This window comes from Balaenoptera acutorostrata, chromosome 5 (assembly GCF_949987535.1).
Source record: "Balaenoptera acutorostrata chromosome 5, mBalAcu1.1, whole genome shotgun sequence".
Taxonomy (NCBI): Eukaryota; Metazoa; Chordata; class Mammalia; order Artiodactyla; family Balaenopteridae; genus Balaenoptera; species Balaenoptera acutorostrata.
Window position 1 is genome coordinate 85,879,349 of NC_080068.1, and position 144,179 is coordinate 86,023,527.

A 144,179-nucleotide genomic window follows, 5' to 3' on the forward strand; every position below is an offset into this window, starting at 1 on the left:
ATTCCCTCATCAATATCTAAGGAAGGGACTTCCCTGGTGGTGCTGTGGTTAAGAATCCACCTGCCAATGCAGGGGACACAGGTTCCAGCCCTGGTCTGGGAAGATCCCACATGCTGCAGAGCAACTACGTCTGTGCACCACAACTACTGAGCCTGCGCTCTAGAGCCAGCAAGCCACAACTACTGAAGCCCACATGCCACAACTACTGAAGCCCATGTGCCTAGAGCCCGTGCTCCACAACAAGAGAAGCCACCGCAATGAGAAGACTGCACACCACAGCAAAGAGTAGCCCCCTCTCACTGCAACTAGATAAAGCCCACACACAGCAACAAAGACCCAACACAGCCAAAAAAAAAATTAAAAAAAAAAATTAAAAAAATATATATCTAAGGGAGATGGAGATAGAAGTTGGCCTTATTTCTAAAGGAAAACACTCTACAAGTTGTATCAGGACTGGCACTTTGGAGATTCTGCTTGAGGCAAAAAGCTCTGGAAAGGAATATCTCTGTTAACTCTATTTTCTTGAGTTTTGTTATACATAACACAGACAAGTGACACAACAGAAAACATGAACTAACAGACCATACTTGTGGAATGGAAGGGTGCTTTATGAAATAATTTATACAATCAAAATGTATTAAAAAAAACTTTTTGAAAAAGCTGATGTAGCCAAGAGCCAACATTAGAATTCACACTTTACAAATATATTTGAAGTCTTATATGTCCCTTTCCTGAACAAATTCTCCTGTCTACCAAGAACTAACCATTACCCTTATTCCAATGCATTTTCATGCATATCTTTGTATTTTACTACATTTAAATTCATCCCGAATGAATTTAATATATTCTTGATTAATAGGTACTGTTTGCATTTTTATAATCTAAATTCATGGTATCTTTATTTTAAACTTGCTTTCTTCACTCTTAACTTGTTATATTTATTTATGTTGATATGACAGCTATACTTTGTTTTTATTTTGACTTCAGTCTACTATTTTGCTGCATAAATATTCTACAGTATATTTACCTGTTCTACTGGTGTGAGCTTAGTTCCCCTTCCCTCACTTTTTCACTCTTGTAACTTTTTATTACAAGCCTTCATGTTTCTTTGGGATTACAGAACTATATAACCTATAACTGGGTTATAGGATATGCATATCTTTACCTTTACTGAATATTTTAGTAATATACTCTGTAAGCACTCCAGTGAGTACTATAGGGAGGAATCTTAGAGTTGATGGGTGTTCTATTAAATATTTAAGGCATAGATGAGGGTATTATTTTTGGAAATAGACATATAAATCTATAACTAAACTGGACATAAATAAACTTCTTAAAATATGCTGCCTTTAAATGCATTTATCTTTCAAAGTAATTGTTCACCAACATCCAGAGAATATGTTTGATTAAAATCAGGTAACCTTTATTTCCATCATCAATGTACTTGCTGGTCCACTAATATTGTTAACTTGGTCAAATCTAAATCATATTAGCAACAACTACATTTGCATTTATTAGTTTCATTTTATGTATTTTTGAATATTTAATTATCTAACTTTTTGAAAGAATTTTAATCAGGTCTGAACAGAAACCTTAAATTTTTAAAATTGCTAGTGGCAGAGGAAACATTTTCAATACAAATTTTCACTATTTCCTACACATTTGTGATGGCATTTACATTTAAAAATATTTCCTCTACCCTAACCCCATTGGACCTAATTAATCAAATGCATCCAATTTTGGAAAATTAGTGTGTCTTTTAAAAAGATTGAGATTATACTTCTAGTCATTTAACTTGTAAATTTCTACCTCTTGAAAAATGATATTAAAATTATATGGAAAATGTAGCACTAAGCACTTTTTTTTCTGTACATGTCATGACAAATATTAGTATTGTGTACTTTCAGCATAAAAGGAGTTGACAAATTGTCAGAAGTCATAAATGCATAGAGTTAAAGAAGTTTCTTGTAATTTAGTCCCATCCTTTCTTGTAAAGGTTTTTTTTTCTTGAATTACTAACAAACACAGGTAGAATTGAGGTGTTAACAGTAAAGATTACCAAAAAGAATGTTGATCAGATATTTCTATTTTTTTGTTTTCAAGACTATCACTAATTTGATTGTCTTCATGATTTCATCATTTAGTCAAATATCTTAGGGCAATTGTACGCTAACAAATCAGAGAATTACAAATAAAATGAGGCCAGTCTTTCATTTAAGTCAATATGTCTGTAGTAATATCAATAATTATACAGAGAAAGGAAAAATCATATTTCCCTAATTTCCATGCAATTAAACTATCCTGAGGAATTCAAAATCTGACTTCTTGAAAAAAATGTGCCTTGCTGTGAATTTAAAATGTCTTTTCATTGTATCTCAGCACTGGAGAGTGTATTTTAAGTTCTTAAAATACAAAAGGTAAATTTCAAACAGTCTTTCAGCATGTGAATATTGCTCAATAGTAGATAGAATAATAGTCTCCAAAGATGTCCAAAGAAAGTGTCCCCAAAGAGGCTTAGATGTTTCTCAGCCTTGGAATGTGTGAATATGTGAGGTTATGTGACAAAGGGAAGTAACTTAAGGTTGTGGATGGAATTAATGTCACTAATCATCTGACCTTAAAATTGGGAGATTATCCTGTATTAGTAGAGTAGAACCAGTGTAACCCCAAATGATCCTTAAAAGTAGAAGAGGTAGGAAGAAGAGGAAAACCAGAGAGATTGCTGCATGAGCGGACTTGACCCAACATTGCTGGCTTTGAAAATAGAGGAAGAAGATGGGCCATCAGCCAAGGAATGTGGGCAGCCTCAAGAAAGCTGAAAAGGCAAGGAAATGGATTTTATCCTAAGCCCCAGATGGGACATAGACCCACACCTTGATTTTATAATAATCTAGAGATACATTACGAACCTCTGACCTCTAGAATTTAAGATAATAAATTTGTATTGTATAAGCCACTAATTTTATGGCAATTTTTTACATCAACAATAGGAAACTAACACTGCCCCAGAGGATATTTAAGGTTTTTTGTGTGTGGCATTTACGATATTTCAATATTGAATATTGAAATTCTATTGAATAGAATGTCAATCTACAAATATTTCATATGTTGGAATGTATATGTGAGTCAGGAAATTTATCCCACGTTCGGACAAAATTCACAGACATAATGTTTTACTCAGAAGCTTGGATTACCAAATAACCACAGAAATTAGAGACAGGCAGCACATTAATTCTGGGTAAATTTGTGTTCTGTTCTTAACTCTTCATTGTTAATGCTTCTTTTAGGTGGATAGAGCTCACTTGCTGCTCTGATATTCTCCAATTCTTTTTCTTTTTGTGACACTTTGATATAACTTTCCTTAAATTATCCCTACCAGTTAGCTTTAAAAATTTCTATACACTTATTATTTCTATACACTTATCTTAGTTCAGATTATCAAGCTTGTGTTTCATTTTCTCAAGGATCACTTTTTTGGTACTAATCATCTAATCCAGGATAAGGCAATAAAAAAGCAAATCCTTTGCTTCATGAGTAGATAAGAACACTGTTTCTTAACTCAATTGACTGACTTTAGTGCTAGGAAATTTGCATAAGTTATTCAAATTCAGCCATTACTAGTTCCTGTATGAACAGCTCATTCCTGAAGAGATGTCCTGGCACCAGCCAGTGGCAGTGTTTCAGTTCATCTCCCAAAATAATGTACCAAGTGGTGTTGGATGTGTCTCCAAGACTAGGAAATGCAAGCTAAGGAATCTTTTTAGGGAAAATAAGCAGTAAGCCATCCTCCAGCAAAAAAATATGTAATCATAGTAAAATGAACATTTAAAGCAAAAAAATATATAATCATAGTAAAATGAATGTTTAAAGCAAACAAATGAAATTCTAGATTACAATTAAATGGATTATTTCTTTAAACAAAGACAATAGAGTGTTGGTGAGTTCCATGGCTTCGAAGGGATTGTTTAGCCTCTTCAACAGAAACTTCTCATTAAATCCGTTGGAAAAAAGCACACTAATCAAGGATGGTGGGCAGGAAAGACTCAACTCAGCAGACCTGGGTTGCTAAAACCCAACACATTCCAAAGAAAGGCCTGTCTTCAGAACTAGCTCTTGGCTGGCTCCCAAAATAACCTCTGATCTCTTAGGATACTCTGCTTGATAAGATTATGCCTGATTTTTTTTTTATGCTTGAGGCCTTGGGCCATGCTCTACCAGTTTGACCAGATAAGTTTATCATAATGATGTGATTTGTGGTGAATGCCTGTTTTTGCTTTGGGATGAAGTGTGACTGGAGTCTGAGAAGCTGAAGTCAGTCACATGGCAGTACTTCACACATATTACCATGCACTGTTGCTGGGAGAATCAAGTGTATGCCGATATGACTCCACTGGCTGGGGACACCTGAAAGCTTGCACCTGGTTTCTCTGGCCTTCACCCCATGAGCCTTTTTACTTTACTGACTTTGAACTGTGTCCTGTGTTATGTGATAAACTGTAACCATGGGAATAACAGATGTATTATGACTAGTAGGGCCTTCTAGCAAATTATAGAGCCTGAGGTTGGTCTTGGGACCCCAACATAGACGAGAAAAAGAATATTATAGTATAATAATGTCTATTTTCTTTTACTTACAAATAAAATGCATCTTGTTTAATCGAAGTCCTAAACCCCAGTTACTGTTTCCATGAAAGCTTTAACACCACTGAGTCAAAATAAAATATAAAAAAAAAAAAAAAAATTAGGGCAGTGAATTTTCCTAGTTCTGTATGTTATATAAACAGCAAAGTTAATCATATTTACTCAAAAATAAAAGCATTTAGGAAATTAGGGCTACAGGGACTATCTGCCCCTTATAGTATAAAATTTAAAGGGATTTTTTCTGTTCCTCACAGGAACTCATCTTTAATCATATAATGTAAGTAAGTGAAACCAGGGTCTCATATGCCTAATTTCAATTTGTAGTAAACTTTACAGAAGGATGGTTAGAGAAGTGACAGATATGTAATTTGTATGGATGCCTGAGATCCATTTGAATCTCCTTTTAGCATGCATTCATATGTGCTAGGAGATGCTAGGAGAGCTAAAAATCTAAACCTGTTTCTCAGATGCCTTTGCAGCTAATTTTCTGGATGCACTATATTTACTCGCATGACATAAACTCAGATTTGAATGAAAGGAACAGGGAGGTGGGAGCTGAGGTGTCCCTTGTGCTGATCCAGATCAGGAAAGAAACAATGCAATTAGGTCATCTCTGCTTTCTGAGTCTAAGTTTTTTGACTGTTTTTTCTACAATGGAGCCTATGATCATGGTACAGGCAGTTTTATTTGGAAGGTGAAATCATTCCTGGAAGTGTGGCCAGAACATTTGCTTTAATATACTTCCAATGATTTTGTATCCACCTAATACTGGGTAATAAATCCCTTTTGATTTAAATTTGCCAGAAAATTTTCAATTGCCTGAAAGCAAAATCAAGGGATTCAATATTTGGAGGAAGAGAGTCACCTTTAATTTATGCTGCTTCACAGCTTTACTTGAAATTTTTCAAAAAAAGAAAAAAAATCAATATTTCACAGAATTTTCATGTTTTTTTCAATAGAACACAACCAGTTGCAGTACAAATTTACCTAATGAATTCCCAACCTACCAGAGTGAGCTCTACTCACATAAAAGGCACAGTCAAAACCTATGCACAACTTTGTTCCAAAAGGCTCTTTATACTTTAGTTCAACAATGCAGGAAACTCAAGATAAAAATGATATTATTAACTGGATATAGAGAGTTCTCTGTTAAAACCATAAAACGGTTATGCCAACATGAGAGTCACTTTAATGTACTCACCTCAAGCCATTTACTTCTTCACCTCTGTCAGAATCTCTGCAGAGCATCAACATCGGTACATAACAAATGCATCCTATTTTCTGTAGCTGACAACAAAGAAACAGACGGGAACACATCCTGAACCACAGGCCAGAAACACTCGTGTTTTTCACTAAAACTCTTCCATGCCTTAGGCGTCTTCTAACCTAGAATTCCGAGTGAAGGACAACCATAACTCACAATTTTGCCTGAGGTATCTCAAAGAATTTAAGAGTTCGAAGACATCTAAGTAAAGTTAGATTAAGAGCCCCAGTCTACAGAAATTCTTCTGTTTGCAAAGTTATTTACATTTCTGCGCCTGTGACCTGTAAATAAAACTGAAGAGCCGCTAGAATGAAAACATGTCTTTGGGAAACTGTTTTACAGAATAGGCACAAGAGAGGCCTGAAGGGTCCTTACCATCTTCTACCATGTGTTTTCTAATCTTTGTTGCAAAGGAAGAACATGTTTCTTTGTATTCTGTCCTTTACTTATACAAGAATTATTGCTAAAATTCCATTCTGTAAATAATAAACACAAGGCTTTAACCTTTTATATATATTTAATTTCATTGATGAATGAGAAAAAACAAATATTGAGGAAGCAAAGGCAGTTTTAATTACCAAAGAGTGAAAAATGGGAACTGTACCAAAAACTATAATCAAAAGCAGTGGTAGCAAATATAACTGTAATCTTCTAAAACAACCCAGGTAATATAGGTGTGTAAGTTGAAAAAAAATAGTGGTGATAAAATATTTTGAAATACTGTTTGAACATTTAAGTTTGTGTCTCTAAATAATAGGAAATGTAAGAAAAACAATATTTGCACATCTTCCCGTCTCTAAGAATAAAGTGTATATGTGGTCATTCTTAGTTCTCACTTACCATAGCACACTTTAAAAACCTCTCACCCTCATTTAAGTCCCATTTTAAGTGAACAGAAAAATCATTCAGGTACATTTAATTTGTATCTCCCTGCAGAACATAAGGAATGATATAGAGTTGACCCTTGAGCCATGCGGAGGTTAGGGACACTGACCCCCCAAGCAGTTGAAAGTCCATATATAACTTAGAGTGGACTCTGTATATAGGATTCCTCCATATCCTCGATTTAATATCCAGGAATTCTATTAACTTTGGATTATTTAGTCCTACAGTAGTTATTGAAAAAAATCCACATATAAATGCAACCACAGAGTTCAGATCCTTGTTTCTCAAGAGTCAACTGTATTCAAGAGAAGAAGTAAAGGACTGATTAAAGATAAAGAAATACAAGTCAAAGAAGAGATCATAAAATCTAAAATTATGATAACATTAAGCTTATGTTTATAAAACAAAGGCAGTTTGTCTTTATCTTACAGTATAGGCTGGACAAATAGGTTGATAAAGCATTTTGTTGGTTGTAGCATATGGAGGGACATCGGAGAGCTGTATCTTTTCCTTTTCTGACAGTTGGCACACTTAATTTAGGTACCATCAGGTCTTACCCGAGTTACTTTAGTAACATCGCATCTAGGACAATTGCCTCTGATTTATGCACCCATCCCTATGAAAAAAAACAAAACAAAACATTTATCTGTCTCTATTAATGTTCTCCTTTTTAAAGTAAACGGCAATAATAAATGATTACACCAGCTGCAGTTGATTAAAATCTATCTATGGAACCCACAATTGTGGAGAATATAGTGCCATCACTTTATTACATGAGACATTATCTTTTAATCCCATCTCTTTCTGGAATATCTCCGCATAGGTAGAGTTAAACCCTAAAGTTCCTACAGCAGATAATGCTTCCTTGAATTAGGAATGTAAGGAACGTGTGCCATATTTTATATGTCTGCCATCCTATGATCAGTGTCTCCTTTTATTTGCATCCCCTGAGCTTAGTATAAAGAAACATTGTTAAAAAGTAATGGACAGATAAATTAAAATTGCCCTCTCCTATATAGATTTCTTCTCTACCACATTTTGTGTTCTCCTATCACATAACAGGCATATCCCAATATTCCTATCTAGAACAACAATAATCACTAACAAAGACTCTCCACTTGACCAAACTTTAGTCAGGCTCCTCTGAGCATTTTTCAGACTAGGCATCATCTTTGGGCTTCCATGTCCATCCTTGAAGAGTCTACTTTTGGCAAGCATCCTGCTAAAGCAATTTGTAGAGAATCTCCTACCTCTGTTATCTGATCATCCTCAATATCTGATCAAATCCCTCTATCCCACACCATCATTTCCCAGGTGATATCTGATCACCCTGGCTTACCTTCAAGCAAGAATTCTGTCAAGTTAGTTTAGAAAGAATCCCCCTACCCTTTATGCCTCTTCTCAGTAATTTTCCATCTAGCAACCCCCCTCCCCCAACTTCTCCTTGGCTATCAATCCCCATTTTCCCCTTTTGTATATATTTAGAGTTGAGCCTGATCTCTCTCCCCTGCTGAGATACTCTTGACACCTGTGGTGATAGGTCTTACTTTTTTAACAAGCATCAAAATAACTTATTCTTTAACACCACCACCAAAATGAAAAAACTAAAAAAAAAAAAAAAAAAAAAAAAAGGCCACTGTTAACCCTTTTCCCCAATAGCTGAAGCACTATTTCTTTGTTTCTTACTTCAGCAAAGTTCCTCACAGAATTGTCTACATTTGGCCTCAAATTCTTCTCTACCAGCTCTCTTTTAAACCCACTTTAATCAGGATTTCACAGCTACTATTCCACCAAAACCGTGCTTGTCAAGATCACCGAGATGGAGATATTTGATCCAAGTCTTGAAGAAGGCAACAGAGAAAACTACTCAAAACTACTGCCTAAGAAAAAGCAAGGGAGACAGTGAGACTCCGTGTAGTAGAAGACATGTTCAGAATGGAAAAGGTGTCAAATAGAGGAAGCATTTTATGTTATGAAGATATTGTCAACTCTACCCTGCCCTTAGAGAATTTGGAACAGAGCAGTGATATGGTAAGGAGATTACCCTGGCTATGGTACTGGTACTGACAACAGACAGAAGTGGAGATGGCTGGAGGCAGGGAAACCAGTTGGGAGGCCATGGAATAACAAGGAACTAGATAACATTGCCTTTGGCCGCAGTGGTTTGGGGTAGATGCGGGTAGTAAATTGTTGAGGGAAATTGGATGTATTTTCAAGGTTGAGGCAACAGGATTTGCTGAAGAAATTGACATAGAGTGTGAGAAAATGAATCAAGGACAATTCAAAGGTTTCCTCATTATCAATGGAGAATATGGTATTTCCATTTTCACTTCCTACAAGGGGATTGGACTTACGGGGAGACTTCAGTGTGGGAAATGTGAAGACAAGTACAATATGAAGTGGGAGGTAACTTTTCCTTAGTTAGGAGAAATTGAAGCATGTTTCATGCTGAGGATAAGGATCCAGTTATAAAGGAAAAAAAAAAAAGGATCAGAAGAGAGGTGGGAAAATTGCCTGAGAAATATCCCTGTGGAGGAAAGTACAGATGGGATATAATGTATAAGTGTGGATTTTGGACTTGAAGAAGCACATGGAAACTCAGCAGGGAGATGTGTTTTCACCTTAATTGCTCTTTCAGGAGCACCTTTTTTGAAACGTCCTTATTGAAATATCTGCCTAATGCTTTTCATTGTTGAGGTATATGTTACATACTTTGAAACAAACAGTTATTAAATATAAGTACTATAGGTTTTGACAAATGCATACATCCATGTAAAGTGTGCTTTTATTAAAATATAGACATAGCTCCCTTTGTCTCAGTTTCCAATCAACAACATCCCCATTCTCACCAAATCCCTGGGAGCAACTTCTCTTCTGCTTTCTTTCACCACGAAACAGCTTTGTCAGTTTTAAACTTGATAAATGAAATGATAAAATATGAACTCTTCTGCTTGTTGGTGTCTTTTGTGAAACTTAATGCCTTGGGATTTATACATGTTAAGTGAATCAGTAATTTGTCGTTTTTATTCCAGAGTTGTAGTACATTGTATGAACATACACATGTTATTTATCTATACCTGATGAGAGATATTTGAGTTGTCTTCTGATTTTTGGTGATTATGAATGAATTTGCTAGAAATATTATTGTAAAATTCTTTATATTGGCATATGATTTCATTTCTCTGGATTAAATGCTTAGTCGCAGAAAGGTTGAATTATAGGAAAGGTGTATTTTTAGCTTTATAATAAATTACCATATTGTTTGCTAAAATGATTGTTTTACACTCTCCCTAGCAATGTAGAGTTCTGGTTGTTACATTCCTCGTCATCCCTCAGTTGGATGTGTTGCTCTATCTTGTTATAGATTTAACTACATTTCACTGAAGATGTTGAATACTATTTCAAATGCTTGTTTAACTATTTGACGTTTTCCTCTGTGAAGTGTTTCTTCAGGTCATTTTAATTGTTGTTCATTTCCTGGTTTGTCTCTAACACTGGAGTTGTTTTATGCATAATACATATTTCGGGATTCAGACATATGTATTATAAACATTTCTCCTAGTCTATTGCTTGCCTATTCATTTTTTAAATGTGTTTTTCAAAATGCAGATGTTTGAATTTTGATAAAGTCTGATTTTGCTCCTCTAAGATGATAAAGTAATCTTCTATGACTATGGCTGAGAGAGGAAGAAGGAATGTCACTGGGGCTGTTTTGCATGGGAGGTGCAGGAGCTGTGGCCACCTCCTGCTATCATATCATGGTCAGAGCAATCTGGCAGTGGGATAAACTTGAGGTGCTGGCAACATTTCGGGAAAGATTCAGCAAGGTGTTTTCCTGTGGAGGAAGGTTCCAGTTGCAGTTCTAAAAAAAACAAAGGTCCAATGCTCCTCCCCCATCCCCAGCTCCCACAGACTAAGGTCCCCGCCCCTAGGTGCCCGGTTGTTCTCTTCCTCAACCTCAGAGATTCAGTTCCTTGTGCCTGGACCGTTCTTCTGTTCAATCTCCTTTTCAGTGACCCCAAACTTAAACTCAAACATCATTTACTCCAGAAAACTTTTCCTTGACCTGCCCCCACTCCCCAAGACATCCCCCCAACTCCCACCACCATCATTTAATCCTCTTTAACACTTGACACTTCTCATTATCTTTTTAAAAAAATAATGTCTCTACTCTCTCTATTCTGTTTCAAAATCATGTCAATTTGTTTTTCACTGTACTCCCAAACCGAAGCAGCATTCCACGTTCATTCTTTTCTAACTTTCATTCTCGTTAAAAAATCAACTCTTTTCAAAGTCCATTTGCGTAAATGTGTTTTAGGGATACTTCCTTTTAACTGAAAATATTGTATAGGCAACTACGTGACTTCAACAAATAAAGGGTCCTGAATCACGAAAAGCCACAACAGAACAGGTAAATAACTTATTTCTACGTTTTAGCAATAAATGAAAATGAGGGAAAATTCAGTTATTATTTTATTAGACGTATTTATGAATTTTTAGTCATATGTCAAAATACACAAACATATTAGTAGCTTTGTAAAATGTCTTATCATAGATTTCATTTTTCTTAAGTTAACTTTATAATTATGTTATTTAAAAAGAAGTACACACAAGCACTCATACCCTTACACACACACACACACATTTTGCACAATATTTTCTCCAGACAGACACTTTTCTGATTCCAAAAAGCAGTGTTCACTGAATTAATTGAAATTAAATCTGAGGTAAATCAAATAGCATCATTAGATTTAATAACTAAAACAATGAGAAACATGTTCAATTATCCCAGAGTTCCATTCGCTCTAAAAGCTAGAAGATGCAACGTGACACAAAATTATCATTGTAATTTGAAGAATTTGTAGAGAATGATAATATGTTACTTCTACCTACAAAGCTACCAAACTCCAGTCTACCATGTACAGAGACTGGAAGTCATCACCCCCATCCTCACAACAACAACACAAAATGCTGAACAAACTGAAAATCAACAACTCTCCTTGGATCCATCAGAGAACTGAGGTTCCAGGGCAAACTTATGCCATAAAAACTGGAGCGATAGACAGGCACGTACAGAGAATCAAAGATCATGTGAGGAGTAGCCCAGATGCAGAAGCCCAAAGCTGGAGCCAATATCAGTAGGAACATTTTAAACTCTAAGTAATAAATTGCTGGAGGCTTAGTACAGACTAGCTTGTGACTTAAAGACTTTGAAGGAGCCCAGTCTTAGGGATGCCCTCACAATTTTGTAAGGAGGGCTACCAGATTCTCACTTTCAACACTGAAATAAATCTCCTCCTCATTCCAGCAGAGAGAAGGGGAAAGCAGTCACCATTTTGAAGTAGTATTATGCTCTCTGTTTTTCTTAACAAGGTCTGCCCTTTAAGGAAAGTATTTCACAAGAGCTTGATCAACTGAGATTTTACCACAGTCTACCCAACCTGTGGGAAGAGAAAAATCCAACTCCAGGCTTTGATATGGAAGAAGGAAAATACCCAACTCAGGTTCAATGAAAGACACATGCCTAATCATAGAACCATAGAGCACTTCCCCTGTCTTAACACTTTACCACCATATCAGTAAGGATCCTATATAACAACAGGGGATTACAGATTTAAAAAAAAAAAAAAAAAAAAAAAACCAGCCCTGCAAGTCTCAGACCCTATTTGAGGAGTCTCTAAGAAAATCCAAAGAAAACAAGAGAGATAAAAACAAAGATATTAGAGGAAATTTTAGCCTCTGACACCTATGGGTAAAGCAAACAGTAAACACATCCGAACTCCTAGCCAGTTAAGCATAAACATCTCACATAAAAGACCTACCTACTTCAATTCTTTTACTGGATACATCATCACCTCTGGCTTTCAACAAAAAATAACAAAGCATGCTAAAACACAAAAATACAGTCTGAAGAAACAAAGCAAGCATCAGAACAAAACTCAAATATGGCAAGAGTTCTTGGAATTATCAGAGTAGGAAGACTATGATTAATAAAAAGACTATGATTAATATGCTAAGGGCTCTACTGAAAAAGTGGACACCATGTAAGATCAAATGAGTAATGTAAGCAGGGAGATTAAAATATTAAGAATCAAATTGATATGCTAGAAATAAAAAACACCCTAACAGAAAAAAAAGAATACCTTTGATAGGCTAATCAGTAGACTGGATAAGGCCAAGGAAATAAGCAGTGGGCTTGAGGATATATCCATAGAGATTTCCAAAATTAAAAATGCAAAGACAAAAATAAAAAGGAAAATATGGAACTGAATATCCAAGAATCTTGGGACAACTACAAAAGATGTAACATATCTGATAAAAGGCTTGTATCCAAAATATATGAAGAACTCTTAAAACTCAACAGTAAGAAAGCAAACAACCCATATTAAACATAGGCAAAATACATGAACAGACACATTATTCAACAAGATAAACAGATGGAAAATAAGCAAAGGAAAAGATGTTCAAAGTCATATGTGATTAGGGAACTGCCAATTAAAACAATATGATACCACTACACAAATATTAACCTGGTCAAAAAACAAACAAACAGAAACCTGAAAATACCAATTGCTGGTGAATTTGCAGAGCAGTAGGAATACTTACTCATTGCTGGTGAGAATGCAAATTGCTACAGCCTATTTGGAATACAATTTAACAGTTTCTTATAAAGCTAAACATAAGCTAAACATACAATTTAGCAATCACCATCATAGGTGTTTACAAATGAGTTGAAAATTTATGTCCTCACAAAAACCTACCCATGAATGTTTCTAAAATCTTTATTGATAATCGCCAAAAGTTGGAAGCAACCAAGATATCCTTCAATAGATGAATGGATAAACAAACTGTGGTACATTCATACAAAGAAATATTATTCAGTAACCAAGAGAAATAAGCTATTAAGCCATTCACACAAATATGTACACAAATGGTGGAAACTTAAATGCTTATTGCTAAGAGAAAGAAACCACCCTGAAAAGACTACATACTGAATGATTTCAACCACATGACATTCTGGAAAAGGCAAAATTGCAAAAGATGAGTGGTTGTCAAGGACTGTGGGTGGGGGGGAGGGAGAGAGGGATTAAGAGGCATAGCGTAGGGAATTTTTAGGGTTGTGAAACTTTTCTGTGTGATACTATGATGGTGGATTCATGACATTATGCATATGACAAAACTCATAGAATTGGTCAATATAAAAAGTAAATTCCAATGCAAACTATAGACTTTAATTAATAAAGTATTAGTGTTGGTTTATCAATTATAACAAGCATACCATACCAATGTAATATGTAAATAGTAGGGGATACTATGGGTAGGGGTATTGGGAGTATATGAGAAATATTTGTATATACTGTTAACTTTTCTGTAAACCTTAAACTTCTCTGGGAAATAAAGTCTATTAATTTTTTAAAAAATGAAAATAAAGTGACTTAAGAGAAGCTGTAGAATATTTTGTTTTTACTTCAAGAGGATAATGAAATCAAGAGAAGCTCATTTGGCATTACTAAGACACAGGAATTGATTTTATTATCATGACTCTCTTTCCCCCAAAATTGATAAAATTACATGGGTAAACATAAGGTTTTCTTTTCCAATCAGAAAATACTCTTTACCCAAATTTTTAACAGAAGTTTAATGAAAAGAAATCTATTTCTAATTTTAATTTCTGTTGTTAAATAAGTAAGAATAAAACAAATATCTTAATTAGGGTGTATTAAAATTTTCATGTGCTAACTTTCCCATTCAGTATTCCTGAACAATATTACATGATAAAAATACAGGTGGAAATGAGTTAGTGATAGATATTTAATTTTCAGTTATTTTTAATATAGATATATATTTATGTATAAGTTAAATTTAATGTTATTTCAATATATAAAATATATTTAATAAATATTTTAATATATATTAATTAAATATATATGTATTAATGTTAAGGCGATATTTATTTGCATTTTAATTTAAAATGGTCTCTGTGCTATCTGAATTTTTTGAAGTTTGTAAGGATTAAATTTAGAAATAGTGTTTATTCAACTTCTGTCAATTTTTAAGCTGTTTTTTGGTACAGGGTGGCTAGACATACATCCATATATTCAGGGTTATTAATTGTGCTGGTAAGATATTTTAAATGCCTTTTTGTTTATTTGTGGTGTGAGATAGAGTTAGCAAATGGATATATAAATGATCCATTACAAATTATTAAAAAGATAATTATTTCTCCACTTTCCTGCAGTATGACCTTTTCGTCATTCAAGGGCTCTATATTTATGGGTAGTTTTCTGGGTTGTTTATTTTACTTCAGTGTTTGTTTTTTTTTCTTTCTCTTCCAGCTCTAACATCACTCCATCTTAATTTTTATAACTTTAAAAGAAGTCTTGATGTCTGATAGAGAAATCACTCATCCCCATTTTCTTCACTTCAAGATTCTTTTCTATCCTTGACTATTGATTTCAATATAACAAATTTGTTAAATTTAACACAAAAAATTTTAGCCTATATTGAAACTCAAATTCAATTTAGTGGGTTTTTTAATGAATAAGTGAGTGTGCATTTCTTCCTTTTCAGATCTTATACCTATTATTCCCCTTTTCATGACCTATTGCACTATTTAAGACTTCCAACCCAATGTTGAATAGAAATGTTGCTGGCAGATGTCTATGTCTTGTTCACATCTCAAAATGAAAGTTCAAATATTTTTATTAACAAGTATGATATTTTCTCTAGCTATGTTGTAGATCCACTTAGTAGTTGCAATTGCTAGGCATTCACAAAATTGTATCCTCTCTTCTAACTGGGCACAGATCTGCTGTACATTTACCAGTTTCAATTAACCTTAGGAGAGACTGACTTAGGTATAAATAGTTATAGGAATAAGTGATGTGCTCCACTCTGGCTTAGCACATAAAAGCTACACAATCAATTTTTTTCCTACCTATTGTAGTTGAAAGTAAAGTCGATAGAGTATATTTGAGAAATGTAATAAAAGGAACTTGGTTCCTGTATTTCTGCTTTGAGAAGAGCTTCCCAGATCGATCCTTTAATAAGGAGCCTATATACTGAACTACTGTATAGTCAAGAAAAATTATATCCTGTGATCACTTAAATTTGGGGATCATATGCTAAAGCAGTTAACTTACCCTAATTAATACATCTCTATCAATGCAAAAAAGTCCCCTTCTGTTACTGGTTTGCTAATAGGTTTTATTAAGAATGGATATTGAATTTCATCACTAACTTATTCTGTATCTACTGAGATTATCATATAAAATTTCTCTTTTAATGGTTAACATGATGGACTACCTACATTGATTTTCTAAAGCTAAAATAATGTTAAATATTTGCTCTAAACCTTACTTGATCTTCATAATATGTATATGATGTACATAGTATATTTTTCTTGGACTTACTTTCTTGGTTTGTTTAATTTTCATTTCTTATGCTGTTCCAGTAATAAGGTGTTCTAAGTTATAAATGATTTGGGGGAAATGTATACACAATTTAAATTGGGAAGACATTTTATATGTTTGGAGCTATTAATTAAAAGTTTGTGTATGCTCACCAGAAAAATCTATCTGTGCCAATTTTATGTTTGAGATATCATTTGGTTATTGATAATAATTCTTTGGTATTCATATTCGTGTTTCCTATTTCTTCTCATGTAATCTTTGGCAAGTTTCATTGTTCAGTGAAATTTTATCTTTCATATATATTTCAAATTATATGTATATCATATATATTTCATATTATTTGGAATATAATTATTTATAGTATCCACTTTTTCATTTTATAAGTGGTACTTAATGCACATATTTAACCGTTATGTATAAAAACTTGCATCATCACATAGATCAAAATATGTATTTTATTTTAGTATTGCAGCAAGCTCTTTCATGGCCCTTACTAGGTAAAAATGTTTGGATATCTAGAAATATAGATTTATTTTTCACAGTTTTGAACTTCATAAAATGAACTCATACATGTGCCTTTTGGGTTTGTCTTCCTTTACTCAATATTATGTCTGTAAGATTATTCATATTCTTGAGTATAGCAGTCATTCATACTTTTTTATTGTTGCATAATTTTCCATGGAATAAATTTATCATAATATATGTTAGTTTAAAAACCTTATCTGAAACCTCTGTTAACTGGATTGCTGTGGGTCTGTATCTATTGCCTTTTGTTTCACTTGACTTTTGCACACATTTTCTAGTTTCCTGCCCTTGCATGGCTATATTTGAGAGAGAGCATTTGTATGAGGTTTCTTCTCAGTTTGATGTTTAACTAAGTAACTATATTCCTTATTTTCTTCTTCTTTCACTTCCTTTCTTATTTTCTTTCCTTCCTACCTTTTTGTTTTGTTTTTTCCAGATTTCAAAATGCTATTTGAGATACCTGACAAAATATGCACAATAGGAAAGGCTCATAAAGCTATATAGACATCAAGGGAAATAAAAGTTACAATTAAGGACGAAAATAAACCCAAAGATTATGTTTATAATTATGGTAAAACATGGTTTTATTTGATGGGACTGTCTCAAGAGTCCAGGAATAACTGAATTTTACCTAAGAGCAGAGTAACACTATCTAAAAAATTAACAAGAAGAAAAATAAGACTATACAGAGTATTATTGCTGTAATCTAATCTTACATATTAACATTTTTCTCTGGACAGCTAATCTAATGCACAATCCTACTAATCAATACAAGTGAAAGTGAAATTAGATACATTGACTGAAACAAAATGTTTTAAGGATCAATAACATGATCCAGTAACTCTGGAAGTTTGAAGGTTGGCCTACATTTATTACTTTACTATTGAAATGTATCTGGTTTTATATAGTAGCAGATCTAACATAATTTTGCTTATATTTGGTGTGTTGATTTGAATCTTCAGAACATGAAAAATGCATTATTATCATCCAACTCAATAGCAAGAAAACAAGCAATCCTATTAAAAAATGGGTAGAGGATCTGAATGGATATTTTTCCAAAGAAAACATACAGATGGGAAAGGAGTACATGAAATGGTGCTTGACATCACTAATCAGTGGAGAAATGCAAATCAAAACCACAGTGAGATATTACCTCACACAGTCAGAATGGCTATAAGCAAAAAGACAAGAGAGGATGTAGACAAAAGGAAACCCTTGTGCACTCTTTCTTGGAAATGTAATTGGTGCAGCCACTGTGGAAAACAGTATGGCAGTTCCTCACAACATGAAATCCAGAACTGCCATATGACTCAGAAATCCCACTTTTGGGTATTTATCTGAGGAAAAGAAAAACACTAATTTGAAAAGATAGCTACACCCCCATGTTCATTGGAGCATTATTTACAATAGACAAGACATGGAAGAAACCTAAATGTTCATCAATGGATGAATGGATACAAAAATGTGGTATACATATATACAATGGAATATTTTTCTACCATTAAAGAAGAAGGAAATCTTGACATTTGTGACAAAAATGGATGTACCTTGAGGGCATTACACTGAGTGAACTAAGTCAGATGGAGAAAGGGAAGTACTGTATGATCTCACATATATGTGGAATCTAAAAACAAACAAACAAACTCATAAATACAGAGAACAGATTAGTGGTTGCCAGGGGTGGGAGGTAAACACAATGGGTGAAGGTGGTAGATAAAAACACTCATTATAACCAAACCTCTTGGCTTTGCTCATATTATCTAATATGTTGCTCTTGCAAGGTTATATTTGACAATGACCTAAACGTTAGTATGAAACTTGTTCCCAGTTTGAAATTGAATTAAGTAATCTTAAACCCCCCTGTAAAAGAAAAGGCCAATATACTATACAGACACTGTAAAATATGAATTATATAATAGGTAAAATGGTGTTTTAATGGTGTTTTTTCCCATTAGCAGCATGCATGTGAAAAGCATTTTCTACTGCAACGAGTTTAAAGTTGTATTTACAAGCTGGTAATAATCATTCTCCTCCAGTATAAAAACTCTTACATGAAATTTTGATATTCATACACAGTCATGATATTTTCATATGAAAATTTGGTATTATCATAGGAAAAATATGGTTCTTCATGTTGCTGATGCTCATCCCTCAGAACTCAGATAAAACTCATGTCTTTTTTTTTTTCATTTTTCTTTTTTTATTGAAGTATAGTTGACTTACAATGTTGTGTTAGTTTCTGATATACAGCAAAGTGATTCAGTCATACATACATTTTTTTTTCATATTCTTTTCCATTATGGTTTGTCACAGGATATTGAATATAGTTCCCTGTGCTATACAATAGGACCTTCTTGTTTATCCATCCTATATATAATAGTTTGCATCTGCTAGTCCCAAACTCCCAATCCAACCCTCCCTTGCCCTCCTCCTTGGCAACCATAACTCTGTTCTCTATATCTGTGAGTCTGTTTCTGTTTAGTAGATAAGTTCATTTGTGTACTATTTTAGATTCCACGTATAAGTGATATCATATGGTATTTGTCTTTCTCTTCTGACTTACTTCACTTAGTATGATAATCTCTAGGTCCATGGAGATGAAAATGACATTCATTCTTTTTTATGACTGAGTAATATTCTATCGTACATAGTGGGTGGGCCAAAAGGTTTGTTTGTTTTTTTCCATAAGATGGCTTTAGTAGCACTTAGTTGTCTTTAACTTCATTGGAAAAATTTTGTTAGGTTGTATGTAACAGCTGTAATATCAGTGTGCATTTAAAAAAAGACATCAAAATTGGTGAATTTTTGCGTAACCATTTTAATATTGAAGATGGAAGAAAAAAACATTTTCGGCATATTACGCTTTATTATTTCAAGAAAGGTAAAAATGCAACTGAAATGCACAAAAAGATTTGTGCATTGTATGGACAAGGTGCTGTGGCTGATTGAATGTATCAAAAGTGGTCTGTGAAGTTTCATACTGGAGATTTCTCGCTGGACGATGCTCCACGGTCAGGTAGACCAGTTGAAGTTGATAGCGATCAAATCATAACAATATTAGAGAACAATCAATGTTATACCACGTGGGAGAGAGCCGACATACTCAAAATATCCTAATCAAGTGTTGAAAATCATTTGCACCAGCTTGGTTATGTGAATCGCTTTGATGTTTGGGTTCCACATAAGTTAAGCGAAGAAAACCTTCTTGACCGTATTTCCACATGTAATTCTCTACTCAAATGTAACAAAAATGTTCCATTTTTAAAACAAATTGTGACAGGTAATGAAAAGTGGATACCGTACAATAATGTGGAACAGATCGTGGGACAAGCAAAATGAACAACCACCAACCACACCAAAGGCTGGTCTTCATCCAAAGAAGGTGATGTTGTGTATATGGTGGGATTGGAAGGGAGTCCTCTATTATGAGCTCCTTCCAAAAAACCAAAGGATTCACTCTAACAAGTATTGCTCCCAATTAGACCAACTGAAAGTGGCAGTCGACGAAAGGCACTCAGAATTAGTCAACAGAAAACGCTTAATCTTCCATCAGAATAACGCAAGACTGCATGTTTCTTTGATGACCAGGCAAAACCTGTTACAGCTTGGCTGGGAAGTTCTGATTCAACCACCATATTCACCAGACATTGCACTTTGAGATTTCCATGTGTTCCGGTCTTTACAAAATTCTCTTAATGGAAAAAATTTTCAATTCCCTGAAAGACTGTAAAAGGCACCTGGAACAGTTCTTTGCTCAAAAAGATAAAAAAAGTTTTGAGAAGATGGAATTATGAAGTTGCCTGAAAAATGGCAGAAGGTAGTGGAACAAAAGGGTTAATACATTGTTCAATAACATTCTTGGTGAAAATGAAAAATGTGTCTTTTATTTTTACTTAAAAACCAAAGGAACTTTTTGGCAAACCCAATACAAAGCTCTACTTTTTAATTTATTAATTGTATGACTTTGGCCAATGGTCCTTCTGACTCAGGCTCCAAATATGAAAAATGGTGATAAAACTCTCTATGTCATATAACTGTGGGGAGAATTAAAAGAGATAATATATACAAAAAGCTTTGTCCAGTGCCTTGTGTGTAGAAGGCCTTAGTCACTGGTCTTTATTAACGTTCATAAAAATCACCTCAGTGTAGTATCACTTTTGTCTAATTATTTCATTCATTTAAGATCTTCCATCATCTGGGGGGAGTTTTGAACCCTGTGCTTTAGAGAAAGACTATAAATATTATTATGCTAAGGAGCATTTTCATTACTGAAAGTTGTAAATTTCATAGAAACATAGTACAATCTTCAATTTTCTGGAAACAAAGTTGCTAATTGCAGTGAAAATTTAAGCATTTGGAAATGCAGGCTACAAGTAACAAGCTTTGCCCCAGCAAGATATATCAAGTTTGCTAATTTGGTTTACACTGATCTACTGCCTTTGTTTTTCCTTTCCATTCTCTACCATCAAACTGACAAACTCATTCACACTCAATATATTTTTCTGGAATTTATATATAATTATTTTAAAAATACTTGGTGAAATATATTAGAATACATAACGAAAAGGCATAACTCCTGACAAAACTGTAGAAAAGTAATGACAAACTCTTGGGGAAAATATATCAGATAAAGTCAATAGTCTTCTCAGCACTTCCCAAAATATTCTTATGTAGAAGGATGTTGGCTTTAAGAACAAGTAACGTGAGACTAGAAGATTTTGCATTGATATCTAAATTATTTGCTTAATTGTATAACTATACATTAACCTACTTCAACCATAAAATGATTATATCTTAATTCTTTCATATTTAGATTGTCTGGATTCTATAGAGCTAATATGTTCCCTTTAGAATCTTCAATAACAAGCACTTAATATTCAAAGATATTACTTAAAAAACGTTGTCTTTGGTAAAGGTTTTTCTCCAACATGCATTTAATTTATCCATGTGACCGCAATTATTGTCTTTGTGAAATCAGGCAACTTTTACGAGGGGTCTAAAGTAATCAATGCTTACACACCTTGAGTATTTTGATCTTTTGTTGGCCTTGGTTTTAAAGTATGAAATGTGGCTACCCAGCATCACTCATCAAGTGTGTACTTCATTTTTAATAACATATTTCAATAACACTTATATGGCAGAGACTTATATTTCTTTCCTAATTACAACAGTTTTTTGGAATTTAGTAGAATATGTTGAAATTATTAAAAATGATGATGCTTCTTCAGCCTGCATCTTCGATCATGTGTGAAGACTGTCACAGGGGAATGAATAAATTACTTAATTAAAGTTGTTTTATGTAAACCACTTTTATGAATGACTTTTAATTCCTGAAAATAATAAAAGTTATATGTATTTGCAAAAATTTTGCATACTAAATTAACTTATAATGGTCTTGTCAGATCCTAGAACATTGGAAATGTTTTACAAAGGTTTAATGCGCATGAGCTCATGACAGGTCACTAATGGAGTCTACTTAATATATGTCTTAGGAAGCTTTTTTTTTTTTTTTACATTTCATATAGATCAACCCTGAAAGAGATAATTTTCTGTATGATTAGTCATGTAGAGTGAGTATAACTAAATTAAATGGATAAAAACAGTTTATGTTTACTCTCACATAATATTATCTCTATATAAATACATAATCAATGTGTCCCAGAGTACTGTACTTTTACTTTGTGAGGAAAAGATCATAAAAAGTCCTTCTCCACTCTCAATCTCCTCTCCTCCCCCCATAGTTTAGAAACTGGTTATTTTTAAAGGGAGAAGCATGTGAATTGAGCAATTAAATGTCGACAGGAAACCAGAATTTTAAAGTATAGTACTGGATATGCAACTCTGCAGAGTACATGGAATTATTTATTGAACATCAATCTCCTACTTGGCAAGTTTCAATATATAAACCATATGGCAAATAACATATAGTCAAATAATAAGTTGCCATGTGGAGGAATATTTTTGCTTCATTTGTTAATCATTAACTCAGTATTTATATACTAGACTCAAGTTTGAAATAGCATACGTATGATTCATATGCCATACATTTTCTAGTTTTACTTTGAAAAGATAGCACTTCTATCATGCTATTCTGTTACACTGAGTCAAGGTAAGTTTCACAGGTTTCTCAAAATAATGCTTCCAGGAAATTTTGCCAATGCATTGGGATTGGAATATAAAATATAATTTATCTAGGACAGTTTAAAATAAATCAACTACTGAGTTTATCTATTTCAAAGGGGAAATCAAATGCTTTTACTAATTATTTTACCGAATTAACTCCCGTAAATTTTTTTTTGAATTGGAAATTGTGCACTAGTAAACATTATTACTATGTATCCCATAAGATGTAGTTTGTTAATTATTAGGAGGTAGTGTAGAGAGGGAAGAATTTTAAATTGCTGAGTAATTAATTAATATCATCTCCCCCCACCATGGAAAACTGTGTCACCTCTAAAATTACACATGGTATGTGCAATTTTAATTTGTTTCATGCAATGTAGATCTCATTAAGTTTTTTAAGGTAGAATTGGAAAACAATATTTGAGTATTAAATAAGATTAAATTTATTAGATAAAAATGATGTGTGGTTTCACACAAAATGGATAAATTTATTTACTGTGTGATAAGTACTTAATTGCGCCCTATATGATTGTTTAATATGTCTGTGAATTGTTAATTCAGGAGTGATTATGAAAATAACAAATTGAATTATTATTATGCCTTTGGAAAACATTTCAGAATAGAATCTTTGCTATTTAGTTATTTTAGAGTAAACACAGTTCCAACAGTGAGATTGCCTCTTTTTATACATTCCATACTTGGCCACTTATCTAATTTAAAATTATATGTATTGTAGACATACATGTACTGAATGTTTATTCCATAAGGTAGGAATAAAAACAGGCTTCATACTACAAAATTATAAAATGATACATATTCTCTTGCTGTACTCACATTTCTGGTTGGAATTAAGGTTCAGAATATCAGTTTTTACTGTGAATATCAGTAATTTTTAAAGGGTTTTTACTTTTAAAAATATAATTATGTTAGAGCTATAATGTTAGTATTATACGATTTTTAAGATATTTGAACTTGAAGGCACCTATAGGATCATCTAGAAGTCCAACCAAAGGTCAAGATAAAATTGAGCTGTTTTTCCTTGCAAATCATAATAAACTTCCTTTGAGAAAATATTTCTTTTCAAACTTTGTCTCTTTCAACTTGAAATTTTATTGCTCTGCACTTTTAAGATTCATCTTCTTGTAACAAAGTGGTAGGAGTTTAGAGATTAAAAAAAAAATCAACAGCTGAAAAAAACTCTAGAAAACCTCTTAAATACTCTTTAAAGTGAAATGGCAGCAAGTGTTCTGAATCTGAAGCAAAAGCAATAAAGCAAATAAAGCTTTCACTAATATAAACACGTTTTCTTTAAGAAAAAAAGTCCTTGTTTAGCTTTAAAAGCTAAGACAATGCCTGAAAAACCCTGTTCTTAAATCTTTGCACATAAATTAGATTAATTCATTATCATAATCTAAATATACCTATAGTCATCATCAGAAAGACATATACTTATGTATCAGAATAATAGAAGGATATTTAGAAATGGAAGAGAAATAGCTGATTTTTTTTCAAAGTTTGGAGTCCAAAAGCTCAGTTTACATTTTATTTTCTCTGACATCTAAGATTCCTTCATTTCATTCACCCTCTGTTATGGTGTAGAGAGAAAAGTTGGAAATAAACAGTGTTTTGATATTATATGAGAAAACTCAGGCATCCAGGCCACCTGTAATTTAAGCTCCTTTTGTTACCTTTCTTTTTTCTCTTTTTTTAATGGAATCTCTATCCTTGATCAACTATGTGAGGTATGAAAATGATGAGAAACGTTTTCCGAACTTCAGGCTCTGTATTAGCTTCTCATTTAAAGTAGCTTTTTCATCTGCTTAAGAAGCATGGAGTAAACTGTTTTTGACATGAGTTTCACATTATTAAAACGTTCCCCCCATCCATCCCCAAAAGCATAGCTACATTGAGTGGAAAGAAAATCAGTTTTATAAGGAAATTTGTTCCTTTCTAACGACAAATTTTGGTACACGGTAGTTTTTGTTTTTGTTTTTTTTTCTATTACTTGTATGAGCTTTATTCAAGTAACTCAAGTTACTTCTGTGAATGTGAAAAGTAAAACACAAGTCATGGGATGTTGAATTCAGTGAAGTGTAAAATTCAGCTCAAAAATCACATATTTATGCCAAAAATACGAGAAGCTTGAACTAAATGAAAAGACCCTGTGGTTTGTGTCACTACTAACGAAATTTACTGATTTTGCAATTCCTTCAAAAAGTAGACCATGTTACTCAGAAGCTTATACAAAGCAAAAGATATAATCCTTTCAAGAACTCTTAACATATTAATTGTAAGTAATATTCTGTAATCCTTCTAACATCTAGTTTATTTACAGCATCTACAAATCTGGGCTCACACTGCAAGTGCTCAGCCTAGGCCTGGCAACCACTTTAACTAATGCATTCAGCAAATAACTTTAGCATTCTGTTCTCATTTCCCTGGTTATAAAATGAGAATATTAAACTTTGCCTTGAGTGTCGTGAGAATTAATTATTTAATGTTTATAAAGTTCCTTCCAGCTCCAAAGTAGAAAAGTCACAGACGTATTTCTTCTATTCACAATGGATGTTCTCATAAATGCAAATCAGGAAGGAAGTGTTGTTTTTAACTGTAATAAAAATATAAAAGTCAGAATGAGAAATGGAGTCAAAGAAAAGATGATGTAATGCATAATGTATATTTTAATTGTTAGAGTGAGTTTCCATGTTTTGTAATTTTTACCTCCAGCTATGTAAAATAACACAAACGTAAAGAATATGTAAAGATGGTCTAACATGCAGATGAGTACGGGCAGCCCTCCTTATCCACGGGTTTCAAATCTGCCGGGTTTCCAAGGCGCAGATTCAACCAACCTAGAACGGAAAATACTACATGACCCGGGGTTGGTTGAATCTGCGGATCTGGAATCTGTAGATAGAATAGGAAGGGCCGACTGGAGCGTTCAAGGATTTTGGTATCCTCTGGCGTCCTGGAATCTAGCACCGCAGAAAAGGATAGGGAGAGATGACTGTGCTTACTTCTGTGAAACTAGAACCACTCAATGAAAACCGAATTAAATCGAGTCAGTAATATAACTTTACAATGGACACCTGTGCAATTTAGAATCTGTAAAAGGAGCGCAACGGGGGGGAATGCTTATCTGACTGGATCAGGATTTGACTGCATTCGGTAAGTCGTGATTGGAGGGTAAATGTATGGTTCTTGATGGTTCATTTGCTGGTCTAAAAGCTGTGCTGATCAATGGCAATATATTTGTTACTTTGTTCCTTTGTTTTGTTTATTTAAGTATGCTGAGAAAGGAGAATAAGGACAATGCGGTGAATTTTAAATAAAACAATTTATTTTAAAAAATTGTAGTCTTCTCACTTGTTTGGTTTAGCAGTCCTCTATTCCTTTTTTCCCCAGTTTTATTGAGATATAATTGACATGTAACATTGTGTACATTTAAGGTGTACAACCTGATGATTTGATACATTGCAAAATGATTACCACAGTAAGGCTAGTTAAATCTACCACCTCACATAGTTACCTTATTAGTTTTGTGTGAGTGATGAGAGCATTTAAGATCTACTCTCTCACAGTATTGTTAACTGTAGTCACCATGCTGTAAATTAGATTCCCAGAACTTGTTCATCTTATAAATGGAAGTTTGTACGCTTTGACGAACATCTCTCTATTGCTTTTATCAAGCAGTTGTACTAATGAACAGTAATATTTTGTTTGTATGTCCTTCACAAAATTTTAGAAGATAAGATGGCAACTTATGTTGGTCTTTTTAACTTTTTCCAAAAATGTTTTTTTTTTGATATTCAAATGTTTGAAGAATAATCTTGAATTTGCATATATGTGTAAAAGGATTGTGTTTCATAATTCTTTTATTGAAGGTGGACAACACATTACTAATGTGGTTACAGAACATTAAATTTTTATTAATAATAATGAAAATACCTGGAGTGTTTGTTCTCCAGATTTTGCATTGTATGTGTAAGTGTATGTATGTAGTAGAGAGAAAGGATGATATCGTGCCACTAATCAAATATTTTGGGTGAACATGGCTTAGAGGTTTAAATTTTAAATTTGTGATTAATTTTGAATATCTTATACCAATTGAAGTAAAGTAGTATTATGATACTCTTTCTTACTACTACATTATAGAGAGGAAAGTAAATAAAATTGAACTAAAGAAAAAACTCAATACAATTTAAATGTTAATAGTTTTCCAATTCCAAAATATATTAGAAATTTTGAAAAACAATATATTGAATTAACATATGTACTTTGGCTATGCCAAAATTTGTTTGATGAGTTGATAAAAGTGTTAACCTTTCTTCTTCAACATTTTGATTGGTGAAATAGGGTTATGTTATCACATTGAACTTTTGGAGTGATAACTTTAAGAATAATCAATAATGTGAAGCCTGTAGTGTTAATCTCATTGCTCTTTCAGAACGATTGATAGAAAGGGTTGGCTTTAAAACACTAAGCTGTTCAGTTTTGTTACATGACAAATAGCATCAACATGATTATATCTGGAATAAGAAAATAAAAATCCCTCCTGAAAGCTTAAGATCTGTGCTAAGTAAGACACTGGGAACCATTCAGCATTTTGTGTTCCTAAATGACTAAAATTTATTTAAGCAAAGTTGATGAAAAAAGGGAATAATGGCAATTTAAAAAATCAGATTTAATTTAAAAGGCTATTGATCAACTATCCAGCTTTGAGCAACAAATACTCCCCACTTAGTAATTTTGCTAAATATCTTGCTTTATGTTTGGCCACTGCAACATAAAAGTGCTTATGTTGGCAATAAAACTAAGGGAGATTTAATTAAGCTGTATAAACAAATGTAAACATGGTATTGTAGTGTTGTAAGAAAATCAAGTTTTGTTTTGTTTTATTTTTCCCATCTAACCATGGTCTCCAAAAATGCCTAATAGAAGTACAGATATTTATATGAATTAAAAATTTAGTAAGCTCTTATTAACTAATGAGCCAGCTCTTTTCTTTTTAAACCAAGTTATCTATTTGAAAACCAATTTACTTGTCTCATCTTTCTTTTATAAAGTCCAATAAGAAATAAGTAAAATTATATTTAAAATTTTAGACTTAAATGACAGAAACATAAATTAAAACCACCTGAAGTCCCCAGAATATAGTGTACTGCTTCTTTGATTAAACTTTAACCAATACATAGGAGATTTTCCTTTGGTAAGGTTTCTGTGTAAATATTAAATTAAATATTAAATATTTGGCCATTTTTATTGAGTTGGTTTTTGAGATTATTAAAAAGTTTTTTTATATATTTTAGATAAAATTTATTGATCCAATACATGCTTTGCAAAAATTTTCACCCAGTCAGTGGTTGGCCTTTTCACTCTTTTAACAGTGTCTTTTAAAGAGCAGACATTCTTATTTTCTCTCTCTCTGTCTTTCTCTCTCTCTTTTTTTTTTTTTTTTTTTTTTTGTTGTTGTTGAAAAATGGATTGTGCTTTTGGTGTCTTGGCTAAGAAATCTTTCCATAATCCAAGATTACAAAGATTTTCTTCTGTGTTTTTTCCTAAAAGTTTTATAGCTTTAGGTTTTACATCTAGGTCTATGATCCACTGAGTTAATTTTGTAATAGTGTGAAATTTGGGTTAAAGTTCATATTTTTACAAATGATTATCCAAATGTTTGAGCATTGTTTGTGGAAAAGACTAGTCTTGCTCAATGAGTTACCATTTTGCCTTTAATAAAAATAAGTTGTCAAAGGTTTAAATACAAAATTTGAAATAAGCCTGTGTGGGTCTATTTCTGAGTACTCTGTTCCATTGATCTATTTATCTTGACATCACTACCACACTGTCTTGATTACTGTAGCTTTATAATATGTGTCAAAATTAGGTTGTGTTAAACCTCCAACTCTGTTTTATTTCAATGTCATTTTGGCTATTTTAGAGATTTTAATTTCTGTATTTTGGCTGATTCTGAATTTTAGAGTTGGTTTTTCAATTTCTACAAAAATGCCTGTTGGGATTTTGATTGGGAATTCTATGTATAGATAAATCTGAGGAGAATTGACATCTTAAGAATACTTAGTCTTCCAACCCATGAAAAAGCTGTTTCCCCATTTATTTTAATTTTTCTCAGCAATAGTTTGTAGTTTTTGGTATATAGGTCATGCACATTCAAAAACATATTTTACCAGATTTATCTGTAAATAAACTATTTCATAGTTTTGATGCTTTTGTAAATGGTATTTTTAAATTCAATTTAAGATTTTTATTATTATAAGAAATAGAAAAATAGGTTTGTTTTTTATGTATTTCCTTGAAGATAATGCCAGAAGACAGTGGTTATATAGGGTATTAGAACAAGGGGAGTAATAATTTTACACATAGTGTAGGGAAGGAAAAATATTTTTCCCTCTAACGTCTGACTTCTTAGCCAAGAGCCCTCTAATGAAAAACAGATTAACAAGAGAAAAAGAAACAGACATTTATTAACATGTATACCTCATGTATGCATGGGAAATACCCAGGGAAAAATGAGTAACTCAAAGAGGTGGCTTAGAATTCAGGCTTAATTACCATCTTATTCTGGAAAGAGGAGGAGGGATGTAGGTCTCTTGAGGGAGAGAAAATGGTTTTTAGGAAAGTTGAATGGGCCCATAGAAGAATAGATGAGAGATACGATAGTTTGTGACAAAGTTTGTCTGGGTGTGGTATCAACTTCTAGCTGATGAGAAATCAATCTTTCTTGGTTGATGAAACTCTCAGGAGAGGATTTAAGACAACTTGAGTTCTTTCTGGAGGATTTGTCTTTAGGCAGATAAGGAGAGTTCAGAGAAAGACTCTCCCTGCATTTGCTGGTTTTTAACTGCCTACAGCTCAAAATAATCAATATACCAAAGTGGCATATTTTGCTACCCTTCAACATCAGTGGGCCACAACTTACCCTGAACTGGAGAGCAGTAGAGCATGTCATTAGTCACTTACATGGGGGGAAAATTCTGCTGCTCTGAGGCTGGCCAGGTAGTTATGAGTTCTCCCAATGAGCAGAGCCATACTCGTCAGTAGTAGCCTTAATACTGAAAGATCAGTATGCCAGGAATAGGAATTGGAAACCAGGGAAAAAATGACTGTGGTCAAATATAACATGCAAACAAAAGTATTAAGTAGAAGTGACAATGAAAACCATGCATATGAGCAGAGACTGAAAGGAAATGTGCAGAAAAATGAGCTGCTTCACTCAGAATATGGACATATATGATGTGATTATTTTTCTAATTGTTAAGTATATTGCAATATTATTATAATAGTTTTATAATAATGACAATAACAATGATAATATTGTGATAGTTGGTCGTCTTGCTAAATAGTTTTACATGCTATGAGTGTGCACTTATGAGGAAAGATTCTGAGTGTGACAGGAACTAATAAATGTAGTCATTTATGAAACATTAGTTCTTCTGAAAAGTGGATTATTTTACATAACTCTGCTTTAATTGAACACATACCATATATTCAGAATCAAAAAAGAAAGTAGATGAAGAGTGAGGGGGAAAAAGAAACAATCTACGAACAATTAGTATCAAAATGATATTCTCAAGTGCATGGAACATCCTTGAACTCTTTTTCCTAAGAAACGAAATTTTCACCTCAAATTTATTTAGATCAAAGGATACTTGGGTAAAGTAACTTTATATTCTATCCCTGACTTTGATTTTCACTTTTAACTTTGTATATTCATGGTAATATTTGAAGGCACAGTTTTTTTTAAACCCAAATAGATTAAAAACCTTGAAGTCACATCTCTGGAATAAATATCCTACAATTTTAAACACCCTGGGATTGCAATTTGAGTGTATTAAAATAATTCTGCTGTAAAATTAATGCTTTTACATATTTTATAGAGAGAACAAAATTTTATTAGATAATTTTACCTAATATTAAAAGTAACATGCAATTAACAGTGACAATGGAAATATCAAATGATAACTATCTCAAACTTATATGAATTTTAATGTCATTCTCTACACATTTTTCTTGTTTATCTTGACATATTTCATTAATAGTATGAAATAAATTAGTGAAAAAGATAAAGCATTTTCATATAAAAGTAAAAGTGTAAAATATACTTGAAACATATACTATTGTGCAGAATTTTTCAATATTTTACCAAGGCTGACAGCAAAATGAAAAATAAGAGATTTTGTGAAAATATTCAGAATTTTTATATTCAGCCAAGAGAAACATGAAAGTTGATTTTTTGTGTCTATTGTATTTTCAAGAGTGCTACAAATAGGATAGTAAAAAAGAAAAAAAGAAGAATTTTAAGAAGTACAGTAAAATACAGAACTTTTTTTTCTTATTGCTAGAATGCTTGGAAGTTATAACCAAAAGAGCTCTTGACCTCATGAGCACCTCTGTCTTTTATGAGAGCAAAAATATCTCAAGTGGCACAGTGCTTCTTTTTCTACCCCTGGTTTCATTAATTTAGATATACAGTAAATGTTCTTTTTCAGTGTTCTTGTTTGGTCATGTCAAAAGAGACTGTAATAGCTGTGAGATCACAGGGAAAATGATGAAGGATCGGTGAAAGTGAAGTAAATCGGTTTCAGTATTGTCCTGTCAGTAGAGATGAATCAGGATACAGCAGCCTTCTCTTTTAAATATTTTTTTCCAAAAAAAAAAAGAGAATTTTATCCTTGAAGCAACTACTTTCTCCACCTTATCATTGATCTTATTCATTGTTACTATGGAGTTACAGCTCAGGAAATTCTAGAAACAAAGTGTACATTTCAAATGTTTTTTTAGTTAAATGTACTTGGCATATGTTTCAGTGGGAAAATCAGAGTGCTTGCACCCTTCCTCTTCCCTAAATTGATAAAAATTTGGAAATGCATTATTTAATAAGCAAAGTATACCCTCCATACAAAAAAAAAACTAGATAGATACCTAACCGTGATTAACTTGTTAGTTTTAGGTAAAAGAAAATAGCAAAAAAAATCAACCTCTAAATTTTACTCTAGCTTTAATTGGCTAAATAATAGAAAATATGTTTTTATTTCCTTCAACTAGCTCTACACTTCTGTTGTCATTCTCTTTGTTTTCTGTTGTTAGCGCTAACCCAAGAAAAAGATATAAAATAAACAAATCTAAGTTCCTAACCTCTTACCAAAGTTTATTAAATCTCTCAAAATTAACAACCAGATTGTGCTCAAATTAATAAGCTAAAAAGAATATGTGGACTTTCGTTTTTCAAAAGGAAGCATTTTGAGAAAATATACATTACAAAATAGTTTCTGAGTGATTTGTTCCTCAAAGAAATATGTTTTTTGTACTCTGTCACTGATTTACAGCTTTGCATACTTCAAATTTTTTTCTAGATTTATTGAGGTATAATTGACAGTTAAACATTGTATATGGTTAAGTGTACAACTTGATGATTTGATATGCATATATATTATAAAATATTCACCACTATTTTGCTAGTTAACATATTCATAACTCACATAGTTACTATTTTCTTATTTTTTGTGTGTGGTGATCTAAAGATTTACCCTCTTAGCAGATTTCAAGGGTACAATACAATATTGTTAATATACTCACATCATTGTCCATTAGATCTCTAGGACTAATCTTTCATAACTGAAACTTTGTAGCTTTGCTTACTTTTTAATCTGTCAAAAAAGTTTTTTTAAGAATTTTTAAATTTTTCTGAGGCCAGGGGAGTAAGATAGCTATATGAAATGGGAAGTTTAAAACTGAATCAGGCTTCATTGGCCTTCTATGTGCTAAAGATTTAACATACAATGGTCTTTACTAAAAGGCTAACTACATGAAAAGATGGAAAAGATTAATAGTTAATCACAGTGATAAAAATTCTATTTTTGGCTTTATTTTACATAAGAAGTCCAATTCTTAAGATTTAATTAAATTGTCCCATGTTTTACTTTAATGTTTGAAATTTTCCAAGTGTGTAATGATAGTGATCATTTGACATAAAGAAGAAAGAGTCCTTTTCCTGGGAGCTGTTCTAAAAAAGTGCAAACCAATTTCTCAGAAGAGTAAAGAATCTGACTAGTAGTGAAAAGTCTGCCCTGCTGAAACCATGCTAATTAGTAATTACTTCACCCATCTAATGCTATCTTAACTCCAAAACACTGAAGCGGACTGACTCTAAAAAAAAAAAAAAAAGTGAATTAAATAAGAATGTACTCACCACTCATTTTAATTCTATTGGATTTGGAGAATTGATTTATGGCAATTTTGAGCAATTGCCCAATTTAAGGGAATTATTTCAGATAGTATTCACTGTAATTTTAAAGTTCCTGTCTTTTCTAGAGGTTACTACATCATTGATAGCTGAAATTCTTCTCAGAGCTGTTCCATTGCAAATAAACAATTTGAGCTTCACTTTATTATTTATAACTCAATGATGTCAGGAACAATCAAAGAGATATTCATCTACTTGGCAGATTTCATAGAAACATGCATTTATGAAATACTGATGTTATATCTGTACTGCATAATGGCAATATGTACTCAAGAATAACCTATTTGGAAGACTATTGTATTATAATCTCAGTGCTCTGGGGAGTTATTTAATCAAAATAGCTCTGCTTAAGTGCACTACAAGAAGAGACATGAAAAAAATGTCAGAGGATCAAGGAGAGACAAAGGACTAGAAATTGTAATACTAAAAGTAATTTAGTGCCTTGAGGAATGGTAATTTTTTTTTTCTTGAAGTGGAAAAAGCACTGATAAGTCAGGAATATCAGAGCTCCAACTGAGATCTCGGTGAATGGCAAAATAAATTCTCATACCCATGAACAACTAAACACCTAGATAAAACGTGTTAAGTGAAAATGGAAATGTAAGTCACACTGTGCTTCTTAATAATCAGTGTTAGTGAAACACTAATTGGTATCATATGATTATAAGCAACCATATTGGATCTTATTCCTCTACCTTCTTAACTCTTTTTTGTACAGCACAACTTCAAGTAGGCTTTCCAGTAATTCTATGAGCTAAATTCTAGCAATCCTCATGAGTTATAATAAAGAGTTAAAGAACATAGTGTCCTTGCATAATAAATCATGTATTAAGATATACAGTCTTATCTTACTGTGGAAATCTATGGTAATTGCTCTATTAATGAGTACTATGTGTTTAACTAGCATGCTTAATTATCTTAAACCTTGATTATTGAGGATAAAACAATATAGGAGGCACAGAATGTTATAGAGAGTTTTACTTCTATTTATTTGTTTTTCTGTGTGAATTCATTGTCACCTTTCTCCACTGTAAATGCATCACGTCAAAGTTGCCTCCAAACTATCTTTACAGGGTTTTCCTCCTGTAATCCAATACCAGTGATTTTTTCCTCCTCTTTGGTAGTCAGTGCTTTGGCATTATACAATTATTGATATTACCATATTAATCTTTTTCAAAGCATTCCAGCTTATAGTACGTGACCATGCATGACCATCTTCTTAAAATTTGTCATCTGCTTCAAAGTAATCAAGGATAATACTCTGTTGACCTTCTCTGTCTCTAGCATTAACTATTATTACTGAGCAATATATTTCTACTAATAACTCAGGATACTATTGGTAGTAGGTGGGTTATAAAACATAAATTATGAATACGAATTTGATCCTGGATTTCTGTCAGGGCTTAGTTGCTTGGTGTTTGAGAAATCACTTGCTTCAATATATTTCATATATTCTCCCATCGTTGCTCTGAGTTCAAGAGTATTACCCACCTTACATGCCGATCAGTGTGTAGCCAGTGTTTCAGCCAAACATGATTCAAAACTTACCTCTTATGAGATCGTCCCACAAGCCTGGATGGTCCTCTTTATGACAAAATCCACCTAGCACTGATCTACTCCCTTTAGATATACTTTCCTATTTAATTGTTTTCAGGAAGACTTACCATTTAATTCAAAATGATTTTAAATGTCAGTGATAATGATTAGTAATGGATAGCATTTTTGAGCATTTGCTAATTTCCAGACACTGTGTTAAGTGCTCTCTATGAAATATCTCATTTAGTGCAGTAACACGAAGAGGTAAGGATAGCAGGATAGCTCTGTTAATTTTTGACAGATAACATAGAACTGGGATCTAAATCATGTTTTAGAATACCTTAGTTGTTGGCCTCTAGGAAGAAATTTGAGCTCAGTTCAAATATTATTCTCTCTAAGAGGCCGTCCCTAACGACTCTATACAAATACCATCTCTGCCATTATCACAGCCTGTCTTTTTTGGAACATGGTAGCTACAGCCTACCTACCTGTGGACAGTGAAATGTGATTGAACTTTCTATTTATCACTTCTCAGTGGGAGAGTTTAAAACCAGTGTGAGGTTGGCTTAATCCCTGTTTCCTTGCCACATTGGCAGGCAATGTGTCTGATGGTGGAGGCTCCATCAGCTCCTAGAGTGAGGAGACATGGATCAGAGCCCCTAGCCAATGTGATAAATAAAACTTTATTATAAGCCGCCACGGTGTTGGGGATTCTTTTTAGAAACCAGAGGCTGATTGTACACTATTAATTCATGTATTCATTCAATCAACAAACATTTTTGTGTACCTGCTATGAATTAGGAACTGTTCCAAGCACTAAGAAAATTATAGTAATCAAAACAAAAACCCATGCCTCTTTGAAGCTTGTTTTCAGGGAAAAGATAGATAATAAGGAAAAACAAACCAACAAAAAAAAAGAAAACTATTTTTTTTTTAACTGTCTGTTAACGGTGATATAGTGCTGTGGGAAAAAAATGTGAAATTGTAATAGGGAGTGATGCAGGTTAAACTGTGTGTTGAAGGAGTTAGTTGCTGGTAGACTGATATTTGACCAAAGGACTGAAAGATGAAAGGAAGCCTGGCGTATAGTTATATTGAAGAAGCACTTTTCCAGGAAAAAGGGACAAACTTCTGTCATTAAAGAACAGTAAGGAGGCTAACATTTGTGACAGAGGGGAAGTACAATGAAGGCAAGACCAGAGAGGCAGAGGAGGGTCTGGTGGGCTCTTCAGTTTTCATCTGGCATAACTCGCTCACTGTGAACAGTGCATGGTTGTTGAATAAATGAAAGAACAATCTCCATAATGATAAGATTTAAGTATTCCACTTCATTCTACCACAAACCAAAAGAAAAACTCAGTTGAACTCACCAGGTCTACATCAAACAAATGCAGGTACTATTAACAAGTATTTGCACAGGTAGGTATATTCTAATAACACCTCTCATTGGTTCAAAACCTTACTGAAAGAACATTGAAAAAAAATAGTGATATCTATAAAAATGTGTTTCATTAGTTTTAACTTAGCTACCTATGATAAAGAACCACTGGCTAATGTTTTAGTTACAGGAATAGATTTTTTTCCCCAAATAGCTTCCATAAAGTATCTTTACAAAAATTGTCCTAGAAGAATGAGATTATTGATAAACATTTTGTACCAAACAACCCATGATTATTCTTAAAAGTAGCCAGCTATGCTTTGAGATATTTTCTTTCATGATTCTTAACTCAACATCTTTGTTTCAGTTATCTAATGTTGTGTAACAAAACATCCCAAAACTTAGTTTATTATTTACTCACAATGTGTGAGTCAGCAATTTGAGCTGAATTCAAGTGAGAGTTCCTCCTACTTGTTTATGAGTCCTCAGATGGAATGGCTTCTGATTTTCCACATGCCCTCTCATCCTCTAGATGCTAGACTAGTCCTTTTTAAATGATTGTAGAAGCATTCAGAAGTTGCTGTTTAGAGACAATTCTCCACGAATCCCTCACATTTCTACATGGCTAGGCATTTATGGACAATTTAAGAATGTTTGTATAAGGGGTTATAGCAAGCTAGTACTGTGTTATCAGGGAAGACTTTCTTATATTCCAAAGTAATAAATACAATGTCTCCTTTGGAGCAAAGTTTAGGCAAGTTTTTTAGCATCACCTTATGGGATTGGGGGTTTCAAAGCTGGACACAGATTAGCTGTGTGTTCAGAATTCACCTAGGCCCATGTTGAATCACCTCTGTGGGACTTGGAAGGTAAAAGAGATCAATGAGAGCATGAAGTTCAAGCTGCCTGCTACACTAGAAGTTATAAACTGTGGAAAACCATTTGGTCTGGTTGTCTCCTTACTGACTAAGTCTGTGGAAATGTGACAAGTTCACCGAGCAGCAGCTTGCAGTTTAGGGACTACTTGATTGCAAGCTTTTCCAAATAGTAGACTTGAAAATAAAAGCAGTGTCACTTTTGCCACATTCTATTGGTCAAAGCATGTCCCAGGGCCATACCAGATTCAAGCCTTGAGGGATTAGACTCTGCTTTGATGGGAGGAGTGACAAAGACACGTTAGAAAGGAATATGTGTAATTGTAGAATTCTCACTTTCTTCTGTGTATCTTGTAACCTCTTGTTCATAATTTTTCTCTCTTTGAATCTGTAAACTCATAATTCCTTAAATTTATATTTATTCTCCTAATCGTCTCTTCAGCTCTGTCTAATCTGCTATAAACAAGTTCATTGAGATTTCCAGCTTTTTACAGAAGTATAACAAATACATAAAAATGTGCATAAATCACAAGTATAAACAGCTTGATAAATTTTCACAAATTACCAACAGCCTTGTAACTAGAACCTAGATCAAGAAAGAAAATATCACCAGCATTCTCAAAACCTCCCTTATGCCCCTACCTAGTCACTACATACTCCCCAAGGATAAGCAATAGTTTTGCTTGTTTTTGAACTTTATGTATGAATGGAATCATATGTATGTATTCTTTTGTGTCTGTCTAACTTAGTTCTACATCACGTTTGTTAGAATCATCTATGTTATGATTCAGTTCACATTCTCTGAACACAATGCTATTATGTTAGAAAATAATATCTAAAAGTTAAGATTTTTAAAAATGTATTTTTAAAATTTAGAACACACTAATAAATAATTTATATCAAATAAGAAAGAACCCATACTTGAAATTAGAAAATATTTATACTTAAATATGTAAAAGTTATTACTTCTCAAAACTTATGAGATGAAGCTAAATTGTTATTATATGAGAATTAAATATGCTAATATATAAGAAAAGAAAAATAACAGCCAATTAAGTAGCTAAGCATCAAACTTTACAATTAGTGTACTATTAATAAAATATCCCCCAAACAACTATAGAAAGGAAAAAAAAAAAGGGGGTAGAAATAAAATAGACATACAGACATAAAATTGTTAAGATTGTCAGAGACAAGTTTACTTTTTCTCTTCAAAGATTAATACATTTTAAAATATCTACCAAAATTAATTTAAAAAATTTTGATTAGTTACAAAAATGTCCCAGATCCTATATGCTTCCCTGTAACTACTCCTTTGATAACATAACATTGTAACTTTAAAAGAGTTGTACCTTATTTCCTGAATCTTTTAATGTGGGCTGGCTTTGGACTTGCTGTGGTCAATAGAGTATGAAAGAAGTGCCAGTATTCCATTTCCAAACAAGACGTCAAGAGTCGTTTAGTGCCTATGTTCTCTTTTTTCTCTGACTCCACTTTGAGAACAAGTGAATGCCAGCTAACCTGCTAAAGAATAAGCAACCAAGTGAGGAAGAGCTTAGTCCTGGTTATTGAGTCCAGCCAGTACAAACAGAACCACCTGGTTGACTGCTGCTAATCACAGACGTGCACGTGGGTATCTCTAGGCGCTTGGAGACCAGATGCTCCGCTAGCCAACACACACACACGTGAACTTAAAAGAGCTTATTGTTTTAAGCATATAGGTTTTGTGGTTGTTGGTTACACAACATTATGGTAGCGGTAGATAACCACACAGAACCCATTATAATAGCATATTATGTATTTCCAAAGAATATATTTTATAAGTTAAAAAACCTCTTCTTAATTTTAATAATGTTGGTAAGTAATAAGCAAGCAATAAGAATTATAGAAATAAAATAATTAATTAATTAATTTAAATAAGATGAAAAGATACTCAACTTAACTCAGGTTAAGTTTAAAAAGGTGTTGTGGACTTCCGCCCCGGCCCCGAGGCCCGGCTGCAGGTCGCCTAGGAGGTGACGTTGGGATGCGCGTGGTGCGGAGCTCCAGCCCCGGTGCGCTGGGGCAACATGAAGAAAACGCCGCAGGCGAGCCCAGCGCTCCGGGAGGGCCCCGACCCTTCCTCTCTGGGGCACGGGGGTCTTTTCCTGTGGAGGCCGGTGCCTCCCCTCACCCTGGGCCGCCTTCCCTCCATCCACTCCAGGGACCTCACCCTCAGGGATTCAAGAAGAAAACCTTCCCCCCAAATATCAGTCGTAAGATCAAGGAAGAGCCCAAGGAAGAAGTAACCATCAAGAAGGAAAAGCGTGAAAGGGATAGAGACCGACAGCGAGAGGGCCATGGACAGGGCCGGGGGCGCCCAGAAGTGTTCCGGTCCCACTCCATCTTTGAGCAGGACCCAGCTGAAATGATGAAGAAAAAGGGGAACTGGGCTAAGACTGTGGATGTGTCGGACATGGGGCCCTCTCACAGCATCAACATCAAAAAGGACACGAGGGAGACAGATGAAGAAACAAAACAGATCCTGGGCACGCTGGAGAAGGATGATTTCATCGATGACCCTGGGCTGAGGAATGACGCTCGAAATATGCCTGTGCAGCTGCTTCTGGCTCACTCAGGATGGCTTTTGAAGGAAGAGAATGAAGAACCAGATGTCAAACCTTGGCTCAAGGAAGAGGACGTGGAGGTGGGAGGGGCCTGCTGTGAAAGTGAAAGACAAGCCACGAGCCCCGAGATGAGGAGGAGGAGGGCAAGATGAAGCCTCCTCCCAGAGCAGCCAGGAAGACCCCCGGCCTCCCGAAGGATATGTCCGTGGCAGAACTTTCAGGAAGCTGAGCCTCACGCAGGAGGAGGAGCTGCTGTTTCTGCAGCTGCAAGACTGGCTCCCCGGCCAGCCGCCCACTCCGGACGTCGAGCCTACCAAATCAGAGGCGCAGAGCGAGGGCGGACAGAGGGTGGTTACAGAGCAGGAGAAAGGCCGGGAAGCCAGGCTGGTAGAGAGTGCTTGTACCCTGACAGAGGGTCAGGTCTGCAAGCTGCTCATCCGCAAGTCCGGGAAGGTGCAGCGGCTCCTGGGCAAGGTGACTCTGGACGTGATGATGGGGACCGCCTGCTCTTTGCTGCTGTCCTGTCTGTGGGCCTTGGAGACAGTAGGATGGGTGAGACGACAGTCCTGGGACACGTAAAGCACAAACTTGTATGCTCTCCCAATTTTGAATCCCTGTTGGATCACAAACACCAGTAAAATAAGCAGACGGAGCATGGTGGTGACCGTGCTAACAGCGGCGGCTGCCTGCTCCAGACGTTGTGATCTAAAATCTGTTCGACCCAAAAGGGGCCTGTTTAGCCCACCCACTCCAGCCACTGTCCCCGTTTTGTCCACGGGGCCCACGTGGCTCCCTCCCACAGCAGCTGTGAACGGCGCGAAGACCTTCCCACAGCCCCGAAACCGCACACCCTCGCTGCTGGGCGTCTTGTCCCTGCTTACTTTTTTTTTTTATTTTTTATTTTTTAATTATTTTATTTATCTTATTTTTGGCTGTGTTGGGTCTTCGTTTCTGTGCGAGGGCTTTCTCCAGTTGCGGCAAGCAGGGGCCACTCTTCATCGCAGTGCGCGGGCCTCTCACTGTCGCGGCCTCTCTTGTTGCGGAGCACAGGCTCCAGATGCGCAGGCTCAGTAGTTGTGGCTCACGGGCCTAGTTGCTCCGCGGCATATGGGATCTTCCCAGACCAGGGCTCGAACCCGTGTGCCCTGCATTGGCAGGTAGATTCTCAACCACTGCGCCACCAGGGAAGCCCCCCGCTACCTATTTTTATAGTTATGTTTTGGCTCTTCAACTGACTGCATCCTCCCCAGGTGGAGAGGGGACGGTCTGTGGGAAAGGACAGGCTCTTTCTCTTGGTAACGTCTTGGTTCTCAGGGAAGAAAATGGAAAGATGGCTGCTGCTGCCTTTTCTCCCTCCTTCCTCCCGAGAGGCGGCGCCGGAGAGAGAGCAGGGACTTGAGTCTGAGACTCAGTCACAGCTCTGTCTCTTACCAACCGTGTGACTGGACAAACTACCTAACCTTTCTGAGCCTCATCTTCCTCTTCTGACAAAAATGAGGGTGATACCTACCTTACAGGGTTGGTGTGACGATGAAATGGAATATTGTCAATGAAAACTTCTTGCACAAGGCCAGACATACAAAGTTGCCACTCAATTAATGTTAGGTTAGTTTCCCGAAAAAAAAAAAAAAAAAAGGTGTTGTGATATCTGTAGTTAACACTTAAAAATATTCATAGAAATTTTATTTTATTGTAGTTTACTTAAAATCAAGATACTGAGCAGTAGGAATGACTTTTTGGAATTCATTGCTGGGATACATAATTGCTATATATGTGAAATATTTCATATCTCAAGGAGTTAAAAGAAATTTAAGAAATGGTGTGGTTTTGGTCAAAGGTAGTCAAAAAGTACCAAAAAATTAAAAATTGTGTCTTTGTAGTACTGTCTAGGCATGTAGTTTGCAGCCCAAATAACTAAGGCCTCAAACAACTAAATTTTAGATGCCAAAAAAATATGCAGTTAGAAGTATGACTGTGCTTACCATCAAAATCAAAATTTAACATATGGCTTGATAATATAATTGACAGTGTTTATGAGTAGAATTTAAAAGTAAGTCACAAAGGTGACCAACCCATCAAGCAGAGTGTTTATTGGTAATAAAATATAAACAAAAGAAATAGGATATTTCTAATGATTTTTTTTTGTTAATCTATGCATTTCGTAGATTAACATAGATTATCTTGTGCTCCTGCATAAAATAGGGATATTCTCATTGACAAAACTAAGGCAGGTTGTAGAACAAAGCTCCCCTTCTCCACTGGCTTTGATAAACGCTCGTTGGAACTATGCTTGCAAATCTCCATTTTTTCTCTGCTAAATACAGGCGTTTGATGCTTTTCAGGTGAGCAGGAGCAAAATGAAAATAATAAAGTTTTTGTTGTTGATTCTGTTTTGTCATATTCCAGGCATTATCTTCTTCAAAGTGTATTATTCCTGAGATTAAAAGTGAAGGTTGAATACATTTCTGACATAGATCAAGTTTGTGTGTCTGTGCCTCACTACACCTGCTTTCCTTCACTTGTAAATTAGTGTGTCTGGTAGTACCATATAAGTCTGTTATGAACATTAATGGGAAAATGCATGTGAACAGCTTGGCACAATATCTAACAAATAGCAAATGCTGACTAAAGTTAACTATTTATTACAGATCATTCCTGAAGGAGAAGCATTTCTGTGAATAGTATATCCCATTCACTATATACTGATTTTACAATCTTTTGTTTTAAAAGATGACTTTTTCTTATCTTCATTCCCATCACTCAATAGTAGTGATCTTATCTGAGCCTTTGTTCCCTATGGAACAATTACAACTTCTACTCCATCAAAAGAGAACTAAATCAAACTGTACTAGAAGATTCATCTAATCAGAAAATATTTATTGTGCATTTAATGAATCATAGCACTCTATCAGAGATTCCTCAGGTCATGGGGATCAAAATAATATGAATTTTTCTGACTCTGTAACTTATTATTCACCTCACTATGCTCTAAATGAGCAGCACAACCATAATTTTATTCAAGACTGATCTAAGATGCTCTTTTTCCACGCCTTCCTTGCACACCCCAGACCCAAGTTATGCCCCACTCCTCTGAACTCTCAGAGAAGTTTTTCCATGCCACCATCATGACACATCTCATTTGCAAGGCGTGTATGGGTCTCTAAAAAATGATTTGGTCTGGTTTCCAAAATATATCATGAAAGATTGTTGAGAAAATACGGCCTCAGCACTTTACTAGCACAAGTTTATGAAAGGGAAAATTAAGGGCAAGATAAATCATTCTGTTCACTTCAAGTAAGAAGCTAATGGTGTGCTAAATACACTAATTCAAAATGCGTGGATACAAGGAAGTAATAATGGTCTCATCACCAAGGTAAAGATATCTTCTTGGAAAACAAAATGGAAGTAAACAAAACACCACTAGGTGTCACTGGGGAAGGAGAAGAAACAAGAGAAGAAGGTTAAGGAGGAGTTAAGTTGAAGCCTTACCAAAAATGCATTATTTATGAAAAGATGAATAGCAGCTTTTGCAGAAAAATAGCATGACATCAACAGTTCCCAAGAAGTGCAGAAGTAGAGGGGGAAAGAGTGTGGCTTCAATAATTCTGGAAGCAGCTGCTGAGATGTATCAAACCAGAAGAACTCCAGCTGCTTGTTCTGTGAGCATTGCCAAAGGTTTCACACGCTAAATATGTATCAGAACTCCCGGAGAACACCAACACTTAAAATAGGTATGGATGAGGAGTAGAAGTCAGAGTTAACAGACATAAAATGATATTCCAGTCCTTTGAGAAAATTTGATATTTAGTTCTAAATTTTGTTATGATTGTGTAACTTGGGGTAAATCACTTAAAACTTCCTGCTTCCTTCAGTGTCATCTTTTACACAATAAGAAGAGGAATACAGGACTTCTGATTTACAGGTTGTCTGTGGAGATAATATAAGAACAGGTATTCTATAAATTACTCTTCTAGAATTAATATCATTATCAATTTTAGTCATTAATTTATTTTTCTTACATATTTAAAAGAAAGGAATTAACTGTTTTAAATTGTTATTTTATTAAAGAAGAATTTCTTTTTGGAAAACAATTTATGCTTTGAATCATAAAAAAAATCATGATCTAAAACAGTTGAAACTATTTGGTATTCTCCCACTGTTAGTTCATCTATTGCTTTTCAGAGGCCCTAGTTTCTTTAGCTATTATTCAAAGAATTGTGAGTTGGGATGGACTAAATTTGCCAGTTGGACAAAAGAGGATTTTTATGCAATATTTCAGTAAATTGCTGGAATAAGGAGGCCTATGGCCCAGACTACGAATTCTGTTTTCAAAGATTTTAGATAGTGATATTTTCCTTAGGAAAGTTCTTTTCTAGGACTTATCCAAAGTGCTAAAGTCATCTTGTCCCTGATCCCAACCTGGACATAAGTCAAGTATAACCGTTCTAAAGTTGGTTTTGTGGTTTTTATCATAAATGGCCCCTGCTTGATTTCCCTGTGCTTCCCAGGCCCCAGCCATGGGTGCTCTGCTATGCAAATCTTTCTCATTGTATAACTCTCAACACAGTAAGACCCATGCTCACAGGCTCTAATTCATGCTACACGCTTGCTGAGCAGGATTACCTGATGATCTCATCCCCTCATTTTACAGAGGAGGAAATAGAGAGTTCTCATGATTTACTCAGCAGCAGAAGTATTGTAGAAGCATACATTTATGTATAAATTATCATTTATCTCCAAGAGAGGCTACTTCCAAAGGCTCCTTCAAAACTACTCCCAGAGTTACGTTTCTAAAAAATCAAGCAGGGAATTCCCTGGCGGTCCAGTGGTTAGGACTCGGTGCTTTCACTGCTGGACCAGGTTCAATCCCTGGTCGGGGAAACTAAGATCCCACAAGCCGTGGGGCAAGGCCAAAAAAAAAGAAAAAAGCAAGCAAAAAAGCGCAATCTTGTCACTCTCCTTTATAAACAATGAACCTTCAAAAGAGCCTCAAAGAACCCCAATGCATCCATGAAGCCATATCTTCGTCACTCATTGATTCTTTTAATATATATTGATTGAGAAACAAGAGACATTGAGATAGATGCTGGGAGTACAGTAAACGATACAGAAATGTTCCCTGCCATCAGGGCACTTAAAGTTTAGTACATGAGAAAGGTCATACAGATGATTACAACTACATTATTTACGCAAAAGACTAACTGAACTTCTGGCTTTCTCCCACCCACACTCTCTTAGCATCAGTTACACACCACTCTTCCCACACAATTCCCAGCTTTTCCTAATCAAGCCCCGTTATTTCACGTGGCCTTGGATTTACACATGTTGTGTTTTTCCTGTCTAGAATATTCCAGTTTCTTTCTTTCTCTGGCAAACTACAACTCATTCATTTTACTCAGTTAGGACCTCTCTGAAAGCCTTCTCTACCAGAGCTGACTGTTTTCTGAGGCACCAGGGCACTGTTCATATATGTTGTGTATTCTGTTTTTGAGCCATCTTTTAATTAGTGCATTTTGCTCACTGGTTAAGAGCAAAGTTCTAACATGCATGAGTTTGAGTCTTGTCTCTGCTAATTTCTCACTGTGCTCTTGTACAAATAATTTAACTTCTCTGATAATTAGTTTCTTTACTTTAAATGTGTTTGTAATAGCATTTAGCTCTACGTGTTGTTGCAAAAAGGGAATGAGTTAGTACCTGTAAAACATTTCAACAGAGCTTAGCAAATATTAAGTGGTTTGTTAATACAGGTTTTTGATATTATTATCAAACCAAATATCCCGAATCACAGTAATTCTCGGTAAATGTATATTGAAAATGTGAAAGTGTGAATTTACAACTAGTGTAAGTCTTTGTAGTGGACTTTAAATAGATTCAAAAAAGAAACAAAACTAGAAACTAAAACTAAGCCTAAGACTGCCTACCCAAATGTAAAACAGCACCCAATAAGGGACTTCCCTAGTGATGCAGTGGTTAAGAATCTGCCTGCCAATTCAGGGGACACAGGTTCAAGCCCTGGTCTGGGAAGATCCCACATGCCACAGAGCAACTAAGCCCGTACGCCACAACTACTGAGCCTGCGTTCTAGAGACCGCGAGCCACAACTACCAAAGCCCCTACACCTAGAGCCCATGCTCCGCAACAAGAGAAGCCACCACAATGAGAAGCCTGCACACCACAACTAAGAGTAGCCCCCACTTGCTGCAACTAGAGAAAACCTGTGCTCAGCAACGAAGACCCAATGCAGCCATAAATAAATAAATAAATAGATAGATAAATTTATAAAGTACCCAATGAGAATCAACATTTTTTAATAAACAGACTTTACAATTCTAACCATATTCAATGATGAAAAATGCTACAGATATTTAATTTTTTATTGCGTTCATTTGTCTTAAGTTGACTTGGATAGTTTTAATAAGGTGACCTCTTACTGTTGGTTTCAAATTGGTTTTCCTTCATTATTTGGTTACGAGTCTAATGAAGCAGCACAACAGTGTTTTCCTTTTTGCTGTTCCTCAAGGGACAACTCATTTAATCATCTGAACACTTGGAACTCCATTGTGATACAAATAAATGATTATGCGGTATAGCTTTAAAAAAAATCACTGAAAATTTCACCGAAAAGAAAACATGCAAAACGAATTTAAGAAAAGCATGTATATTTTACTGTAAAATTATATCCTTTGACTTACTCAAATATTACTACATGTGTACCAAAAATAAATACATAAATAATAAAAGGAAAGAAAATAAATTACGTTGCCTTTCCAAAAATGCATAGTTCTACTGTGGTGGTCAAACAACAACAAACTGTGACCGCAGCTTTACAACCACATGAGTGCCACAGGTGTCTAATACTGGAGAGCAATTGGTACCCTAGAAAAGAAATGATTGCAATGTCACTAGTCATATACAATGCTCCTGGCCCCGTGAGGAACTACAGTTTATACATAATGAGACTGATAACTTTTCGCATCTCTAGCTGGAAATTACCATGTCATCCTTGTGTATTCTCCAACAAGGTCTGTTTTCAGGTTCAAAGTCACATATTTACAGATTACATTCTTCAGATTCTACATTACTACGGTATGGATCTCAAAGAGATAGAATACTGCCAGCCCTTAAATATTGATCTTTGCATCACTATGTTTATTTATTTATTTAAAAAATTTTTATTTTCTATTGGAGTATAGTTGATTTAAAATGTTGTGGTAGTTTCAGGTGTACAGCAAAGTGATTCAGTTACGCATATACATATATCTATTCTTTTTCAGATTCTTTTCTCACATAGGTTATTACAGAGTATTGAGTAGAGTTCCCCATGCTTTACAGTAAGTCCTTATTGATCATCTATTTTATATACAGTGTGTATATGTTAATGCCTCATTATGTTTAAAAAAACAGTTTAAAAAACCCAAATTTGAACGATGTAAACAATTTTAGTGACAGCCATATAAATAATGTTTGAATGAATCTAACAATTTATAAAGATGAAAAAAAACAAAATTTAAGTGGATAGAGTAACAGATTGTGATAGTTTCATCAGCATTCTGAAAGAAGAGATTGATTACTTAAGGACTAGAATAAAACATTAATTAACAATGAGGTTTAAAAAAATCCCAAACCTTAAAGATTATATTTCTAGGAAATGATGAATAATCATACAGGAAATGCCAGCCAGTATTAAGAATCCATTGATATTGTTTCAAGAAAATGACAAGCAGCTTAACATACATGATGGCTACCTGTCACCATTTTTTTAAAAAAAGAATTAACAATCACCAGCAGCAGGGTCTATACACACACAAAAATTCAAGATGAAGTGGAGCTAACAACGACATCTCATTCTCTGATACCTAAGGCTGATGGCTCACTGCCTGTTAGACTGACATCAGACACTGAGGACCTAACTCCTGCCTCCCATGTGAAGTCACAGGAAAAATCATACCAATTATTGCAATGTGTACAACATCCATCTTCATCTGTTCAATGTTCATTTGGTGGATGTAATTCTAGTCAACATTATCATCATGCATTATCCCTGCATCAACACTGGCCTAGTCAGCTTAGCAATATTACCATGTCCTTATTCTAGCGAGAGTATCCTGGGTGAAATCTGTCTTAGCTCGGGCTGTCATAACAAAATACTGAAGACCCGGGGTGGCTTAAACAACAGAAATTTATGTTCTCACAGTTCTCGAGGCTGGAAGTCCAAGATCAGGGTGTCAGCATGGTCAGGTTCTGGTGAGACCTCTCTCTGGCTTGCAGAGGGCCATCTTTTTTTGATGTGTACTCACATATTAGAGAGAGAAAGAGAGCCCTCTCTCTGGTGTCTTTTCTTATAAGGACACTAATCCCATCATGAGGGTCCCATTCTCATGACCTCCTGTAAACCTAATTATCTCCCAGAGGCCCCACCTCCAAATACAATCACAGTGGGGATTAGGGCTTCGATATATAAATTTGAGGATTTCATGAACATTCAGTCCATAATATAATCCTAAATGCTCAGGTTTGCAGTTTTCCTTTTTCACTCTTTAGTGTTTCTTTCTATAAAACATCACCATTACATTTTTGTATATGAAAATGATTGAACAGAAACTGTGTGAATTAACACTAAATATCAAATTATTAGAGAATTAAGAAATCAAGGACTTTAACCAGTTTACTTTACTAACAATATCAAAGATACAATTAATTGTGAGCACTGACAAAGCAGAGGGAGGCATAAGGACCACAAATATCCCCAGGTTTTTTTCTTGCCACATTAGGGCATTCTCTGGCCCATATCAACATAAAAGGTCTCTAAGCTCCATATTTCATCACATCAGTTGTGCAGAAAGGAGTTGTTTTGGTCATGAAATATTTCCATTTTATATTCTGATAGGTACATTGCTTAAGTGACATTTTCCACATTAAGCCATAGGTGAATTTAATAAGTAAAACTTGAAACCCTTGATCAACATGTGTAGTTGTTGAAAAATATAACATAATCATGCATTTTTAAGTGTTTTGTACATCCTAATGTAGCAGAACAGTTTTACTTCCTAATGTTGATGTTTCTAGCAAATTTATTTTTCCCCATCAATCCATAGATTTGTTTGTTTACAATAATTCAGGGGTTAGAAATTTTATTTTTTTTCTGTCAAGGGCCAGACAGTCAATATTTTTTAGACTTTGTGGGCCACATATAGTCTCTGTTAATCTTTGTATTCTATTTTTACAACACTTAAGAAATGTCAAAACATTCTTAACTCATGGGTCATGGTTTGCTGACCCCTGCATAGGCAATAGTAGACAGATCAGATAGATTCTGCTAAAAGCATGCCTTAGATGAGGACTCTCTTGCTAGAAAATATTATTTGTTTATTTGCCAGGTATATTGTTTTATATATATATATTTATTTTCTGTATATTATATTTTGAAACCTTTCTTTTCCTTAGCAAATAAATTTAATTGTAGTAAAATATTTATATGTACAGATATTCATTACAGTGTTACTTCAAAAAAACAAAAACAAAAACCCCACAAAAAACAAATGAAAAAACAACTGCAAACAACCTAAGTGCCCCAATAAGGGGAATGTTTAAATAAATCATCATTTACTTGTAGGATGAAATATTATACAGCCATTAAAATCAATGTTTACAATGCTTCATAACATGGGAAATGACTATAGTATAGTGTTAGATAAAAATTAACATAAAACCATGTATATATAGTATGATCTCAATTTTATACATTCATGTGGGCAGAGAACACAGAATGAAAATAAATACACCCAATATATATCAGTGGTGGACTTGTGTTTTTTCCTGTTTTATATTTCTGTTTTTCCAAATTTTCCATCAGGAGTAGATACTATTTTTATAATCCTATTTTAAATTTTTGATTGAGAACTCTAAGTGAAAATTAAATTATGATTCCTGAGTTGCCCTCAGTTTTCCTTGGGTCACTCTGACTGCTGATTCCTCTGTTCATTTCAGTTATAGACTCTGTGAGGTCACCCCAACATTTTTTCCTAGAACAAGTGGTCAAACATGAGTGATTGGATAAAAGGCCTCAGGGTGTTGAATAAGAGCTAAGCTGGTGGAAAACTTCCCAAATCAGGTGGGCTAACTGAATCTCTTGATTACTTTGCCTTTTTTCCCGTGACAGACTAACATCCCACAAATGGCTTACTTTTGAGAAGAATCTTTCATGCACTGCATAGCAGAGATATTGTTCAGTCAGTTCTGGGTCAAAGAGGAAAAGCTGAAGAGATTTAAACAGGAAATGACTCGACTACAAAGAAATTAGAAGTATAAGTGAATAAAACGAGCCAGGTACAAATGATGAATTCTAGGTGTCCTAGAAACAATAGGGCCCATTGCCAGCTCAAATGGGTGGAATCCCAGGCTGATGAAATGCTCCAGAGCTCCAAGGAGATCACTCCTGGATCCATCACACCTGTGTCACATGTTTTGACATCTTAAAAAAACTTTCTGGCTGAGGAGACTGTCCCTTCTGGGCTAGCCAATTCTTAGAGATGGCAAGGGACTTGGCCTGCAAACCTTTGATATGCAAATTAATCAATCCAGATCTATCCCTCCTCTGGACTCATATACCCCAGCAGGCAGTAGCCTTCTGTCTTAATTATCCCAAGGCCAGGTCCCAGGCAACTAGAGACCACCCGTATAACCCAAAGCCAGCCAACTTTATTCAAACCACCCAATCCTAAACTGTTTACCCTGTCTTGCTTTGCCTGTCTTGTAGAAACCCCAGTAAAGACATGGGTTTTTTCCTCACTTCTGCTTCTGCTTCCTGACCAAAACCTGGTGTTTCTCCTGTGGATCTGTGTGGTGAGTCATGTCTCTTGTTTCTATGAGAAATTGAAGTAACATTAAACTTTTCTTTCAATGGCATTGACTTCACAGTGTGATCACTCAGTCATCTTTATAAATTAAGACCTGAGCGCAAACGCCAGAAGGTCTGACGTCATTATATTTACAAGGAGACTCTCAGTGGGGTTATCTGCCTTCTTTATTCCCAGGAATGTCACTCGGTAAAGGGAGGGAATGCTTTGAGGGTCTGCAGCCAAACATTTCCTTTCCAGGGTATTATTCTCCACTTCATATATTTTCACATGTATAGTACTAATAATGACTTAAAAAACCAAATTATAAATACTATACTTGTATTGCTTTATTAGTGATTTTAGTTTCTTTTCTTCTTTTAAGTCTAATGTTGTATTTGCTTCATGCTTATTATTATTCTGCAAATTCTCTCTGTTGAGAGCTTATGGGTCAAGCAGAGATTCTACCTACACAAATGTACTAAATGTTATTCACAATGGTGTGCATCTAGCCCCTTGGTGGTTTCTATACCAAAGCAAATCTGAGTGACTTACAAATTGCATGGTTCACCAACGAAGAGTATAGTATATAATCTAAGAACACTGGCTCTGGAAAGAGATATACCTTGTTTTTTATCCCATCTTTGCTATTAACATATTTGGGATTTTGGTATAACACTTCATTGTTTAAAGCCTTATTTCCTTCATATATTAAATAGAAATACAACTCTCTGTAGAGTTATGATTAAATAAAATGATTCATAAAATGCACTTAACCAGTGCCTGAATCATAGGAAACAATCAATTAAGATTGTGTGATTCCAGCCCTAGTAGTTGTCTACTGTTACCTCCCAGGAGCTTGGGAGTCTCTCATCTAAAAGTAGGAATCTTACAATGGGACTAGGGCCTTTTCACTATTCTTATTCAGTATCTTTCATTGGCAGTGTTTCTAGCAAAACTCATAGGTTAGAGAGCAAAACTCTTCTGCTACACTGGGAGGTACAAAACACTTAAAAATGCATGATAGTGTTCCATTTTTCACCTTGACTCTACTGCACACTGATAAGGGGTTTCAACTTTTACCTACTCAATTCACCTTTGCCTCCAACCGCAGTTGAAGTTAACATCATCCTTTTACTGCATTGGCCACTGATGAAACAAAGTCCTTTCTGGAATTCTTTCTGGGCGTATCTGCTGCAGTTCAATATCGAAACTACACTCCTTAAATCTACACTCTTAAAAAGGGTTATTTCACTTTGCCTGGGTCTCTTGCCTAGAAACTCCCTTGAGCCACCTTCTTACTGGCCCAAAGCACAGTCCAGTTTAAAGGAGGTTTCTCTCCTTTCATATCTATCTTCTTTAGTTTCCTTTTTTTGTACAAAAAAGTTTCTTCTAAGTAGCTGGTTGCAGGTTTCAAGATATTGTGGCAGACTTAAAGAGAGAAGCTACACTTTCACCTTTTTTATTGTGACCTTTGAATACCCTTTCATTTACACGTTCATATTCCAGAAGTTAGCCAGATTGTTATGACACCTACAAACTTAGTCAATTTTAACACCATGTTTACATGTTATAAGTTCATATTTTTTAAACAACTTTATTGGAGTATAATTGCTTTACAATGTTGTGTTAGTTTCTGGTGTATAACAAAGTGAATCAGCTATATGTATACATATATCTCCACATCCCCTCCCTCTTGCGCCGTACTTCCACACTCCCTATCCCACCCCTCTAGGTGGTAACAAAGCACTGAGCTGATCTCAGCAGCTATGCAGCTGCTTCCCAGTAGCTATCTATTTTACATTTGGTAGTGTATATATGTCAATGGTACTCTCCTCCCTTCGTCCCAGCTTACCCTTCCCCCTCACCCTGTCCTCAAGTCCATTCTCTACGTCTGTGTTTTTATTCCTGTCCTGCCCCTAGATTCATCAGAACCATTTTTTTTTTTTTTAGATTCCATATATATGTGTTAGCATATGGTATCTGTTTTTCTTTTTCTGACTTACTTCACTCTGTATGACAGACTCTAGGTCCATCCACCTCACTACAAATAACTCAATTTCGTTTCTTTTTATGGCTGAGTAATATTCCATTGCATATATGTGCTACATCTTCTTTATGCATTCATCTGTTGTGGACACTTAGGTTGCACCCATGTCCTGGCTATTGTAAATAGTGCTGCAATGAACGTTGTGGTACATGTCTCTTTTTGCATTATGGTTTTCTCAGGGTATATGCCCAGTAGTGGGATTGCCGGGTCATATGCTAGTTCTATTTTTAGTTTTTTAAGGAACTTCCATACTTTTCTCCATAGTGGCTGTATCAATTTACATTCTCACCAACAGTGTAGGAGGACTCCCTTTTCTCCACACCCTCTCCAGCATTTATTGTTTGTAGATTTTTTGATGATGGCCATTCTGACTGGTGTGAGGTGATACCTCATTGTAGTTTTGATTTGCATTTCTCTAATGATTAGTGATGTTGAGCATCCTTTCATGTGTTTGTTGGCAATCTGTATATCTTCTTTGGAGAAATGTCTATTTAGGGCTTCTGCCCATTTTTGGATTGGGTTGTTTGATTTTGAAATTGAACTGCATGAGCTGCTTGTATATTTTGGAGATTAATCCTTTGTCAGTTGCTTCGTTTGCAAATATTTTCTCCCATTCTGAGGGTTGCCTTTTCGTCTTGTTTATGGTTTCCTTTGCTGTGCAAAAGCTTTTAAGTTTCATTAGGTCCCATTTGTTTATTTGTGTTTTTATTTCCATTTCTCTAGGAGCTGGGTCAAAAAGGATCTTGCTGTGATTTATGTCATAGAGTGTTCTGCCTATGTTTTCCTCTAAGAGTTTGATAGTGTCTGGCCTTACACTTAGGTCTTTAATCCATTTGAGTTTATTTTTGTGTGTGGTGTCAGGGAGTGTTCTAATTTCATACTTTTACATATATCTGTCCAATTTTCCCAGCACCACTTATTGAAGAGGCTGTCTTTTCTCCACTGTATATGCTTGCCTCCTTTATCAAAGATAAGGTGACCATATGTGCATGGGTTTATCTCTGGGCTTTCTATCTTGTTCCATTGATCTATATTTCTGTTTTTGTGCCAGTACCATACTGTCTTGATTACCTGTAGCCTCGTAGTATAGTCTGAAGTCAGGGAGCCTGATTCCTCCAGCTCCATTTTTCTTTCTCAAGATTACTTTGGCTATTTGGGGTCTTTTGTGTTTCCATACAAATTGTGAAATTTTTTGGTCCAGTTCTGTGAAAAATGCCATTGGTAGTTTGATAGGAATTGCACTGAATCTGTAGATTGCTTTGGTTAATAGAGTCATTTCCACAAAGTTGATTCTTCCAATCCAAGAACATGGTGTATCTCTCCATCTGCTTGTATCGTCTTTAATTTCTTTCATCAGTGTCATAGTTTTCTGCATACAGGTCTTTCGTCTCCTTAGGTAGGTTTATTCCTCGGTATTTCATTCTTTTTGTTGCAATGGTAAAAGGGATTGTTTCCTTAATTTCTCTTTCAGATTTTTCATCATTAGTGTATAGGAATGCAAGAGATTTCTGTACATTAATTTTGTATCCTGCTACTTTACCAAATTCATTGTTTAGCTCTAGTAGTTTTCTGGTAGCATCTTTAGGATTCTTTATGTATAGGATCATGTTATCGGCAAACAGTGCCAGTTTTACTTCTTCTTTTGTTATTTGGATTCCTTTTATTTCTTTTTCTTCTCCGATTGCCATGGCTAAAACATCCAAAACTATGTTGCATAATAGTGTTGAGAGTGGGCAACTTTGTCTTGTTCCTGATCTTAGAGGAAATGCTTTCAGTTTTTCACCATTGAGAACGATGTTGGCTGTGGGTTTGTCATATATGGGCTTTATTATGTTGAGGTAGGTTCCCTCTCTGCCTACTTTCTGGAGAGTTTTTATCATAAATGGGCATTGAATTTTGTTGAAAGCTTTTTCTACATCTATTGAGATTATCATAGGGATTTTATCCTTCAATTTATTAATATGGTGTATCACATTGACTGATTTATGTATATTGAAGAATCCTTGCATTCCTGAGATAAACCGTACTTGATCATGGTGTATGATCTGTTTAATGTGCTGTTGGATTCTGTTTGCTAGTATTTTGTTGAGGAATTTTACATCTATGTTCATCAGTGATATTGGCCTGCAGTTTTCTTTTCTTGTGACATCTTTGTCTGGTTTTGGTATCAGGGTGATGGTGGCCTTGTAGAATGAGTTTGGGAGTGTTCCTCCCTCTGCTCTATTTTGGAAGAGTTTGAGAAGGATAGGTGTTAGCTCTTCTCTAAATGTTTGATAGAATTCACCTGTGCAGCCATCTGGTCCTGGGCTTTTGTTTGTTGGAAGATTTTTAATCACAGTTTCAATTTCAGTGCTTGTGACTGGTCTGTTTATATTTTCTATTTCTTCCTGGTTCAGCCTCGGAAGGTTGTGCTTTTCTAAGAATTTGTCCATTTCTTCCAGGTTGTCCAATTTATTGGCATATAGTTGCTTGTAGTAATCTCTCATGATCCTTTGTATTTCTGCAGTGTTGGTTGTTACTTCTCCTTTTTCATTTCTAATTCTGTTGATTTGAGTCTTCTCCCTTTTTTCCTTGATGAGTCTGGCTAATGGCTTATCAATTTTGTTTATCTTCTCAAAGAACCAGCTTTTAGTTTTCCTGATCTTTGCTATTGTTTCCTTCATTTATTTTTCATTTATTTCTGATCTGATCTTTATGATTTCTTTCCTTCTGCTAACTCTGGGGTTATTGTTTTTGTTCTTCTTTCTCTAATTGCTTTAGGTGTAAGGTTAGGAAATTTATTTGAGATGTTTCTTGTTTCTTGAGGTAGGATTGTATTGCTATAAACTTCCCTCTTAGAACTGCTTTTGCTGCATCCCGTGGGTTTTGTCATTGTGTTCTCATTTTCATTTGTTTCTAGGTATTTTTTGATTTCCTCTTTGATTTCTTCAGTGATTTCTTCATTATTTAGCATTGTATTGTTTAGCCTCCTTGTGTTTGTATTTTTTACAGATTTTTTCCTGTATTTGATATCTAGTCTCATAGTGTTGTGTTCAGAAAAGATACTTGATATGATTTCAATTTTCTTAAATTTACCAAGGCTTGATTTGTGACCCAAGATAGGATCTATCCTGGAGAATGTTCCATGAGCACTTGAGTAGAAAGTGTATTCTATTGTTTTTGGATGGAATGTCCTATAAATATCAATTAAGTCCATCTTGTTTAATGTATCATTTAAAGCTCGTGTTTCCTTATTTATTTTCATTTTGGATGATCTGTCCTTTGGTGAAAGTGGGGTGTTAAAAGTCTCCTACTATGATTGTGTTACTGTTGATTTCCCCTTTTATGGCTGTTAGTATTTGCCTTATGTATTGAGATGCTCCTATGTTGGATGAACAAATATTTACAATTGTTATATCTTCTTCTTGGATTGATCCCTTGATCATTATGTAGTGTCTCTCTTTGTCTCTTGTAATAGTCTTTGTTTTAAAGTGTAGTTTGTCTGATATGAGAATTACTACTTCAGCTTTCTTTTGATTTCCATTTGCATGGAATATCTTTTTCCATCCCCTCACTTTCAGTCTGTATGTGTCCCTAGGTCTGAAGTGGGTTTCTTATAGACAGCATATATACAGGTCTTGTTTTTGTATCCATTCAGCCAGTCTATGTCTTTTGGTTGGAGCAATTAATCCATTTACATTTAAGGTAATTATTGACATGTATGTTCCTATTACCATTTTCTTAATTGTTTGGGTTTGTTTTTGTAGGTCTTTTCCTTCTCTTGTGTTTCCTGCCTGGAGAAGTTCCTTTAGCATTTGTTGTAGAGCTGGTTTGCTGGTGATGAATTCTCTTAGCTTTTGCTTGTCTGTAAAGGTTTTAATTTCTCCATTGAATCTAAATGAGATCCTTGCTGGGTAGACTAATCTTGGTTGCAGGTTTTTCCCTTTCATCACTTTAGATATGTCCTGCTACTCCCTTCTGGCTTACAGAGTTTCTGCTGAAAGATTAGCTGTTAACCTTATGGGGATTCCCTTGTACGTTATTTGTTGCTTTTCCCTTGCTGCTTTTAATATTTTTTCTTTGTATTTAATTTTTGGTAGTTTGATTAATGTGTGTCTTGGCATGTATCTCCTTAGATTTATCCTGTATGGGACTGTTCTCGCTTCCTGGACTTGATTGACTATTTCCTTTCCCATATTAGGGGACTGTTCAACTATAATCTATTCAAATATTTTCCCAGATGCTTTCTTTTTCTCTTCTTCTTCTGGGACACCTATAATTTGAATGTCTGTGTATTTAATATTGTCCCAGAGGTCTCTGAGACTGTCCTCAATTATTTTCATTCTTTTGTCTTTATTCTGCTCTATGGCTTTTATTTCCACTATTTTATCTTCCAGATCATTTATCCATTCTTCTACTTCAGTTATTCTGCTATTGATTCCTTCCAGAGAATTTTTAAGTTCATTTATTTTGTTGTTCATCATTGTTTGTTTGCTCTTTAGTTCTTCTAGGTCCTTGTTAAACATTTCTTGTATTTTATCCATTTTATTTCCAACATTTTGGATCATCTTTACTATCATTATTCTGAATTCTTTTTCAGGTAGCCTCCCTATTTCCTCTTCATTTTTTCTCTGGTGTGTTTTTACCTTGCTCCTTCATCTGTTGCATGTTTCTCTGTCTTCTCATTTTGTTTAACTTCCTGTGTTTGGGGTCTCCTTTTCACAGGCTGCATGTTCATAGTTCCCGTTGTTTTTGGTGTCTGTCCCCAGTGGGTGAGGTTGGTTCACTGGCTTGAGTAGGCTTCCTGTTGGAGGAGACTGGTGCCTGTGTTCTGGTGGGTGGTGCTGGATCTTGTCTTTCTGGTGAGCAGGGCCGCATTCGCTGGTGTGTTTTGGGGTGTCTGTGAACTTAGTATGACTTTAGGCAGCCTCTCTTCTAATGGGTGGGGTTGTATTCCTGTCTTGCTTGTTGTTTGGCATGGGGCATCTAACACTGGAGCTTGCAGGCCGTTCAGTGGAACTGGGTCTTAGTGTTGAGATGGAGATCTCTGGGAGAGCTTTTGCCAATTGATATTACATGGGCCATGAGGTCTCTCATGGTCCAATGTCCTGAATTCAGCTCTGCCACCTCGGAGGCTCAGACCTGACACCCAGCCAGAGCACGAAGACCCTGCCAGCCACATGGCTCAGAAGAAAAGGATGAAAAAATAGGAAAAGAATAATAATAATAAAATTAAAAAATAATAAAATAATAAAATAGATTAATATAATTTAAAAAAAGAACAACCAAACCAATAAACGTATCCACCAATGATAACAAGCACTAAAAATAAACTAAGATAAACATAAAAATCAGAAACAAATCAGTCACAGAAAGCAAACCCCAAGTCTGCAGTTGCTTCCAAAATCCACCACCTCAATTTTGGGAACATTCTTTGTCTATTCATGTATTCCACAGATGCAGGATTTATCAGGTTGATTGTTGGGATTTAATCTGCTGCTCCTGAGGTTGCACAGAGAAATTTCCCTTTCTCTTCTTTGTTTGCCCAGCTTTTGGGGTTCAGCTTTGGTTTTGGCCCCACCTCTGTGTGTAGGTCACCCTCAGGTGTCTGTTCTCTGCCCAGACAGGAGGAGGTTAAAGCAGCAGCTGATTAGGGCGCTCTTGCTCACTCAGGCTGGGAAGAGGGAGTGGTACAGTAGTCATAGTTGGAATGAGGCCCGAGCCTGTGGCAACAGAGGCTGACATGAAGTTGCAACAGCCTGAGGCATGCTGTGTGTTTTCCTGGGGAAATTGTCCCTGGATCTCGGGACCCTGGCAGTAGCATGCTGCACAGGCTCCCAGGATGGGTGTGGGTAGTGACCTGTGCTTGTGCACAGGATTCTTGGTGACAGCGGCAGCAGCATTAGTGTTTCATGCCGGTCTCTGTGATCCGAGTTGATAGCTGTGGCTCACGCCCATCTCTGAAGCTTGCTTAGGTGGTGCTCTGACTTCTGTGGGCACACAGGGAAGGAATCCTCTCTCCTCAAGCACCCCAAAACAATGGTCTCTTGCCTCTTAGGTAGGTCCAGACTTTTCCCCTGACTCCCTCCTGGCTAGCTGTGGCACATTAGCCCCCTTCAATCTGTCTTCACACAGCCAGCTCTCTGTGAAGGGTCTCCCTGGGATCTGACCTCCTAAGCCCGAACCTCAGCTCCCAGACCCCACTCGCCTTGGCGGGTGAGCAGACAAGTGTCTCATGTTGGTGAGTGCAGTCAGCACCAAACCTCAGTGTGGGAATCTCTTTACTTTGCCCTCTGCACCTCTGCCGCTGTGCTCTCCTCTGTGGCTCTGAGGCTTCCCCCCAGCCCACCCCCCAGCCTGGCCAGTGAAGGGGCTCCCTAGTGTGTGGAAACTTTTCCTCCTCCACAGCTCCCTCCCAGAGGTGCAGGTCCTGTCCCTATTCTTTTGTCTCTGTTTTTTTCTTTTTCTTTTGCCCTACCCAGGTACATGGGGATTTTCTTGCCTTTTGGGAAGTCTGAGGTCTTCTGCCAGCATTCAGTAGGTGTTCTGTAGGAGTTGTTCCACATGTAGATGCATTTTTGATATATTTGTGGGGAGGAAGGTGATCTCCACATCTTACTCCTCCACCATCCTGAAGGTCTCCCATAAGTTTATATTAACATAATTTTATCCCATAGTTTCAAGGGATCAAAATACCTCCAAGAACTTTTGTAGCATGAGAGATATAGTTGATAACTTGTCATTGGGATGTGGGGATAATGCAAATATAAATATAATTACCCAACCTTCTTTCTTTCCTATTAGCATTAATTTGAGTCTCCTCTTAGTCATTGGAAAATAAAGAAATTCCCCTCTCCATTACCTCCTTTGCCTCTAAATGTACCATGGACTGTTTATAGGAAGACAAGATCAAAAGAGAAACAATGTACAAAGCACTTAAAATTAACCACCCCATTTCACCTGGTGTCCTTGGTTCCAGAAAATCTTAGAGGCCCCAATGCTACCAAGAACATTTCTGCTGCAGATCTCTTGTATCACCCTTGGCTAGTGGCTAAATTGTGCCAGCTCATCCTCAGTTCTGATAACATAATACCATGAACCGTCTCCCCTTTGATATATCATGGTGTACAAATTTAATCTCTTGTCTCCTGAAAGTTGCAAAGTATCCTCTGTGTGCCATGTCATTGTAATGCACCAATATTTCAATTGTTCCTCAGTTATGGTCTTCAACTGACTATTTTTCTTTTCCAATTAGGATATTAGAAACAACTATCCCTGAAGTTTCTGAATTTGGAGAAAGAACATTATTATATTCTTCAAATGAAGTCCTTATGTGATTTAGCATTGTCTTAAGTTCCTTCCTGAAACTAGGGAGTAAGAAAATGAGTGGGGTTTCAATGTATTTTCTCTCTTCTCTCTCTTTCTCAAACTTTAGGGATAATAGCAAGAAGAATTATAAACCTTTTGCCTTTGTCAGCCATTTTATCCTTTTCTCATTTATCTTAAACATATTGGTGTGTCTATAGTAAAAGGTATATCAGTCACAATATATTTTCTCCTGTCTTTCTTTCTAAAGCAGTCATTTACTCCAAAGGTTAGTTTCACAAGATCCTAGGGTAGTTTTAACTTTTAATTTGGATATTTGGTTCCAAAAACTATACAGTGAAGTATTGCAGTTGAAATAGTATTTGAAACACTCTGACATTGGCTACACCAATGAGCCTTGTTTTGTTTCAGAACTATTGTACTCATATTCACATTGATGAGTACTAGAAAAATACCAGGTGTTCTATAAATTATATAAAATAAGTGGCTCCACCCTATTCATTTAACCCTGAAATAGAATTGTTCAGTATCTGTGTATTTTGTTTTGGTGTACCTTGTACATATAGCAAGAAAAACATGGAATAAATGAGCCAGACAGACAATAAGATGCCAGCTTTGGCATACAGTAAATCAAAGAGGACAGCACAAAATACTAAGGCTGTACTGGATATTTTTTTTTTTAAAAAGCCCTCTAAATATATTAAGTGTAAAATAGATAATCAGTTGCAGATGCGTCATCACAATCCTCATACCGATGAGTATGATCATCTTCATCCATTTAAATATTTATTGAGCACCATTTATTGTGCCAGGCACTGTGCTAAGAACTAGGGATAAAGTAACAAGTGACAAATCTCTGACTTAAGATAACTTCATCTTACCATTTAAATTTCAGCAAATTATGTTTCAAACAAATATCTTCTTAATGTTTCCTCCTTTAAAATAAGATGATAAAGATAAGACATGGCTGTTTAAATCTGTATTTTGAATTTGGCCCTTGGATGACTGAAGCACACTACTATTGGGATTTCTCTTATGTATCATGAATGTAATGCAGTAGAAGTGTTTCAAGGATGTATACTACTATGCAACTATTTAAAATCAAAGCAGTTTGTGTTGGGCTATTTATATTTCTAATAAAATCTCTAGCTTTGATCCTGCTAAGTCTAATTTTATTTAGAATCCCTAAAAAGACTCCTTAGAATAATTTGTCTGTGTCATTCAGCCATGAGTTCCTACTACATTATAAGTCATTTAAAATTTTAGATTCAGATTCTAATAGGAAACTTTCAGCATAAAAGCCACAGCACTCAAATTATTGCTGTGGAAACCAAATTATTCATATTACCATATTCATATCAATAAATTATCCTATTTTTCTACCCAAATCATTTCAATTAATCTCTCATCAGGACAATCAGAATTGTTTTGTCATTCTAGAATTAGAAGATTTGCCAATGTGTTCTCCATTTCTACTACATTTTCATCATCTTTACATTTAATCTTTTCTTTGAAATGTTATGTCTACAACAGAACATATCCGGGAACAGTTGAGGAAATCAAGCAGTGTTGATATGAAATTGTCTGTCTAATTCCAGGAAAGAATTCCTGATGAACCACATGCTCATTTATCATTGTCTAATAAATGTTTTGCACCAATCCTGCTTAGGTCTTACAAGTCATTAAATAGTTTCACACTTTGCTTTCTTTAAAGCAGAGTTTCCCAACCACAGCACTACTACATTTCAGACCAGATAAATTTGGGCATAGAGGACAATTCTATGCATTATAGAATGTTTAGCAGCATTCCTGGTCTCCACTAAATGACAGTAGCTCCTGCCCAGTTATAACATTCAAAACTGTCTCCAGACATTGCCAAATATCCACTAGGAGACAAAATCACCCTGGTTGTATTATAAAGAAATAAAATATAATATAATACAAAGAAAAGGAAAAAAGAAAGGATTATTCAGCCATACAGCATATTTTGATTGAATATCCACTGTATGATAACTATGGAGGAGGATATTAAGATGCATAAGATTTGGACTGTAGATAATTTTTTATCTTCATGTTAGATGAGATTATGTCCAAAATTCAATATACTAATAATCATTTTCAAGCTACTTACAGATATATTTTATTGAAATTTTCCATTTCTTCATGAATTTTTACTAATTTCCTTTCCTAACATGTTTGTTATTTTATTTTTAGACTGTCTTACCTAATTAAGAAACCCATAAATTCCTTGATATTATGGTAAGTGAAGTTTATGTAATTATCTCTATTTTGATTTTAATTTTTCTCATCCATGAAGATAATTCTAAATGTAGGCTTAAATCTCCTATGGTAACTGTCTTTCAGACATGGAGTTCCTATTCCCTCTGGAAGAGAGCATTAAGCTTAAACTCTACTTAGAGCTTCGGAACTTAGATTGGAGTCCATGGAGAGTTTAGTTCCTGACTCTTGGTTTCATGGACTCTTTGAATATATTTACCATGTGATCCAGAGTCCTTCTAAAATCACACAGACATTCTATTATTGCCCAGTATTAGAATTAGGGAGGAGTGCTCAAAGACAGCAAAGTTTTTAGTAGTATCATTCATGTCTTCCACTTCCAAAAATTCTTTGAGGATTAATAAGAAAAGTCGAAATAAATCTGAATGTTGCTGTTTCAAGACTTTTTTAAGCTGTATAACATCACATCAAAATGTGGGGTGGGTTTGTTGTTATTTTATGGCACCATGTCTCTTTGGTTATTTGACATCATTTTTTTACTGAAATGCCTTTATGCACCATATTAATACATTTATTTATATAAAGTTTACCATATATAAGAAAATCACACCATTTCTTGGAGAATTGGCAAGGAGGAAAATGTTAATTTTTTGGAAACTTCCTAGAGAAAAATTATTTGTCCTCACCTTTCTTACATAATTTTTTCTCAGAAAGTTAGTTTTAATTTGTGAATATGTATAATTATGACTCGTTATCAAGGTTATTTTACAGAAGCAATTGCTTACCATGAAGAAAAAATAATAGTGATATCTAGAAAATCAAGTAAAGTAATAAAAATAACAGTGCAATAATTTACAAGCATGCTTTCTAAATTAGGTCATTGCTATGTTAGTTTTACACTCATTGACAATCATTGGAATGACATTTAAAAACCAGGTATCTTTGTGAAATTGTCTGTATTGAGCACAGGGAGTGATATACACCTAACCTGTTCTCATGAAAATTTCTTCAGGCTGTGATTTGATTAGCTTATGATTCTTTTAGTTGCCATGTTCCAAACGCAAGTTAGAGTTATAAATGTATTTTGCATTCATCTGTAATTGATATGGAACTCAACTAACATATCTATATCTTGTTATTTTGGAAATTCCTTGTTCTAATACAAATTGAATAGATATCCTGGAATCCAATGCATCTGAAGGTTGACCTATTAATTTATTTGGTACTTGGCACTATAGTTTATTGCCACATCATCCAAATCATGAATTTTAGAGCCAGATTTTACTTTGGAGACCATCAACTTGATCCAAACCTCTTGTTATATTGCCTAAATTGGAGTAGGTATTGTATTAATTTTCTAATAATATATGAAAATTTGTGATTAAAAAAACACGCATTTATGATCTCACATTTTCTGTGGGATAGGAGTCTGGGCATGACTTAGTTGGGTCTTTTGCTAAGGGACTCACAAAGCTACAGTAAAGGTGTTGGCTGGGGCTGCAATCTTTCTGTGGCTCAGGGTCCTCTTCCAAGTTCATGTGGTTGTTGGCAGAATTCAGTTCCTTGTATTTGTAGGCCCTCAGCTCATAGAGGCTGCCCATAGTTCCCTGCCATGTGGCTTTCTCCACATCAAAGAAATTTGCTTTTTCAAGGCCAGAAGGGATAGAAGGAGAGCAAGTCTATTCCAAATGGCTAAGTCAGAGTCTTATACAATGTAACATAATCAGGAGAGAATCATCCTATCACCTTTGTCATATTTGACCTGTTAAGAAGTGAGTCACAGGTCTATCCATACTCAAATGGAGAGATTATAGGGCATTACTCATTGGACATAACCTTTGGGTATGTCTTTTTCAGTCTTCCTTCTGATCCCCAAAGATTCATATCCCTCCTAATATTCACCATGTTCCAGGTTTCCCAGAGTTTCATACCATTTCAACATCTGCTCAATATGCACAATCTCATCATATAAACCAGTTACCGATGCAGATGAGGCTTTAGGACATAATCCATTAAGTACTGCTCCTGTAGCAAAATCTCTCCATCTGTGACCTGTGAAACTAAAGAGGCAAAATAATTGCCCCCAACAAACCTGACATACAATGATGGAACAAGTCTAGGAAAAAAAGCATTCTAAATTCCAGTTCAAAAGGGGGCAAATGGGAGGTAAAAATGTTGCAAGTCATTGAAGTTCTGAACTCTAAGCTGACAAAGATTGGGGGTTTCTTGATTGAGTTTCGAGGCCTCAGAGTAGTTTACAGTGGTCCTAGGCTCTTCCTGTAGAATCTTGCTCCTACCCTCTAATTCCTTCTTTCTTTTTCATGAAAGGTAACACAGTTTTGCTGCTGAATAATTTCATCAAATTTCTTCTTGTCAGTAGAATTTTGGATACCTTTTAATTTGTACTCTTTATGTCCTTTTTAGTGCAGATTGGCAGTGTTTCTGCTGGAACAATTTTCTGAAATGCTTTTTGGATCTTCCATGGGTTTTACTAGCTTTCACTCCATTAGATAAGAGCTGCTTCCACAGATTCTTTTAATATAATCCTTTGTTTATATTGGCCTTCTATTGAGATGATTCAGGAACAGTACTCTGAAGATTTATAGAGCCCCAAAATTTGATTGATAGATTCAAGGAGGTATACCCTTAATCTCTTAAAAGACCCATTTGTGTGACAAAATATTCTGACTTTAAACTTTTGATCTTATAAGGTTTCTGCAAAAGACTGTATAGTCACACTTTTAGCCTTTTCTTCTAGAGCATGGTATCTGGACAACAAATCTCTTAATTTAGCATTTTTTGCCATCTGGAGATGATTTTTCAAAATCATCAAGTCCATGTCCCCTTTTGTTTAGCAATTCTTTCCCATAGTTATCTCTCTGCTCTGCCATTTTACTATTGCTTCCCTGAAAGAAACCATTATCTCCTATAGATTCAGAACTAAGGTGCTGAGAACTAAATCCAGAATCACATTTAGCAAATAGCTTAGTTGCTACAGAAATTTAGTATCTAACCTCATAGAGTGTCTGTGCTAAACTGAGGGCATTGATTAGAAAATAACAGGATCCTGAAAATTGGAATGGGGGCATATTAGGAGATCTTGGTGAAACTGGGGACATTAAGGCACAAATTCTGATGAATGTTTGCTAGCAAAGACAGCTCTATTATCTCTGAATGAGGAGACTCACTCTACTTTTTCTGAATAAAGTATAATAGCTTCTTCTGAGGTCATTGCCTTACATGACATTGCTGATTCTCCTTAGGACCCACTCCCATCACTCTTTGCTGCTAGACCTATAACTGAACACGAGTCCCAGTGCTTTCCTAAAGGTAGGTACAAAGCATGTGACACATGAGGAAGTATGCTGCACTCCAAAAAACACTAAATGATTTCTCCAATTTATACAGATGAAAATCTCGGGAATATGTGTGGAAATAAATATTAAGTAGAAGGGACATAAAGTTGAGTTAGGCTGAATTTATTGATTTGGACCCACTAAACAGAGATTCAGGATTTACTGTTGCAAATTGGGTTGTTTAAAAAATGATGTAATAGTTTGTTTAGTTGGTTGACTCAAACAAAAGTTGGCCTACACTAAATGAAGTTGAAATATCAGAAGTGTTGCGGTATATATACTACAGTGGAAGAAATCCAAAGGCTTAGGGAGATTGGAATGTTAGAGAGGATTAATTATTTAAGACCTGCTCACCCAGGGACTAGAGAACACAAGTTTTACCAAGACTGTGAGGAATAAATTTGTGAGGGAGCCCCAGCATCCTTGAAGGGCTCTGTGATTACTTGTCTAAAGGCCAGAAATTACAGGGGCCCTGCTGCCACTGAATTGGTAAATCTGAATGCAGCAGAGATAATTGGATCCCTGGGTGTCAGGGGTCAAGCGCCAGCACTTAGTCACCAAAGGCAAGGTGGGCATGGTTACCATAATGGATAGCAGAATCAAACCAGTAATCAGAATAGTGTGACTTGCAGAGACCTATGGTGTTGTCTAGTTGATCAAGGTGTTCCTAGAATTCTTACTTGATCTGTATAAGTAGAGAAGTTCTAGGACAAGTGAACAAAAGTCCAACTTGAATCATGAAAACAGAGATTCATGGCCTACTTAATTAGTTCCTAGACTTGAGCCAGCTTACAGAATTCCCCTTAATAAAGGAGAGGTCAGGTCTCCTTAATGAAGGACCCCACTACACTGCCAAAATTTTACACAGTTAATCTTTCTCCCAGACTTCTGTAAAGGGACCTATAGGCTATCACCAGGGTGACTGTACATTGGTAAAAGGAAATAATCAGACTCTTCAAGGATTACTGAACACTGACTCTGAATTGACACTAATGCAGGAGACCTAATATGTCACCATGGTCTACCAGTCAGAGTAGGGATTTACGGAAGTTATCCTGTGAACTGAGGATAGCTGGGCTCACGATGCAAACCTATCTTGATTTTCTCACTAGTCAAGCAGAAAATCTGGAAGAGTGAAAAGTTATGGAAGGCCATTGAACTGTATTTCTGGTTAAGAAGTGGAAGATAATGAGTGATCTGAGGAAAGACTTTTCGTTCTGGTTCACTCAAGCTGGCATACTTCCTTGCACAATGAGACCTCAGGTATGGACTTGAGTTTGGCCATCAGCTTAGTGTAAGAACAAACATCCAAGACTACATGAAGTTGAACCTCTTATTGTGTGAGTTGACATTTAACACATCTATTCCACCAAAAAGTGAATGCAGAGCAGGTTAATTTCAGGTTCTTGTCAATAAAAGTATATAGTCCTCCTCATTTCTGGCGAACCAAATTAAGAGACTGAATTTGGAATAGAGACTAGAAAAAAACTGAAGCCACTTACCCTATGGATACATGAGGAAATAGCATATATTTTCTCTAATAATATTCTTTAATCTTGAATGGCATTACTAAATGTAGTTACATACCTATTTTTCTTGTAGGTTGTATCATTGTTCTCACTTCTTCACTCCTCTCTCTTCTTCAAGGATGTGGTTTTCTAATCAAGACATTTAATATAACTGAGAATTGCTGCAGCTTTCTGGTGAGCTTTTGAAAACAGCCTGCTTCAGTACTTCATGGTGAGATCTTCAGTGTTGGTTCCAGTGACTTTCTCAGGTATTTGCTGATTTCTGAAGCTCTTTAGAGAACGATGTTAAGAAAGATGTCTTTGAAACAGGGCAAAATTCTTGGTAGTTTCAGACAAAAAAATGGAGGTAAGGACCTGCTAAAGAGGAGAGGTATTGTTAAACACTCCAGGTTCTCAGTTGAAAGCCTGGAAGGATGCATTCTAAGAGTAAGAATAAAACAGAAGTAGATAGAGTCTTTCAAAATCTGCAAACAAAAATCCAGATAGCTAATTAGATTGACATTATCTTCTCACTGTATCTTTCTTGTTGAACTCTCTCTGAAGAGATTCAAAAATCTCTTCAGAGATTGTAGAGATTTTTCTGCAAAATCCATTACATCTAATCAAAAATTACCAAGGATCCCAAGAACCAAGATCTGAATGTAAAATATAGAAAATAAAAACATATCCACAGATAAATCAGGTTTTGAAAGTATCAGACATAGAGTTTAAGATGAAAATAATTGTGATTAATAGGTTCAAAAATATATGATCAGATAAATAATTTAATCAGAAAACTAGAATTCTAAAAAGAATTAAAAAGAAATGCCAGTACTGGAACAGTACTAATCAAAGACTATAGCAAACATACTTGTGATTAAGAAATAAATCTTTCAATTTGCCTCAGCAAAGGTTATTATAATCAAAAAGAACTGTAAATCTTCTCCAAAGAGGAGAGTTGGGGAAAATACACCAGGGATTTTAGATTTGGGTGTTTTAGTCTTAACAAGGATTCGTCAGAATTTATGAACAAGGCAAGTTGCTGGAAAAATCAATGCTTACATTAAAATATGTAAGTCCATATTGAATTACTATTAATTCAGGTTGTTTGCGGTCTAACCTTATAAATATATTTCTGAACAAACTGGTCTAAAAGGAATTTGACCTCAGATAGTCTGTGATATCATGGTTTAGTTTGGTATAGTTCTGAGAGTTTTTTGAGAGTGGTTTTGAGAGTACAGTCCTTTTTTGCAAATTGTAATTTCTGATTTAATTTTCAATATGAACCAAATCTAAAAAAAAAAAAAAAAATCTTTAAAAATCTCTAAAGAGGGCTTCCCAGGTGGTGCAGTGGTTGAGAGTCTGCCTGCTGATGCAGGGGACACGGGTTCGAGCCCTGGCCTGGGAAGATCCCACATGCCGCAGAGCGGCTGGGCCCGTGAGCCACAACTGCTGAGCCTGCGCGTCTGGAGCCTGTGCTCCGCAACGAGAGAGGCCGCGACGGTGAGAGGCCCGCGCATCGCGATGAAGAGTGGCCCCCGCTTGCCACAACTGGAGAAAGCCCTCGCACAGAAACGAAGACCCAACACAGCCAAAATCAATCAATCAATCAATCAATCAAACATACGCATCTGATTCAAGATCCTCATTAAAAAAAAAAAAACTCTAAAGAAAATCAGGAAAAATAATTATAATAAATAAAAATGATAAAGGTTTTCATGAATTCTAGGTTTATGGCTTGGCTGCCAGGAAGAATGATCATTTAATTAATTAAAATAGAAGATCCATGGAAAGGTCAAGAGTTAGATTAAAGAGACAATCATTAGTTTTCAAAATGTTAATTTTGATGTTATTAAGGCGTATCCAGGTGGTAATTTGAATAAGAAGCCGATTCTTCCTATGTAATATCTGGTATTAGGAAGGTATAGAAAGTAAAATTCATTTAAATGTGTAATGCTTATTTTAGCCAACTGTTTTCTGTTCTTAGTTTTTCAATAAACTATTTTTTGTACGTTATACAGTTACTCTCAGTATTTCAATGTAAATTCGAATTGTTTTACTATAAAACTATCCTCAACTTGCTTTATATCTGTTGCTTTATTAATAAAACATGCCATAGCAAAGCTTATATAAACACTGTAGCAAAAATGAACTGATCTAGATATGACAGATTCTTCTAGTCATCTTAGATGTTTTAAATAATTCCTAAAATTTGTTTACTTGATTATACAGTGTCCTATGGGGTTTTGATAATGAAGTAAATCTGTAAGACTCGGGATGACATGCTGAGTTATTAAATTAGCCTCTAAATTAAATTTTGAGTATATCTTAGCTTGTCTTTGGCACCACATAAGTTTATTTAGCTCAGAAGTACATTCAAGTACATTTTAAATGGTATGATATGTCTTTGAGAATAATAAAACATTTATGTATAGGATTACATCTCTTTTTTTTAGAACTTGGAAATCGATATCCACTTAAGTTTAACTGACTTGTTATCTATGTAAAATAAGAGGCAGTATTTCTAAAAATTTTGTGACTAATAATCATGCAGGGTGGAATTCTCTTCAAAATTCATGTTTAATCTTACTTAGCTAAGGGTATGGACAGTTTATTTTCATGATTGTGTCATCATGACCTTTATTTAATCTCCTTTTCTGTTTTGAGTTCTATTCTTTTTTTCTCCTCTTGAGTTTCTGCATATTTTCCTCTATTGTTTATTGTATTTTTTCTTCTTTTTTATTTACTCCATTTCAGTCTCACATCATGAGATAGCTACAATTTACTGATTGTCCAGTATCTGGAACCATGGGCTAGGGTCATGTTTGAAATATGTAAGATAAAGTCTTTACTTTTTACAAACATATGAACATAGTTGTACATAAAGATCATGGGCTCTTCAGCTTTCTCCACATGCTCACAAAGCAGAGTGCGAACAAGTGCAAATATACAAGGTGAAAACCACACACATGAAGGCCAGGGGCAACAAGAAAGAGAGTGTGATAGTTAGAAACATCTGATTAAAAAAAAAATCTTGGAGAAATTTGAAAGGGAGCTGGCTTTTAAAGAAAGAGACAGAAGAATATCAAGTGGGCAAAAGTCACATGCACAGTGGTGTCTAGCACTGTCTCACAAATACCATCTGTTTGTTGAATTAGTCTCAGGTGGCAACGAGCAAGTGACAAGTAGGCAAAATCAGTCAAGTGAATCTGGCTGGAGCAGGGAGTCTACAATGGGAAAACAAAAATTAAAAGGTAAGGTGAGGGAATTTGGAGACAATTCCAAAATCTTAGAAAGATCTGTATGCATTTTGTGTTATTACAGAATCAAATTTGGAATATGATAAAAGTACTATTTCAAATAGTTTTAGATGTTTTGGAAGTAGTGATTCTTGTGGTAATCTATACCTAAAATATTGTAATTTTGATGGAAAAGTACTATGAAACCAGATAACAACAATTTTATACTTGCATTAGAAAAGTATTTGCATAGGTAGTAGGCTAGCTAACAGGTACAAAAGAAGTTGAATTACAAATAATTCCAATTAGCTGCTATCATTGTCAACAATGGGCACAAAGTTACATTTAAACCAAGTAGGACAAACAATAATCACATGAGTGCAACCCTATTATATGGTGTTATTTTAAAAAATGTAAGATTAATGCTGTTTTCCTCTTTCTGTAATGTATTCAAGCATTAAAATAATTACACAAGTACTACATGAAATGTAGTGATTAAGAAAATTCAGGCCCATACGTGTTGTGTTCATATCCTTTTGAAATACTAGCTTTTTGGACATCAGATGCATTACTCAACCTATCTGCGCCTCAGTTCCTTTACATATTAAAGGGAGGTAATTGCAGATGTCTGATAGTATTTTTATGAAAATTAAATGAGTTAACATTTGGAATTTGGAAATGCTTGTCAATTAGTAATCCACCCCTAAATGTTAGCTATTATTGCTGTTGATACTGTTGCTGTTAGATAAGATTCAAGTAATACCTAAAATATAAAGTAAAACATAAAACTTACTCTTTACTCATATAGAATCACCTCATTCTCCTTTCCAGAGCGGAGAAGAGTTTTATTTTCTTTGTATACTTTTATTATGAATTTACTTAAAAATATGTGTTTATGCATGTTTATTTAGCCTTTTAATGTAAATTTAGGTCATACCTGTGTTTAGTTCTGTATTCTTTTCATACATCATTGTGCCTGAACATTCCGTGTTAGCAATAAAACTTAAAATAGCTTAAAATATCTACTCAGTAAGTCATCATGTTCATGTACAATGATTTATTTAATCAGTTTCCTTCAGCTAGTATTTAGGATATTTTCTTTTTTTTTTTCTATTATGAACAATGTTGCAAAGGGTATTCTTTTGCAAACAACTTAGTATACATATGATAGTAAAAACTTTTAACCAAGCAGTGCAAGAACCAACTAATCACCATGTGTAAAATAGATAGCTCCTTGGAACCTGCTGTTATAGCACAAGGAGCTCAACTCAGTGCTCTGTGACAACCTAGATGGCTGGGATGGGGTGGGGGTGGGAGACAGGCCCAAGAGGGAGGGGATATATGTATACATATAGTTGATTCACTTCATTGTACAGTGGAAACACAGCATTGTAAAACAATTTTACTCCAATTAAAAAAAAAAGCCTACTAATCAGAATAGCTGCTAGATGAATGTGCTATAGTAAGAGACAAGCAAACAAAAAGTAGCATCTTACAAAATAGATAAATATAAATTCTGATAAGTTTTTCCGTGGACTAATTCTAAGAAGTGAAATTAGTTGTTTAAAAAATGTGGCCTTTAAAAAAAAAAAAATGTGGCCTTTAAAATTTTTAAAGGTATCATCAAATCTGTCCTTCTAAAAGGATTTTATTTTAAAAAAAACTTTAAATTAATCTAAGTTAATGTTTATAGACAGATATTATAGTGATGACAGAGTAGTAAGAAGTCATGAGTATTAAAAGAGTAACTGAATAATTTATAAAATAGCAATGTTGGGCTTCGCTGGTGGCACAGTGGTTGAGAGTCTGCCTGCCAATGCAGGGGACACGGGTTTGAGCCCTGGTCTGGGAAGGTCCCACATGCCGCGGAGCAACTAGGCCCGTGAGCCACAATTACTGAGCCTGTGCGTCTGGAGCCTGTGCTCCGCAACAAGAGAGGCCATGACAGTGAGAGGCCCGTGCACTGCGATGAAGAGTGGCCCCTGCTTGCCACAACTAGAGAAAGCCCTCGCACAGAAACGAAGTCCCAAAACAGCCAAAAATAAATAAATTAATTTAAAAAAATAGCAATGTTGCAGAATCCATTAATGACATTCCTTATTGAGTTAATAGTGGCAAAATTAAAGGAAATGTTTAATATCTATTCAAATGCCTAAAATATGTATGTATTTCATAGAGCACTTGATTGTCTCGAAATCACAACTCACGATTTTTAGTTTTATATTAGAATCAGTGATCAAATAATTGCTAGAGTATGTATGTAGTCAACAAAGAGTGGCCAGTAAGACTTTAACTCTTTGTATGTTAAAGCTAAACCTTAAGCCAACAGGGTAGTCAGTTTTTCAGAGGAATTTCATATCTCTGTGTATATTAGTCAAACAAATTCAGCAGCTGCAATGGCCAGAGCTAAGTCATGGTTTTTCAGTTTGAATGTGATTTGAATCAACTTTTGACAAATATTGACTAACCTTACTTTATGTCCCTGGTACCATGCTAGATCCTTAGGATTCAAAGGTGAGTAAGATACAGTGACTTCCCTGAAGGAACTTAAAATCTAGAGAGCTAGACATATTAAATAGAGGTCAATGCAAAATACTGTTTGGGGGAGGAGCTTTAAGATGGCGGAAGAGTAAGACACGGAGATCACCTTCCTCCCCACAAATACATCAGAAATACATCTACATGTGGAACAACTCCTACAGAACACCTACTGAACGCTGGCAGAAGACCTCAGACCTCCCAAAAGGCAAGAAACTCCCCACGTACCTGGGTAGGGCAAAAAGAAAAAAGAAATAACAGAGACAAAAGAATAGGGACGGGAACTGCACCAGTGGGAGGGAGCTGTGAAGGAGGAAAGGTTTCCACACACTAGGAAGCCCCTTCGTGGGCGGAGACTGCGGGTGACGGAGGGGGGAAGCTTCAGAGCTGTGGAGGAGAGCGCAGCCACAGGGATGCGGAGAGAAAAGCTGAGAGACTCCCGCACGGAGGCCCGGCACCGAGCAGCACTCACCAGCCCGAGAGGCTTGTCTGCTCAGCCGCCGGGGCGGGCGGGGCTGGGAGCTGAGGCTTGGGCTTTGGTCAGATCGCAGGGAGAGGACTGGGGCTGGCGGCGTGAACACAGCCTGAAGGGGTTAGCACACCACAGCTAGCCGGGAGGGAGTCCAGGAAAAAGTCTGCAGCTGCGAAGAGACAAGTGACTTTTTCTTCCCTCTTTGTTTCCTGGTGCGTGAGGAGAGGGGATTAAGGGCGCCGCTTTAAGGAGCTCCAGAGACGGGCGCGAGCCGCGGTTATCAGCGCGGACCCGAGAGACAGGCATGAGACGCTGAGGCAGCTGCTGCAGCCACCAAGAAGCCTGTGTGCGAGCACAGGTCACTCTCCACACCGCCCCTCCCGGGAGCCTGTGCAGCCCGCCACTGCCAGGGTCCCATGATCCAGGGACATCTTCCCCGGGAGAACGCACGGCACACCTCAGGCTGGTGCAATGTCACGCCGGCCTCTGCCGCCGCAGGCTCTCCCCGCCTCCTCCGTACCACTCCCTCCCCTGGCCTGAGTGAGCCAGAGCCCCCGAATCAGCTGCTCCTTTGAGCCCGTCCTGTCTGAGCAAAGAACAGACGTCCTCAGGAGACCTACACGCAGAGGCAGGTCCAAATCCAGAGCTGAACCCCAGGAGCAGTGTGAACAAAGAAGAGAAAGAGAAATTTCTCCCAGCAGCCTCAGGAGCAGCGGATTAAATCTCCACAATCAACTTGATGTACCCTGTATCTGTGGAATACCTGAATAGACAACAAATCATCCCAAATTGAGGGGGTGGACTTTGGGAGCAACAATATATATATATTTTTCCCTTTTTCTCTTTTTGTGAGTGTGTATCTGTATGCTTCTGTGTGTGATTTTGTCTGTATAGCTTCGCTTTTACCATTTGTCCTAGGGTTCTGTCTGTCCGTTGAAGTAGAAAAATCATATGATCATCTCAATAGATGCAGAGAAAGCTTTTGACAAAATTCAACACCATTTATGATAAAAACTCTGCAGAAAGTAGGCATAGAGGGAACTTTCCTCAACATAATAAAGGCCATATATGACAAACCTACAGCCAACATCATCCTCAGTGGTGAAAAACTGAAACCATTTCCACTAAGATCAGGAACAAGACAAGGTTGCCCCCTCTCACCACTATTATACAACATAGTTTTGGAAGTTTTAACCACAGCAATCAGAGAAGAAAAAATAATAATAATAAAAGGAATCCAAATTGGAAAAGAAGAAGTAAAGCTGTCACTGTTTGCAGATGACATGATACTATACATAGAGAATCCTAAAGATGCTACCAGAAAACTACTCGAGCTAATCAATGAATTTGGCAAAGTAGCAGGATACAAATTTAATGCACAGAAATCTCTTGCATTCCTATACACTAATGATGAAAAATCTGAAAGTGAAATTAAGAAAACACTCCTATTTACCATTGCAACAAAAAGAATAAAATATCTAGGAATAAACCTACCTAAGGAGACAAAAGACCTGTGTGCAGAAAATTATAAGACACTAATGAAAGAAATTAAAGATGATACAAATAGATGGAGAGATATACCATATTCTTGGATTGGAAGAATCAACATTGTGAAAATGACTCTACTACCCAAAGCAATCTACAGATTCAATGCAATCCCTATCAAACTACCAATGCAGTTTTTCACAGAACTAGAACAAAAATTTCACAATTTTCACAGAAACACAAAAGACCCCGAATAGCCAAAGCAATCTTGAGAAGGAAAAACGGAGCTAGAGGAATCAGGCTCCCTGACTTCAGACTATAGTACAAAGCAACAGTAATCAAGACAGTATGGTACTGGCGCAAAAACAGAAATATAGATCAATGGAACAGGATAGAAAGCCCAGAGATAAACCCGCGCACATATGGTCACCTTATCTTTGATAAAGGAAGCAAGAATATACAGTGGAGAAAAGACAGCCTTTTCAATAAGTGGTGCTGGGAAAACTTGACAGCTACATGTAAAAGAATGAAATTAGAACACTCCCTAACACCACACACCAAAATAAACTCAAAATGGATTAATGACGTAAATGTAAGGCCAGACACCATCAAACTTTTAGAGGAAAACATAGGCAGAACACTCTATGACATAAATCACAGCAAGACCCTTTCTGAAACCATCTCTTAGAGAAATGGAAATAAAAACAAAAATAAACAAATGAGACCTAATGAAACTTAAAAGCTTTTGCACAGCAAAGGAAACCATAAACAAGATGAAAAGACAGCCCTCAGAATGGGAGAAAATATTTGCAAATTAACCAACTGACAAAGGATTAATCTCCAAAACATACAAGCAACACATGCAGCTCAATATCAAAAAAACAAACAACCCAATCCAAAAATGGGCAGAAGGCCTTAATAGACATTTCTCTAAAGAAGAGATACAGATTGTCAACAAACACATGAAAGAATGCTCAACATCACTAATCATTAGAGAAATGCAAATCAAAACTACAATGAGATATCATCTCACACTGGTCAGAATGACCATTATCAAAAAATCTACAAACAATAAATGCTGGAGTGGGTGTGGAGCAAAGGGAACCCTCTTGCACTGTTGGTGGGAATGTAAATTGATACAGCCACCATGGAGTACAGTATGGAGGTTCCTTAAAAAACTAAAAATAGAACTACCATACGACCCAGCAATCCCACTACTGGACATATACCCTGAGAAAACCATAATTCAAAGGAGTCATGTACCAAAATTTTCATTGCAGCTCTATTTACAATAGCCAGGACATGGAAGCAACCTAAGTGTCTATCAACAGATGAATGGATAAAGAAGATGTGGCACATATATACAATGGAATATTACTCGGCCATAAAAAGGAACAAAACTGAGTTATTTGTAATGAGGTGGATGGACCTAGAGACGGTCATACAGAGTGAAGTAAGTCAAAAAGAGAAAAACAAACACCATATGCTAACATATATATATGGAATCTAAAAAAAGAAAAAGAAAAAAAAATGGTCAGAAGAACCTAAGGGCAAGATGGGGATAAAGATGCAGATCTACTACAGAATGGACTTGAGGACACAGGGAGGGGGAAGGGTAAGCTGGGACAAAGTGAGAGAGTGGCATTGACATACACACACTACCAAATGTAAAATAGATAGCTAGTGGTAAGCAGCCACATAGCACAGGGAGATCAGCTCAGTGCTCTGTGACCACCTAGAGGGGTGAGATAGGGAGGATGAGAGGCAGGGAGATGCAAGAAGGAAGAGATATGGGGATGTATGTATATGTATAACTGATTCACTTTGTTATAAAGCAGAAACTAACACACCATTGTAAAGCAATTATATTCTAATAAAGATGTTTAAAAAAAAAATACTGTTGGGAGTAACTATATATAAGAAGCACCTAAACAAATATTAAGTGGAAAGTGAGCAAGTTTTAAAGAATGTTTCCTGAAAGAAGTAATTGCTTTTTAGAGTTTTAGAGGGAGATGGGGACTAAGGCAGTTGAAGATGCAAGGAAGAGACTGTCTAGCCCTGGCTCTTACAAACACCAAGTGCTGGTTCAATTTTGCAGGTGTGAATTAGCAAGTTATATATTGCTAAGATAATAAAAGTTAATTTTGCTGGAGAAGAGATCTTGCAAGGAGAAGATCTGGAAATAAGGTGGTGAGATTAAAACTCAAAGTTGTAAGAGAGCATGGTTTGGTCAGAGAGCCGGCGTTTTTGTGGCTAGTAGCAAATGAGTGGAGCACAGATTATGAAATGGGGATTGGTAGGAGATGAAACCTAATGCCCAAGTATGGAGTGGGCTTAGAGTAATTTAAAAATTGTGTCTTGTGGGAGACTGTGGTAAATTATTACAAAGATGGCCAGAAAAAAATCTTTCCATCTCTGTTTGCATGACTTTTTGTAAACTGACTTTGCCATACATCCCATCAAAATGTGATATTTGTTTTCCGTGAATCTGGTACGGCCTTGTGAATTGCTCTGATCAACAGAACATGACAGAGGTGATTTAGTGTGGCTGCCAAGTTCAGACCTCAGGAAGCCTTGAACCTTTTGCTTTCCTTCTCCTACTGTTCTGAGGTTGCCACCTAAAGAAGTCTCATCTATCGAATTGTAAGCTAATTGGCTGCTGGACAGAGAACTGCAGCCAACAGTCAGAACCAAATACCAGATATGTGCGTGAGGCCATCTTAGATCACCCAGTTCCACTGAAGCCACCAGAGAACTGTAGCCATATGCATGACTAGGAGAGACCAATAAAAGAACAATCCAGAGAAGTCTGGCCCAAATTGCTGACCCACAGATTTGTGAGGAAATAATATGGTTCTTATTTTAAGCTAACACTTTTTTGTATAGTTTCTGAGACATATGTGGTGAGACATTACAAGGCTTTTAAGAAAGACTGGAACAGGGAGATGATCAGCTTCACTATTAGAATATCAATCTGGCTGCTTGTGGAGAATGGTTTATAGTTAGGTCCTGAATGAAGATGGTTGCACAGCTGTTGCTATAACCTATAAAAAATGATGAAAATTTGTACTAAAATATTAATAGTGAAAATAAGTGGACAGATTTTAGACATAATAAATAGTTGGATTGGACAAATAGTAATGATTGATGGGGAAGCTGATGCAGAGCAGGATGAGTAATGGAGCAATGAAGGATAGTGCTTAATTTGTAGTTGGGATTCTAAATGGATTCTTGGGCAGTCATTGAGGTAGGGAACATAAGTAACCATTTTTTGTAGAGGGAGTGTTGAGGATATTGTTAGTGTCGACTCTTTTAGACTACTTTCCTTCATGAAATAAGAAGCAATATATTTCTTCTATGGTATACTCACAGTGATAATGAAAGGCTGGGTCCAATGTTCTGGAACAGAAAGGAGAAATTTGGCTTCGAGAAAGTTACAAATGGGTTGCAGATGAGATCATTCAAAGCAAGAGCATAGTATGAGTAGAGGAAGGGACTCAAAGACTCAAAATGTAAATCTAGGGGCTTACAGGAAGAGTTGAAGATTTAACCAGTGATATCTGAGAACAGATCTTTCTAATAGTTCTGCTGTTGTTTTCCAGCTTTGAGGATACTATCTTACTATCTCTTCAATATTTAGCCACATCGATTCTTCTGTACTCTAAGATGAATGTGATACAGAATCCTTCACCCAAATTATAGTGTCATAAACCAACATTGGTTTGCCACATATTTATTGAACACCTACTACTGTGTTTTCAGGAACTTTTCTAGGCTCTATGGATGCAATGCTACATGAAATAAACAAAAGTTTTGCTCTCCTGGAGTTTAGTAAATAAATTATAAACAAAAGGTAAATAATTTGGGGGAGTGCTAAGTGTTATAAAGGAAAATAAAGCAGGATGCATTGGTACAAGAATAATGGGAAAGAGGTGCCATTTATGTCAATCATGTGAAAGTTACCTTCCACAGACCTGAAGAAATAAATATGGAGAAAACATGCCAATATTGGAGAGAGAACTCTGCAGGTTGAAGAGAAGAGCACATAAAAATTTCTTGAGATGGACATGAGTTTGGTATGCTTAAGAAACAGAAAGAAGGCTATAGTGTTTGAGTCACTTTATAGAAAGAGCTTAGTTGGTGGAAAATGTGAGACTTCATAGATGTCAAAAAGAATTTTGGATTTCAGTAAATCTATTATGGAAAGCCAGTGGAGAGGCTGAGACAAGACAATGACAACATTTGATTCATATTTTTAAGGGATTCTTCAGCCTATCTTATGGAAAATAGCTTTGACTGGGTAACAGTGCAAGCAAACAGAAGAGTTACATGACTATTATAGAAAGAAAGGGTAGAATAAGTGGTTAGTCTAAAAATATATTTAAAAGGTAAGGTGTTAGTTTTCTATTACTGCTTTAAAAAATTGCAAACAGTGATTTAAAACAACACAAATCTATAATCTCACAGTTGTGGGTCAGATGTTTGACATGGGTCTCATTGGGCTACAATCAATATGTCAGCAGAGGTGAGTTCGTTACTGGAGACTCTAGAATCTACTTCCATGCCCAAGCAGGTTATTGGCAGAATTCAATTCATTGTGGGTGTAGGACTGAGATCCTGATTTTCTTGCTGTCTGTCTGCCAGGCCTTGTTCTTAGCTGCTAGAGACCCCCTGCATTTTTTTTGGGCCTAGCTCCCTTTGTCTTCAAAGCCAGCAAAGATGGGTTGAGTTCTTCTCATGCCTTTCTGTTCTCCTTTCACTTTTGCTACATATCTCTCTCTGACACTTGTGCCTTTCTCCTCTGGTTTTAAGGGCCTATAGCTTATATTGGGCCAAAGATAATCCAAGATAATCTCATTTTAAGGTTCGCTGATTAACAACTTTAATTCCATCTTAAAAGCCCTTTTGCTATGTAAAGTAACTTATTTAAGTATTTATAGTAGTAACACCAATGGGTGAAGGTCATGGAGCCAAAATGTCCTGCCTATCACATTCGATCTGACTGGCAATTACTTGCAGATATTTGAACTTTTTTTAACCTATAAAAATGGCAGGGGCTTCCCTGGTGGCGCAGTGGTTGAGAATCTGCCTGCCAATGCAGGGGACACGGGTTCGTGCCCTGGTCTGGGAAGATCCCACATGCCGCGGAATGACTAGGCCCGTGAGCCACAGTTGCTGAGCCTGCGCGTCTGGAGCCTGTGCTCCGCAACGAGAGAGGCCACGATAGTGAGAGGCCTGCGCGCCGCGATGAAGAGTGGCCCCCACTTGCCGCAACTAGAGAAAGCCCTCGCACAGAAACGAAGACCCAACACAGCCATGGATAAATAAATAAATAAATAAATAAATAAATAAATAAATAAATAAAATTAAAAAAAAAATGGCAATTTTATGCAGTTTGATCTAATATTATTATATAAAAATATTCAGAATATTTTTATGATCAATCTTTCTGAATACATATATATGATAAAGCCTCAACTTTTATTGATAGTAATAAGAAAAAGGAGTACTAGCAAAGAACCATAGTTTATATATATATATAAAATTGCTTCATAAATCCATTTAATTTTCAGAACAACCCTATGAAGTCAGTACTGTTGTTTCCCTTGCTTAAATATTTTTGTCTATATGGAAAAATAATATTCTCACTCATTTTTTTTCTTTTTTTTCAAATAGTATATGTAATATGCTCTCAATTCTTCCTGGACCAACACAAAATACACTTCTTTCACACCTACATCTGCACTCCCACACGTATCTCCTAGACAAGATTACATATTTATTAACATTTTGCCCCTCCATCCACAGTGTAGCAATATGACCATGAAAGAGCTGCCCAGTCAGATCCTATATTTCTCAGCCTGTGCATATTGGTGGGTCAGATGATAAGCTATTGCTAACGAGATGCAAGATGTTGTGAAATGAAACATTTCTAGGCTAAGGCACTTAATGTGTATGTGTGCTTTCACCTTGTTCTCTTTTTTCACAGATTGCTTATTTTGACAGTGGTGGAGGAGCTATGACATGGAAGGAATCTGTTTCCCCCAATTGTCTTGTGGGGTAAAAGCAACTGCTGGCCAGGAACATCAGAGAGAAATAACCTTCCACTGATATTTTCTTCACTGCAGAAGCTAGGGCTACACTAACTAACATAGCAGTTGATTATTTAAAGGAATGGTCTCTGAAGAAAAAAATAACCTAAAGTAAGGGGCATTGGCATTGGCTAGGTAGTTGGGAGGCAGGCAACCAGAAATAGGTGGTCCTGCCTGGGATGATGTAGACCTATTGCCTCCATTACCTTGGAAGGCAGAACTGGTACCTACTGAGACTGTCTCTCTCTGGTGGTGATGGGAAAGCCAACATGTTAGTGTGCATTGTTTGGTCTTACTGCTGATAACAAGTTATTACATGGAATAGATCAACTCACATGGCAATTATTCACTTTGCTAGAAAAGACTGAAAGGAAATAGAGTGCAGAATTTTAAGGTCTCAGGTTTTCCAATCTTAAGGGTCTCTTTGCATATAATAGCAAGAAAGAATACTGTAATAGTTTTAAACCATAAGATCCACTAAAATGTATCAGTTTAAAAAAGGGATCCAGCTATGAGGCAAAGATGATAAGGTGTAATCTTTCTATGAAACCCTACTGCTTAATATACCTACAGTTTGAGAAAGAGGGGGTCATGAAGAAAAGAAGCCAAGTAAGTTAGTAAATAAGTAAGTAAAAAAGTCAGACATTAGTACTATGTCTGGAGAAGAATTATAGGTGCTTAGTGACACATGAAATGGCCTTTTCCTTCTGCCATTCTTTTATTACTTTTGAACATAGTAATTTTAGGATTTATGTAGATTATAAAAACATCTCTTTATATTACATGCCTATAAAATAGCAGTGCAACTACTCAGCACCATATTTAAAAATTATGACATGATATAAACTTTCTAAAATAATTTCTACTTTATTCAGAGTCAATCCCTAATCATCTAATAATGATTTGGTTTTTAGAGGCTCCTAGCTGGAAAATTCTGACATCTTCTCTTTAAATTTTGATAGAATATCTAAGAATTAGATAATCTGGAGTATATAATATTATTACCATAAAGGATGGGAATGCCAGGTTCAGCAATCTGACCTCTCATATAGCTGACTCTATTATTGTACTCTATCGTATACCTAGAACAAGCCGACAAAAAGTTAGCTGTGTATACCAAAATTGATTGGAAAAATACATTCATAAAATCTGTCTAACACTAATTCACTGAAAATCACATGCAAATTTTGTAACCTCCCCAAAATAAACACAGTATACAATCTGGAGTCATTCTGAACTATACAATGGACTTCTGGTTTATAAGAAGTGTATCGTGAGAAGCATAGTACTGTCCTCCAAATTGTCGTTATTTGTTCCCAAACTCAGATCTGATTAAAATTAATGTCAAACAGGAACTGTCACTGTAGAAAGGACCCTCAGTAATATAATCAGCAGAAGATGATGAAAACATAATCACAATGTATATAGCCAGAGGAAAAAGATGTGACAAAGCTGACAAGCAAGTGGAATCCAACGTAATTCTTCTCCGTGAGTGGCTTACTTCCAGACAGATAACAACCAAGGAATAGCAATGTTACCGCCTCCCTTGAACAATAACATTGTCTTGTGAGTAACAAGAATGACAGACATTGACTGTATTCACAGATACATGAGGCTGTAGCATCTGCTGTGTGTTTTGAAAGGATGCAAATGTGTAACTGATAGCATATGAACACTGTATGTTTGAAGTGTGGGGCAAAGGTAGACAAGCTTGATAATATATTTGCCCAGACACTTTCATCGATAAAAGTGAGTAAAATCAAATAAGACCAATAGCATGATAATTTACTGGAGAATAGTTATTTAAAACTCTTTTCCTTGTGCCCATGCACAAACTTCTATAATCATGAATATTATCTAAAATGCATAGGCAATATTAGATGATTAGAGAATGATTTGTTCCTGGAGACATAAGGAAGATAAATAATTGCACTAAATATGAATTAGGAGATCAGTTTCCATAAGTTACATAAGTGTACTATTTTCTACAATAAATTTACTGTTTTCATGTGCTGATGCAAAAATAGAGGTACAAAATAGAGGTAGAGAGAATGAGAAAAATTTTAGAAAGTAGAAAACCATAAAGATTCTTTTTGAATTTTATTCTTCTTTAGAAATAAAGTTCAAGAAGAATGCTTGAGGGGCTTCCCTGGTGGCACAGTGGCTGAGAATCTGCCTGCCAATGCAGGGGACACGGGTTCGAGCCCTGGTCTGGGAAGATCCCACATGCCGTGGAGCAACTGGGCCCGTGAGCCACAACTACTGAGCCTGCGTGTCTGGAGCCTGCACTCCGCAATAAGAGAGGCCGCGATAGTGAGAGGCCCGCGCACCACGATGAAGAGTGGCCCCCGCTTGCCGCAACTAGAGAAAGCCCTTGCACAGAAACGAAGAACCAACACAGCCAAAAATAAATAAATAAAAAATAAATAAAAATAAATAAAAATAAAGGAATTCCTTTTAAAAAAAAAGAATGCTTGAGTGCTTCGTAAAAGCTTTAAAAATTAGATTTAATTGCAATAATTCATTGGTGAATTGATATAGCTGCTTTGAAAATAGTAATTTTTTTTCTAAAATAAAACCTTCTTGCCACAATAATGTGTGTATGTGTGTGTGTAATTGTAATCATGGCACCCCACATATAACTTATTGTTAAATCTATTGACATATTCAAAAGTTAATTCAACAATTGATTTATTACTTCATATTTAGACCTGAGCTAACTTATAAGAATCTTCATGTGAGTGTCTGTTTGCTGTCACTAATAAAAAGCAGAGCAGTTAGAAGTCTGAGTTTTAGTGTCAGGTAGCTCTAGGTTCAAATTCAGGCTGATCTTAAACTCATTTTGTTTTACTGGACAAGCTAGTTAATCAGTTGGAATAGATGCATCCTCATCTATGAAATGTCTCTAGTAATACTTATTTAGCAAACACATTGTGAGGATTAAATAAAATAATTTAAGGTAAAATCCTTAGCATGTTTCCTGTCATACAATTTACACTTCAAATAATATGTTTTGAAAATGTATATAAAAAGTGAAGATTCTTCTGCTGTGGTAGGTGAGATTTTGTCTCCCATGACCTTCACTGCCAGACGTTATGCATGTGAATATATCTTCCACTGGAAAAGAGACTTTGTAGACAAAATTAAGGTTACTGCTGTACTTATAAAACTGTGAAATAATAAATTTATGGGTTTTTTAAAACACTAAATTTGTGGTAATTTGTTCCAACAATAATAGCAAACTAAAACATCCACACTTACACGCATACCTATGTGTGTACAGATATATAATCCCATAAATATGTTTTTGTTTAATTCAAGTACATAATAAATGGTATCCTAGAGGACTGAAAAAGCTAATTCCTCTTTAATTATTTCTCTCAGAGAGTATATTGCATATTAGAATGTGATTTAATTTAAGTTTTTGAGGCTACCTACAGTTTCATTGTTCCTTAGGGGTAACTGACTTCACATCTGATGCTCATTTTGCTCCAGAGATGGTGACTTTACATTACTCATGATTGTCTGCATTTATCTACCTTATGAGAATTTCAATAGCTCTGATGGTGCATGTGTGTGTGTGTGTGTTTGTGTGTGAGTGTGTGCGCGCCTGTCTGTATTTTAATACTCTTCTCTGTTTAACTGTAGAGATTATTTTGGAAACAGAATGAATGAAACCATTTTATAAACCTCTCCACTTACAGTGACTACCAACTAAATTTGTGACGTAGGAACCCAAGCTGAATTTTAAGTATATTCTTAGTAATTTGAGAATGTTCACTGATATCATGTTACACATAGAGAAGTAGTGAAGTAATAGAAAGAGAAAATGACAGTTTTCAAATAAGGTGTCATGGCCGAATTACCAAAAAATTTAGAGAGCAGTTATAGCACATGGGGGATGGTTAGCAGAGGATACATATAGAAAGTTTCAGAAAAGTTGCAAATAGATAAATATAAATAAAACTTTAAAATGTATTTTATTCTAAAATTAATGACTTTATTAACCAAAGAATACATTTCAAAATTTTATTATTTTTTTGTTTTATTAATTAGTTAATTTGCTTATGAGGTAAATTGATGAATTTTACTGAATAATTATGTGATTCAGTAAATACTTTGAATGAATTATATTATTTAATTCCACAATATTTTTGTGAGGTTTTTTTTCCTATTTTCTAGATAAAACATGAGCAACAGGAAGTTTAAAAATTCAAAGTAAATAGCTAATAATTGATAGATTCAAGCCCTGGCACTATGAATTCAGAGCCCACAACACTAACATTTGCTAAAAAATAGAGTACTATGTAAGAATTTTGGCCTAAAGAGGGTCATTTAGTAGGGCTGTGATGCTTTTAACATAATTCTATAACATTTAATAAAGTGAAAAATATACTATATCTTAAGATGAATGTGATAGAAATATATAAGTATGAGTAGTTTATAAACATTCACAAACTATATAAACAATAAGATCATACTTTTGAAAAAGTGTTGAGCATAAAAATTCTAATGTAATAATATTATATGAACTATGACAGAATATAAAAATTTATATTCAACATATTTAAATTTTAAAATCATGTAAATATATACAAATATACATTTGGAAAGATTAATTTAAAAGAAGAGGGAAATATACCAAATGTTAACAATGTTTACCAAATGTTTATACTGAATTGTGGGATAATTACTGATTCTTTTCATTATATATTTCTGTGTTTTCCAATATTTTACATTAAATAGAGAAGTGCTTAAGAGGAAAAAAAATCCTGCTTATAAATAAACAAATGCAAAGCTGACAGTAATGTCAGCCTGTAGTTATCGAATGATTACTATGTACCAGATACTTTACTAAGCATTGTATGCAACTCATCAGATTTCCACAATTCAGTTCCAGTTCTTTCAGACAACACAGTCTATCCCAGAGAGATTCAGGGCTAGGGAAAGGGACACATACAGGGATGAGGATGGGGGGTGGATACAGAGAGAAAAATCTTACAGACAATACTGTAACAATTGAAATCACACAAAAATAACAAAATCATATGTAACAAATTATAATCACTATATATGAAAACAGTTTAAATCTTCATTTGAAGTAACTTTCCCACTCAAATAATTCAAGATTCTTCTGGTAACCACGATTTCCAGCATTGTTCAAAAAGTTTTGTTTCCCAGAAAGACTCTCAGATTTCAAATGAGTGCCAAAGTGCAATCCAAACCTTAGTTTTGTATATTCCCTTATTTTAACACTTTCCTTTTTCCTATACAGAGAGTCAGATACAGGTTTCTTCTTTCTTTTCTTCTCCTCCTCTTCCTCTTCTCCCCTCCCCTGCCCTCCCCCTCCTCTTCCTCCTCCTTCTTCTTCCTTATTTTGAATACGTGTGTTTGGAATAAGTTAGAGTTAAGAGGAATACAAGGAAAATTTTGATTACAATATTTAAAAAAAACGTAAGATCAATAGCATCTTAGAGAAAATCTAAGCTACATCACTATAGATTATGTCATATAAATACTTCATTGGTAGATTAGATTGGATCCTATGTATGCTGGGTTGAGCATCACATCAACTATTTTTTTCTTAAATGGTTGAGAATAACTGTGAACCTAGGAGCGTATCTCCTGCCTCGGCCCCTCACAACCGTCTTTTCCTGGCAGTTACCTAAATATACATCAGCCACTTGGATGCTGCATGCTGGCTCCGTCTTGTACTCTTGACAAGGCAGAGCTGAGTTTATGGCTTCCTGTGGCGAAGGGGAGCACAACGTTGTCCGAGGCTTAGTAGCACCCTAGAGTGGAAAGTGCAGAGTCTGCATGTTTATGACATTTGGTGGTTTGGCTTAAACTGAGTCTTTCAATCCAAGGGCTTGATTGGCTTTGGATAAGGATCATGATATAATAGTTTGGAATAGATTGTTATAGCAAGTTTTGGGGCAAGGATTTTGGAGCATCTTGGTGTGCAAACAGTCATTTGATTCTCTCTCTTGAAAAGTTGAGCAGTCTTAAATGGCTTGTCAGGAATTCCTTAAATTAACAATTAAGTTATTTGCATCAGTTATTATCCTGGTAAAGAGTTCCCTAAAATAGTAATGTCATATAGGAAGACAGTGGAGTAGGACAATCATGGTACTAATTATGCTAATAATCAAGTCATGTGACTAATAAGACCTGTCTGTGTGTTTGCGTGTGTCTGTGTGTGTGTGTGTGTGTGGTTTTTTGGTTCTCAATGTGAACAGCTAACTCTGAATTTCAGATTGACTTTTCCCTATAATTCAGATTAAGCCAAATAAAATTAAAAGTGTATAACTTAGGATAAAATAAAAAAAGATGATTTGGAGGATGAAAAACATGTTAATCATCCATGCTAATAGATGTATGTCATCTCAGAAAAGTGAAAGTTTATTGCACTTTTAATAGGCATCATATAATTTCGTGCCTAATTCTAGGGGATTTCTTTAGAGTGCTGAAGTTAGGAAGTATAACAATTGCTTAATACACTTAAAGGATTTCCAAGGATGCATTTATCTTGTAATAGTGCATAATGATTATTACATATGTGCATGTGTGTATGCCTATATACCTATAAATGTACCACATGCACGTATTTATTCTAAAAGAGTAGGAAACCTGAAGAAATATGCTTACAATTAAATGTTGTCTGGAAAAGATATACTCTGAATACAGAATGTCATGTCCCTCTTGTCAGTTCTGTTATTTTGCTCTATCAACACTTCTCCTTTGCCACTACTGTGATAGAGTATGTTCATACTCAGAACTAGAGCTTTTCACTTTTTACTATTCGGAGGCTATTTAATTTCAATTGCTCCCCAAGCATAGGCCAATTCATGATGGCAAGAGCAGAGCAAGAATCCTTCACAGATACTTTGAAGTTTGAAGAGCTGCTATTCACATTGCCTGAGGCTTCCATTCCCACATTTGTGTGAAAATGAAAGCAGCTGAATACCTGTCATACATGCCCAGTGTTACTCTGAAAATATCTTGTGCAGATTAGTTTAAGATTTTTAAGCTATCTATATAAAGTTTAAAATAAGGATATTAAACAGATGTTGTTTTGCTATACACATTTAAAATGGCACTAAAAATACATGACTATGAAATAATAACTGTGCTTGAAGTAATTAAGCTAAACCGAATATACACATTGAACATTGTGTGTGTGTGTGTCTGTGTATGTGAGAGAGACAGAGAGAGAGAGAGTTGGGGGTGGTTAAAGAATTGTAAGTCATCTCCCACACTAAGGAATAAAATCATTAACCACACCTTATAACTTTGCCTATTTAATATATGCAAAAGTATACTAAATAGCACTGATCTTTTTTTAAAAGAAACAATAATTTCTTAAAGCATTCAATTTCATGGTTTTTGTATAACACATAAGAAATGTGAATTCATTTGCCCAGGTGTTTAAATGTAAAACAACATGTAAACCACTTTCACTCTGTATTTGTGGAAGATAGAAGCTAAAAGTTGGTAAATCCCTTCTAGGGCATATTAGAATAATGATTATTATTATTTTCAAAGTCCATTTAAAAATAATTCAACAGAGGAAATTTAGACCAGGAGACATGTAAGAAGAAAATCTTTTGAGCGGTATTTATTAATTCTTTCATAAGTGATCATTTTCAAATGGGAGAGTTACACTTGAAATTTGAAGACAAATTTGAGTGTTGACCTGGGAAAAAACACACCACGTAAGAGCTGTGGGTTGAGTTTATTGTGTCTTACTGAGGAGGATAGCCCAGGAGACAGCCTTTCAGAGAACTCTGAGAAACTGTTCCAAAGAGTTGGCGAGAGGGAGAGGTGGGGAGATCAGTATATGTATGATTTTGGCAAAGAGGCACTTGTAATCAAGCATACATCTTGGTAGAAGGTTACTGCTGGTAATGAGGAATAGATATCTCAAGTAATGATTTTAGAGCTTTTCTAAGTATGGGAGGATGCAAGAATTCAGGTTCATTCAAATTTCTCCTAAAATATGTAACTATCTGAAGGCCTGTTCTGTCTGTTTTCCCAGAGCACAGAGTGCCTCATCCTGATCTTCACCCTGTATTCCTTCAGGGTATGTTGTATGTGATAAATGGAATATTGCTTGCCATATCAGTGAACAAAGGGTGTCACAGTCATCAGTAAACAAAGGATTGCAGCCCTCCACCATGAGCCTGTGAGCCCTGAGGTAACTCAGGAAGGAAAGAATACTTGCCATCTACCGGCTATCAGACTGCAGCCACTCCTGATGGTGAGCCTTGAGGAAACTCAGGAAGTGAAAACACAGGATATGGCCCCAGATAGCTGAGGTGCATATCAAAGGAATGATTTCAGTGAGCCCAGACTCTTGCATCTTCCCATATATAGAAAGGCGCTAAATTCCTTAACTTGACATATCTGGTTTTCTTTATTTAACAATAATCTTTTGATGTTATGACTACCTGTCCTTTATTGCAAAACTGCTATATAACCGGGCTCCCCCCTTGCCTCCTCAGAGCGGGTCTCTCAGGGTTACTTGAGATGCTGCCTCCCAGGCTTGAAGTCCTAAAGATTCCAGCCAAATAAAACATAACTCTCATCTTTTAGGTTGTGAGTATTTTTTAAGTCGACATGTCAGCAACTGTAATGGCTAATGACTTGATTCTTGTAGAACTGGATGGTGGGCAACATTCTTTGTTTTATAAGAGGATGACAAGGAACTTACCATAGTCATTAGAGATTTTCCCTTGACATTAAATTCTAAAATGGTTTCTTTGCATTTCCATCTAAAGGATAAACTGGGAAAAATGAATCTTCAATATGCATATAAAGTAGTCAAGTAAACTTATTAACTCTAAAACTGAATGTTCATTATACTTCCAAAATACTTATAGATTCAGAAGATTTTGTTTGAACCTTGTGTTATCACCTTCCAAGAGCTTGAGTTATTCACTTTTGGCATGAGAGAATTAGAGAATTTTTTGATTAAACTTTTCCCTCAGTAGGATTTTCCCAGGTTATAGTTAAAGTTTTTGATTTAGAGATATCTAAGGCATATTTTTCCTCTTCCAGATTATATTGCAATTGGATATTCTATTAATTTTCTACTTTTAGTTTAAGGAATCAATAGATCAGCCACTTATATAATGTACCTTTATGCTGCTTTGTATTTCTCCTGCAGATTCCTCATCTCTGCTCCCTGGGACATCACTGAAATTAACCACCTCAATTCAAGTCCTCTCCTTTTGTTTCTTTTGGGGAAACATGATCTAATAAAAGGGACTCTTCCTCTCCAAAGTCAGCAATTTAATTTAAAACATGCTATGTATACCTGTTTCAATTCTGAAGGAGATTTTGGTTTTGCTTTCTGTGATATTTTGTTGTAAATAAATGCAGCATAGCTAGAAATAAAATAAACATGTGTAGCATTCCACAAGGCTGTTTTCTGAGAACACAGAAAATATTTCTTGTCTTCATATTCTGTTCTTTCCTGTTGCTGATTTTTCATTCAGTTCTTTATTGTGCAATCGATCTCTTACACACAAAATCGAAGGTAGAGTCTTGCCATACTTTCCTCATTACTCATTTTTTACCTTTGGTCAAGACTGTTAAAAGCAACAATGGATTAAACACAGATATTGAAAGAAAAAAATAAAATTACTAGGTGATATATAAGAAAAACCCCATTAGAAACAGCAAGGAATTATCTCTGCATACAAAAATGGGAGAATTTGGTTGGGGGAGGGCTTACTTCTTAGGAGTGGACATGTTTGGGATGAAATGTGAAAGAAGAGACCATATATCCAAACACCACTATGGGGTGATAGAAAGTTCCCCATATTGTAAAATATTTGTATTTGGCTGAGGTGCAAAGTACTGTGTCCTCCTCCTCCCTTCACAAACAACCTTTTCTTTTTGATCCTTAGAGACAGTGTATGAGAAGGATATGGTATTCCTGATTGCATCACTATAAGGGAATTTTTAAAAATATGTATAAGAATAAAAAAATAAGAAGGAAACAAATGAGGCTGAACAGAGAATGAAAACATAATAGGACAGCATGTCATAGGCAGGAGGTAACTATGAAGATGGATGTTACCCAGCACCTAACTCTAAAAGTCCCAAGTGAAGTTATAGAAAGCAAATAAGATAATGTTTGTGCTATGGAATAATATTCAAATCGATTGTATCATGATTGTTTTTGACAGTGATACCCCGGCTGAAATCTGGGTTAATATGTACAACTTTGCCCAAGATTATTTATATTCTAGGTTGTCCCATCTGCATTTCAGGTTAAACCCATACTCTGTACTCTGATTCAGACTTGGATCCTCATCTGAACTGCCAAAGAAATAAGGCATGATTCAAGGGAATGCCATGTTTCTGTCCTGTGCTGGGTCTGCCTTTGGGATTTTACCACAAAGTGGCATTGTATATGATAACATTGAATTTTAATGTAGTGGGGAAAAGAAGCAGTTTTAACACGTCTTAAAGATAACTGGCTAATTATTGGGGAAAAAAATCAAGTTAGATATTTAATGTACACCAAGTATAAAAATTATTTTTCAGATTTAAAATAGAAAAATATGTAAAATGTACATTTCTGGAAAAAGAAGAATATATTTCTGTAATTTTAAGATGGTAAAAATTGTGCAGATTAGTGCTGTACAATGAAACTCTCTGCAATTATGAAAAGGTACTATATGAATATCCTTTGGGAAACCTCTCATCATCCTCACACCCAATATACCAACTTACCTTCATCTATATATATATATCCTCTGCTTTCAGCTATTTTACTACAGATTTGTGTCCCTGATCCTGTCAACAACATCTGTTTGGCCTGAGCTCTTGATCAAATCTATTTTTGCCTTCTCAGTTTATGCCCTCCGATTATTCTCTCTCATGTATTCTTGATTTCTCCCCCTCCATGCCATAATTTCCATCAGCATACAAATATGTACTAGAATCTCCAATTAAGATGAAAATATCTTCTGGCCTTATGTTTCCCTTCAGCTATGACCCTATTTTTTTCCACTCTACTTCCTAGCTGAAATTATTTAAATAGTTGTCCATATTCGGCATCCTCATTTCCCCACCCCATATTCGATTTATGATTTATTCCAGAAGTCTTCCACTGACAGCACTCCATTTAAACTGTCAAGGCTGTGGACCCCAGCTTCATCCTTTAAAATACTTCCTTCTCTTGGCTTCCTGACTCCTTATTTTTCTCTTTCTCTTTCTCTATCAGGCTCCCTTAATATCTGTTTTTGGTACTTAGTCATCTGCTCAACTTCTGAATATTATTATTTGATCTTGGCTCAGTCTTGAACATTCTACTTATCTATACATTTCCTTAGTGATTCTATCCAATTGCCCAATATTAAATGCTATCTATATGCTGTTTCCTCAGACTGTATCTCCAATCTCAGCTTTTCCAGAAAAATATAAACTCATAAATTCAACTACTTACTTGATATTGCAATTTTCACCCCTTTCAGTAGCTTAAAGGTAACTTGGCCATAGCGGAAATATTGATAATTCTCTAAATCTGCTCTTACCGTGTCTTCCATATTCGTAAATGGCACCACTTTCCATCACTCAAGCCAAACATCTTGGAGCTATGTTTGAATAATTTAATTCCCTTACATCACAGTCTCTTTTTAACTCTAGCATTAGTGACTCTTCTTAAATTTACCAATAGAATAGATCCACTTTCAGAGAGATTCCTACTTCTCTCTGCCTTTCATATGATCTTGGTCTGAGTCACCATCTGTTCTCACCCAAACTCTTTCAATTGTTTTCAATGCTATGGGACTGAATTCTGTTTGGTCCCCTCACTCCACTCCCACGCTTATCCTGTCCCAGTCATATTTTGAAGCCCTAACCCTTAATGTAATGATATTTAGTGATGAGGTCTTTGGGAGATAATTTGGTTTAGATGGTATCATGAGGGTGGAACCCTCATAATGGGATTAGTGCCCTTACAAGAAGAGACACCAGAGAGGTTTCTCTCTCTCTCGTCTCTCAGCCAGATGAAGAAACAGCCAGAAGAGGGCTGTCTGCAAGCCAGAGAGAGCTCTCACCAGAACCGGACTATGCTGGCAACTGATCTTGCATTTCCCAGCCCCTAGAACTTTGAGAAATAAATCTCTGTTGTTTAAGCCACCCAGTCTACAGCATTTTGTTATGGCAGCCCAAGCTAATATACTTTTTAATTGGATTTTCTTTTTTTCCACTTTTGATTTCCTATTACCTTTTCTTTGCTTAGCGGCCAGGGTGATAACTTAAATGCCTATATTATACTTTGTATAAAACATTTCCAACGGCTTTCCTACTCTTAGAATAAAATTCAAACTCATTATCCTGATCTTGTTCATATTTACCTTTCTGATCTCATGTTGCACTATATTATTCTCCCACTTTTCCACTATGTTTCAGACACACTGGCCTTCTTATCACATATTTAACATGGATACTGTCTCAGTGATTTCAGACCAAAAATATTCCTCCTCTGATCTTTGCTTCATTGGCTCCTTCCTAGGAGCCCACCAATTTAAGTTAGCCACTAACTCACTCTAAATTCTAAGACCTTATTTTAGTTCTTTTCTTTTTGTACACAATATATATTCTTATTTATTTAGTTTGTATGCTGTCCACCACTGCCTAAAATAAGGTAAACTTGATTCTTCCTTGTTCAACAATCTATTTCAGTGCTTACTATAGAAAGAAATAAATATTCAGTAAAACAATAAAGTTTTGTGTGGAAATTAAATATGATGTTAATACCCACTGTTGCAATAGCGCCTGATAATCTTTTTTTGAGACTGTAAAACTGGCATTATCTGACAAGATTTAAAATAGAAATGCCCTTGAACTACTAATTCTACTTCTTTCAATCTGTCTACTTACTTAAATCTATCCTTCAGTTATGGTCTCATAATGAATAAATAAATAAATAAATAAATATATATATATATATATATATATATATATATATATATATATTTTTTTTTTTTTTTTTTTTCTGGTCAAGCCAGCCCTGCTTTTATTCCAAGAGATTTTCTCCATGGCCGACAGGAGCTCAGGTTTAAGGATACAGGAGTTCTGCTCAGCCCCCACGGACTTGATGTCCTCTAGAAAGGCCACCCCCACATGAAAGTCAGGAGGGCTGAGGGCATCAGCCCTCACTCTTTCAAGGCCAGGTTCCCGTCCTCCGATAACCTGTGTGATCCGGAAGCCAGCAGCTCCAATGCAGCCAGTCGCTCTGCAAGGCCTCCAGGATGAATTCACGCAGTACCGTGAGCTCTCTGATGTACTGTGAGCTCTCTGATGTGCCGCGAGCTTAGAAGGTCCACTGGAGGAGGCAGCGGTCTGGGGAGCTGACTCATAGCAGAGTGTAGGTGTATTTCGCATCTCTCTAGCTCCTCCTTCTGCACTGCCTTGGTGGACACCACGCTCAGCCCCTCCTTAGCCTCAAACCTGAGCCTCTGCTCTGGCCTGACCTTCTCTGCTGTGAGGTTGAAGAAGACCCGGCAGGTGGAACTGGGAGGCCAGGGGCGAATATCCGGTGCTGTGGGTCAGGTGCCCCACACCGGCTCTGGGCGCAGCAGCTGGTCCTGGTGCCTCTCCACTCTCCGGGGATGGAACAGGGCGGCCTTGCTCAGCACACAGAACTCTTCAGGGCGCTCTTGATTGGAAGCTGGAAGCATCGCCTTCTGGAAGCCGCCGGCCTCAAAAACTTGTGGGTCCCTTCCAGGCTGTAAATGCGCTCCTGAAACACCTTGTTCTATAGCTTGATCTCCCGGTACTTCTCCTCTGGATGCAGAAGGATATTGTCCAGGTATTGGCGATGGTGTCCATACCCAGCTTCACCCTGTTGCACAATTACTGGGTCGGTGAAAAAGTGGAGAGAGAATGATCCATTTGATGTGGGCATCCCTCTGGTCCTTCCTCACAGTGACCCCTGTGAGTGGGCGGGTGAAGTACACTCCAGGCACAGCCATGGGTAGAGGATTCTTTGGGCTCAAGCACCTTGGTGCCTGGGGCCTCCAGCCTCCCATTCAGAGTTCCTTCAGCTCTAAGTTCCTTTCTCGCCTGGCTCTGAATGGAATCCTGTGTTGGGGTCCCGGGGCCCTGAGTTACTTATGCTCAAGTCGACTATGGCAGCTGCTGCAACCATCTGTGCATTATCGGTGGGTCCCCGGGTGGAGGCTATAAAAGAAATGTGTACTAATGATATATCATTTATAGCATCATCGGTAATTGTGAAAAACTGGAAACAAAATAAAAATTCAGCAAAAATATAGTGATTAACCGTACACTACATGTGTCACTTTGCATAGAAGACATCAAACAAATGACACTGCTGATCATAAGGCATACCATTATATTTATAACATCAAGGGGAAAAGAAGCCTTAGCCAATTACAATTATAAAATAAGATCAATTATAGATCATACATAAACTTCAGAGATATCCCCTGCAATGACCACCCCCCAAACCCCTATTTATAGTGTTTGTCAATTTCATAGTGTATATATTTCCACTATGCCTTATTTCAAGCTACCAACATGATGTGACTTATGGGGATTTGGGAAAAGATGCACACAGTTGGCTTTTGTAAGCCAGTATGAGACAGCTCCAGCATACTACTGCAAATAGTTATGGATACAGTCCAGGGCCTTTTTAATTTTCTATGAAATATATCTATGTATCTATCTACATGCATATATCTGTGTGTATTTATATATGTATGTCTAAATATGCATATGTATTTTTTAGAAAAAGGTCTGCATATATGTTATGGAAGTTGGTATAAATTTGGAGTTGTTTTCTTGACAGATCTCTGTTTAACAGGCACAGCACGCTAGGATGTCCCCTTTTCATCCATAAAATATATTGACCGTGGTTGCACAAGGCAGTCTGAAAATTAGTGATTAGTAGGTTTCTCTCAATTATGGTCATGAACTTCTCCTCCCACCAAAAGAGTCGTGTGCTTAACAACATTCTATTGTTCCCAAATCTGTTTAAACTGGTGGCACATTTTCTTATAATTGGTTCATTTATTTAACAATCAGACATGCTTATAAAATGTGAATGAAAAAGAAACACCATTGTTGTTTCTCTGAAAATAAAATTAAGTAATTTTATGTAACCTAATGATGTCAAATTAAAAAAAAAATCATTGCTGTCATTTTGGGAGGAGACACAAAATAAATAAAATTTGGGGATATATATATATATATATATATATGTGTATACATATATATGCATATATAAAAGTCTAACAAGATTCTGCATTCAAATTATTTTTAAAGGGTTCTTAAGTACTCACTTCCCTTACATCAGAATTGGAAGTCAAAGAAGATGTGCTTTATTCAAGAAAGTAATGATGTTAAGAACATAGTAATAATCTCAAAGAAAAGACCTTGATTTTATGTGGTGGCTTTGTAAAGTGTCAGCAGAGTGCCAGGCTGTACTTGGTTCCCCAGAGTTCCCTTTCTGGTATGTTTCTGGTTAAGGTAGCCCACAAGAGACATTTGTGCACTAGGTTTAGAGGATTGAAGTAAAGCAGCAGCCATATTGGTTTTTTGTGCTCAGAAGTTTGGGTCAGTGTCATCAGGTACTTTTATAGCTGACTCACATTGTCAGTCATTTGACGACTTACCTTGTCAGCATGGGGTTGCTGCTGACCCTACAGCTGCCCCAGATGTTCTTTGATCCTCCTTCAGATTCTGACTCTTGGGTCAAGTGTGGGGTTAGCTCCAAGATGAAGGATGCCAGCTTCTCCTGAAGGACACCCACATCGTCAAAGTTAAACTTAGTGAGAACTGACATGGCCTCCAATCCTTAGGTGAGTTCCTGTATATGCTTGTAGGGTTCCTATTGTTCACACTTATCTTCCGTTTCCAACAGCCTGCCTTGAAGAAGTCAAGCCCCAGAATTAGACATGAAGACAACTGGTATATTGTATTTCCAAATATGATATAACAAACTCAATTTATTTACCTATGATTCCCATTTTAACTGTTTTTTGTTCTATATAACTGAAAACCACTGATCATTACGGTACCAGATAACACAGCTTCTGTATATACTCTAATACTCAATGAGGGTCATGTCAAGTTGGGAAAAAAAGCTTCACTATTACAAAGCTGAAGATTGTACAAATTTTATTAAGAAAAAAACTTTTATAACACCAATTTGGCAGCATATATCTTATCTTCAGTCTTAAAAAAATTGTATCCTAAAATCTAACACATTTCCACTATTTAACCTAAAAGGATAGTACTGCACCTAAAGATGTGTGATTTAGGACGTTCATTACTTTACCCTCAATTAAAAAAAAATAGAAACATCTATATTTCTGTTAAAATAAGAAAATAGTTAAGTAAATTAGGATAAGCCTGTATGATAACATATTTAGAAATTATTAAAAGAAGTGTCTAAACTGTAGGAAAATATCAGTGATATAATTTAATTAAATCATTAATTTAATATTTTAAATGTCAGTACTATGATCATTTAAAGAAGGATATCAAATTGCATTTATAGATATAATAACAATTTGTATATATATGTGCACTTCTGGGTTTAAGTTTGTGAATGAATAAAAGGCTAAAAGAAAATATTTCATAATTTCAAGATAATTTTATCTGTGAATGAGGAGATAATAGGTGATACTGTTGTATGTAAATTCTTCATTTTGCAATTTTTAAAATTTTCCAATTCTATATCTCTATTGCTTTTATGACAAAATATGTCAAACAATTTTTCAAAGTATACTAGAATAAGAAAAGATACAGAATAGAGATACTTTTTGTTTTTTTATAACAAACCACTATCATGTGTGACACAAAATTATTTTATTATTTTTTCTTCAGGCCCGGGGAGTATTATGAAATGTGGATATTTTAGCATCCTGACAGCCTCATTATTTTTTATTCATACTTAGAATTATTGTCCTAGGAGTATACTTCTTCTCTGTAAATTAACAGGAAAGATAAAATACCCTCAATTTATTAATCTACATATTTTTTTAAACTCTGGGATTGGTCATCCCTCCATAGAATTTTGGCATATCTCTCTAATCTCTAATCATCCCTGCCTTAACGCAAAAAAAAATCTATGCCTTGTGTAACACTGCTTCAGTGAAGTGTGCTTCCTCTCTTCATAATCATGCACTGTTATGGCTAGACCATGTACCTCAAACTCGAAACACTTGAACTTCCAAATTGCATTTTTCAGTCATATTCTCTTTTTTTTAATGCTCTGAATCCAAATAGGTCAGATATTAGGTCATACCATTTTCTTGTAGTCTACTGAGACCTTTTGGTTTTATGCATTTTCTTTTCTACAGTAAGTCCCATGATTCACCACTTCAATATTTGTTTGGCAATATTTTGCCCCCTCTTCTTCTTGAGTTTTCTACTCAGACTATAGGTCAAGTAAATCACCTTTTCTCTCTGAAACTGTATCTAAATCATTCATCCTGATGCCTCTATCCTACTCATCCTGCAATGCAAATATATTAGCCCTAATTTCTGTCTTGCCATTAGCACTTCCTGACAATTCTTTCTCTTGTCCGTAGTTTGATCATTCCCAAATTCCCTTCAAATTTCTTTTACTCAATGTCAAATTCATTGTTTAAGCAGAAGGGCTTTATCTCCTATTTTCTCAAGAAAATATAGATAATCAACAAAGTATAATCTCAAAGTCAACCTCAAAATTAATAATAGTCTACATTCCTCTCATCTCAGGAAACAAATACCACATCTCTTAACCAAGGCCAATCTGACCAACAATACTCTTGCTTCCCCTATAAGCTCATAACTACACAAATGTATTGCTAAATGTCCATCTCTCCCCATCTCTACCAATAATTTATCACTCCAAAACTTAACCACTTATAACAACACACTTTTATTATCTTGGTTTTTGTGGTTCAGAAATCCAGTGTGACTTGACTAGGTGCCTCTTGCTCAGAGTATCTTACGAGGCTGTAGTCCAACAACAGGAGAGCTCTGTTTATCTCCAGGCTGGATTGAGTGAAGATTGGCTTCCGAGCTCACCCTGCTTTCTGAGTTATTGGTTCTGCTCTCAGAGCCATTTTTCCTTTCTCATAAAAAGATGCATTTGTTGCTGAGTAGTTTTCCCACCCTGCATTCTGACTGTAGAAGTTTTGGGGGTCCCAAATGCCTTTTTTTCAGTTCAACTGGGTGGTGATGTTTCTGTATATAAATAAGTGTTTAAAGGACTTTGTGGGTCTTTTATAAATCTTCTTGGGGTTCACTCTATTAGACAAATCTCTTAGATAGAAGTCTATCTCTACTTTTGATTCCTGTTGAGAGGCTGAAGGGCAACCCCTTTAGAATTCATAGAGTCCCTATTGTTTGATTGAGAGTATCTTTGTAGTACACCATTAATCTCTTTAAAGGGCCTTTTATGTGACTGAACAGTACTCTGAGGCACCACCTTTGATCTTTCTGAGATCCTAATAAAAGATTTTACAGTCACACCTCTAGCTTCAGCTTTATACCATATTTTCCTCGTAGTGCCCTGGATTTGATCTTTGCTGGAGACTTTTTTAAATTTTAGCACTGAATTTTAGCACTTTTTTTTTTTTTTTCAAAACCATCAAGTTCTAGATTCTTTTTTTAGCAGTCTTCTCTCAACTTATTTCTTTCCTTTCACAGTTTACCCTAAATAATAAGAATAAACCAAACAGCACCTACCACAATGGGCTTTGAAATTTCCTTAAGTAGATTGTCTAGATCATTAGGCACAAGTTCTGCTTTCTGCATAAGTGCAAATGACAGTGTTTATTAAATTTCTCCCACTATAACAATGATTGCCTTTTCTTCAGTTTTTAGTAATATTTTCCCTACTCATCCACAGGCTCTTCAACATCTTAAATTCTATAAGCAGTGTGTTTGATGCCCTGTAAGCCTTCACAAAACTCCCTCAATATCCACTGCCTGGTTCCAATGCCACTTCTACATAGAGATTAGGGGAGCATCCCAATTCTAGGTACCAAAATCTGTATTAGTTATCTATGGCTGCATAAAAATCACCCTGATCTTATTCTTAAAAAAAAAAAATGACCATTTGATACTTCATAGTTTCTGTTGGTCAGGAATCTGGGTGCAGCTTAGCTGGGTGGTTCTGTCTCTGATCTCTCAAGAATCTGCAGTTAAGCTATTGGCTGAGGTTGAAGGTATCTCGAGTTCTCTCAGCTAGATTCTGCTTCCAGGTTCAATCATCTGACCAGCTGCTTATAAAATGGCAGGTGGATGGCCATGAAGTAAACGGGCAAGAGAGCAGGAGAGAGCCCCTAAAAGGGAAGCCAGTCTTTTTATTATATGATCTCATAATTGACATCCCATCCTTTCAGCCAAATTCTATTAATTAAAAGTCAGTCAATAAAGCCAGCTCACACTCACGAGGAGGAGGACACTATACAACCCCTCCTTTCTGTCCTGGTCCTGGATGCAGGAGTCTGGTTGAAGGGCCTCAGCCTGATCTGAGGGTAGGAGCCTGATCACCTCCAGTGAGCAGAGAACTCAAATTCTGGTTTTGGTCTGGTATATGCTGTCTGGTTTCTGGTAGGACCGAGTTCCCTTCCTCCCTTCCTGGAAGCCCAGGGAAAAGTCCTGGGCATCTGCAGGTGGTAAGAGACATCTGTAAGGCCACCCGTTTTGTCCCCTCTCCTTCCGCTCTTCTTTCAACCTGGCCTCCTTTCCTCCCTTTGAAATCTTTGAAGACGTGAGATATTAGCATTTACTTTGTTATTACTCAGATCTGAAGTCCTGTGTCTCTGTAGGAGGTTTTCTGAGAGACTGCAATCTTGTATTTAAGGGAGTGTCTGATTAGAATGGCCAGGCCTGTGTGTGTTTTATACTTTGTGTTCTGTGTTGTGATTTGTGATGGCCATTCTGCCTTGTGAAATGGGATAACCTTGTGTGGTCACCATATTGTTTAGACTCCAGAGAAAGTTGGTTTAGGTAAAACTCTTGAAAACTGGTTTGAAAACCAGTTCTTTTTGCATATACAGTTAGTAAAAGCAAGCTTGATCAAAAGTCTTTTCACAATTCTGATTCTGAGGGAACAAGTCCTACTAGGAGAACTAGATTTTCTCTCCTTGTGCCTTGAGACCAGGGCTCTCAGGAACACTTATCTTAACTAGGCCATCTCTAATTCCTGAGATTGAGAAAAAATGGGAAGAAGCCTTTAAAAATTTTACTTATTCTAACTGTTGTTTATAAACTAGTGAATTTTATATTGTGATATCTGATTCATGACTAAGTTTATAAAATGAAGCTGAATCTCTCATTGTGTCTGTCTAGATATATGTATGTCTCAGTCTATGTCTCTCTGTCTTTGGATAATATTGCTGAGGTTAACTTGTAAATGAGCTCTATTTAACAGGCTTAAAGAAAAGTAAGTGCTTACAAATCAAACAATTCTAAATACAAGAGGAATTAAGCTAAATGAACTGGGAAATATTCAGTATTAAATTGATACCTGGTATAAACGTTTAAGTTTGTTGATCTAATTAATATAGATGTCTTTAGAGTCATCAACATTAAGTATAATACTTTTATTGTACCTAGGTTTAATAGAAGTTAAATAAGATCTTATTATATCTGCTGCAAATTTGTCAGCAAGGAAAGTAACTCAATGTGAAGAAACTTCTAAGGAAGGAAAATGCAAATGAGATAAGAGCTTCGGGTAAACTTTTTAGGAATAAAATAAGATACTGAAGCATTAATTACTGAGCATTGGCTTCCTTTTACAGAGAAACGAAAGGTTTAGAACTATTAATAGATATGTTTGGTGTCACACTGAGATATTTTCTATAAGAAAGCACATTTTTCAAGAAATTATTTGGATTTATGTTTACTGATCTACAGAGTGTTTATATAAAGGATAGTTCATGGTTGCTTAAGGAAAATAGGATGTGTATTTTTAGTAAAGAAGGTAAGGAATGGAATTGCATTTTATTAAGGGAAAAGGAAGTAGGTCTTACTTACAGATGGCTGTTTATGGATGGAAAAATAAAGTGATGGATACAGAAAGTGATAAAAAGGTTTGTGGAAAGTGGACCCTGAGAAAAGAGTTCTGTGCATGGTCAGGATTGACTAAGTTTAAAATAAATTTAATTGAGTAATGGAATTTTAAAGGTAAGCGGTTGCAAAACTTGAATTTGGCTTTTCTCTCTCTTAGGAGGACAAGATTTCTTAAAATGTTGAACTGTGTTTGATAACAGATTTCAAGTTTCTTTACCTTTTAAGTGATCTGTTCTGTATTTGCCTTTGAAATAGTTATTGTTACTTTGGCTAAGTGAATAACTGTTATTTCATAGTGACCTGTCATCCTATCTGACTGAGTGTTTGAAACCATTTTTGATATTTTTTTCACAAAACTTCCTAAATCAAATTATAATGAAGTCCTTTTGACCTCTAGCTAACTTTGGGATGCTTCAAAAAGCCCCTGAAACATCTCAAAGAAAAATATTAAACTAATTAAGTTCACTTGGTATGTTAAATTACATGGGAAGTATTGTCAAATGAGTAATAAATTTTCTTAGGTTATCTTGTATGGTAAATGTTACTAATATAGATATCCTAGAAACTATATGGAATTCCTGAAATTCCGATATGTCCTGGTAAAATGTTATCAGTCATAATTCTAGTTATTATCTTAAAGTGTTGTATGTCACAGCAGTAACAAAGTTTCTTTGTCAGTTTCATTGTAATCAGATTTAAATGTGCCTTCTTAAGTCTTTTGTCATTATAGACAGTTACAGTTTCACTCTAATGCCTTTGCAAAAATGCTTCTTCTTCAAGAAAATTTATAGAAAGGACTTTAGAGTAAATACAAGTTTCTGACGTTCAGACCATAATGCTGAACTGGGTAAGAAATTGAAGATTTCTAATGAAAAAACTGATGGTTTCATAAAGGTGTTAACAAAAAGGATTAGTTACATAGGACTGAGTGAACTGGTGAATATGTTATAATTTTTATGATTTCTATCTGAAAAATTACCGGTTTAAATCTGTTTTTTCCAGGTATGTGGAAACCTTCCCCTCAAACTCATTGTGACTTACAGAAATTTGGTAAATTATACTTTTGTAAGCAGAATTGAAGCATTTATCTTTTTCTCTCTATCTGTTCCCTCCAGAGATTGGAAACTCTTAGGTTCCCAGGAGCTTTGCCAGATAAATTAGGAAGGCTACCACACTAGCAGGTACAGAAATCCCAAGGTATTTTGGAGATATCGAAACGGAGGAATTCACCTACATCTGTTAGGCAAGAATCTGTGAGAAGCACTTGGTGTGACTTTCCTAACCCTGAGAGGTCTTTTAAAAGTCCAGAGTTTCAGCGAGTAAAACGTCTATATGATCAATTACAGTTATATAAATCATCAGGCCAATTATTGATCCCAGACTTATTTTGCAAACAAATTAGTCTTAATTTTGTTACTTTTGGTAGAACAGAGGGTAATTTTAGAGAGAAAAAGATTATGTTTCAAAGAATATTAAAACCCAGTTTTGTTAACAGAGATCTGTATTTACTAAGACTCACCTCCCAGATAGTTCTTTGTTGTTATGTTATATTAATGTAAAAGTTAATTGAAGGACACTCTAAGTTTGTTTCTGAAGATTATTTCAGTAATCTATCTTTGGATGAAGATCAGATGCCCCATGACCTACAACCAGGGGATTATGCATACTAGAAAAGACATAATTTAAAAAAACTATCTCCAACTTGGACCAAAGGACCCTTATCAGGTACTTTTAACTAGCTCATGCACAGTGAAACTGAAGGGAATTGACTCTTGGATTAATTTCCACTCACAAAGGCCCCTGCACTGGACTGGCCTGTAGAGAGGACGGCTGACCTCAAACTCACCTTAAAACAACGTTCAGAGGAGAAACTACACTCACACTAGGATGAGAAGAAGACAACATCAGAAGTAGACAGTTTGCCCAAGATCCTCTACCTGACTCATATGATCATTTATAATGTTTTCTTGACTTCTTGGACCCTTGCATATGAATCAAATATTTTCCTGTCATGAGCACGATGCTATGCTAGTTTTAAAATCAATCCAGTTGTTGGTTTTGCGGCCAGTTACCTGTGTCTAGTACTTCTGGGTTACCTTGGTGAATTTCTCCACTCCAAGGCTCTAATTGGTTGGCCCTGAGGAAATTTACTTTAAAAGAAAAATTATAGTCATGTTCAGGTAACTATTGATATTACTAAGTGGAATCCCCTCACCTGGACAATTAATAATGCCTGCTCTGACCCTGCCCATAAATATGAGTTTTCTTCAATTACTCAAGCTCATTCAGAGCAACAAGCAAAGTTTTAGCCAAGGAACAAGACCTCCCACAATCATGGGATGGATTTATGTAGTTAACACCAGGCTGTGGTAATTTAAGTTTAAAGGCGTCTCTATGTTGGGAACAAGTAAATCACACTAAGGATAGTCAGTCTAGTAACACTAGGAAAGTGGGCTGGGTGCGTTATGGAAAATGCCAATATATAATTTCCCTTAAAGATAAGGATTGGTACAGAGCACACTAAGTCAGACAATGTGGGATATACTAGGCTGCACCTAATGGAAGTTCTTGACTTATATTCTTGCTTATGACCTTATTAATCTGCTAGCTATATTGTTCTTTTATATTGCCTGTTTTACAAAATTATTGTTTCTTGCATTACCAAATGTGTGACTGAGCCTCTGATAAAATGATGATATACAGTTCCATATAAGATCAATGATGGTAATAGTGTAAGTCTAGATATGGGAAGAAACAACAAGAGGGAATATTTTCCTGGACCATAAGAGACTAGATTAGACAGGTGATCCAGAGACATTTTGCCTACTCGTAAGGCCTAGTCCAATAATAGCAGCATATTGAGTGGCCTGTCAGTGAAATCTTTGCCAGACCTGGGAATAAGCATTCCTAGCACCGTGGGATGAAATGGTCATGAAATACCCCCCAAACCATGGTCAAATTCATGACCCTGAAGGGGCTCTGCCAACTGAAAATTGCCATCCGCCTCTGCAAGTATTAAGTCAATGGTCACTGCTGCCACTGACCTTCAACACCGCCTGAAAGAGATTAAGGGTGGAGATCAGGAATGAGGCACTCTGTGCTCTGAGAAAACCCGGTAGAACAGGCCTTCAGATAGTGAGATATTTTCAGGAGAAGATTTTATGATCCCAAACTCTTGCATCTTCTCATACCTAGAGAAATACTAACATCATTAATGGTGACATCTGCTTTGGCTATTAAGGAGAAAATTAAAATTAAAAGTCAAAATGGAGTAGGTATGGTTCAGTCATCCAAGGAAATAACTAGGTGACACTATGGGTGTGATTTCAGACAAGTCCTTGTATTGCTGAAAGTCGCACATCTTGCAGCCCTCACCCCAAATTTTGATCAAGTGGAGAGAGACTTCTACTCTATGAGGCAGGACCACACCCACTCTCAGCAGGAAGTAGTTACGGAAGAAAGAGACCTCTGCCTCAATTTCCAAGAAGTATCTTTTTTTTTTAATATGTAAATTTATTTTATTTTTGGCTACGTTGGGTCTTCATTGCTGCATGTGGGCTTTCTCTAGTTGCAGCGAGCAGGGGTTACTCTTCGTTCTACTCGTTCTAGGCACTCAGGCTTCAGTAGTTGTGGCTCACCAGCTCTAGAGCACAGGCTCAGTAGTGGTGGCGCATGGGCTTAGTTGCTCCGTGGCATGTGGGATCTTCCCGGACCAGGGCTCAAACCCGTGTTCCCTACATTGGCAGGTGGATTCTTAACCGCTGCGCCACCAGGGAAGCCCAACCAAGAAGTATCTTGATTATGAAGTCTCTCAGGGGGAAGTTGTTAGGGGAAACACTGACCAAAACCACTCCCCCTGGTGAGGCAAAGGCAGTAACAATTTGCGTGAGTTATTTTACGACACGAGATCCTGGTAAGGAACATGGAACTAACAAGCCACCAGCAACCAGAAGAATACAGGAAAGGTCAAAAGGAGAGAGGAGACGCCAGTCCACATGTCCTACCAACCTCCCAGAATCCTCCTCACTAGAATCCATCTTGGCTGAGCATTTGCACTGCCACCAGAAACGCCCCTGAGTCAGAATGATTGGCCAGAGACAACCCGGAAACTAATCCCATCACCATAAAACCCGAGACTCGGAGCCACATGGCAGAGCGGTCCTCCTGGTTTCCCTTACCCTCCTACTCTCCTCCCGGGTGCCCCTTCCCAATAAAGTTTCTTGCTTTGTCAGCACATGTGTCTCCTCGGACAGTTCATTTCCGAGTGTTAGACAAGAGCCCACTCTCGGGTCCTGGAAGGTGTCCCCCTTCTTGCAACAGTTTTATTTAAATATTTATAATACAATATTAAATCTTTGGTGTGTATAATTGTTGATACATATAGAAAAACATATGTACATATTTTTTTCTCTCTTCCTAATGTCTTTGCTTTGATTATATCATGAGTGTCTCTATTTATTTACTTATTTTCTTTACTCTAGGAATATATTCTGTTATGGTGTATAATTGTTTGGCCACCTACTGCAACATTGGCCTACATTATAAAGATATTTGATCATTAGTCCATACAGTTATTTCATGCATAAGAATTATCATTTTTAATTTGGCAGCAGTGAACCAACATCCCAGCATGTGTTCAAAACTGCCACCTCCAAAGAGCAATAAACAGAGTTGACTAAGTTGATTAAGACAATAAAACTATCAGAACTGCTTCAGGGCTAACAAAAATGCTTACACCAACTCATACTGTCTATAATTTCTACTATTTTTTTTCTATTTTTCTTAATGACAGTAGTACAAGCTACTAATCCAGATTGTAAATTAAAATGTACATAAAGTGATAATGTAGTTAATAAATTTAAGAAATTTTCCATAAAACTTTAATTATCAAGATATTTCAATGTAAAATGCGCCATAATAAGATACTGAGCTAAATATATTCAAGTAACAGGCATTCAGTCTTCATATTCAGAATACCACAACTATTAGGAATGAAAATGAACTGAAAATGTAATTGGCAAAAAAAATACACAAGTTATAAAAGTACTTTTTGCCTCTTAGCTTCAAGGACTGTTATCTAAAACTACACTCCCTTTTGGTAGCATTTCATAGTACAGAGTGAAGTAGGAACTTTGTGGTTATCCAGTAAATGTAGTTTATTTTCACAGTTAAATTACTCAGTTCAAGGGGGAAATTGGCATTTCTCATTACAGTTATGCTTAATAATAAATAAAGTTTTGATTGACTATTGTTTATTGATTATATTTGCAAATTTCAGTTCTTGTTTATTATTTTTATATTTGATAAAGAAAATGTTAATATAGTACACACAAAGTTTAGAAGATCAATTTAAATAAATATAAAAATTGGAAAAAATATTTTGCTCCATGTATACCCAAATATATTAGGAATTCATCTAATATATTCATTCTTTTTTTTCCTTCTTTGTAAACTGAAATAATTTTATAATCAGTATAATAGTAATAACATTAAAATTAAATGAAGCAACCAGTATACATGTTATGGAAGTTTCCAGTCAAAAAACACAGCATGGTAAGTCTATTAAATAGAAATGTGACATCATTTGTAAAGAATGGTTATTAGAATAATTTGCTTTGCTTTAGTTGGTCTTATTTCTAAACCATAGTTCTCAACACTGACTATAAATTAGAATCACCTGGGAGGTTTTCACTTCCTTTTTTCAAGCTTTATTGAGGTTCAATTGACAAACAGGAATTTTATATATTTGATGTATACAACCTGATGCTTTGATATTTGCATACATTGTGAAATGATCACCACAGTCAAGCTAATTAACATACCTATCACCTCACATAGTTACCATTTTATTTCCTTTTTTTTCTTGTTGTTGTTGTGAGAACACTTAAGACCTATTCTGAGCAGATTTTTTGTATATAGTACAGTATTGTTAACAGTCACTATGCTGCATATTAGATCCCCAGAACTTATTCTTCTTGCATAACTAAAACTTTCTACTGTTTGACCTGGAATTTTTTAAAATCCACAGATACCCAGACCACTGAGACCAATCAAATCAGAGTCTGTGAAGGTAAAGCCCAGACATCAATAGAATGTCTATCAGAAGCTTCAGAATAGAATGTCTATTAGAAGCAATAGAATGGCTCTAGAAGTTTCCCAGATAATTCTAACGAGCAGCTATTAGAGATAGTTTTTTTGCATAGGCTCTTCAACTTTTCAATATCTTACTGTCTGTGTATTAATAAATTAGATATAAACTTAATTTTGTATGAAATAATGTGAAATCAAGCATTTAAATATTACTTTTTATATTTTCTTTTAGTTTTTCTCTTATCCAAAATTTCTTTTTACGTTTATTTTAAAAATGAATGACAAATCATATATATATTCCATAGTTCAGCTTTAATTTTTTATAATTTATAATTTTGTTGTTTTCAGCAGTGGAACAGACACTCCAAGATATTTACATTAAATGATATGACCAGACATTAATGAAATCAGATGTTCTGATACTCAAACATAAAGATTTTTCAAAGGTCCTATAAGTTGTGAGCTCAGTCTTTGAAGTATCTGAGGCTCTGGGTGATATACCTGTCAACTCATAGAAATTTTTGCTTAACAGGGGGAAAAGTGGCTTCTGTGCACACTGGTGAGTTTAAGTGAAAATTTAGTTTCTTTTATTTATTTGAAGTGCTACTTTCTTCCGGGTTACAAGGATTGAATCCAGCTGAACCTGGGTGAATTCAAAGGCCGTACTCAGCAGAGGCCATAGTTTCTGCTAGAATTACAGCTAAAAAGATAAAATACAGTAATGTAAAACTCTCATTTTTAGGACAGGGATGGTGTAAAATATTTCTGCTTTGTAATTTGCACCGTAGTTTGGAAGCAGGTGCACAATGTTTGGAATATTCCTGCTGCTGATTCTTCTTATTAATTTTAATTAGGAATAATGCAACATTTAGAAAGTTGGGGATTTCTTGAAATAGGAATTGATTTATTGTGAAAGATTTTTTGAACACAAACAATATAGCTAGTTCATATTTGTCCAGGTATATTCCATAATTGATATATAATAATATCCTCAAAGTTAGTAATTGGAAAGTGACACAAACATAGCTGAAGTATTAAAACATATGATATTAAAAGAGAATAAGAAAATGAACTCATCCATCCCAAATATAAAGTATACACTATGTTGTAATAAATCACAGTCCCTAAGGGGATAAATAAAAACTAGTCGTTATCCTAAGAGTTTTTATACTTTAGTTGGCACACAAAGAAGAATAAATAGGTCTAGGACATAACATGCTAACTGATGCTAGAGAATTAGAATGTTTATTGCTATTTGGACTATATGTCTAAGTTTCAAATCTATGTGTAGCCATATTAAGTGATTGGGTTTCAGGAAACTTTTATATACATATTTGCAATTATTTATCTGGCTAAGGCCTGGAAAAAATACAAAGAATGTGACAGCCATGCTGATAATTTATTTTTCCAAATTGCGATAATTGACAATATTGATTATTTTAGCACTGACCTCTGTTATAGAGTGGATGGAAGTGGGCTACAAAAGTAAGTGCAAAAACTATAGACATCTTAGAAACTGAGTGAAATAAATGAAGTTGTTTGTTCCTGTAATTGTTGATTTTGTAGTACAAATTTAAGTTTTATTCAGGTAAAATATCTTACATTTCATTCATAATCTGAAAGCTTTGGACAAATGTTTTTAGTGTTTTACCCCCATTGCCTAGACAAAAAGCAAAAAATCACACTATTGGTGTATTTTTGAATTAATAAATACTGCATGTATTAATTTGGCTCCATAACTCCTCTTTTCCAACAAGTTGGTACTGTTCATGTAATTACTATAATGATGTAACCTCAATGTTTTTACCTTATGGTTAAAGCCCCTTGTGTGAAGACGGGATATACAGCTTTCCTTTAAGGCCATAATGACCCCTTTACTGGGTAGGTCATATGATACAGGCAGGCATCCTTCTCAAGCTTTGGTTGTGTAGATGTGGTTAAAGAAATCCAATTTTATTCAGTCATTGGAATGTGAAGTGCATTCCAGATGGATGAATCTGGAGAGCAGAACATCTTTTTTTCCCAGTACCTTTTATATCTTACTTTCTTACTATGACAATTCAATCTCTCAAAGACAAAATTATTTTTTCTAGTTATGAATTCATTGCTAAAATCTTTCAGGACATTGGTAGGAGAAAATAATTAAGCTGGAAAATTGCACATTTGGAGGATAACAAATATTAAAATTTGTAGTCTAGATTTTCTCATCAAACATTTGAATGGCTATTTGACATTTAAAAATCTCTGGCTGCAAAAATGTTGACAAAAACACCCCAGTTTATATAAATATAGGCCTCCTAATTTTACTTTATTGATTTTACCTCTATTCTTGAGATTGTTATAGTGGAATCTTTCTTACCTGCCCCCCATCATTTGAAGCCTGTGTACATACTGCCAAGCTGTCTGAAGTTATAAGCAAACCCAAGTTTAATGCCACATTAAGAATCACAAAGTGATGCTTGTTTTTAAAGAAAATACATTGTTTATAATTTTTTTCAAAACTGACTTAAAGGTTTTAATAAAATTATTAGAGTTTACCTCCTCTAACTTGGGAACAAACAATAGCGTTTTTAAAGATTAGATGTGATGAATTCATTCATTTGATCAACAAATATTTATTGAGAAACTATTATAAACCAGGCTCTTTATTAAGTACTAAAGGTAAACTCCCTAAGTAGTATGAGTGTCTTAACAATCATACTATTAGTCTGGAAGAATATTTTATCAAAAATGACCCATGGACCATCTCTTTCAGAATCTTGTGATGTAATAATTTAAAACTGATGATTTCTGTGTTGCACCTGAGATCAAATGAGTTATATTATCTGCTCATAATTCCTAAGAATATGCATTTTAGCAAACGCTCCAGGTGCTTCATGGCATAGGAAGAAAAACTTTTTGTTTTGGTTCCAAGTTTGTGTGGTTTTGAAAAGTAGGCTCATATTAGCCTAGGGCCTGATTCTATATTAAAAGAAGACCGGACCAAGAGAAGAAATAGAAAAAAATGGCAAGCTCCTGACGGTGTTAAAAGTTGCATTTAAATATTTCTGTTTCAGGCTTCACAAACAAAATAACAACTCTAGCATTGGATCTTATTTTCTTCTTTGGATATTATTTCCTGTGAAAGTGTTCTGGACTTCACTCAGTTTTCTTCTCCAGTTATTAATGTATGTGAGTTCTGCAGGTGAATTATTTTATTGCTAATACCCAAGCCCAGATTCATCCAGTATGGTCTATTACAAATCCTTAGTAATCATGGAGTAATTGTTCAGCATATCATTAGATTTTGTTTTCATAATTCTAACAACTGAAAAATCTCATCAGTTGACACCTACCAAATATTGTAGTGAAATTGATACTAATCCAAACAAATACTGTTTTGTAGTCCTGCAGAAGCTGAAAGTTTTATGGGTTCTAATGCTCCTCAATGAAATAAAATGACATTTTAAAGGAAGGGGATCCAAGTATTCACAGTAAAATATCCTTACCATATAGTTAAATGAAATTATGTGCTCAGTGAATATTCACAAGAAAATTAACATTTTCTAAGCAACTGACCAACTTGAAGGAAACAATTTTATTTTTAATTAAAATTGTGGCTCATGAGAAAAGCATAGTCAGGGAATAAGGGGTGTGTGTGTGTGTGTGTGTGTGCATGATATGCTTCTTGAACACAGCAAACAGTTTGACACGTACAGAACATTCTGTTTAGTCTTAAGGCCCAAGAAATGACATTAGAAGGATGACATTTTCAGGCATAACCCTTTAGATGTATGGGGTTCAGAATGAAGACCAAAGTATACACATTCATTTTTATTGAAAGTTAAATTTGTTTTAAACCTGTTGTGTAATGTAATTGTAGATATTCAAAGATGATTTATTAGATTCTTCATTCATTCAGCATGAAAGACAAGAGGAGGGAAACAACTCATAAAGACCTTCTAAGTACTGCTTAGTGAGCTCAGGTTACCCCTGGTAATCAATCCTGATGCCTTCAGGGACTTCATGTTCACATAAATATGGACTCTGTTGGATTATAATGGCTGAGTGGACCACCAATGCAAAAATAGCCTTTGTTCTGTTCTATAGTATAGCTCATCAACTGCCAATAGCCATGACTGACCTGGTGAATAGCTAATTATTTATTAATTTCAGATTCTTTCTTAATTATACTCTTTTTATTATTCCATCTCTAAGCCTTTGGATACATCATACTCTTCAATGTATATTTAATCGGTTAAACTGTTAAAACAGTTTCTTTCCTAGAGAATCATCCTTTGAATCACTAAATTCAGTCCAAAAAATAATTTATTGACAAAACACTTTTTTTTCACCTAGACAAGACTTCAAGTAAATAAAGAATAAGATGGTGAAGAAAATTATATTAAAATTATTTGAATATTTGTTGGCTTTTTATAGTTGGCTTAGTAGTTATGTATAATTTGTTCTCCTACTTAAAAATCCCTGTGTTTCTAAGTCACACAACTGAAATTTTTAGAGGACCGTGTCTTAAGAAGGTTATTATGTAGGTGACCTAATTCCCCAAGGGAATGAAATTAATGCAAAGACCAGCAAAATCTTTCTCAGGCAATTCTGCAAAGCAAAGAGCTCTATAAACCTGACATATACAAATAATTATAGTAATAATTGCAATGGTAATAAAAGTAGCTAACTCTTATTTAGGTCTTAGTATGTCCCAAAGAGTAATTTGCATTTTTAGATATGTAAACTCATTTATTTTTCACAGCAAAATCCACAAGATGAGTACTATTATTATTGCCATTTCACAGGAGAGAAAAGTAAGGCATAGAGAGGTAAAATATTTTACACAAAGTTTTACACAAAGTCAGACTTCTAGTAATTGGTAAGGCTAGAATTCAAACCCAAGCTATCTGGCTCCAGAATAAAATTTCAAATGTTGGATCAATCACCATTTGTGAGAGAGGAATCCTGGAAAAAAATGAAATAAAAATAAAATGAAATAAAATAAAAGTATTTGGTTCTTGCTAAATGGCAAAGACTTTGAATTCCTTTTGAGTTATATACAAAAATTACATAGTGATTTATAATTAGGAATTATTTTATGATCTGTCAGCTGCTAAATTGGTTAGGTTCTCCTGTAATTTTGACAAAAGCAAAGAATTGCAGACATTTGAGTTGCTAAAGATTTGTTACCCAGTCATTAGGCTCATTCACTCTCATAATATTGATACCAACATTTAGAACCCTCACTGAGAAACAACAGTCCACAGGAAGATTAGGAATGGTGGCAGAAGGGTAATTGTAGAAGAGGAAGTGAGGAAGTTTGAGCCAAGGGCACGAGTATACTTGGGCAGATCAAATTTAGGAAAGAACATCTGGGGGAAGTTAAGGATCTTCACATTTATTCCATTAAAGCTATTCATGTGTCTATGTTTATCCTTTGGAAAGTATTCATGTAACCTGGGAAGTGGGGGTGAGTACAAACAAGTAGTCTAATATAAAAGTTGTTCAACAGAAGTTCCGTTTTCATGTGGCTTCTCCATCAACACATTAAAAATTTTTTTTTGGTAATCCTGGTAACCAGGATAGGTCCAGGTGTAAATTAAACTTTGATGTGATTTTTTTCCCCCACATACCATCCATGTGTATCCTTGATTTATAGCCCTCGTAATGTTGTCATATCATAAATATTCTACATCCTCCTCTCCGTTTTCTTGCTAACCAGACCAAAGTCATCACTGCACTAAATTTTCTCAAGTGTTTGTGTTCACAAGATCACCTTCTTCCATTTTACAAGGTTCCCTACCAAATTCAAAGTACAGTATAAGAATTTGCTTACTCTTATACTGGCTTATAAGCTCTGGATCTAGGCATCTCTGTTCTTACCTGTCTTCACCACCTAATAGCTGTGAGATCTTGTCACCCCTCTGTGCCTAGGTTTACTCATTTGAATCATGGAAGTAACAGAAGTATCTACATTTTAGGGTTGTTGTGAGGGTAAGTAAATTATCATGTGTAAAACAATGAGAATAGTGCCGGGCATTTAGTAAGTGCTTAGTAAAAAGTTAAGAATTATTATTACCATTTAACTCTATGTTGTAACTGATCCTTTAAATTTCCTTCTTTAATTTATAATATTCTATTATGGATACCATTTATTGAGTACACATTGCCTTCTAGCCACTGGGCTGAGTTTTACATGCATCATCTTATTTCAACCTCTTAAAAATATTCTAAGGTAGAGGTTATAAAAATTTATTTTCACAGGTGAGGCTTAGAAAAATCAAATCATTTGCCTAAGTTTATACTTCTAAAAGTATGATTAAAATTCAGATTGGTCTGTCCACATTTTAAACCCTTAGATAATACTGAGATAGATAGATAGATGGATAGATTGATAGATAGACAAATTTTTTTTTTTTTTTTTTTACAGATCCTATATGAAAGAATGATATTGTAAGAAAAAAGCAAGAAAATGCTATCTGTGCGTGGACTCACCTAATGCATTTAGGATCATAGATACACCACCCCAATTGTCCTTCAGGACTGAAGCTCTCATTTCTCCAGTGACTGTGAAAGGTGACTGCTGATAGCTCACAGCTGAGTCCCCCTCCAGGAATTTCCGTAAGCAGAGAGGCATTGCCTTTCTTAGAGATTAAGAACTTCCCAGGGGCAGCCCTCATTCAATAACTGGTCAGTGCAAGAATACATAAGTCTGGCTCCTCTTATTCCAATTCAGGACATCTCAGGAGGACCATCCCAGGAGCAGAATTCCCATGTGATCTGCCAAGACCTCTATTAGGACTTCATTGCAGTTCAACTCTTCGATCTGCTCAACCCTGCTTCCCTTACCCTTCTAGTTATAACCCCTCTAGCTCTCTCCCATAAGCCACACTCACTCAAATCTTTGCCTCGGAATCTGTTTTTAGAAGAGCCCAAGCCCTTCACACTCTCTGATGTTCTGGGAATTAATGGATTAAACCCCAACTTCAAAGGAGAATGTTATAGAAATTTTCAGCCAACTAATCATTGTACTAGAATTAAAAGCTATGATTTATTTTGAAGTTTTCTCTAAATAACCTTAACTTCAAACAAATATTTATCAGTAATGAGCTAATTGTTTTTAAAGATTTCTACTGCAAATGTATCAATACTTCTGAATTCAGAAGTCATTTGTTACTGCATGACAGTGTAAAAAATGTTTTTCCTTTATAAAATGGGCTAAATAATACCTAACCATAGATTTGAGAAAATGAAAAAAAAAAAAAGAAACAAGTGTGTCCATCCTAAATTCCTCCTTTTATCTTCATGCCCATGCTATAAATGTGAAAAAGGGAGAGGCACAATACATGGTGTAAAAACAGATGTACTTAGGCATAACTCTGGTAAAGGAAGTGGTGATTTCTGTTGAAATTAAAAATTTGAATTTCTCTAATATTTCAGAAAACAGTGTTTTCTCTTCACATGATTTAGAGTTCTGGAAATCATTTGGTCCAAACTCTGCATTTTATAGATGAGGAAAATGAACCTCAGTTCAAATAACAATTTTGTGACAGAATAATTATAAACATATGTCTCTGGATTCCTGAAAGATCTGCACTATCTTATGAATATTCTTATCATCTTTGAAGATATATATGTATTTAAGCAATATAAAAAGCAAATAAAAACAATGAGATACTACCATGCATCTATTAGAATGGCTCAAATCCAGAACCCTGACAATACTAAATGCTGGTGAGAATGTGGGAACAACAGGAACTCTTATTTATGGCTGCTGGGGATGGGTAAGTGGAGCACAGAGGGTTTTTCAGGCAGTGAAAATACTTAATATGATGCCATAATGATCAGTACATGTCCATATACATTTGTCCAAACCCATAGACTGTACAACACCAAAAGTGACCATAATGTGAAATACGGATTTGGGGTGATTATGATATGTCAATGTAGGCTCATCAATTGTAACAAATGTACCAGTTTGATGGGGAATGTTAATAATGGGGAAGGCTATGCATGTGTGGGAAGGAGAAAAACACAGAAATCTCTTCACTCACTTTCCTCTTAATTTTGCTATGAATGTAAAACAAAACTGCTCTTAAAAAAGGAAAATGTCTTAAAAATTAAAAAAAATAATAATTCAAGTGTCCAAAACTTATAAGGAATTCCTGAAAATCAATGAAAAGACCAAAAAAAAAAAAAAAAAAAAAGGGTATAAACAGAAGGGAAAATCTAAACACCCAATAAATAACTTAAAATATTAAAATATTTAATTTCTCTTGACAATCAGAAAAACATATTAAAACAATTGTTAGAAACTAATCAGGTTAGCATATAGTATATTAAAATTAAATTATATTCAATTGACTTTGAGAAGGAAACATGTTTTTTTCATTCCTATTATGTCTGGCATGGTTCCAAGTGATTTATCCTCATTGCCTTTCTTCCTGAAGTCTTAATGAATGAGTTTTGTCATCTTGATGATACAGATGAGCAATTTGAAACTCAGAGCAGTTAGGAATTTGCCAAAGAAAACAGAGCTTAAATTTCTAGTCAGGTTTCAAAAATTATGTTGAACTTCGGAGTCTGTAATTTTTCTGTTGGGACATGTGTATGTATATGTGTTGGCCAAATGGAAAGGTACAGTTTGGTGAAAGAGAAAACTTTGAGCTCATATCTTGTTTTTTTTTTTTTAGAACAAGCACTATTTGTTCAGAGCTGACTCTGTCCAGCAAGGTAGTCAGCCACAACCACTTGCATTTGGCAGAGACTCAAAGGCAGATAGAGGAGTGGGAAAGCTTTCTGATGGTAATTAAAAGGAAGACATATGATCAGAGGTTGTGAATTGTGGAAGCTGGAGGTAGTTGTATCTTGTTAATTCACAAGGATAGAGACTATGCTGTACCCATCTTCATATTCCTAGAACTTGCCATAGCAACAGGAATAAGGTTAAAAATTGAATACCCAGCATTGAAAGACTGGCATCATATTTTTATATTTAAAATTTGTAATATTTTTGAGAAGATGTTCTAAATTTTAGAAATATATTACCTGATTCATCAAAAGTAGTTTTAACCTGCTAAAATGTTTGGCTTACACAATACACACACACAAACTAGAATACAGCTCTCCAAGCTAGTGGTTATGAAAATAGATAAGGCAACTATATCAATGTAAATGGCATATTTCTTCCAATATATTTTGACATGTAACTATTTTTACCCCAAATAATTATATCAGAACAAATCAAGTTTCTAGCGGCAGCTCTTACGCAAAATGAAAACACAGCTCATTCTCTCAATCAAGCCTCCATCTTGGCCTTGGGGGAAACACTATTGAGAAAGCAGAGCTGTTAAGAGGAACATTCTTCTGTTGTATTCTGACTATTAGACACCAAATCAGCAAAACATCCAGAAACCGTTACAAGTAAACAGACTTCATGCAAGAAGCCAGTTTTGCACGTTGAAGACTGTAGACTTCTATAATACATGTTCCAAAATTTGAAAGAAAAAGATAAAGAAAATTTTAGCTATCAAAAGAAATACTGGATGAGGGGTAATTCTTGGAAGCAATACCTAGGTCAAAAGATATATTCAATTGCTAAAGACACCAAAGATGTTTATATAGAATAATAATTATAACAAGTGTAAAATTTAACCCAATTCACTGTCACATTCCTGTTCGGTAAGAGTATCTTCTCACTTATTTTGCTTACCTAGCCCTTGCTGGTGATAATAAGGTTTAGTATACTAATAAATTGATTTAGTCAGGGTTCATTAAGGAACTAGATGTCACACTCAGTGAGTGGTTTGAGGAGAGTTTAATTTAGGGATTTTTTTTTAATGTCAGCAGAATTTAAAAAAACCAACAAGGCATATTTTGGTACACCAGAGCTAGCCGAAGAGGACAAAAGGAAAGGAGCTTTTGGAGAAGGACGTAGCTCACAGAAACCTAGAAATGATGAGGTCTGAGTCTCTGGAAATTACTCTGGGTAAAGAACCAAAATCTTATAAACCACAGAAGGGCAGTGTATTGCTTTCTCCATTGTACAATCACCCAGCAAATATCAGCAGGTCATCCAGCGAGAGTTGGAGAATATTCACAATGTATACCTGAGGCCATGTTGCAATGTCTTATCTCAAAAAGACCCAGGTTCCCTTGGGTCAAGGCACTCCAAATCTGTGAATTGGTTTATACCTAGGAACTGAGTAAGAGGCTACGAATCTTCACTGCAGTGAGTTGAGTTAGGTTGCTGCCCACTTGATGTAAATATATTTTTGCTATTATATGCCAAACAGCATATTAGTAACTGATGGTCTATTTCATTTCTAGCAGTCCTGTAATGAAATAGCCAACACCATAGATACATGTAGGCACAGACACTGACCACCAATTCCTCTTTATAACTTAATGTGATCATTCCTCTCACCTTATCTCTGGTAGTTAAGAGCTGTCACCTGCTTCTACTACTTTATTATCTCCTTAATTTTAGTGAGATCAGGAAATTCAGTTTTATTACATCATTCCCGCAGTCAACCCTGTTACACAGAAGACAGCCACCAGTGAACATTTCAAAGATGTTTATAGCTGTCTCATCAAAGCATTTCTTAATATCTTCTAGGTAGTAGCCTCTTATTATTTCTGTTGGTAAAAGAAGGGAATGTCTTAACAGGTTGAAAATAACATTTTCTTTTCCTCATGCTTTGACTTCTTTTCTAACAACATGCCTAGATAGTTCTGGCATTTCTCTCATTGACTATAAGCCATTAAAGAGTCTAGGCTTCATTTAGTACTTATGCTACACCAAAGCTAATACATTACATCTTGAATTTTGGGTTTGTGAAACCATGCCGATAATTTCAACCCGATACAGCATTATGTTTTCCTTCTTGACTCAATACCTTAGAATCCACTCCTATGCATGCTTTCCCAAGCCTGACTAATAGAAATTGGGAAGTTTTTTACAATTAGCTGGTCCATGACCTCCAAAAATAGATTGCAATTGCATGTCACTGGTTATCTGTGATCCCTGGCAAGAAAGCTACAAGTGCATCCCTCAAATATATGAGCAATCCAATCCCAGAATCCCATCATGAAAATCTGTTTCCTGGGGACACTCTTAGGTACTGATTGTTGTATCAATCAGTATCTTAGCAGGTAGCACTTAAACTGGGTAATTCTAGGTGAGTGTGATAAAAAAATATTACAAAGGAATGAGCAGAGTCTATGAAAATAAAGAAAAAATGCAATACTCTTGGATTAATATGGTAGCTTTCAGATTGAAAAGATGGTCATCCTCAGTTCCTGCAGTTCTATGTGTACCTACCACACCTCCCATTGAGATGGAGTATACTTTATCTTCCTTTGATTTTGGACTGGCTTATGACTTGTTTTGACCAAGAGAATGTTGTCAAAGTGATGCTGTGTCATTTTTGAAACTAGCTCTGAAGAGGTCTGGCAGCTTCCGCTTTCACTGTTTTGGAGCCCTGAGGCACTATGTAAGAAGCCTGGCTACCTCCTGGAGAGAAAGGCTCATCTGGGTTGTAGCCTTTCCTGCTACCCTAGCTAAAAACCCAGCTGAATTTTGCTGCAGGTACAACCCCAGCCAATGCTACATGGAGCGATAATAAATTGTCCGAAAATCCCTGACACAATTGATGGTCCATGGGCAAGTCAATGGTTGTTGTTGTGTTAAATTACAAAGTTTTGGGTCTGTTTGTTATTCATCAATATATAACTGAATCAGCTAGTAAGAGTGGAACATTGTAACACCTTCAGATCTGAAGGGCATGCCTCGTGTATACCCTTCTAAGCTGAGCATAAGTTCTAGCTTCTCTTTGAGAGCCTATGCAGAAGTAATCTATAAAATTTCAAGAACTCTAAATAACTTACTGTCACCATCCTTATATCCTTTATATCCAACAGCTGGCATTGTAACTCCTTTACCCAATCTTTTTGCCCCAATTACATTATTAATTTTTGGTGTGGGAGATCACTATTTTTTGACTCTTGATATTGCTATAACCCCTGGAAAATGTCTCTTGGAAATAGAGTAGGCATTAAGATAGAGAAGACTCTGCACAAGAACACATGACAAGGATGTTTATCTAAGAGTGGTCACAATATTTTTAAACATGACTTTAAATTCCATCAACAGAATATTAATTAAAGAAAGTTAATACATTTATATATTCAATGACCATTAACAGTTAAAGGGTAACTACTACATTCATAAAAACTAATATTTTTCTTTGTACTATTTAATAATTGCAAACTACTTTCCCAAAGAATAATACACCTCTTTTACTTATATCACTGTTAAAGACACTATTCTAAGAGATTTACACAGGATTCATAAATTTTACTGAATCACTAATGGTCATCCTTACTATGTGTCATATTGTAATAAAATGCAGCTTTCATAACTGTTATTTTGATCCTTAGTAAAATAGCACCTTTAATATGATGAATAAATACTCAGTTTGGCATGATAAAGATAAGCACTGCTAAATCTGAATAGTACTTAACTATGCACCAGGCATTTTTCTAAGAGCTTAACCATATTAACTCATTTAATCCACAGAGCAGTCCAATGAGTAATATTATTAATGTCTCCATTTTACTAATGAGGACACCAAGGCAGAGAGAGATTATGTAAATTTCTACATATGTTGATTGACTACAGAGTCAATTGAGAGGATTATTTTCCATAAGGTTCCCATAGCTATGTGGACACACCTTGAAGTATGAGATATAAATGTCCCTATTTTGTTATGAATGTTATCTTTGAGTTACTGTAAAATGAGCTACCAAAGAAGCTCAGCGGTATTCATCCTCTTCTCTATTTTTTGGCTTTTTGTATCATTTCTTCCATTCCACTTGGAAAATGCTATATATTCACAGAAAGTGTAGAAAGACAACTCAAGTCTCTTAAAATTTTCAACAAACATGTTAACAAATTGCATCTGATATATACAAACCTGTTTGTAAGTCTGGCAAGAAGATTAAATGAGTTCACACTTTGTTATGATTTAGATAAGTTGAACTCAAGATGATCGTGCTCAATAAAGACAATCCTCCGGGGCTTCCCTGGTGGCGCAGTGGTTGAGAATCTGCCTGCTAATGCAGGGGACACGGGTTCGAGCCCTGGTCTGGGAAGATCCCACATGCCGCGGAGCGGCTGGGCCCGTGAGCCACAATTACTGAGCATGCGCGTCTGGAGCCTGTGCTCCGCAACAGGAGAGGCCGCGGTAGTGAGAGGCCCGCGCACCGTGATGAAGAGTGGCCCCCGCTTGCCACAACTGGAGAAAGCCCTAGCACAGAAACGAAGACCCAACATAGCAATCAATCAATTAATCAATAAAAAAAATAAATAAATAAAATCTTTAAAAAAAAAAAAAAAAAAAAAAAAAGACAATCCTCCAACAGAGACACAAGCCAAGAAGAGGTGTGTGTTTACCTGGGGAAGGAACTGTGGAGGGGGCAGTGCTCCCATTTAAAAGGCTACAGACCATATTATGGTTTCCCCCATACCCATTAGAATTCGATACACTGAAAATTAGGATCTAATTTTCCTGTACATGGTTAATTAAGTCAAGATTCAATGCAAAATATCATAGTGATATAAAACAAATTTAAAATGTCCTATTTATCTTTTTTAAAGTAAATTGAGTCATGTGTCAACAGGTGTTATTTTTCTAATGTGAATATATTTATGGAATCCTGACACAGATATAGTTTTATAGTATCTGTAAATGTTGGTAAATATCATTTGTTATTTTCATGCAAAGGTAGAAAGAAAACATTCCAATTCCAGTGCATTAAAAATGTTGATATTCCATAAAAAACAGCTTCGTATACATGAATAGTCTATAATAATGTTTTTACCAGCTAGGTAATTATCACTCGGAGTTAACACACTCCATTCAATTGAATGGAGAAGATGTCTAATTATGATAAGCTGGAATGATTTCCATTTGGAGGCAAGATTATCAATGAATGGTAACAAAAATATTTCATCCTTGAAACATATAAAGGACTTTTTAAAATTACGTCCAAATTTGTTATCTATGTATGATTTTTGTGAGATCTTGAATGACTCCTGTTCCCAAACCTCTCTGACACTCTGACACTAATAATACCTGAGTCTCTATTTCAAATATTTTTAGCAATATATAATTAAGGAAACCCTTGTCTATTAATTAATTCATTCATTAATAGATATTAAATATCTATATGTTATACGTGTTGTTTATCCAGTGGAATTGGTCTTTAATAGCATGGGTATTTCATTCTGATGAAGGTAATCATAAATAAATGGTAATAAATAAGTAAAAAATAAATAGATTAGAAAATATTAGAAAGCAGTAAGAGTGGTTAGAAAAAGGCTTTACAAAGAAGTGATGATGTGAACTAATGTCTGCCTGATGAAAAAGATCAAGTTAGTCAAATCTCTTGACACTGGGAATATATTTCACTCAAAACACTCTCTAATATATTTCCCAACTTGTTTAGGTTTGAATATTTTAGACAAATATACAATGAAGCTAGATTTATTAATTATTAGTAGTGGTAGGTAGTGAACCTATTCTCACTAATGACACTAGACTTATCTTAATTGGTATTCATTCTTTCATTTTGCTAATATTTATGAAACACTTATTGAGCGTTCAACTTACATTTGTTGTCTACTGTCAAAGGAAAGAGACAAAGTAGCTAGGAATTTCAAGGGTACAGCTAACTTCCCACATTTGTTACATCCTCTTCTACAAAGAGTCCTGTGACTTGGATAAGTTGTTTAAAATCTTTATATCCTCATCATTAAAAATATGATAATAATAGTATGTATATTACAGTCTTTTTGAAATTATATGAAATGATGTATATAATCTACTCTCAGAACTTGGCATGTATTGATATCAATGGATTTATTTTAACTAATATGATTTAAGAAGGTGAGGGAAAAGAACTAGGTCACCCATTTTTTTGTAGTCTAAGAGTTACTGTGATAAAGGTATGTAGTGCAATGAAAGCACTTAGAAGGATCCTTAGCTATTATTGAAAGGGTCAAAAGAAAATTCCTATGAAAGATTTTAGATAGCAATGAATGGGAGTGGTAGACATACTACTCACACTCGTGGTGTTCAGAAAGCTGTTGAAAAGCAGATGCCACTCACTAAAGTAAACCATGAAGCTTGTACATTGACTTTTTTTACTGAGGTTAATCACACATATCCTGTTTGAAGCTATCAGCCACTAAGATAGGAGGGAAATTATGAAATATGAACACAGTATATGTGGTTCATTCTAATGTTTCCTTCTGTGCAAGAAAATTTGTAAAGACCATTACTTTATAAAACAAAGGGAGATGATGTAAGAAAACTGTCACTAGTCCAAACCATTGTACAGACTAAATTCTCATTTATATCACTTTTAGATAAAGGTTAAAGCAACTTATTGAAAGACCTGAACTTAAAGAAGAAGAATTCGGAAATATATCTACATTTAGTGTTTTGAAGAAAAAGTTTCTCTTGTGCCTTGGAGTAAAAAATAAAATTGAAATCCAGATGGAAACCTATTGAGGATCTTCTTGAATCAAATTAGGTATTCAAGAATGGACACTGTGTGTCCATCTTGTAGGGAGAAAGATGCTATGAACTCTTTTTTCACTGTAATTCTTATTTAGAATTAATTAAAATAACTTGTGTCAAATAAATACATTGTTCTAGCTCTAGAACTGATCCAAAATTAATGGAAACATTTCTACTCCTTTAAATGTGTACTCGTATTTATAGCTTTAATTGTTGAAACCAATTCTCAACCTAAGCAAGGACATTCTAGTGTGCTCATCAAGTTGGTCTTATAGCTGATCCTGCCCTGATACTTCTCTGACTTTGTTATCTTAGTTTCTCAATTGCTGTATATCTGCCTTATAGCATAGTTTCAAAGCATTGGGTTCTCATTGTATAACTCATCTCCTTTGTTGCAGGAATAACTTATCTGAGAGCTTGAGTATCTTGTGAATAAAGTTCTACTGTCAAACTGAATATTACTAATAGCTGCTCCATGAATCACTTATTCTCTGTCTTTTTGCATAAAATTCTATATCTTATACTTGGCTTGGACCATTTAACTAATTATGTACTCATTTTTATGTAATTAATGCCTACCATGTTCCACTGACTGTAACATCATATCTTTCGTATCTGGAGTGATATTCCATTCTTGAACCCACACTTTGGCTCAAACCTATGTTCTCATTATTCAAATAACTGCCCCAGGGCTTGTTTCTTAGTGAACTCAATAACGTTTTTGAGTTGGGGAAACACAAGCAAGCCACCCACAATCAAGTCTCATGATTATAAAACATATTATTTGATTAATACCATAATAATAGTATTTGAAATCATTTTCATATAAAGGGAATAGTTAAATCTATGTTTCACATTCTCTAAGTGCTATTCTGGTTCTTTTTAATTTCAGCCACTGAGATGATAGGACTCAAAGGAAAACAAAATGGATTTATCCATCACTGAACACAATTAATTGTATATTGGCTTCTTTAGGAATGGAGTTAGATAAAATGACTTAATCACAATTTTTCAGGGGAAAATTATAAATAATTAACTACTCTATGACTCCGATAAAAGAAAATGAAATTCAGCACATCCAAGCAAATGACAATCAGATAAGGAAATTACTTACAAGGATTATTTCATTATTTTAACTGATTCTGCCCCATATAGCAATACCTACTGGCTGAGGCTATTATGTTTTAATATAGAACTATATATAATAAGCCTGGAAGTCAAGTTGAGCTACATAGTTGCACACACAGCTAAATATATTGCAAATACCTCTATTACATATTAATATCTCTACTTTTCATTCTTGCACATCTCAGAAAACTTTAAAATGAATATGAAATCTGCATTATAGTTAACTCACTGAAATTGAAGTTTTTATTTCTGAACTCACTGCAGAGTATATGTTGGACATAGCCATGGAGAATTACTTGTGCAAAGATTTGTTAAGTATAGCTAGTTTTTGGTACAGTTGCCTCAATCTGAAAGCTTAGAGACCCATATTCTGTAACATCATGTCTTTCCTATCTGGACTGACATTCTAGATAGTAGATAGATGCCTCCAATTAGATGTAGTTCTGTGAGATCTTGAAGGTAGAAGTGTGGTGGTGGTCCTCTTCCTGCAGGCTTTGGTTGTTTTCTTCTTGTATGAAAGTACATATATATGGTGGGTCTTCTTGGGGTGTTTATTCTTCCAATATTTATTCTATATATTCCTGGATCCTTAACAAGAATTATATAATCTATATATTCCTGTTAAGTACTTCAACACCCATTCTCCAATATCTGACAATTGTAGTGGCAATGACTTCTTGTTCCTGACCTAACTCCAGAATTGGCTTCAAATGGGGCATCACCCATAATAAATCAATTTGAGAATGTTCTGGAAATAATTCCAAGATATCAATCTAGAATTTGTTTCTTCAACTCTTTCTATTGTCTCAGAGGCCCTAATTCCTGTATTAAAATTCTTCTTGCTTAAAATACTTGAGTGGATCTTATTTCCTGCACTAAGTTCTCATTGATGCCGACGTAAAACTCTTCCTTTCACAATCTCATTCTACAACTATATTCTGCACTCTCTATCTGGAAGATTCTTCTTTCCATATTTATTTTGGTTTATATTTATCTCTTCATCAATATTTAGATTAGAAATTATTCTCTATGTATACTTTTAATATCCCAACTACAAGATCTCAACTATAGCAATTTATCTGGGATAATTCCTCTCATGTTTTATAAACTCCCATCCTGGAAACAAACAGACACTGTTGGAATGAGATTCTCTTGGACTCCATTAACTTAAGTGCCAGTATCATATAGAATAGAATTCCAAAATGAGTGTGGGATAAAACTCCTCCTTTATAAGAAAAATTAAAACAAGAAGGTAAAGAATTTCTTCTACAATGTGTTGATAACTCAGATGGATGACATACCATGGGATCAGAGGGAAAGAAAAGAGAGAGCTGTTGCCATGTGGTGGGTGTGAATCTCCATCTACCCTTTGGGAAAGGGGGAGGAATATGCTACAGTCTAATATCAAACCTACTGAAAGAGGTTTCACGAAGAGCACCTGACAAGTTTTAAAAAGTTCTCTTTAGATGAGAGATTCAGAGACTGGAACCTTACTTTCATCTACAAAAAGTAAAGTGGACTGAGGCAGAAGGTCTGACCCCTACCAATGAAATATAGAGTGAGAAATGGTGCCTGACTGCATCAGTGACTATGAACAGAGAATGATGCATGTTGGGAACAGAGAGTTTTTTCAGACCTTGAGTAAACTAAACATGCATGGGTGTTCCCATGAACCAGATGCATGCCTTTTGCCTTGTAAAAAGACAGTGTACATGATTGTCTTGGGACCTAGAGGGGCAAGGGAATATGAACAGAAAGAGGCCAGAGGTGCACCATTAGATACCAGGGCTAAAGAAGGATGCATGGACCATCATTTGGAATAAGGATGCTTCTACCCAAGTCAAGACAATTGTAGTAGAGAGAAGTCAGACACCCTGGTAGAGCCAAGATAAGGCAGAAACTTACAGAAGTTTCCTGGAGAGAAAGGGTTATATATAAGCAACTGTTAGATTCCAACACAGCAAAGATAGCTTAGGGAATTTCCTAATCAAACAAGAACTGTCCTGACTCCATTTCTCTCTGCCCAGCTGTAGGTGTGAGGAATTTGGAGTTTTGTTTATGATGTGGAATTAGACATTCTATTTTCATAATCAAGATTGCTGTGCTTATTTCTAAAAGTGTCTTTAGGACAGTATCTTTCTTAAGAGCAAACAGTAAAGACTTGCGTTCAGATAAAGTTGTCATGCAGAAATAAGAGAAGCTAATTCCCTGCATCACATTTAAGTAAAGGGGAGTAGACAAAAATATGCTGTTATTTTTATTACTTTATGAATTATATATATGGACATAATGAATACACAAAAACAGCCATAACATAGATAATCCATTTCCTTCCAGCTATTTCTCTATTTTTCTACTCCTTTTTTGTAGGCAAACTTATTCAAGCAGTTATTTGCTTGTATTTTTCTAATATCTTAGTTAATTGTTCAACATATGATCTTGCTTCTTACCCACAATTCCCATTTAGTGCTATTTCCAAAATTTTCAACAGGCTTAATGTTCCCAAATGTGATAGACATACTTCTTTACTTACCTAACTCAGTCATTTAACAACAATTGACACAGATAGCCATCCTCTTATTCTTGACAAATTTTCTTAGTTCTCTTAATTTCAGAGGCCATTCCTTAATCACCTTCATTTTTCAAATTTTTAATGTTGTTATTTCTATAGAGAAACTTCTAGGGCTATACTCCTGTCTTTGTTTTCACTCTTTCTATTAGAATATATCTGTTCACTCATTTATGTACCCTTTGTTGATAAATTCCATCCTATCTTCTGAACTTCACAACTACCAGTATATATCTACAAGTGTTTTATCTCAGAAACATCTCAAATGTAATGAATCCCTATCTGAATTATTGATTTAAATGATTGAAACCTATTTATCTGCCTTTTTTCATACCATTAAATTACATCGTCATCAAAACAACCCTGGATATCTAAATTCAGTCCTGTTCCTAAACACAGACATCCAATCATATGCCATGTCCTATTAAATATTCCTTTAAAGTGTATCTCGATTTTACCCACTTTTCTCCATCTCAACTGTTGCTACAAACATCTCTCACTAGAACAGTGATAGTTTATTTTGAACAGAAATCATTACTTTCCACTTTTATTTGCCATAATTTATTCTCCGTAAAGAATGCCTATAACTTTTGGAAATGTAAATCAGAACACATTGTTCCCCAATTAAAAATTGAGGGCAGGACTTCCAGAATAGAAGGTGAGGTATTTGGGAAAACATCTGTTAAACTGATCAACTTTAGGCAAAGACAATCATTCAAAGTATCTTGAATGAACAGATACTCCCTATCTGGACAGAAATTGACAAGCTTTTCCTAAAATTCATCTGGAAATACAAGGAACTCAGAATAGCCAAAACAAACTTGAAAAAAAAACAAAGTTGGACACACATTTCTCGATTTCAAGGCTTATAAAAGCTACAAGACAATAACTTACTGGCATAAGGATAGACATATACATCAATAGAATAGAATTGAGAGCCCCAGAATTAAACCCTTAAATTATGGTCAACTGATTTTCACCAAGAGTGCCATGACATTTAAATAGGGAAACAATAGTCTTTTCAACAAACAATGCTAAGACAACTGGATATCCATGAAAGAATGAAGTTGGACCTCTTTATCACACAATACACAGAGTTAACGTATAGACCTCAATGTAAAAGCTAAAACTGAAAAATTTTAGAAAACCTAGGAGTAAACGTTCATGCCTCAGGTTAAGCAATGGTTTCTTATACAAGACATCAAAATCACAAGTGATAAAAGGAAAAATAGATAAGTTAGTTTTTTTTTTTTAATTAAGAATGTTTGTGCTTCAAAGAATACCATCAAAAAAAGTGAAAAATAAATCTACAGAATGGGAAAACAACACGTGAAAATAATATACCTATAAAGAAATTGTATCCAGGATATATAAAAAATACTTACAACTCAATAATATAAGATAAATAAAATTTTTAAAATGGGCAAAGGATTTTCATAGACATTTCTCCAAAGTTATGTAAATGATCAATAAGCACATGAAAATATTTAATAAGCACAAATCTCAACATTATGTCATTAGGAAAATGAAAATCAAACTCATAATGTGATAATACATCATATTCACTAGTATGGCTATAATAAAAAAGACAGACAAATCAAGAAGTGTTAAAAAGTATGCAGCATTATTAATAATAGCCAATTGAGGGACCCAAATGTCCATCTGCTGATGAATGGACCACAAACTGTGGAATAGCTATACAGCAGAATATTATTCAGCAATAAAAATGAATGAAATACATAATATAAATGCTACAATGTGGGAACTTCAAAAATATTATGTTAGGTAAAAACAGCCAGTCACAAAAGACCATATATTGTATGACTGCATTTATACGAAATGCTCAGAATAGGAAAATGTATAGAGACGAAAAGCAGATTAGTGGATTAGTGGTTGTCTATGTTGCAGGGGAGTGATTTGGAGGAGAGTGACTGCTAGTAACTACAGTGTTTCTTTTTGAGGTAATGAATAAGCGTAATCACCATGTGATCTTCATTCACCTCTGCATCCAGTGTCTTGTATTATATCTGACATGAAATAGATTCGATTATTACTTGTTACATAAATACAAAGGAAATCACATCTAGTGTGTTAGCCATACCTCCCTAGCACATGAATCTAACAGTGAAAAAAAAAAATTCTGGGCTAATTATTAGAATGAATAGTAATTCCACTGTCAGGAGAGACTGGATAAGTAACTTTGGAAGAGATTTTTGAAGTCCATGTTGTCATTTTTCTCCACTCCAAAATAATAACCCTGTTACCTGGTCCACCTACAGTACAAGATGGATAGAAGTTTCAAATAAGGTAAAAAAAAGTCAGGCTTTTATAAATCATAAAATGATGCTTGAATAAAACTGATGTCACAACAATATACTGAAGTACTACAAAGTAATTTTAATAATCCCTACCTTGTTATCAGTGGATTTTTTTCCTCTCTCAGGAATTTCTTGGTCGTAGATGACAATCTGGATCTCTTCTGTATTACTCTACTTCAAAACTAAAGTTAGCACTTGCTATGCCATTGATTTTCTTTTAAGAACACTATTAACTTTCCAATAGGTTATTATCTCCATCTACCCTATCTATTTACCATCAGAACTGAGTTAAGTCTTTTGGGAAATTCATGAGTATAGAACAATTCAACAGTTATTTTGACCATTCAGTTTTCTATCACAATTTTTATAAAGACTTATTTTCTTCCTTTCAACCTATAGATTAAAATGTCTGAATGACAATGTCAATCATATACCCTTATCACTATCTATAATTATACAAAGGATGGTTTAGAGAACACTTTCAAATACATTATGATATAAGATTTTAACAATAACTTTTATTTTTGCTTTACAGATGATAACATTGATGGTCAAGAATTTTAACATTTTTGCTTGGATTCACAAATAAAGTAAGTAGAGTGCACAGGATTTAAACACTTAATTTTTTAACTCATAAACTGCTATGAAGGAGTTAAAACAGACCCCAGTTTTCCTAGCTTCATCCCTTGCCTTCTTTCCTTTCCGTTTTTTTTTTTTTTTTTTAACTTTTGTCTCTCTTCTCTTCCCCTTTTTTTTCCCTTCTAATCCCACTTTCCTGAAACTTAACTTGCATTAGATAGTTTACAGACAACCTGCAAGTCTTACAAAGATAGTTCTCAAAGTAACTGTTCTGACAGCTACCAAAATAAGATTGTACCAATGATTCTAAGCAAGAGACATGAAAAACAAATCATCTCTTAACTGTACCAACCACAACTTTGCATCAGTTAAAGAAAATAGCAACCTGGGAAAAACCTCAATTCACAAAACCTTCTCTTCCTTCACAGCATACACCTCCAGTCCTACTTAGCTCCGTTTGCTCCAGAAGTTACCTGGGTTTAGGTTCCCTCTCAAGTTTATCAGCTGATCAAAGCCTTCAACCTCTATTTGAGTAATTTTACTGTTTTTTTTTTTTTTCTTTCACCTTGACAATCCTTAAGGGAATAAAACATAGTTCATTTATTTTTGCGTATCATTTGCACTCCCTCAGACCTAATCAAACTCCCTTGTTCACAGTAGGCTCTCAGTAAGGTCAGAAAGTTTCATAATCATTTTGTAGTTCAATGAAACCAAATCATAATTCCATACCTTGTGCATTTTCCAAATATCATTAGAAACTAGATAGAATGAATTATTACTTTACATGCTCAATATATTTTCCATATTTCTCTAGATAATATACATCAATATAAGCATCTGTGTGATCTTCTGTGATATTCTTTTGCTATTACCTTTCTCTGAATTTAAGAATATAAAACCTTGACTTGAATTCCCCCTTGAAAATCAATTACTGTCCTAAGAGTGTCCCTGAACACTTCTGAGGTAAGGTATGTATTGAAACCTCAACTTCTTCATAAAAGTGTTATTATTATGGTCAGATTATATAATTTATGTAAAAATCCCCAATAATTTTGTAAAACTCTGAGTTATCATATAGATCACAGAGAATATTTATAATCATTTTTTAAAAACTTCATAAAATAGGGTGGGGAACTTGTCAATAGATTATGAGAACGACAATATGAAAAGAAAAAGAAAAGGACCTGAAACAAGTGGATATTCATGCTTTAAACTAATCCTAGTTTTGTGTGGTAACATTTAAGAATATTAGCCAAGATTGAAAGCTTAACCCTGAATATGTTTTCTAGTATTTATTATTTACGAACCAGCACAAAATGCAGTTATTTGAAGATACAGTTAATTCAATTGGGTTCATAACCATATGGAAGCATTTTTATAACTAAGTATAAATATTCCTAAAGAAAATAGAAAAGCTTTATATTAGAAGGCTTAACCAAAGTAGTGATAAGAAATAATTTTCCAAAGAGATCAGAGTCCAGATTGCTGGAGAGATTAGAAAATAAAATACTTTAATAATTATAATGGATGTTTGAAACTTACTTAAACACCTTAAAATTCCTATTCAGTTGAATTTATGTAGTTTGCTTTTGTATTGTGAATATGCAGAAAAGATATATTTAGATAGAAAATTTATTTTCAATATAAAGATGCTCCTTGAAACAAAATCTTTACAAACAAGTTATAAAAGTTTATAAATCTTATTAAAAAATACACATATATGTGAAAGATTTACTTTTAGATATATTTATGAAATTTACATAACTAACTACAAAATTAAACACACAATTAATTATATTCATAAGCATAGTTGATAAAGTAAACATCATTTAAAACATACCCGTAGTTCTAATGTCACTTAAAACAAACATAAGGGGACTTCACTGGTGGTGCAGTGGTTAAGAATCTGCTTAACAATGCAGGAGACACAGGTTCGGTCCCTGGTCCAGGAAGATCCCACATGACACGGAGCAGGTAAGCCCGTGTGCCACAACTACTGAGCCTGTGCTCAAGAGCCCATGAGCCACAACTACTGAGCCCACAGGGCACAACTACTGAGCCTGCGTGCCTAGAGCCCGTATTCCACAACAAGACAAGCCACTGCAATGAGAAGCCAGCTCACCGCAACGAAGAGTAGCCCCAGCTCGCCGCAACTACAGAAAGCCCATACGCAGCCAAAAAAAAAAGTCAGTATTAAAAGTCTACAATTTCAATGTAATGGAAATAAGTTATGCATTATGCTGCATCTGGTAGCTACGTGAGCCTGAACAAAGATTATAAACAAGAATCACAAATATCTTTTAGGTAATCTAAAGCATATTTTTTTCAGTTTGCATTAATAATAACACCTCTTGTCAATTCACAGAAATTAACTGCATTACCTAAACTACAGAGTTAGTAAGTACCAGAATGAGGATCCCAGCACTGATCTGTACGCTCTAGGGTTTGAGTATTGGTTCAAGGAAGGACTTTAGTTTCTATTTGAAAGGAGGAAGAAATCTAAACTTTTAAAAATAATTTGTTTTAATGATTTGAAATATAAGCATGTCTTAGTCAGCTCAGGCTGCCATAACAAAATACCATACTGGGTGGCTTAAACAGCAGAAATTTATTTCTCACGGTTCTAGATGCTGGGACAGCCAAGATTAAGGTGCCAGCTGATTCAGTTTCTGGTGAGAGCTCTCTCCTTGGCTTGCAGACAGCTGCTTTTTTGATGTGTGTTGACATGGCTTTCCTTGGTGCCTGCACATGGAGAGATCTCTCTTTCTAGTCTTATAAGGCCACCGATTCTGTCTAATTAGGACCCCACCCTCTGACCTTATTTATTCTTAATTACCTCCTAAAAGCCTTATCCCTAAATACAGTTGCATTGGGGATTAAGGCTTCATTCAACATATGAATTTGAGGGGGGACCTCATTCTGCCCATATGAAAGCACATACTTACTTTTGTCACCACAATATAATCTCTAAAAAGATTCTGTTTGGTAGCTAGAGAAATTCCTGGAAAACATACATATTATCTTACAATAATAATTTTAGAAGATTACATTCTTCTTACCAGAAAATCAGATAAGACAAAGTTTGTTATTTTTAGATAAAACTGACCTTTCATTGCAAAATGAATTGGCACTCAATGGTCTCTTATGTAAAGTACAGCTAATAAGAGGAAAAATGAAGTGATTAAGGAACACTTCAGAATTAGAACTTGGACCATAATTATCCACAAGTCAAGACCAAAACTATGAATAATGAATATCATATAAGAGAGGTTAGAGATAATGCTGGAGGAAAGTGTCGTGTGACTTAATTAACAGTACCAAGATAAAGAGTTTTCAATGGGAGAAAGATTTGAATTTCTCATGGGCTGCAATATCTTCTTCTTTCTTTGTTAATTTAAGTATCATTTTACTAACATGGTGGCTTCTACACTCAGAAAATTTTCATTTATTTACTTATTTTTTAAAAAACAAACATGTACATAGGGGTAGACAATTGGAATTATCAATGAGACAGAAAATGTAATAATTGGTCTCTACTAAGATAGAATGTGTAAAATTGGAAAGAAGTCTAAAATTTTTCTCACTGGTAGTTGCAGTCACTCAATTTATTTCCTGTGCGAATATGGAAACATCATTTTAACTTTGTACTTTAACCTCAAATATCTAATGAATATCTCTATGTTATAAAATGCAATATATCTATACTATGTAAGGAAAACATCTTTTACATTATAATTCCACTGGAAACATAGTGATTGAGGAATATTTCCAACAAACTTGAAACAACAACTAAAGTAAAATAATATCTATTAGTTGTTCAAATAAAATAAAGAAAATATTGTCAGGATAAGAAAACAATATTTACCATAAATTTTCATTGACAACACAGCATAGAACCCACTGAGTCTGTATACAGATGTAGCATACAGCAGCATGGAACCTTCAAATTTAATTTCCATTTAGAGTAATCTGAAGTGCTATTCCATAGTAACATGTGATAACACATTTGCCAAAATGCCTCTCAATCTGTTTCAACAGATGTTCAAAATGAGCTACTGTATTTCTAGTTTTATAATATGGGGGGGGTGGGGCAGTTCAAACAATTTTATTATCTGGCCTGAAGAAAAAGGAAAAAAAAAATTATAATAGAGACTATACAGACTTGGCCCTGTATTACTCTCAAATATTCATTGAACTTACAAAATGTGCCAGTGTTGTGGTTAATACAAAGCAATAGGTATTCTAAACAAAGCAGCTCCATCTGACCATGAATTGTACTTTTGCTGAGCACCTAAGTGTCTGTATCTTATTACACCTCAAACCAAATTATGTGATATTATCTTGGAAACTCTACTTTTCCATATTTCAAAATGCTTTGAAATACCTCTATGTATCCTTGGAACAGAGGACTTTTCTAAGACTATCATCCAAAACTTTTATATGTCAAATAGTATCTCTCAAGAAAGACTCTTAAATGGCACTGTGATTAAAAAAAAAAAAATCTTAGAAGACAAAGTCAATGTTGGAAAAATGCTTGTGCATAATAAGCAACATAATTCTAAAAGTCAAGTCTCTCAGCCTGTGCTAATAAGAAAAATCCTTCAGATGAACTATTTAATTGGATTTAACAAGGCTGTTTATGGCTAATCCTAAATGCACTAATAGGAAACTGAAGGCCTATACTCAATGTTAGTTTTGCTCCCATTAGATCTTCCTCATAATTACAGTTTGGTCTTTAATTATTCTCCTTCTCATTTTCAATTTATGATTAAGACCAATAGCATGCCCTGGAGACTGAAAGTGCTGAGGTAGACAGGAATAAAACAGAGGACAACAATTCCTTTAGCCTGTTGGCCCAGGTAGCCAAAACAGATTCTTGTTTTGTTTTCTTTTGTTTTTAAACCAGTTGTTCCAGAATACAAATGAAGAGAAAAATTTCAATGGAAACCAATGTATATCTTTCCAAAGGCAGGCCAGAGCAATATTTTCATAACATTTTAAATATATTTAATTGTGATGCTACCAGTGAAAAAGTCCTTGGATCCTGGGTCCATAATGCAGTCTAATCCCAACTCTGTAATTTCCTGGTTTCATGACTTTGGAAAAGATTCTTAAGCTGTCCATGGCTGGGTTACTGCACCTTTAAGAATGATATAAGGGCTTCCCTGGTGGCACAGTGGTTGAGAATCTGCCTGCCAATGCAGGGGACACGGGTTCGAGCCCTGGTCTGGGAAGATCCCACATGCTGCGGAGCAACTGGGCCCGTGAGCCACAACTACTGAGCCTGAGCGTCTGGAGCCTCTGCTCCGCAACAAGAGAGGCCGCGATAGTGACAGGCCCGCGCACCGTGATGAAGAGTGGCCCCCACTCGCCGCAACTGGAGAAAGCCCTCGCACAGAAACAAAGACCCAACACAGCCATAAATAAACATAATAAATAAATAATAAATAAAAATTAAAAAAAAAAAAGAATGATATAATATGGCACTAGATGCAACAGTTGTTTTGTTGATTAGCTTAGTATGTATAAATCATTTTGAACACTACCTGGCATATTATAAGCCCTCAAATTTATATAAGATATTACTTTTGTAATTGATCAAAATACTTTGGTGATAATGAGAAGATCTCACTAACTGCAAATTGGAGATGTTGACTTTAACACTTTCCTCCAAACAGATAGAGCTTAAAATTACATAGTCAAATATTTTAAGGTTAAAACTGAGAAGTTTAGGGAGAATTTTAAAAATGCTTTTAACTTTTAACTATTCTTAGTGTGTTTATTCAAATAACCACTTAAATTCATGGCATACTTTATAAACTGCCTTCACATCCTAAACTAGAAACATCTCTCTAAACTCTGCTTTAAACAAACATCAGTTAATTGTGACAAAAGTTACAGTTAACTGTGAAAAAATCCCAACAAAAGTATGAAAATGTTATTAGACTCTAAGAGTAGCACGTACGCTTGACTCTTTAGTGATATGAATAATGAAATGGGTTTAAGAGATTAACAGAACCGTATAAAGCAGTGAGGATAAAGCCAGAATCTGTCGAGCAGATGATGTTATTTTAATTGTCAATCAGGGCAAACAGAAATAGCCAGGGCATGAACCAGGAACCTTTACTGAGTCATTTATTTAATCATGTGGTCTAAAGGATTAAAATGTTGAGCATTAGTTATTCCATGTAATAGACTCATGTAGGCCCATTCAATGTCCTAAATCATGTTCTCGTGGAATTTGCAAGCTTTCTCTGGTCCCCTTTAAGTGTTCATGTCAGTCTGATGTGTAAATTATGGATACTTCTAAGCAAGCTCTGATTAAAAAATCTAGTCTTTCTGTCTCTCCTGATGTAGTAATACCCCAATGGAAGTAATCTTTCCCTTATCTAAATTCTTGTTGCATTAGATCCATGAATCTCTCAATGCCTCTCATTATCATACTCTAGAGATTTATGTAACACTGTTTGCAACCAGTATGCCACTGGTCCTCATAACCTTTGATAGGAATAAGGCATGATGAACTAAGTTAACTCAGATTGAATTGGCACGTTACCCCATAATGAACACTGTTGAGCCTCATCTTTCTCCCAGAAAAGCCCTAAAGTACTTTTGGAGTCCTCCGCCCTGAGTCATCATGGTGCCAAAAAGCCCAGCTGTCTGTAGCAGACAAGCAGTGGTGAGCATCTTCTTATCACATATTATAGAAAGAGCAGTCATAGATTTCCCTAATGTATTACAGAATTTAGTAAGAGTTGTTGCTTCAGTTTTTACTGAAAGCAACCTCACCCTCACAGCCTCAGCAACTATACTAATTACTAATGTTGATTGATAACTTGCTAACTTACTTTGTGCCAAACACTGTCCTAAGTTTTTTCCATGGAATATCTTATTTACTCCCAATCCATACCTTTTGAGCTAGGCACTATTATTTTCACTCCCTGTCGCCTTTTATAAATGGAGAAACTGAGCCTCAGAAAGGTGAAGCAGCTTAACTCAGGTCACATCCTTTCAAAGTTGCAGGGCCACAATTTGAATACAGGTGGTCTGACTCCAGAGCCTGCAGTCTTTAAGGAAAGAGGGGGTTGAACTTGGAGCAGATTGGAATATCAGACACTATACTCAGAATTTTTTTTCTTCTACTAAGTTTATATTACTAGGTCCATCTTCATGATCAGTATTTATTCCATTAGATATTGTCCTAAGGACTCAGAAACTGCAAATAGAGATATAATTAATGTTAGTTCATCTTTTGTCCAGACCTCTGAAAATGTATGACTCATTTAGACTCAAATAAGAATTCTTCTAAATCAGGAGTTAGCAAAAAGTTGATGTGAACGACCAGATAGCAAATATTTTAGAATATGCAGGCCATACAGTCTCTGTGGAAATTACTCAATTCTGCAGTTGTAGAAGAAAAGCAGTACAGATAATATGTAAAAACAAAGCCTGCCCTAGCATGGGGTTGAGTTAAGGGTGAGGAACCGGGTACACACAGTTTAAGGAGGCAGTCATTTATAGGGTCATTTGAGTGCTGGACCCTCGAAGTGAGTGCCTCTGGAAATGTTGTACCTTTGAGGCCTTACTTGCCTCATCCTAGTCCTTTTCCTGAGTAAAGGAATGCGTATAGCTATATTCCAAGAAAACTTTATTTACAAAAAGAAGTACTCAAGACTAGATTTGGCCTCTGGGTGGTGGTGGTTTACAGACCTCTGCACCCTACATACAAAATTTCACGTAGTCTCTGACAGGCTACTCATTACTCCAGTAAATGATTCATACATGACTCATCTTATATCCCTTAGATTACTTACAAGAGCATCCCGAACATGATAGAAAGTCAATCAATACAAATAAAAGAATGTGTCTGCACAAAGGCAAAACCTTATATAACCTTTGAGCTTGTTCAGCTCTTAATCCTTAACAGAAATACAAGTAACTCTAAGTTGGAGATCTAAGTTGGAGGAAGGTGAGAAACAGGCTATGTTGCTTCCTATGTCTCAGAGTCATGGGCCTATTTCTTGTTTGGAGGATATTGGAGAAGGAGGGGGAGAAAATATTACAGTTAGACTTCAGGGAAAAAAGTAGAAAGAGGAGATAATTTGAATTTCAAAGATAAATGGTTGGAGGAGAACACTAACTTTGGGTAAAATCAAGCACAGAGTTAGGAATTCTAAACAGAACTCCAGACAGCCAGGGTTGGTTGCCCCCCATAATATTCCTCCTGTACACTTAGACGGGGGTTCAAACTTGAACATAACACTTATTCTACCCAGGAATCACATATTGTCTCTTATGTTTGCCAGGTTTAGGAACAGTCTTATAAAGAATTTGTGAAGCATTTTCCCCCATTGCCATGATAACACAAAATGGATAAAATACTGTGAGGTATTTGGCACCTGAAAGGGGAATCACACATCATTGCTGGTGTCCACCATTAGCAGCTATAGGAGATCGTGTTTATCCAAGGACGGGACGGTGTGTGTAGAAAATAGCATTTCAGGTGCAACCGCATGAGGGGACACAAAAAAGGAAATGGTAGATGCTGTGAAGTATTGGGCATAAGTTACATGTTATCACTATGTGAAAGCCTCTCAGGGATTTCCAGAAATAAGTAAAGGGGTAGATCATCGGAAGACATATTTTCAATGAGCATCTGAGATCAAGAACCAGGAACCGTAGGTTTTATAATGACAATCAAATGATGATTCAGTTAAAACCATTTATGTGTATCTATTCTAAGTGTCAAATATTTTAAAACTATATGAAATTTAAAAATCACCTCCTCTGAAGCCTCATACAGTAAAAGGTAGATGATAGACTAAAGTATATTAAATATTATTGTCAGTACACTTCACTTATCCCCCATATTCCATCCAGAAGTGGCATCAGTGTCTACTTGAGACTTATACCTTCTTTTAGTGACTTGAATTTTAAGGATGTCAGAGAAATACTCAAAAATACAAAGACTAAGAGAAACTTTGGAGTCCTTCACATTGAGTCCCGTCTTAAGATAGAGGGTATAACAAGGTAAAAGTTGGGAAAAAAGAATCCTTGGTAAATCATTATAGTTTGAATAAGCATAAAAATTAAATCTCACTTACTATAGTTAACAAATACGTTTTTAAAATTCTGCCACTGGGAACTGTCTATTTTAAATTCTGAATAGTGCAGCAAATTCTGAGGGAAAATAATCAGAAGAGAACATCTATACTATAACTGGAATATACCTTATTATACTAATCAGTTCTAATAAGGAAACATTATAATTCTACTTTTCAGTACATCTGTCTAATGATTCTCACAGTCATGATAAATTTGTATATCAGAACCACTAGACTCTATTTTGAATCTTTGGAAGGGAGTAAGACAGAGTTTGCCAATGTCATTTGACAATTTAAGAATTGTTTAATATATTTGAAATTAAATACGTAAGGGCATAAAAATAGTCTTATGCATTGTGTATATGTTTTAATTCTCCCTGAAAAACCCGAGTTAGAGTCTATAATACCTTGGGTTCTCTCATCTAGCATTTTAATTGAACCCAACAGTTAAGTGAATCCTGTGAACAATCTGACCAATTCCCATTAGCTGCACCCTAATGATAATACGCTGAATTTGGAGAATATCTCTCATTACAGCCTGTCAGAAAGAGGAAAAAACGGTGGTCGGGAAGCCATCTCACAAAAATAAAAATGCAGAAGTGAGATGGATTTTTATGTCTCCTAAAAAGCTGTTTTCATTTTCCTTCTTCTTCAGAGCTGACTACTTCACCCTCAAAAACCTCACTCTTTCTTTTTCAAATTACATTTTGCATTGTCTGCTTTTTCAGCAGTTGCTTAAATTTCATGTCACTTCTTGACTGGCTAAGAGAGGGTCAAAAAGTGGTTCGTCACATGCCCAGCACACACTGTGCTTTCTTCTTACTTTATTTACATTGGTTTATATATTACGAGGAGACTCAAGTGACCCTATGCAGAACAAGATGACCATTTCCCTTATTAAATCAAAGAGAAAGTCTTGGTGGTATAGCTAAGGGCTTTTTGGAAAGTTTATTACAAATTTATATCCTTGTTCTTTCTAGTAGGCTTAAAATAACTGGTCTCTTTTATAGTTCTCATTTTTGCCCTTACTTCTCTACTCACTTAACTGGTATGAATGTATAGTGTTGGCAAACTCAAATTGGGTCATATCCCATAGGAACTCAAGTTTAGAACCTTTTTTTTTTTTTCTTTTATCTCATCTGTGTTTTATGATGGGCATAAGAGAATTGATAAATGTGCCCCTTCCTGGGATGGAAGGCTACCATGATACAATCTTTTTTTTAATCACCTATATATTAGTAATCACAGCAAAAGGTAGGATATATATCATATTTACCTGAAAAACCTGACCACTTTTAAAATCTTGTAATACAGTTAAAACACAGTTATAAGACTTTTACAAGTGCAAAATAAAGACACATTCTAGCAATGGCCTCACTAAATAGCATTGCTCCAAGGCACCATCTCCCTTTAACTCTACCCAACCGCCATGTCTGTGAGGAAGTCAGTTGACTAACTACACAGCATGAATTGTAAAACCTCATAGCCAGCCCTGGGGTCTGTGAGCCAATCCAGGCAGGCATCACAGATCCAAAAGGGACTTTGCAGTCTGTTGAAAGGAGGAAGGTCTACTGACTGCAGGTCTATAATTGGCTCTGTATCCATCATGATCTTAAGATGGAAATTGTAAGAAATACTTGGGGATTTAATGAGTCAAAATATTTTGTGGGAGTGAGGATTCAGGGAGTCAAAAGTATTTGATGGATATCAAATGTGCAAGAGAATGTGTATAGGAATAAACAGGAGCAGAACCTCGAAGAAGAGATTCTTACTACTTTTTAAGTGGTTGAATTTTATCTGAGTGCAGAAATGAATGAATTTTAGCTTTTTTTTTTTAATGAAAATTTCAATCCTAAGTCTACCTGACGTTGATTTATTCATTTGGTATGTATTTATTGACCACCTATTTGATAAGACCTCTAGGGATTCAAATATGAACAAAAGCCATGATTACTATTTGTGCTTCAGGTAGCTTATGCCCTTGAGCAGGTGAAATATTAATCAAATAAGCAAAAGAAAAAATATGATAAGTTCTATGAAAAGATTGTTACCTGTGTCATGAGATTATCTAACAGAGAGTTTCACCTAACTGATGAATAAGGGAATACTTGGTAGAGAAAGTGACATTTGAGATGAAATATAAAGGACAAATTAGAAGTTCAAATGATGCATTAGAAATAAAGGAAAAGACCACTCTAGGCAGAGGGGAAAGTGTATAGTAAGAGAGGACAAGACACATTCAAGGAAGTGAAAGAAGGTTAGTGTAGACGTTAAATGAGGAGTGGAAGTATAGTACAAGATGAGGATTGAGAAGTAGGGAGGGGCCACACCTGCAAGTTCCTTTGGAAGACATTTATACCTTCCTCTTTATACCAAAGGCAATAAAAAGACACTGAGTGTAGTAGGTAGGGATGGGTGTAGGACTGGAAGTGGGGATTGATACAATCAGCATTGTATTTGGAAATGATCACTTTGTGGAGTAGGGACATTAATTCTATAGCCCAGATAAAAGATAATTTTTTGGACAAGTGGGGGTAGGTGACATCTAGGGAATTGGATAGTCCTGAAAACTATTTGGGATATAAAATTGACAGAACTTGATGACAGATTACAAATAGTGGGGGCAGGGAAACATTGTTTCTAGGTTTCTCGTTTGTGAAAATGGTTGTACATTCATGCTATTCAATTGATATAAGAGATTCTGGGATGGGACAGTATCAGGATGCTAGACTGTAGCAAAAAAGAAATGGCAACAAAAAGACAAAAGGATATGTAGGAAAACATGTGATGTTAACAAAGTAATCTGTATAGCACTCCTGAAACTTCTTTAATATAGAGCCCATGTAACACATTTTATTATCTATATCTTGAATAAAAAAATAAATAAGTCTAAGACAAGTTACACAGTCAGGTTTAGAATCTAGAAATGGTGATCTTAGATTTAAGTTTTTAATAATTTGTAGCTGACTCTGGATTTTGAGGGTAAGACCTTTAAAAAAAAAAAAAAAAAAAAAAAAAAGATCTATGAATAAAATAGCCAGATGCCACTAAGCTACCTTATATACTTGTATAGAATGATATTATCTCCAGATTCATTTAATATAGATGCCTCCCAAGTGTAGAAACCTGAAAATGATTTTATTAGAACTTTGAGAATAAACCAATGGAATGTCTCAGAACCTTTGAACCCATAAGTTCTCTATTTAATATCCTCTTTTTTCCCCCTACTGGCTTCCTAAACATGTGTATCATCATCTCTCATCTAGAATGCTGAAATTCTGTCCTAGCTAGTCTCCCCGTCTACTTGTTACTCTCTCAAACCCTCTCTTTTCTGACCTACAAATTATCCTAACTCTCTCCCGCCATCCAAACCCTTCAGAGCCCCTCATTGCTCTTAAGACAATGATCCAAATTCTTCTCTGGACAATTTTACCTGTGGTCCTGGTGTAATTATTAATAGCTCCTGCTTTAACTCTTAAAAATGCAGCAATAAATATATTCCCAGCCTACCTGTAAGTTCTTGCAGGGTTTGGCATCTCCCTATGTCACCATCCTTATCTCTTACCCCTCTCTCCCTTGCTGAATCTACACACTGGAGTTTACATTTCTCACATGCTCCTTCCTTTTTCAGAATACTTGGACATACTTTGTCTTCTGTCTTCTGTTCCTTCCGACCTGCCTCTGAGGCTCATATTTTGTGAAATTAAACACTATTTAGCCTTTAAATATTAAATCAATAATGAATTTTTAAATAGAGCAAAATAAAACAAACTTCTTTGACCTGTTACATACTCCTCATATTTGATAAAAACTGGCCCTAGACTAAAACAGATACCTCTGACATGAGTTTCATAGTTCTCAGTATGAAACATAAATAATAAATCACATAAATTGTCCTCTAATGGGTTTTTCTCTGGCAGAATATAAACTCTATGAGATCGGAACTAGGTCTGTCCTATTTAATATTTATCTTCCTTAATAGAATAAGAAATCCTTCAGGATAGGGGTTATCATCTCTTTCTTCTTTACTCCAGTTTTTTCAAGGGCTTGATACCACTCTTGACAGATGGAAGCCTATCAGTAAATATTTGCTAAAAGAAAAAATGAAGATGGATGCAAGGAGAGATTGGGACACTCGGTGTCTCAAATTAGGAAATGTGAGTTTCATTTTGAGTCAGGAAATTGATGATCCTATTTTCAATTTAGGGGAAAAAATGGTGGTATTATTTACTAGGCAGTTCCCAGAGTATGACACATTGCAGTGTAAAATGGGCAAAGTTTTTCTGATGCAACTTACAGTAGAAAGCTCAATAGAGATCCAACAAAATAGTGCTGAGCAACTCTTCAGGTAAACAGCAGTTGAAAAATGAGGTGACCAGCAGACAAAGAAACCAATTCTACCAATAGACATCATTGTCTGAAAGAAATTGATAGAAGGCATTATTGACTGGAGGTCTGGAAGTTCCCTCTAACTTGTAGTACATTGGAGAACAATCAGAATCAGGCTGGGACATGTGCCTACTTAAAGGTTTATGCTCATCCTATTTCCCCAGTCTTAGCTAAAGTTGATATTTTATTTATTCTCAATTGGTATAAATTGATAATTTTCTTTCTGTAAACTCATTTGTGTGTCGGAGTCCATAAAGTAATTTTCCACCTGGTAATCGGTGCAGTTGGAGAAATAGTCATCTCTTGATGGGAGCCCTAAGACAACACACAACACACATGGAAGGGGCATTACACCTCTTTACAATGAGCTGTCAAATACTTAAAAGTGTTTACATTTCAGAAATAGAAAACCTAACTATAACATAGTTTTAATTATATATTAAAAACCATTCTGATCAGCTCTTTAATATGAACATTATGGTATCTAAAACTTCTCAAATTTGAGCTTTTTTTGAAAAATACAATTGTATCATCAACATCATCTACAACTCAGATTTCTATTCACCAAAGTAGCCTAGAAGCATAAGCCAAAACATAACAGCCAAATGAAATATTTGTGGTTAGAAGAAATGAGCTTATAAAGCTACACACATACACACACACACACACACACACACACTATGAGATAAATGAAATGCTCTTTTGTAGTTTCTTCAAATTACATTATTTTTTAAAAAAACATCATTCT

The 144,179-nt window shown here is 35.4% G+C and overlaps 2 pseudogenes; one reads left to right on the top strand and one right to left on the bottom strand.

Moving 5' to 3' along the window:
- Positions 1–38,924: 38,924 nt before the first annotated feature.
- Positions 38,925–40,142, top strand: LOC103007375 (DNA-directed RNA polymerase III subunit RPC4-like; annotated as a pseudogene).
- A 6,157-nt stretch (positions 40,143–46,299) lies between these two features.
- LOC103007672 (UBX domain-containing protein 6-like) lies at positions 46,300–96,451 on the bottom strand (annotated as a pseudogene).
- Positions 96,452–144,179: the final 47,728 nt, after the last annotated feature.